This window comes from Astatotilapia calliptera, chromosome 7 (assembly GCF_964374335.1).
Source record: "Astatotilapia calliptera chromosome 7, fAstCal68.1, whole genome shotgun sequence".
NCBI lineage: Eukaryota > Metazoa > Chordata > Actinopteri > Cichliformes > Cichlidae > Astatotilapia > Astatotilapia calliptera.
In genome coordinates this window covers 11,551,052-11,693,876 of record NC_137428.1, presented here as the reverse complement: position 1 = coordinate 11,693,876, position 142,825 = coordinate 11,551,052, and the positions used below count along the sequence as shown (strand labels likewise).

Genomic DNA, 142,825 nt, shown 5'->3' with positions numbered 1-142,825 from the left:
CACCTGAGTTTATACTTTATATTCATCATCACCCACTCAAAAAGTACGTACTCCAACACTGCTATCTTAAATATGGCCACTCTCTGTTCAGCTGTTGTTCATTCATGTACACAATCCCCTCATTAGAGATTCACATTTAAGAATACAGCTACTATGCTCTCAAGTTCATGACTATGCAGCTCCTTTTTCCTGCATGTGAGGAGTTTACATGCCAGCTTCTGTTCTCTGTCTGCAGTTTACAGAAAGAACAAGTGCGACAAACAAGCTGAATGACACAAAATGGATGGAATGTGTTCAGCACTTTTGGGCCAGGTATTTCCACATACTGTCCAGAGGCTGATAGGCAGTGTTGGCTCAGTTCCTTCAAGACAACAGGGGCAGGGTCACAGAACAAAGTTGCACCTGGGAATGAATGTGCAGTTCTGTTTTCACTTGACCTGAAATATGCATGAAGAGAACTAGAAAGTGCTGAAGTGGATAATCAGTGGGAGAATTTATACAATTTTTGCAAAACAGAAATTGCTATGCAATTGCAGTAGTGCTTCTACCCTGTACTTCACTTAAGTCTGCTACAAATGCGCACACAAATGATATCACACATAATGATATCAGCATATGTGCAAGTAATCAATGAAAACAATTAAGAGAGCTTTTCTACTTTTCACTCTAAATGATACACAGGATGTGCTCACAGTGATGACCATGCTCAGAAGCCCCACCCACCTGCTGTTCAAAACCTTCTGTTTACAAAGAGCAGCCAATCAAAAGGAGGTTGGCTTCTTCTTTTTTTAAAAAAAGGATGTTTTTGGAGGAGGCAGAGGTAAGGTTCAACAAGTCCCAGTTTAATATAAAGAGGGATTACTTTGAAATTTGAATCAAACAACGTTACTCTATTAGAAGAACAACAGGACAGAGCTGTAAGAACAACAATACAGAGCTTAAAATATGCATCACATGTTCACTTTAATAACATGGAAACAATGTTATGCATAGTTACTAATCAACAGGAGAACTTCTCAGCGTAGTCAAACATTTGTGTAGAGTCAGGTCTAATAAGATGACTAGATTTTCTAAATCTAAATTTGCAGTAGCCTAAAAGACAAAGAAAAAAAAGAAAAAAAAGTATTGATGTGAGTGTCAGCAGGTTTTGTGGATAAACGGATCATCTGTCATACCAAAAACAAAAAACAAAAGTGAATGAAGTTAAAAGCACTTTCAACCTTTGAGAGGTTTAAAGTGCTCTTAAAAGAGGGTTAAAATGCACACCTATTGAAAAAGAACTCAGCTGTTATGAATACAGTGATAGATGCCTCTGCTCTCTTCTTACTGGTCCACTTCGGATTCAGTCCTCTAGTATATATTTAAATTTAAAAAAAAAAAAAAATTGAAACAAATCAATACTGTTGCGAATGAGTACTATTAATACAACAGTGAGCTTTAGTATCATTTAGTATACGAAAATCCTTTTTTTTAGCACCTTTAATGTTAAACTATCTATGGTTACACATTATCTGAGCAGTCGATCTCAGAAGACACTGCACTACTTCCTGTTTTAGTTTGTTTTTAAATCATGGAAAAAAAAAAAAGTAATTTCAAAACACCATTTGTCAGTAGGAGAAATGAACAACTATTACAAACCAGTTCGATTTGCTGATAGTGTAAACATTACCTAGTGTTTGATAGTAAACCTCCCAAATGCGTATACACATACAACCTGTCATTCACACACCTGGAAAAAGAGAGTCCTGCCTCCTGCTCTGACTGCAGTGCAGCATCTACCATCTGAAGATCAACTCTTAACTGGCAGTTCTTAGAAAGATTATCACTCAAGAGATGTTGCCAATCTCAGGTGATCTTGACATTTGAGTTTCTGAGGTACCGTTTAGAAAAAAAAAAATAGAGATTGAAAACAATTAGATTCTTCCTTCTCACTCAAGGATGCATGCTTCCTACTACGAAATTGTTGCTTCTAATCTTTTTTTTTTTTTTCTTAAATACTGCTGCTTCCTCAAACAGCACGCTGTACAAGCTCACAGCTTTCTAGATACAGACTTGCTTGCAGTCTTATAGTTTTCCTATGAGGCAGTCTCCCCTGAGACAGAGAATAGACTGTACGTCTTTCTACTTAGCAGGGGGTTAACCCGCTGCTCCACAGCTTCTTCCTAGAATAAGAAAACTAGGAGCATTCTTATGGAGCATCGACCTCAAGCTGGGATCAAACATGCAGAACAATTAATTTATTTACTGATGACTCAAAAATATAAATGTCTTAATGGGAGTGTTTTAGATGGCATCTAAAACAGTGGCTTAATATTTAGAAGACTATTTCTTTCTTATTACAGTTATGGAATAAGCACGAAATCAGTTTAGCACTAAACTTTGGTTTCTCTTTTTCTGCAAGCAGATTTTCCCACAAACACAGAAAGCCCACCTCTGGCTAATAATATAGCTGATAAGAATAATAACAGTATTGAGATTCATGTCTGAAGCCCAAACTGTGGTACTTCCACTGATTTTTCTCTCCAGTCCACACAAATGTATATCACATTTATCACTAAACGGTTGATTTATTAATTTGTTTCCATCAAAAAACAAAGAACTAAAACTGCTTTAAAGTCTCAGAGTGTGTTTCTGCACTGGTGATGTGACAATGCCAGTTACAGCCAATCAGCAAATTATTAAAGAGAAAAAACAAAACAAAACACACACATTCGCAGCAGTTTCATTGGGAAGGGAGAGGGTGAGCAGTTCGTCAGCCATGAATAGAGAACGAACTATACAAATGTGATCTTTCACTGAAATGACTGGAATATCCTGTTGAGTCAGTTGGTCTGTCATGTGACCTACGTGTTCATACTTTCAGAATTTCACACCCATGGTAAATCAATAATTAGTCATCATTCAGAAAAGTAATCTAGTGACAACATAATCTACTCTTGGCGTTATATGATATTAAGAGCACATATCTTTAAGATCTGACCTGAGCTGACCCAGCAAGCCTGATTTTTTTTTTCCTGCTAAATGAATGATTAGAGAGACAATCCAGCACATAACAGCAGGGTGCAAGATGCTAGCAGGCAAGGCATACACATACGTACGTGTGTACGTGTGTGTGTGTGTGTGTGTGTGTGTGTGTGTGTGTGTGTGTGTGTGTGTGTGTGTGTGTGTGTGTGTGTGTGTGTGTGTGTGTGTGTATGTATATATATATATATATATATTTATATTAGGGGTGCAACGATACACAAAATTCACGGTTCGGTTCGGTTCGGTACTTTGGTGTCACGGTTCAATATTTTTTCGATACAAAAAAATGTTCATGCCTTTTTAATTTGTCATTTATTAAAATTATAAATATATATTTTAACTCAAAAGTACAGTTTTTAAATTTAACCCTAAACCTTGTGCGTGCTTTTTATTTTGACAGCGAATGCGCACCTGCGGACCACTTATGTGCAGCCCTGGTTATTTAGCTCGTCATATTGCAGCCACAGAAATTATTTTGTCCATGAAACCATAAAGCTGCACTTTCTTTTTGCCTTATAGTCTCATTTGTCATAACTTCTCCGTTTTGTGGTAAGCTTTTCTTTGGCTGTCACTTCTTCACCCTGACCTGTCTTATTTGGCTCAGCAGAACTAAAATATATATTCTGCTGGTTTTACACACGCACTCACATAAGCTCAGCGATTCTCTGCGCGATCAACCTCTCACATGTTTAAGCTTGCTGCGGGAGATTGCACTTGTCATGTTTGCATAGTAAGCTAACGATTAGTAAGCTAATGATTAATAAGACGATGTCAGAGGAATTGGTGCGCAAATTATCATCACTCACAGATCAGTGCTGTCGCTCTCTATACACAGTTCGCACGATTGCAAAGTGAAAGCAAAAAAACAAGCGCAAATTCAAACGCGATTTCAATATGTCACATATTGACAGTGGCTCACCGATGCCAATGACATAATTACCCAGCTACATTTCTGAAAGAATGCAAAAGCATTGACATATATTTTTCCTTCCTACAATAGCCCGACGGGCAGGGTAGCCCGTCTGAAAAAAATCGCTAGCCCAGGACGTCGGGCTAGCGATTTTGCGAGCCCTGTATCTGATTGAGGAATCACTCATCTTTGGAAAAGAGAGTTTATTACAGAGAAATGTCTCTTTCCAAAATAAAAGCTATACTATCCGCTTCTTCTGGGCTATATTCTCAGCAGCATAAGGAGAATCATGTGCTAACAGCTGTCTAAATGACTCGGCTAAAGTTAGTAGCATGCTTGTTGTTTTTGTCTTTGCACTAGGATGATGTCAGCGTAAATGTGCAGTCATATTCGTTGTGTTCCCACTAGTGCTTTCAGGTTAATCTCATTGAAATGACCTTAACGCCACAACACGGCAAATCTCCGTTAACGAGCTACCGCCGATCGCCCCGTGCATGGGGCTAGACGGCCAACACGTTAACGAGCTAACTGCGCTAACACACTAGTTCCCACCCATGTAATTGAGCATTGCATGGCACATCCAACATACTGTTTTACTTTAGTCCATGACTCGCTTACCTTCAGGGTCATACGTCACATGAAAACCAAAATAATTCCAAACGCCAGATCTGAATGAGGGTGGGGGAGGTGCCCTGCGCTCTTCCTTCTGACTATGCTGTCTGTGTTGAGCGCTCAGTGGATCTGCGCTCGACAGTGCAGCCTAGGCGGAGTAGTCGAACGCAGATTCACTGAGCGCTTTATTAGTCCCACAAGGGGAAATTTCAGATGAGACTGAAACCAGCTTTCTTGGGATTGGCTGTCCCTCACAAACCAAAAGGGTTAAACGGCATGTGGGAGGGGCTTCTGGGTTCAACACAGACAGCATCGTCAGAAGGAAAGTTGATAAAATAAATTACAAATGTTGTATTGTTCGATACATATGCGTACCGAACCGAAAGCACTGTATCGAACGGTTCAATATCGATACGAATATCGTTGCACCCCTAAAATAAATTATATATATATATATATATATATATATATATATATATATATATATATATATATATATATATATATATATATATATATATATATATATATATAGCGGTTTATCCTTCAAGCTCGGGTCCTCTACCAGAGGCCTGGGAGCTTGAGGGTCCTGCGCAGTATCTTAGCTGTTCCCAGGACTGCGCTCTTCTGGACAGAGATCTCCGATGTTGTTCCCGGGATCTGCTGGAGCCACTCGCCTAGCTTGGGAGTCACCGCACCTAGTGCTCCGATTACCACGGGGACCACCGTTACCTTCACCCTCCACATCCTCTCGAGCTCTTCTCTGAGCCCTTGGTATTTCTCCAGCTTCTCGTGTTCCTTCTTCCTGATATTGCTGTCATTCGGAACCGCTACATCGATCACTACGGCCGTCTTCTTCTGTTTGTCTACCACCACTATGTCCGGTTGGTTAGCCACCACCATTTTGTCCGTCTGTATCTGGAAGTCCCACAGGATCTTAGCTCGGTCATTCTCCACCACCCTTGGGGGCATCTCCCATTTTGACCTCGGGACTTCCAGGTTATACTCGGCACAGATGTTCCTGTACACTATGCCGGCCACTTGGTTATGGCGTTCCATGTATGCCTTGCCTGCTAGCATCTTGCACCCTGCTGTTATGTGCTGGATTGTCTCTGGGGCATCTTTACACAGCCTGCACCTGGGGTCTTGCCTGGTGTGATAGACCCCAGCCTCTATGGATCTTGTACTCAGAGCTTGTTCTTGTGCTGCCATGATTAGTGCCTCTGTGCTGTCTTTCAGTCCAGCTTTGTCCAGCCACTGGTAGGATTTCTGGATATCAGCCACCTCCTCTATCTGCCGGTGGTACATACCGTGCAGGGGCCTGTCCTTCCATGATGGTTCCTCGTTTCCCTCCTCTTTCTTGGGTTTCTGCTGCCTGAGGTATTCACTGAGCACTCGGTCAGTTGGGGCCATCTTCCCAATGTATTCTTGGATGTTCCTTGTCTCATCCTGGACTGTGGTGCTGACACTCACCAGTCCCCGGCCCCCTTCCTTCCGCTTAGCGTACAGCCTCAGGGTGCTGGACTTGGGGTGAAACCCTCCATGCATGGTAAGGAGCTTTCTTGTCTTTATGTCAGTGGCTTCCATCTCCTCCTTTGGCCAGCCTATTACCCCAGCAGGGTACCTGATCACGGGCAGGGCGTACGTGTTGATGGCCCGGATCTTGTTCTTACCATTCAGCTGACTCCTCAGGACTTGGCTGACCCTCTGCAGGTACTTGGTGGTTGCAGCTTTTCTAGCGGCCTCTTCATGGTTCCCATTCGCCTGCGGGATCCCCAAGTACTTGTAACTGTCCTCTATGTCTGCAATGTTGCCTTCTGGTAGTTCAATCCCCTCAGTTCTGACTACCTTCCCTCTCTTTGATACCATCCGACTACACTGCTCCAGTCCGAACGACATTCCAATGTCATTGCTGTATAGCCTGGTAGTGTGGATCAGTGAATCGATGTCTCGTTCACTCTTGGAATACAGCTTGATGTCATCCATGTACAGGAGGTGGCTGACAACTGCTCCGTTCCGTAGTCGGTATCCGTAGCCAGTCTTGTTAATGATCTCACTGAGGGGGTTCAGGCCTATGCAGAACAGCAGTGGGGACAGAGCATCTCCTTGGTAGATCCCGCACTTGATGGTGACTTGTGCTATGGGCTTGGAGTTGGCCTCTAGTGTTGTACGCCACATCCCCATTGAGTTCCTGATGAAGGCTCTTAGGGTCCCATTGATCTTGTACAATTCTAGGCATTCCAGTATCCAGCTGTGGGGCATTGAGTCATAGGCCTTCTTGTAATCAATCCAGGCAGTGCACAGGTTGGTCAGTCTGGTCTTGGAGTCTCGGCTGATTGTTCGGTCTACCAGTAGCTGGTGTTTTGCGCCTCTGGTATTCTTGCCAATTCCTTTCTGTGTCCCGCTCATGTATTGACCCATGTGCCTGTTCATCTTAGCCGATATGATGCCTGACAGGAGCTTCCATGTAGTACTGAGGCAGGTTATTGGTCGGTAGTTATATATATATATATATATATATATATATATATATATATATATATATATATATATATATATATATATATATACACACACACACTTCTTGCTGTTGTTAAAACTTTGTACCCACCCCGCTTTATATTTTTTCTCTTGTTTCTATAGGTTTCGTTTCATCTGACTCTTGATTTCTTCTCACTTTGCTTGAAATTGTTGTGAATTGCTTCAATACACTTCTGTAAACAGTTTACATGCACGGTGATCTATAAGTCAAGGACTTTTATTGTGAAAGGGAGGAAGAAGCCTCGTTTGCCCTTGTGCAGAACACATTCTGGTACAGAGCAGACATTGTGCCAATCTGCCTTTGAACCCAGAAGCCCCTCCCACATGCCGTTTAACCCTTTTGGTTTGTGAGGGACAGCCAATCCCAAGAAAGCTGGTTTAAGTCTCATCTGAAATTTCCCCTTGTGGGACTAATAAAGGTATATCAATCAATTCAATTCAATCCTGAAGGGCATGATTAGTTAAAATGGCTTCTGTCACATAAAAGACGAATGAAATACGGATTATTTTGACATGAGTCAAAACAGGTCCTCCATACACCCAGTCACTGACCTCAGTCGTGAACTGCATCCAAATGAGGCACAATTTAGTCTTGAAAAACTCGTTTTTACATTGTTTTTCTTAGCTGCTGTTGTTGCTTCAAGAGACAAACACCAACATCACAAACAGCTCATGTGAAACGGTGTGAAAATGTGTGTTTACATAACTGCCACGCAGATCCTCCATCAGCCATAAGCAAGACAAGACATTAAAAATGACAAATTAAAGGAAAAACCCATACGCTTGGCCTCTATAGTGTGGGGATCCAGTGGTAGTAAAAGGCAGGGTCTGGCATCTTTTGGGTCAATCTGACTCCTTTGTAGTCATAGCACCCTCACCCACATTTTGTCAGCCCCCCCCCCAATGCACATGCATGCATTGTCAACTACATGCATGTGCAGAACTCACAGCTGACAGACAAAGGGGTCCAAAAGTAATTTCCTTTGTACTTACAGCTTATCAGTCACTAACCCTCAAAGTCCCACAGAGCATTTTGTTAGAGCAGTTGTGTAAACTTTCTGTGCAGAGACGCAACCAACAAGCAAGGACACACGTGAGAGTGGGCAAGCCATGTAAATGTGAACTGTGTCTGCAAGAGATTTATGCAAACTCCCTCCTCACACGCACAGAAACACAGAAACCTGCAGGACCTGGCTGGGTGTGGATTTATTTTACAGAGACAGAAGGGGGCATGTTTCCCCCCAGTCTGCAGCCCCCCTCTCCCGGGACAAGATGAACCAGTTTCCTTCTCTCGCCTTCTTTCAGAAACACGCACACAGGCACAGGCCTTGAATCATTCATTAACAGGTCTGACCCCTCCACACCCACCAGAGCTCACCAAAACCCCACAGGTCTCTCATGTCACCTGTTAGCCCCTCCCTCCTCCACCTAGGAATTACACAAGCATTGCTTTTCCATCACCAACACCTTACTCCCGTCCTCAATGATCAATACCAGTTCCCTTTTCCTCGTTACCTAAGAAGGAAAACGCCCAATAAAGTCAAATGAGAGCGGATTATACACCTGTTGCTCCAAGAGCCCGGGACTAGTTTCCTTCTCCTAATTCTGGGTCTGGAATCAAATGAAGTCTATAAACACTTCTAAACCTCCTTACAGTAGAAAATGTGAGACTGTTGACAGCTTTTTAACAAGGTGTGAGGAATATTGATCTCACCTGCCAGGGCTCGTGGGGAGGGGGGGGGGGGGGCTTAAAGACGCCAAATGACAAACATGCGAGAAACTTCTGAAAGTTGACAACGGAAATCTGGGATCGATTTACATTTTTATGACTCTAAAGTCCACAGAGCTAAGTTCACAAGAAAGATATTAAACTTTAACCTTTCAACGGGTGTGTGGTTCAAAAATGAGATATCACTTTAACACATCTTTAACTACATCGACAGAAGATGCGGGAAAAAGGTTTTATTTCTATATCTATTCCTCTTAAGTTGTTTACTCTGAGGTCAGCGGTGTCATCCTAGCTAGTTAGGGAGGAAGGGAGGTACCTGTGCCTCGCCGGTGACGCTGTCTCTGTTCAGTTCCCCGATGTAGTACTGCTCCATCCACCGCCGGGCGTTTTCCGAGTGCCGGTGTGGGGGTCCCTCCATCGCCTGGCGCACGTCCTTGCCGGAGCGGCTGCGTATTAGTGCCTCCCCACCCGGGTGCATCCGCAAGAAGGCTGTCACGTCGTAAACCCTGGTCCCCATCAGCACCCAGCAGGACTCCTTGGTGCAGTGGCGGGCTACCTCCGTCTCCGTGAAGTAGCGGGGGGACGTGGACGGAGACATCCTGTTAGTGGAGATGTAAAAAGGTCCACCTGAACTGAAAACTGAGAGCAAGTCCTCCTCAGTGGACAGTCGACCTGACTAATGAACTGACTTTCGTAATGACACCGGAGGCTTTAAACTCCTGCCGTTCGCGAGACACGGACGAGAGAGGCGGGGTTTGTGAGGCGTTCACCAAAGTCGTAGTTAGTAGGTCTTAAACTGACTTACAATCACGTCTGCATATACGCGCATCGAAAACTTCTAAATAATATGCTACGGTGATTACTTATTCTTTTTTTTATGATTGCAGATTTTTAATATTTTATTTTAATATTTTATAACAGTAGCCAGAAAAGCCGTTATATTTACACAATAGCAAAAGCAAACCCTCCCCGAATACAGCATAACTCTCCTAAGCACCTGTTGCTGTTAAACCGATACAAGCGACACAACCGCTTAAGAAGTCTGTTCCGTGGACCCAACCTGCTGCTAAAGACTATTATAAATTGCTTTACAATATAATAGCTGAAAATTAACATCTCTCATGTTGATTATTCCAAATGAAACCGTTAAAGGACGTCAGTCAGATGACATCACATTCATAAAGAGGAGTCACGTTATTGGTCATCACTTCCTGATCAATAAAAATCTGGCGTTTGCTGCGCAGTTTTTCAACGTTAAATAAATATTTCCTTCCTTTTATAAAAGACCACGTATGTATTCACCCATGAAATTTTCATGTTAACATCAGGACGCGTTGAATGTATCATGTTGAAGGGGTAGTCTATAGTTTTTAAAGGGTCTCTGAAATTTCATCTAAGGTCGCTGTTGCATTCACGTGGTTTTGGAAAAAGTGCTTTTCCAAGTGTAAGTAAATTTGGTACTAAGGAGTGCTACAAAATCGTGTTTATGAATTCTTTTCTTTAAATAAACAAACCTTTTTTTTAAAAAAAAAAAATAAAACACTCGTTTGTAATTTGTTATGTTTGGCGAGAGAAGAACGTATCGTTGTTATAATGATTATTATTGTGTATTTATTTTACAGCTATTTAAAAACCAATTTAATGTAAATATTTAAAAAAAAGACGAAACTTTGGTTTGGACGGCCTATTCAGACTTTTTTTTTAAGTTATTTACGTTTGGATGCTAAATGAAAACCCCGATGTGGTTGTGAATTGTTATGCTTTAATTGGACAGAGATGCGATAATTACGTGAGCGTGAAGGCGACATAAGACCCAGCCTTTGTCCAAGAGCGCCGTCCTGCGTGTTTCGTTAAATATTAGTTAAAACGGTGTCAAAACCTCGGTGGAAAAAGTGATCGAAATATGAAGTGCAATTAAACTATTCTGTGACTCATAGTGGCGTCATATGACTCTTTGCTGATGATGGGTATGTCATGCCTGATAATGAATGTTTTAAAATCTGTGGCCGTTATTCTGCATTGAATGCTTTATCATTTTAATACTTTGGGTCTATTTTCCTAATAAGAAACTTTGTGGATGCAGGACTTTTATATATGACGGAGTGCTTGAAGTACAGTGTACTACTTCTATTCGAGTTAGACACCACTTAGTTAAAAGCATCACCTAAACTTAGAAATCTCATTAGTGGTATTGGTCTTGCTCAAAGGCATCTCCAAAGGCGGTAATGAAAAAAATTGCCTGCATAGCTGTTGGCATCAGTCTGCAACAACAGTGACTTTCGACCAGGCACATGTACATGCAAGCGAACAAAACAATAACATTCATATTTAATCTTTCAATAGAGTAAAATAAGCCGTTCTATACAATAGACATTATACACTGGAGTCTGCTATATAATATGGCCAGCTAAGAACATAAAAAAGCAAATCCGAGCATTTATAACAGCGTTATTATACAAGGGACTACAACCCTCGATATGTGTTGACCTGTTAGAGGGGTGCGATACCAGCAGGGGGCAGGAAAACATCAAATTGCACAACGAACCTCACAGATGAAAATTTCCAATCAGTCATTTCACACGTGATTAAAATGGACATTTTTTTTTTTCATTTTCATCTGCAAAGGTCGTGCGCCAGTGTAAAGGAGGCATACAAAAACATACGCTGCGATCATTGCAGTGTGACGCAATTCGATGCTCGACTCAACTGTCGAATGTGTAATTTCTATAAAACATCTGTATCCCATATGGATATTGTTCCTCACAGTGCCCCTAGGCCAATGCAAAGTTAAGAAACATAAAAACATACATAGATATGCCGTGATATTTACAGTTTTTTCTGATTGCTTAAACCCTAACTGTGATTCCTGTAGCACAATCTCTAAAACTATTCAGACTTATAGCAAAACCACTCACTGAGTTTGCAAAACTAAAAGCACAAAAACTGCTTTGCACTCAGTTTGCAATTTTGTAACACACACTTTGCAAAACTGTAGGCACAATTCACTGCACAACACTCAATTACCAAATTTCCAACACACTCCTAGCAAAAGTATACACATGTATGGCTATCATTAACACTAATTTGCCAACTGTCTGGCACACTTTCACATGTGAAAACTTTTTTAGATAATTAGTTCACTTTGCAATCAGGCTAAGCACTATAATACAGGTAAGCTGTGTGTGCGGAGTACAATGGAGGGAGCAGAAAGAGTGAGAAGTAGAGGAGGCCGAGGAAGAGGACGTGGAGGTGAAGAAGTAGGATGAAGAGGACGACAAGGACAAGGAGGAGCAAGAGGAAGACGAGGAGGGGGGAGAGGAAGATGAGGAGGGGGGAGAGGAAGGGTAGGAAGAGTAAGAAATAGAATTGCTGATGACATCAGAGCTACAATAGTGGACCATGTAATCAACCGTGGAATGACCCTGAGGGTAGCTGGCCAACGGGTCCAGCCTAACTCGAGCCGCTACACTGTAGCAAGTACCATAAGGACATCTTGAAATGAGAATCGGTTAGTACAGTCACTTCGCACAAAGATTTGTAGCACTGCCATATGCCAATGAGAAACACACCAATACCACTGATGTAAAAATACTGAAATTGTTACTTTACAGAATTGCTAGATGACCAGATGCTGGGGGCAGAGGAAGCATGTTCACTGCAGACCAAGTAACCCATATAGTCATTATGGCGATTGCAAATAATCCTATACTTGGAAATAAACACTTGTGTTTGTTTTGATGTGTTTGAATAAACACCAGTACTTGAAGTTTGGATCCCTCTATGCTTATGGATCTATGACAGAAGTATGAGCTCACACTGACATAGCCTACCTTGTGCACAGAGAAAGCAAAAGCCAGATGTGTTTTGTATTCATACCATCAGTGTGCAGTTGGCGCATTGTGTGCTTAGGAGATGATGGCTTGTGTGTACTGTTTGATACGGAAACACCATTTTTACGAAGGTGTGAAGAGTTAATCTAGCTGTGTTTGCTTTTGCAAGAGAACTACAATGTTTTGATGATTGGGTGACAGGTTTTCTTATTTGTGTGAAGAGTTTTGCAAAATTAGCCAATGGTTACAAAAAATGTGCTTAAGCAATCAGAAAAAACTGTAATACTAGTCTATTTTCCAGCTGCTCTGAAAAGTGTAATAACTAAAACCATAAACCATAGTATGATGCAATACTGCAGCGCTAGCAGTTAGTTATGGCACATGTACAACGCTACACGTACACGGCAATTTTGGATCACTAAAAACCGAGATTTTGAATACATTTATGATTTAAATTCAAATTTCTGTTTTCAGAAAAGGAAAGGTGGGATTTTTTTTGTCTTTCTTTGCCAAAGGTGTGCTTTTTCCCCTCCTTTTTTTTGAAGTGTGTGATGTGTTTTAACCACATCTTCTGTTGAAGGGGTCCCTTTGCGCCCTGCACACCTGGAGATAAGTAACTCACCTCACTCACTCACCATAGGGAGGAAATCCCTCATTTAACACCTGATCATTCCAGGTCCAATCCTCTCCGATTTCCATGATTTTCTTTTTCTTTATTTTCTACCTGTTGGAGCTTTTTATTTTTATTATTTTGAAATTTTGATGTTGGCTTACTTATATTTTGGGGTTATTTACAATTTTTTTTGATTCAGTAAAAAGGACTAGACTTGTTATTTCTCTTCTTCATTCTTCTGTTAAGTTTCCTACAGTTTAATTTTCTATTCACTGCAACTGAGAAATAATACTTACCTCTTTAGCATTTATGGAGCCTAACTCCTTCAAAAGGATAGAAAAGGTTGATAGAAATAAGTAAGACAAAGGGGACAAGATAGGAGAGAGCAGAGAGAAGAGCCGGAAGGGGGGCGCCCGATCTGGCTTTCCACACCTCCCTGATCCGGCGGGGTTCTTTTTTTCCCTTCTTTTTTTTTTTTTTGGCTGTTTATCTTGTTAAGTCAGCCAGGAAGAAATGTAGGGCCATTTTTTATAAGTAAAGGGACTGGTGTAGGACCAGTATGCACTGGGGTGGGTCTATGTTGTTTGTTTTTTTTACCAGAACAGCAGAAGCAGCAGGAAACAATAAAAATTGGTCTTTTGTTTATTGCTTGCCAAACTGGATAAATAAATCATAAAATGCAACTTTCAAGTTTTGGACATTGTACTTGTTTTGCCTGCGTACAAAGAATTACAGCAGCAGTGACTTGTTGATTTTAAATTATTGGATGTTTGGTTGGACAAACAATGGAATCACCACTACACTACCAATAAGATAAGATAAGCCTTTATTAGGCCTGCAGTGACCAAAAGAAGCTTTTTGGTCACTGCAGAAAGTACAAGTTAAGAGCAGTAAATATTAAGAAAAAGAAAAAAAACAATACAGTAGCATAAGATAAGATAGAATAACATACTATGCAAAATAGAATAAAATATTATATACAATAGAATAAGTACAATACATACAATCTGACAGCAAATGAAATAAGCAGAAATTCAGATGTCATTTTTTTGGTGGTATTTTATTGATTAATGAATAATTTGTTTGGTATTATTATCTGAACAAAAAAATACCAAATACAACTTTCACCTCAAGGTCTCTTATACTGCAAAGGTAAAGACCCTGCAGTGTTAGAGAAAAAACCCAGCAAAAATCCCTTTTGACCAAGCACAAGGCAACAGTGGGAAGGCAAAACTCCCTTCTAATAGGAAGAAACCTTCAGCAGAATCAGGCACAAAAAGGGACAGCCATCTGCTGCGACTGGCTGGGGGAGAAGTTCTTTTTACAATTTTATTTTAGCCAGTTATTTTTTGGGTTATATTTAAAATTTACTGGCCAATTTGAGGTGATCAGTTGTTTGTGTCCAATTGAATTTAAACAAGTGAAGCCCTAAATTTCATCTTTAAAAAAAAGTGAAAGTCATGGCTGCAGTTACTTGAGGGTGACTGTTGGGTAAGAAACATGAAAAGATGGCTTTGCGTATTGTGGAGAAAAAACGTTTGATTATAGATGGTTTCTTTTTTGGGAAAAGATACTTTTTGAAATAAAAACTAAGCACCCCCTCAAAGAGTGCTTGACCCTCCGTTGTTAGAGTTAATAGTAAAGCTGGAGTCAAGCGCACATCTTTATGGAGAGCTTTGTAAATTTTCTTTTCCAGGTTTATAATCTTTTCTGGGGTTATATTTAAGTTTTTCCCCTCAACTTCAGCCCAGAATTTCACGAACAACAACCTCTTTAGTGACTGGCAGAATTCTTTGTCGCATTTCATCTCCATTTTGCAGAAGAACCACTTACAGTTTTTTCTGATTGCTTAAGCACATTTTTTGTAACTATTGGCTAATTTTGCAAAACTCTTCACACAAATAAGAAAACCTGTCACCCAATAATCAAAACATTGTAGTTCTCTTGCAAAAGCAAACACAGCTAGATTAACTCTTCACACCTTCGTAAAAATGGTGTTTCCGTATCAAACAGTACACACAAGCCATCATCTACTAAGCACACAATGCGCCAACTGCACACTGATGGTATGAATACAAAACACATCTGGCTTTTGCTTTCTCTGTGCACAAGGTAGGCTATGTCAGTGTGAGCTCATACTTCTGTCATAGATCCATAAGCATAGAGGGATCCAAACTTCAAGTACTAGTGTACTTGAAACACATCAAAACAAACACAAGTGTTTATTTCCAAGTATAGGATTACTTGCAATCGCCATAATGACTATATGGGTTACTTGGTCTGCAGTGAACATGCTTCCTCTGCCCCCAGCATCTGGTCATCTAGCAATTCTGTAAAGTAACAATTTCAGTATTTTTACATCAATGGTATTGGTGTGTTTCTCATTGGCATATGGCAGTGCTACAAATCTTTGTGCGAAGTGACTGTACTAACCGATTCTCATTTCAAGATGTCCTTATGGTACTTGCTACAGTGTAGCGGCTCGAGTTAGGCTGGACCCGTTGGCCAGCTACCCTCAGGGTCATTCCACGGTTGATTACATGGTCCACTATTGTAGCTCTGATGTCATCAGCAATTCTATTTCTTACTCTTCCTACCCTTCCTCTCCCCCCTCCTCGTCTTCCTCTTGCTCCTCCTTGTCCTTGTCGTCCTCTTCATCCTACTTCTTCACCTCCACGTCCTCTTCCTCGGCCTCCTCTACTTCTCACTCTTTCTGCTCCCTCCATTGTACTCCGCACACAGACCTTACCTGTATTATAGTGCTTAGCCTGATTGCAAAGTGAACTAATTATCTAAAAAAGTTCTCACATGTGAAAGTGTGCCAGACAGTTGGCAAATTAGTGTTAATGATAGCCATACATGTGTATACTTTTGCTAGGAGTGTGTTGGAAATTTGGTAATTGAGTGTTGTGCAGTGAATTGTGCCTACAGTTTTGCAAAGTGTGTGTTACAAAATTGCAAACTGAGTGCAAAGCAGTTTTTGTGCTTTTAGTTTTGCAAACTCAGTGAGTGGTTTTGCTATAAGTCTGAATAGTTTTAGAGATTGTGCTACAGGAATCACAGTTAGGGTTTAAGCATTCAGAAAAAACTGTAATAAGGTTCCCGGCCAGAACTTCTACAGCTGTTTTGAGTCTTTCATCCTCAGCTTTTAACATCTGCTGAGACACTCTGTCATCTGCAGAAGAATCTTTTGTGGGATTTTTCAACTCTTTGACCTCTGAATCACCTGTAATTTTAGGCTTGCAAGCTGCAGAGGATATCTTTGAGGGCTCAAAGTTTTGAGGTGATTTCTCATTCAGCTGAGGTAATACAACTTCTCCAATGTCATCTGATGAAAGATTTTTGAGTTTTGTGATTATGTTTATTTGTAGCTTCATTTAAAGGAAGAAGAGCTTGTGAATTGGAACCACCACAGAGAAAGGGAGTGAAAACATATGTGCAGAGGAATGCTGTGACATACGATACTACTTCCTGTGTTAACAGACAAGTTAACGGTCTCTCTCTCTCTCTTTCTCTCCTTATAAGGGAATGTTTTGTTTTCTATACATACCAAGTTATCTCCTGTTTCAACGGACAAGCTAAAGGTCTGTCCTCTTAAGGAGATATGATCAGTTCCATACATGCCACTCCTACTGCTGTGGAAACTTGCTTGAAGTATAAATAAAGAATGCTCTGAAAGCCCTGGGCGGTTTTTCTGAGTCACATCTGCTGTGCACATCTGGTGTAGAGCAGATCGAACAGTGACCGCCCATGCGCATGTAAAAAATAGATATCTGAGTTGTGAGTTTCTTTATCTTCTAAACAGTTTTCTCCTCACATTTTCTTGGTCCTTCGAGCCGGATAGGAAGCATCGGTCGCTGTGTCCTGGCGTCGTGGAAACTGCACTGAAAGTCTGTCGACAGCCTCTTCTAGGTAGGAGTGAAAGTCCAGAGACGTGAAATTCGGGTTCTGGCCAGTGTCATTAAGTGGTCCAGTGGCTGACTTTCAACATAGCCAGAGAATCTTGGGAAGGTAAAGAAACCACTCACTTACACTCTCATAAAACGAACTTAGGAGTAATCCGCCGAAAGGATTTTCAAAATAAAGGTTTTAGGAGTAATCCACCGAAAGGATTTAATGAGTCTGATCCACTGCACGGATCTGTAAAAAGAGGACTAATCTGCCGAAAGGATTTTAAATTGGGAACTTTTAAGACTGACCTGCCGAAAAGGTCTGCGTGACTGTGTAAATCTCTGTGTAAATGTTTGTGTTTTCTGTGTGTTGAGAGTGAATTGATTTAAACAGCACAATACGTTGCTGAATCACTCTCATTGTTATTGTTATTTTATTTCCTGTCAGTAGCTGAAGTACTGGTGACAAAAGAGAAGGGTTGAGTTCCGCCTCATAAAACTAACACCGCTCCACTAAATAGAGTGGAGGAGAAGGGCGTAGTCAGTAACCACTCTTTAAGTCTAATACCAGAGAAAGCTCTGCAGTTCTGTTTTAATGGGTAATCAGCCCACTAAGTTTACTGTTGACGAACAGTGGTTAGAAAGAAAAAAAATGTCCAGGCGCCGGACAAATTAGTGTGCAAAGATGGAGAAAACCTAAAAAGACCAAATGTTCCACCTGGGAAGGAAAATGTAGCCCATCTGCACTATCAGAACTTAAAGGAGCATTACTGAAAGAACTAGGAGAGACAAAAGATTTAAAGAAAAAAGGAAAACGCACGCAAGAATTAGAATATTTCCAAGTATGGAAGCGAGAGGCAGATAGACGATGTGAGAATAAACAAAAGAAACAAGAAAAGAAAAAAGAAAAGGCAGGAGTATCAAACCCCCCACCATATGCACCGCTCTTTGGAGCAGCATTAATACTGAAGCCAACCCCCACTCCTGCTGCTGTGAAGCCAACCCCCACTCCCGCTGCTGCGACCCCCCTTAAACTATCCTGTGATCTGTTTAGACCTCAATCTGGTCTTTATGCAGAGGCACAAAACATGTTAGATAAAATGGCACTAGGTGAAAATCCACAGAAAAAATAGGAAAAGATCGCTACGGACGAGATATGGGAGGTGATGTCGAACCACCTGGTCCTCCTGGCATTTTTCCCATGATAGTAGTACCAAACCCCAGATACGGCCAACCCACAGGGGAAGGTGAAGTAGATGGAGGGGCACAACATGATAATAACCCAAATACATTCGTGTTTCGGCCGTGGTCACAAAAAGATAGGCAAAATGTGTTAAAAGACGTTCCCCCTCTTAATGAAGGTTTCATACCCTGGAGAGATGCGGTAGAAAAGATCAGAAGACAGTGGTATTTAAATGGTCATGAAATGTTCCAAGTAATACAAGACGTACTAGGTTTAAAAATGGGAACGGTTAGGGGAAATTTCACAGGTAGTGCCACTGATGGAACGCCCTTAGCACCTGTAAGTCAAGACCTAGAAACCGCCGTCGTAAATTTATATGATCGCATCAGAGTACGATTAGCTCCAAGTGTCATGGTCTCCGTGCCTGCCCGGTCGGCCCCACAAGGCTACATTTGCTGTTTCTGTTCTCTCCCTTTCTGCCTGGGTGGAGCTCACTGTGGGCTCCCGCCCTTGGCCCACACACACACCTGACAACAATCACCTGTCATCACTGGGAGCACTATTTGAGGCTGGAACACAGATCCTCTCGTCGCTGGATGATTGTACTACTGACGTTAGTGTTCTCACAGCTCCTGTGGACTTGTGCTTCATAATTCATGATTTGTGATTAGTGATTAGTCGGACCTGCGACCTCCCTGCCGTGTGAACGTGTGTGAGTGTGAGCAAAATAAAAATGACAAAAGTGACGCAGAAGTATTTACAGTTTTTCTCGATTGCTTAAACACTATAACCAGGCCTCTAAACTAAAATTTCAAAACCGTAACGCTATTGTTCAAAAAGCTCACCCATTTCCCTGAACTATAAACACTATTCCCTGCTTTGACACATGACTCAAATTTGGTGAACTGTTACTGCAAAACTCTACACACAAATCCCTACATTTTACAGTGCTTACACCATGTAGTCATTTAGAAAGCACTAGCATGCAATAATGTTAACTTAAGTCAGCATAGCTTGAGCTCAATTAGCACACAATTAACCAGGTGGAAACACTAGGAGTCAAAATTTAGCACACACCAATCAGAACCTGCGATGGATAGATAAAAGGGCCAAAGTCAGCTCATTCAGGTTTGAAACAATGGATCCAAAGAGATGCAAAGGAAGAGGATGTGGTGGAGAAAGAGGACGTGGTGAAGGAGGAGGACGTGGTGAAGGAGGAGGACGTGGTGGAGGAAGAGGACATGGTGAAAGAGGAGGGTGTGGTGAAAGAGGAGGATGTGGTGGAAGAGGAGGAGGAGGTGGTCTAGGACAACAGGAAGGTGGTGGAGGAGGAGGGAGAGGTGGAGGAGGAGGAGGACGTGGTGAAGGAGGTGGAGGTGGAGAACGATGGCGACAAGGAAGGGGAAGAGCAAGGGCAAGAAGACAGTCAGTCTCGGATGAAATTCGAGCCACTTTAGTTGACCATGTCCTTGTCCATGGGATGACTATGAGGGAGGCTGGGCAACGAGTACAACCAAATTTGAGTCGCTTCACTGTTGCCTCCATCATCAGAACCTTCAGGGAGGAAAACAGGTAGGTGTACTTGCAGTAAGACTGCTTTGTACAGTAACGTTTAAGTTACTGAACTTATGTGTCTTGAGTTTCAGTATGTTTCCATTATTTGCCTGTAAAATGAATGTGTGACAGTTACAGTAATGAGTGCTTCTATTTTTGTAGGACACAGAGACGACCACCTGGTGGAGGCAGGTTAAGGCTTTTGTTTGAGGAGCAAGAGAGGGAACTTGTAAACATGGTAATTGCAAATAATGTAATCCGCCTGCAAGAGATTCAAAGGAGAGTGATTGAGGATGATCATCTTTTTCGAGGCATAAATGCCATCAGCCTCTCCACAATTGACCGCATCCTCCGAAAGAATCAATTCCGGATGAAACAGGCATACCGAGTCCCTTTCGAACGAAACTCTGACAGAGTGAAAAACCAACGTGTGGAATATGTTCAGGTATGAGTTTTTATACTGTATAAAGTATTGTGTACCATCACAGCATGGCAGTTTATGCTGCCATTTCAGCACTCTTGAACTGTGGTTCAGGGTACCGATTGACTCTATTGTGTTATGTGTTTTGCAGAGAATCTTTGAGATTGAAGGACGGCCTGTTCCCCATGAAATAATCTTTGTGGATGAGGCAGGTTTTAACCTGACCAAAAGAAGGAAAAGGGGGAGGAACATAATTGGCCATCGGGCTATTGTAAATGTCCCTGGTCAGCGTGGGGGGAATGTCACTATGTGCGCAGCCATCAGCCAACGAGGGGTACTCCACCGCCATGCCGTACTAGGACCCTATAACACTATGCTTCTCCTTGCTTTTCTTGATGGTTTAAGACAACATATGTTCCAGCTGGACTACAGGGAACCAGCACAGCCAGAGCAGCCTCACTACGTTGTTGTGTGGGATAACGTCAGCTTCCATCGCGCTGCTCTGGTTCGTGACTGGTTTACCCAAGGTTTTCTAATATCTTTCTGCCTGCATACTCTCCCTTTCTAAACCCGATAGAGGAGTTATTTTCGGCATGGCGGTGGAAAGTGTATGACCGAGAACCTTATGTCCATGTTCACCTCCTTCAGGCCATGGAAGAGGCCTGCCTAGACATATCAGTAGATGCATGACAGGGGTGGATCAGGCATGCAAGAGGATTTTACCCCCGCTGCCTGGCTGGGGCCAATATAGCCTGTGATGTGGATGAGATTCTCTGGCCTGACCCAGACCAAAGACAAGATGCTGAGGTGGGATAATGTTTCTGGTGTGTGTTGTACTGTATAGTACATGAATGACAATGTGCCACTGTACATACATTGGTTGCGTCTTTTGTGTTTATCATGTGACAAGGGTTTTGAAGGGGAGAACCATAAGCAACCTATTTGTTTTGGAACTATTGTTTTGAATTAATTGTACCAGTGTGCAAAACTCTGTTGTAGTGTATGTGTTTTTGAGGGCTTGTGTTTGATGTCTGAGGGCAAAGTTTGGTTTTTCAGCAGGAGTGAATAGTTTTGGGTGTAGAGCTTCATTTTGACCTGGAAATAGGATGTTTGGGAAATTGAGTGAGATGTTATGGATTTGTGTTTACTGTTGTGAGGATATGAGGCGTAGTTTCAAGAAATGTGTTTTAGCAATCGAGAAAAACTGTAATGTCTATCAATTAGTGTCTGAAGTAGAAGGCAAACCTACACTGACAATATATGTAAATGACAAACCAGTGCAGATGTTATGTGATACAGGAGTATGTAAAACTGTTTTGAACAGAAAACCACAGGAAGTACAATTCTCAGAAGATACTTTAATAGTAAAATCAGCATCAGGTCACGCTACAGTGCAGTGACTGATAAAACCCTTATTAAATGAAAACTAGAGATCAAAGTAGTTTAAAGTAGTTTAAAAAGGTTGGAAACAGACCCCACCGAATAGATATAAATATAAGAAGTACAAAAATAAAATAAATAAAGACAAAATTACATTAGAATTTATTTTTAACGTATTGAAACTAATAATAGGAAGGATAACAACCTGTAAACTGATATTAACAATGAAACATAGTTGGCATGACGGCCATGCCCAGAATGTATAAAATGAATAAAAGGAAATAATTCACACGAGAACCTTTTGAATAAATAGAGAGATGCATAAGGTACATTAAGGCTGTGTCATTGTTCAGCCAAGGAAAGTGTGTGAAAAGGTAAATGTCTCAAGCTTGGGAAAGGGTGAAACTGCAGATCACCCGAAGCCCTTGATGGATACAAAATAAAATATAAAATATATAATAATAAACTGCTTGGTTCGACATGCAACAGAGAGAATGAATGTGACCGAAGGTTGGATCTGAGATGAGGCAAACAGAAGACCAGTCTAAGAAGTAGGCACAAACCTGTTCAGAGAAAAAGCAAATTTGCACAGATTGGATGAATTCTAAATTATCTGTTTGCTGAGTAAGATGATCCTAACTATTAAATTGGCTCAGTAGTAGTATAGTGATATACACTAATAAAATATTGTAATATACTATTGTTATCATATAGAAAGAAAAAGATGATAATATTAATAATGATATAATATTAATAATAAGAAGCAACCTAGTCAGTTATGATGTGAGGTGGACGATTGATATGCAGTAGTCTGCATCAAGCTTAAGGTTTGCTCAAACTCAGTATAATGACATATGAGATGAAGAAAATAAAGAAACCATCTAAACTAATTAAGTGCATAGAGGCACTTAACCTGCTTAAAAACCTGTCATTTATCCTAGATAAAATATTACTGAGATATAGAGCACATCTATAATAACAACTAATAAGCCAAACCCTGTAGACAACAGCTAAAGTTACAGGATTGAGAAGCTGAATTAAATATGTGGACACCGCTAAGTTGATGAGCATGTTACACATGCTCATTATCTGAAAGCTGTAATAGCACAGGCATTTGGAGAAAAACAACGCTCGTTAGCATCCCTAGTGAAACTTAGACTCGTGTAAATTAGACTGTTGCGTCAGGCCTGCCTGCATGTGCAAGCCTACGTAGCCGCAGCAGAGGCAGTAAAAGAGTCAGCTGCACGTATGCAGTCATACGTGCATATGAATTGCACACAGGCCAAAATATAAATATATCCACTGACAGCCAGTTTATTTTTTCAGCAGTGCACCACTTTGCAAAAATTTGGCATAACAGAGGTATGGTCACCTCTACGGGTAACCCAGTGCAACACGGCAGCTTATTAAAATTCTTATTGGAAGTGATCACCTTGCCAAAACAATTGGCACTTTGCAAATGTGCAGCACATCAAAAAGACAACTCCGTTGTCACAAAAGGAAATAACTTTGCAGACCAAACAGCAAAGCAGGCTGCACAACAAATGATAACGCTTCTAACATCCGAACGTTGTACACAAATACCACTTGACGTACTAAGAGACGAACAAAAAGCTGCAACAATCACTGAACAAAACAAGTGGCTGAAATGTGGAGCACCACTGAAAGATGACTTAATGGTCTGTGATGGAAAACCAATATTACCAGAGTCGTTACACAGGACAGCGGTTGTAGTGACACATGAAGTAACACATGTGTCAACAGGAGGGAAATATAGTATAGATAAACAATACACACTTTTACACTATAAATTTTTACACTATAAATTTTGAAACTTTAGCGAAAAATTTGTAAGAACATGCCTATTCTGTCAAAAACACAACTCACAAGGAAACTTAAGACCTAAGAGAGGCCAGTTCTCCACACCATCCACATGGATTTTATTGAATTGAATGAATGTCAAGGATCAAAATATGCCTTAGTGATCATAGATGTGTTTTCAAACTGACCAGAGATATATCCAGTAAAAAGCCGAGGCAATCTCCATTGCAAAATGTTTATGTAATCATTTTATTCCAACATATGGTATCCCTTCTCTGGTAAGATCAGACAATGGGACACATTTTGTCAATGATGTGATCAGTAAGGTCTCTGAAGCACTAGGATTCAGCATAAGAAATCATTGTGCTTATCACCCATGGAGTGCAGGGTTAGTAGAGAGAACTAACGGTACCATAAAACAGAGACTCAGAAAATGCCTGAAATAGATAAAAATGCAAAGAGTTTAGTTTATTTAAAAGGCAGTGTGTGTGAGAGGATTATGAAATTATTGTGTGAATGACGCTACATTCTAGATCAAAAGTTAGTTGAATTACAGAGGGTTTGTAGATTGTAATTGTTTTGAACTGCTGTGCGACGCTTCTCAAGTCTCTTGCAGATTAAACCCAGGCGATAAGGTCCATACCAAGTACTCCTAATGACACCAACAGCTTGCAAAATCGCTGAGAGGCCCTTTTGGATCCACCAGAGCTATTGCAAAAAAGGTGGAAGTGAGTGACAGCACAACCTAAAGACACCACCACCCCGACTCTTTGGTGATCTACAGGTGAAGGGAGGGCTGATTGGGTATATCCCGCCTTCTACTTCTCGCCTGTAGTCTACTCACCAGAGTAAATCGGTGTGTCTGGTAATCATGAAGATTATTCTGTTTACCACCTTGGCCCTGCTGCCTTCAGCATGGACCCTGATGCACTTAAAGGATCAAGAAGCCAACTTGCATAGGAGGGCATGGACATATGACAACTCACACCTGGTTGAAGTGACACAGGACCACATCCATCCCTGGATGAACAACGCCTGGTATAGATAATATAGCCCTCTCCTGTACTCACTCTACACCTACGACTGCACAGCCACTAACAACTCCAACATCATTGTGAAGTTTGCGGACGACACTACAGTGGTGGGTCTTATCACCAACAGTGATGAGACAGCTTACAGGGAGGAGGTCAGCGCCCTGACCCACTGGTGTCAAGACAACCATCTCACCCTCAACGTCGCAAAGACAAAGGAGTTGATAGTGGACTTCCGGAGGTGCAGAGAAGTACACACCCCCATCACCATCAGCGGCGCTGCTGTGGAGAGAGTGAGCAGCTTCCGGTTCCTTGGCGTACACCTGGCTGAGGATCTTACGTGGTCAGTACACACAAACAAAACAGTGAAGAAGGCGCAGCAGCGCCTCTTCTTTCTCAGGAGACTGAAAAGATTCGGCATGAGCCCCCGCATCCTCAGGACCTTCTATCGCTGTGCCATTGAGAGCATCCTCACTGGATGCATCACCACCTGGTATGGCAACAGCACCGCCTACAACTGCAAAGCTCTCCAGCGAGTAGTGCGGTGCTCTGAACGGATAATTGGAGGTGAGCTTCCCTCCCTCCAAGACATCTACAGGAAGCGGTGCCTGAGGAAAGTGGGGAGGATCATCAAGGACTCCAGTCACCCCAGCCATAAACTGTTCAGACTGCTTCCATCAGGAAGGAGGTTCTGCAGCATCCGGTCCCGTACCAGCAGACTGAGAGACAGCTTTTTCCATCAGGCCATCAGACTGCTGAACACTTCATAGACACCTCAGCTTCACTACTGGAACTTTAACATTATGCACTCCATACTGTACAGTAATGCCACTGTTTTGCACATGTCTCACTCTGTATATTTATTTTATATATTTTATTTATTGTTTACTCTATTTAATTTGTAAAATATGTACACACACACACACACACACACACACACACACGTAGAAAAATATTTAGTATACACATCCAGAAATGCATATACTATTATATATTGTACATATATTTATTAGTTTCAGATGTAGCCATTCTTGTATTTTGCTTGTTTACATTATTGTATTTGCACAACTCTGTTGCTTGTGAAGCTCGCACACAAGAATTTCACTCACATGTGCTGTACCAATGTACCTGCACATGTGATGTGACAATAAAAGTGATTTGATTTGATTTGATTTGATTTGATATAATTGCACAGAAGGCAAAGATTGTTATATATGCTCACACATGCCTGCTACAACACAGCATGCTATATTATATGGCAGACCTATGAACATGACTCAAGTGACATGCACAACAAGCTTTGCCAGTCTAGGTTATCAATATTCAGGAATTGTCCTAAACCACAGCGACCCCCTGACTATTGGATTATCGTTTTGGGCTGTTTTAAAATGTATCGACCACCATCAACAAAGAGCAAAATCAGGAAATTGATGCCATAAGAATAACTGTTATGCAACACAGAGTTGCCCTGGACATGATCTTGGCAGAAAAGGGTGGACTGTGTGTTTTGTTCAATACAACTTGTTGCACATATATTCCAGACAATGTGCATTCTGACAATATGACAAATGCTCTACAATTAAATTGAAAACTGGTGTAAGTTCGAGCGCGAATATGACATCTTTATCGCCGCTGCCCACAGTGACAAAAATGCTAAGACTAAGGCCTATTTACTCCTCAATCTGGCGGGACCAGAGGCCATTGAAAGAGAGCGATCATTCACGTATGCCCCCGCAGTCATATCAGCTGAAGGCATAGTAGAAGTCGCCGCGGAATTGAGGGAAGACCCCGCATGTCTAAAGAGAAAGTTCAGGGAGATCTGCAACCCAGAGACCAATGTCATAATGGAGAGGCATAACTTTAACAAAAGACAACAGAAACCCGGTGAAACCATTGAAGCATATGTGAGCACGTTAAAGAACATGGCCAGAACCTGCAGCTTTGGTGCACTACAAGACGAGTTAATCAGAGACAGATTAGTATGTGGTATAACCAGTGACAGCGTCAGATGTTCCCTGCTTAAAGAGACGGAACTCACTCTTGCCAAGGCGGTGCGTATATGCCAAATAAGCGAGCTCACAAAAACAGGTAAATCTCGTTGCTTTCGGAGGCACGAAGATCAAGACCACAGGCACAGTTACTCTCAAGTGCAAGCTAGCTGGACAGTTATATGACCTGCAATTCCAAGTTGTAAAACACGATGTGCAACCCATCGGATTAAAGGACAGCGTGCGAATGAAACTGGTTAGTTTCAGCAAGGAAGTCTACCAGGTTGACACAGATCAGGATGAGACACTGGCGCAGAAAGTGTTTCATGAATACACAGACCTGTTTAAAGACGAAGTCGGTGACTTACCTGTAACTTACTCAATGAAACTCACTCCAAACGTTCCTAAGGATGCCCTTTGGCATCAACACCGCTTCTGAAGTCTTCCAGAGAGCCATGGAACAAATATTCATGGGATATCCATGAGCAGTGATTGTGGATGACATCCTAGTGGGAGGCAAAGGAATAGAGGAGCATGACAAAAATTTAAAAAAAGTTCTGGAGCGGGCCAGAGAAGTAAAACTCAAACTGAATCCAAAACACATAGCTCACTTCTTTAAGTCTGAACTTGCACGTTCAGACTTAAAGAAGTGAGCTATGTGGGACACATATTCACTGACGAAGGACTAAAAGCAGATCCAACTAAAATCTCCGCTATCAATGAAATGCCACCACCAGAGGACAAGACGTCTCTCCAACGTTTCCTGGGAATGATCAACTACCTGGGCAAGTTCATCCCAAACTTAAGTGAACTGTCAGCACCACTTCGCCAGTTGCTTCACAAGGATGTGGTGTGGAGCTTCACTCAACATCAGCAGGATGCTTCCAACAAACTTAAAGCATGCCTCACTAGCCCACCAGTACTTCAATACTATGACATGCAGAAGCCAGTGACTCTCACATGTGAGGCTTCCCAGCATGGTCTAGGGGCTGCATGCCTTCAGGACGACAAACCTGTGGCATATGCATCAAGAACTTTAACTCCAACGGAGAGAAGGTATGCTCAGATAGAGAAGGAGTTACTAGCTGTAGTGTTCGCATGTTACAGGTTTTACGACTACATCTACGGAAAGCCAGTGGTCATTGAAACTGACCACCAGCCTTTGGTCACAATCCAAAACAAACCTTTCCTCACAGTCCCGGCACGGCTACAGCGCATGATGCTACGATTACAAAAGTTCAACTTGACTCTGGTGTACAAGAAAGGCAAACACCTTTACATCGCAGACACACTCTCTCACACACCAACGCTGGATGAGCAACCTCTAAAGGAAGAGAGGCGCAACTTCGAGGTAATGTCACTTCAGCTCATCTCACCAAAACGCCTACAAGAGCTCACCGAACACACCTCAAAGGACGCTACCCTACAGACACTTGCTCGCTACATCCAGCAGGGGTGGCCAAAACAAGCAAGTAGTGTGCCTATAGAAATAAAACCATTCTTCAGCTACCACGATGAACTAATCATCGACAACAATGTCATTATGAAAGGCAACAGAGCCATCGTTCCAGCATCACTACATGATACCTATCTGCAGGAACTACACAAGGGACATCCAGGCATGGAGTCTACAAAAAGGAGAGCAAGGGACAGCGTATTCTGGCTGACAATAAACTCTGACATTGAGAACAAAGTCAAATCATGCAGCATTTGCAACAGTCTAAAGCCTCACCAACAAAAACAACCCCTGAAACTACACCAAATTCCTGATCTTCCCTGGTCCATCACAGCCACTGAGTTCCCTCAGTCAAATGGACTCAGTGAAAGAGCTGTCCGGAGTGCTAAAAGACTCCTTGAAACATCAAAAAGAGATGGAACTGATTTCTATTTCTCTTTCACGCCACGAGACAACATTCTTGGCACACCAGTACAGAGGCTGCTATCAAGACGAACGCGGTCAACCCTTCCTGTGTGCAAAAAACTGCTAACACCAACAGCAAAAGTGACAACCACTATCAAAACTCAACTCACAAAAAAGCGTAAAACTCAAAAACAGCACTATGACAAGTCCAGCAAGCTGCTCAGTCCATTAACACCAAGCGAGGTGGTGATTACAAACACAGAGAGGACATGACAAGATTGGAGTTGTAAGTAAGGTATGTGCTGAACCTCGCTCTTATGTCATTGAGTTGGGTGGAAAAGAATACAGGCGCAACAGACAACATCTTCTGCCTGTGAGTGAGCCTCAACCCGAAAAGCTCGCTACAACACAAGATGAACTGGACACGTCTCGACGAGCGGATGAAACTGAACCTAAAAAAACACAAACCAACAAACATGAAACAATTCAAGTTCAACTCGACCCACCACAACATGGCACAAAGCAGTCAGAACAGATGATAACACCTACAAAATGCCAAGTACGCTCTGATGACAACTTGTACCGAACCAGATCTGGTAGAGTGTTTAAACCGAATAGTAAATACGTGGATTAAAAGCACACTGGTGCTGTATTTTCTGTTTTGAAATGTGTTTTATCTCGTGTTATGTTATTGCATACTTGTCGCAGTTATGACAATGATTACTGTGAATTTCATTTGATAGTTGAACCTTCATTTTGTTGTGTAATCCATAACCTGATAAGTTCTTCCATTACGGTGGTGTTGTTTGATTTGGGTTTGCCTGAAAAGTGCAAAACTAAGAAGGAAAAAAAAAACTGAAAAGGGGGATGTAGATAACAGCAATGTTATGTTTGCCTCCTGTTGCTGCTGTTACGGAGAGTTCCAGCAGGTGTCGCTGTGGTTCTCTGTAGGGGTTATGTGTACTTCCGGTTACGAGTGTACGGACGTTCATGTTGGCTGCTAATAAACACCTGGCATACAGTTACAGCGGACTGATTATTATAAGCAAACCTACAGGTTTGAAAACTGCTTGAAACTATAATTGTGTTTCATTCACCACAAATAACTATCTGATTGAATAGTTTTCTTATCAGATAGAGATATCAAGCAGTAGTAATAAATAGTAGTAGTAAATAATTTCCCAGTATGTGTAAGTTACACATGCTATTTTTTAAAATTATCATTATTTTTTTCTTAGCTAGCAAAAAAAAATAAATTGTTGACATGCGTTTAGTGTGACACAATACGGCAGCGCTAGTATAGCAGTTAGTTTTGTTTTGTTTTGTTTTTTTATTAGTAATATGAACATACAAACAAAATGCACCATATATTACAGATTCGGAGAATAGACATTTCTTACATATTAGCAACTTTCATACATAGTGAAAAAGAAAATATAAAGATGGGGTCACATAATTTAACAGATTATTAACTCACTAAATCAAAATCTTCCATAAAGGAAACAAAAAAAGCAGCCTTTTTCTTTTAACTAAGGTTAAAAGATTTAACCAACAGGTTTAAGTCGTTTTTCCAGTAAGCTAGTGTTGATTTAGTCTTAAAAAAGCAACATTTATGTATAAATTGCTTGCACAAGATTGATAACACATTAACACCATAATTAGCTTTCTTTTCTTTCAAAAACACTCCAAACATTATCATATTTAAGGTAAATGGGGTATTGAATCCCACTGGAATAAAGCCAGGTATGAGTATAGCAGTTAGTTATGGCACATGTACAATGCTACACGTACACGGCATTTTGGAGAGTTTGAATACATTTAAGATTTAAATTAAGATTTTCAAAAAACTAAATTTCGGTAGTCAGAAAAGGAAAGGTGAGATTTTTTTCTTTCTATGTAAAAGATTTGCGTTTTTTCCTCCTTTTTTGAACTTTCTCAGTGTTATAACCACATCTTCTGTTGCACGGGTGCCTTTGCATCCTGCACACCTGGAGATAAGGAACTCACCTCACTCACTCACCTCATTATATATGTTCACCATATGAACACACTATGAAAAGGATGTACATTTTTACATACAATCTGACAGCAAATGAAAAAAGCAGAAATTGAGATGTAATTTTTTTGGTGGTACTTTATTGATTAATTAATTAATTTTTGGTATTATTTGTTGATTTAAAGAAAATACCTGGAATTAGACACTGATACAAAACTAGTGGAACAAAAAAGAAAGATGAGGAGGGAAAAACTGTTAGTGGTCTCCACCTGTATAATCCTTTCTACTTTGAGGGTTATTGCCCCTCTACCCTACCGCATGTTAATTTCATTAACACCAAACATTAACAACCCCCTCTGCTAATTAACCGAGCAGATCAATATCCCAGTTTTAACTGGCTTGATGCTATACGCTGGTTAAAAAGTATTCTTATATTAGTAGTAAACATCTGCAGCACACCATCTGGTGGCGGTGATGCTTCCTCCTGCTTTTTACAGTATTTCAATGAGCTTAGACAATAAGTGTAAGAGACAGTTTTCTCTGTAAACTAGAAACCGCATCAGAGCTGCAGTGCCTGTCTAATCATTTATTGTCACTTCCTGTCAGTGATGAGGATCCTACTGATTGACGATATGTTATGCACCAGTGCAGCGCATTGTTAAGGCAGGTCGCACTGACGAAGTCTTTTGTCTTTCAGCAGTTTTCTGTCTCCATCACTATATTTTTCCCAGTTTTATCATTTCTTCTTTCTGTCACTCTTCCCCAACCCCGCTCTAAAACATGTTTTTATCCCATGTTTCTCTGAACAACAGCTGCTTCTAAATATATCCTGCAAAACAAAAGAGTCCTCAATAATAGTTGGTGTCTATGTAACATGAAACAACAGGTGTGTGTGTGTGTGCTTTGAGAGTGACCTCACTGTGATGTGATGTGAAGTGATGTGGTGTGGGTGGAGTTAGTCTGTGGTTTCTGAAGTATGATTGGCTCGTTGTGTGGCCTGGCCATGCCACCATGTATAAAAAGGAAACCACTCACACACACTCATGCTTATTTCTTTATTGCAGACTACATTAACCGTTCTCCATGGCTGCTGTCGTTCCTGTGAGTATCTACGTGTGTCTGTGTGTGTCCATGCAGGTGTCTTAATCATCAGAAATAGGTCAGTTCTGTTATTTCTGTATTCTTCATTGTGTCAATGAACTGTGGTGCTGCAGAATCAGTGAACGTGGCTGAATGAGTGCATGGGAATTTTGTTTCATCCTCAATGTTATTCAAATGTAATACCATTTTAAATATTGTAGGACAATAGAAAAGGTATTGATTTCTTTGTGCATGATCAGTGTGTGTGTGCGTGTGTGATCATGCCTGCATTAATAAAGAACTGTTGGTAGGCCAGTGCAAGCGATCAAGTATCAGTCCTGTAAATGAATCTGCAGAGCTGAATTCTCTTTGCGAGATCAATCCTCCTTTGTGTGTGAGTTTCTGACATAGAGGTCGATCAAGTCAGTGACAAGAAGACAGCCACTCCTGTGCTAATTAAAAGTGTGTGTGTGTGTGTGTGTGTGTGTGTGTGTGTGTGTGTGTGTGTGTGTGTGTGTGTGTGTGTGTGTGTGTGTGTAACATTTGAAGTGTGAATGTCAGAGGCAAGATTGCGTGGTCCTATTGTGTTCCGCTGCCTGAGCTACAGTATCTATTATGCTCCAATAGATTAACAGGCTGGGAAGCCAACAATAGCGAGATGCAATTAAATACTTATCTGTATTTCCCATGATGCATCAGCAGTTGAATGATTTGTTAGATAACAGGGTGTGCAAAAATAGAGCAGAACAAAAATAACAAATACAGTTCCAAAGAAGTTGGGACTGTGTAGAATGTAAATAAAAAGCAGGTACAATAGTTCGTGAATGTAATAATCTCACACAATATATCATGTTTAAACGTACATATTTTACTATTTCATGACAAACGTTACCTTAATTTGAATTTGATCTTGAGCAACACATCTCAAAAGTGTTGGGATGGGTAAAACAACAGGCAGTGACACGATTGGGTATAAAAAGAACTTGAACACAGCTGCTATAATACATGATTCATACACTGAATGATTTTGTAGGAAAATACTTTGTGCATATGCTAAAAATAACAAACTCTCCATCCTTGAATCCCAGTTTGTGTCCTGCTATGCCAGTGTTCAGCCCCTGCAGCTATTCGGAAGGGGACCCAGAGGGGGCAACTATTTGTCGCTTCTCACAAATCGGGGTCCCCGCTGCGCCCCGCGTCCCCGCCTGGCATGCCACGCTCCTAAGATGACCCTGCGGCAGATCTGTCGCATGCTGAAGGTGATGAAGCAGATCAGGAACAGAGAAGCTGCTGCCGCTGCATCTCCCACCAGGTGACTTACATCTTTAGTTTGTGATCAATAACCGGGGCTGTGATTGACAGAAAATAGTTAAAAATTCAAATGAATGTAACTGTAGCTTTAAATACTAACAGGTGCAATCACTGAAGAATTAAAGAGAACTGAGTATTCAAATTCAAAACGATTTCTTATTCAGAGGATATAGAGGGTTTTTATTTATATATATATATATATATATATATATATATATATATATATATATATATATATATATATATATATATATATATATATATATATAAAACCTCCATCCTATGTGTAAGATAAAGAGAGGGAGAAAAAAATGACCTAAATCTGGCCTAAACAAAATATATTGTTTGCGGTTTTAGGTCCTCTCCTTCATAATAGAGGTCTACAGAAAAATACTTTTCTTGTTGCAGGAGATATTTTTAATTGCAGTATCATAAATGATCACTTAGAAAGTGGCTAGCCTAATCGTTGGCGCCATTTTTAGCTCTCTTGTAATAAAGAGGCTAATACTAGTTTGTAAGTCAGCTGATGGTAGGACTAGAGAAGGACTGTATTCTTTGATTGGTGTTTTCTTTTTTTTTCTTTTTGTTAGCACAGCTGATCCAATGTGGTGTGTGGATTGTATATAAAATAACTAGTCCCTGAAGCTTGCGTTCTTTGTAATATCCTGAATGGGGTGTGTGCACTGCTTGCAAAAAAAAGACAAATTATGATAAATCTATGAGATAATGATCCTCAGATAATTATTAATAAAGTAAACATTTTGGGTATTTTGCAGTAAACTCAAATGTTATTTTACGGTTTGTTTGTTTAAAAAAGTATATTATTTATTTTGTAAGGTATTGTCCATGTAAAGTAAAGTAATAGTAAAACTGGGTGAGTCAATACGGGTGTGTGTAGCGTCCTGAAGTTCAATGTGCAATGTCCAAGCCTCATTTGTATGTTGTCACCAAAAAGCAGCAGTCTCCAAAACCTATAGTGTTACCATAGTGTGTATCGCATTCTGTATCTTATTTTAGGATAATAGTTTGCCAACAGCAGTTGGTTAGCAGTAAACACAAAGTGAAGCTTTTGGCCTGGTGATCATTACACTGTGTAGCACGCGTTCAAAAAATAATAGTAATAATATCACCTGGAGTTTCTGAGTATCATCTTTTGTGATTAAGGTTCATTAATTATAAGACATGAAACAGAACAGAAATGTTTCAAAGGATACAAACACAAAAAGACTTCGTAAAACAAACTGAGTACTTACTAACGCTGCTACCTCTAAAAACTGTCAAAAGTCTCAAATGAGGCCAAGTTTACTAAAGGGCAATATTACTGACTATGTTTAAATAATATAAGACAAACCATGTTCAAGTCACCTTTAAATAAACAAAAACAATTTAACAGCATTTATTTGTTGTCTGGTTTCACTTATGGTTAAATACATTTTATTGAGACTTGATGGCGTGATAAGTGAAAAACTAATGTAGGTGTTAAAGCTTTCTGTCTGGTGATAATGTAGCAACAAATATTAACTAACGAGTGCTCAGTAATTCATTAATAAATGGATTCTGGGCTGTATTCATCCATTTTGCTTGGGTTAGGTTGAGCCAGTTAATAGCTCACATAAGGCTGATGCATGCAATTTATTATTAAAGCTTCACATTGCAGCGCCTAAAGACCAACCTTGACTATCAAGCAAAGATTGAAGCAAAGTTCAGAAAGTTTCTTTAGTGATAATGAAAAGCATGCAGATTTGTGTGTCCACCCATTAGGATGATTACTACATTATTGATGCATGAGGGTAATAACCACAGTGTCTGTGCTGGTCTTGGCTGCCCCAGACTGGACAGTGATCACATCAGTGATTCTACCAGCAGAGGCCACAGGAGCCGGCTGTTAATTATTAAATGCTCCCGTGTCACCACCAGAACAAACAATCACACTTCCTCTTCTCATTTCTCTGTGTCTGGTTTCTCTCTGTGTCCACAGGAAGCAGGGCTCTGCATCTCCGGCTCCAGCGTCTCCAGGCGCCAAGTCAGAGAAGAAATGTGTCCCCAGCTGTCTCAGGCGCAAGCGCAGCATAAAACGTGTGAGCTGACCCGTGACACCCGGATGACTTCAGACAAACTTATTACCCAGAAGAAACCTATTTACTATCACATTCACGGTGACGTGGGAGATCATCATCTTCAGTCCCCCTCCAATGAAAAGGCTTTAATGAATTATCTAATGATGCTGGAGGGGCGGACACTTGACTTGCAGCCCACTAGGAGAGGATGAAATGGTCTTATTCCCTCCTGGTTTAGAAAGCGGAGTTCCTCTTAAGATTTTTTTTAAAGACAAAAATACTTAAAGCTACAATTTTTAAAGCCAGATATTGTTGGTGGGAATCATTTGATGGATTGTTTGATGTTTATTTTTAATTCAATTTGTCCCCTTCAGTCTCCAAACTTTTATTAAATTTCCTCTACTTAACCTCCACTTTACCTCTGGACATGTTTTTGTAACTGTGTTTTGTAGTTGCTTTTCAAACACTTTAGACCAGTTTGATAATTATACCTTGTTTGCTTATTGAAGAAAAGCGTGTTCTATATGTTTCTTTCAGTATTGACACAGCCACCTCTGGCAGATGTGATAGTCAACCGTTTCAGAAATCCTAAAGTTTAAAATAGTAAAATGGCAGCTGATTCCTCTGTGCTGTTCTTTACATGCAGTGTTTTATTTGTGTGTTTATTTATCTGTGCAATAAAGCTTTAAGAAGTTAGTGATAAAATGTTTTGCTTTTGAATAAAAACAAAAGAAAAAAGATTAAAATTAAAGATTTCAAAGTAGCCTTTGACTTCCACAGCATATTAACACACTCAACATCCACCTCCATCTGGTTAGTTTAGTCATATATTATTAAAAGTTATTACATTCAAATGTTCAAACTATAAGAACAGTATACATGACATCAGACTATGTAACGTATCCTCGAAGGGTAAAAATGCATCTTATGGTGTTCTGTTTGTGAAATGTGGGCAATCTTCTTATCTTTGATCAGACAGAGAATTTGAAGTATTGAGTGCACCCAATGACTCAGTAGCTTGCTGTTTCTCCTCTAGCAGGAATCACTTGCAGTATGTTTTCAGTCATTGAGGTTTGTGGGCATTCAGTTTTATGCACAGCATTTTAGGCTGTCAGACAGATGGCCTCACTCACTTTGACTCTAGAATGCTTTGTTATGCAAAGGATTTCATGGTCAATGCAACTGCAAATCATCATCCCTCTACCACTGTACTTGACAACTGGTATGAGGTGTTTCTGCTGAGATGCTGTGCAAATGTGGCATTGGATTATGGCCAAATGCTTCCATTGTGGTCTTATCTGTCCAAAGGACATTGTTCGGAGGCAACTTTAAAACCTAAAGATTGCTACAATGTTTTTCTTAAACAGCCCTTTGAACAAGCCACTCTTGTTCAGTCTTTTTTGAATTATTCTGTCATGATGCTGAACCCGAAATTCCTCCAAATCCATCCATCAGAGTGTGAATGTGGGTGTAAGCTAGAAAGCACTTAAAGGCGTAGAATAAAGTGCTGTATGAAAGAGTGATGAATGTGGCTTGCATAAAGCATTCTGAGTCCTCGGCTACAGTAGAAAAGCATTATAATAATGAAAGGCTCATACAGAGTCATCTTAGAGAAAGTAGCGCTAACCAGAAAACACTTTTTGCTTTTAATCCAGTGTTCGTGACCTCTAAGGTCCTGTGTCAGGTCTTTGCTACATTTCTTTCCTATTTATTAAAGAAATTACTTTCAGGTGTTCATCTGCTGCCACGTCTTTCTTTTGGGTTTTGATCGGTTTTGATCAGTGTTAACAGCTCAAAAACAAACAAAGAAAAAAAACCCAAAACATTCCTTTGAAAGTGATCAGGTACACAGACTGGAATGAAAACTTTGAAAGAGCTTCACAAAGCCAGGAGCCAGGAAGTCTGAATTCTAAGAAACAAAGTAAAAAGAGATGTAGGAGTGACAAGACTGTCACACAGCGCCCTAATGCACCTGTAAAGTAAGACAGCTTAATTACTGATCTTAAGAATTAGATGCTTTGGGGGAAAACACTCATGTCCATCCTTTTCCTTTTGCTCATCTGGAGCCGGGTCGCAGGGGCAGTAGCCTAAGCAGGGAAGCCCAGAGCTCCCTCTCCCCGGCCACCTTCTCTAACTTATCCGGGGAAAATTGAGTCGTTCCCAGGCCAGCCAAGAGATATAATCTCTCCAGGATGTCTTGGGTGTGCCCCGGAGCCTCCTCCTGGTGGGACATGCCCAGAACACCTCACCTAGGAGACACCCTATCCGATGCCCGAACAACCTCAACTGGCTCCTTTCGAGGAGCAGCAGCTCTACTCTGAGCCCCTGCCGGATGGCTGAGCTCCTCATTGTATCTCTAAGGGAGAGACCAGCCACCCTTCAGAGGAAGCTAATTTCTGCCGCTTGCTTCCGCAATCTTGACCTTGTGGTCACTAACCAGAGCTTGTGACCATAACTGAGGGTAGAGATATAGATCGACCTGTAAATCGAGAGCTTGGCTTTTTTACGATCAACTTTCTGTTGACCGATACAGCATCTGCAGTAGTTCAAACATGACGTACAAATGTGGGTTGCAGCAAAGATGTGAAGCAATATGTAATTTATGAACAAAACACACAAAGAAGCCGTGAGGCACCATTTTAACAATAAAAGCATGGATGTAATTAATGAGATTAACAGTGACTTTGTTCTATTAAAGAGTCTAGTAAGGCTCAGAGCGAACCTACACAATATTAGGAATCTGTGGTAGATAAATGGAATTCTGCCATTGCTCACTTTATTAATTGCATCTTATTTCTAGAATTCTTTGAAAGTGTCAATCCAAAAAGGTGTCATATATAAAGCCACAATATTTTTTAACTAAAGAAGCTAAAGTGTTCATATTATTCAAAGAAAAGAAGACCCAAATTCTATGTAAAAGTAAACATGTTGATGAAGAGGTATCACGTGAACCAACAGAAAGGCAGTCAGATGGAAAAGTAGTCACTGTAAAAGGATCACAAAGTTCACAACTCGCTGTTTGTTTACAGCCCAGAATTATTCATTTGCTGGCTAAATAATGTGGAAACTACAGGTCACCTGTACATTTGCACACGAGCATGTGTGTGTGGACAAAGAGAGCGTGCAGTGGCCACCGCTGATCACACAACACTACTGTTAAAAGTTTGATGTGTGTGTTGGTGTTGGAGAGTAAGCGAACGTGAGCGAGGAGTCAGGTTGTAGGACAGGAAGCCTTCCTTTTTTCAGTATAAGAAGAAAGCCAATACTTCAGACCTGGACACAACAACAGCAACTAATGCTGGTGACCTGTAAAAGACAGCTATACATTGTGATCAACCATTCATTGTACAGGTTTAACATTAAATAAACAAACAACAGGTCAAATAGACTGGAGTCCCCTGACTGTGCTGTAACACAATCTCATATTTAGTCTCTGAAACCAATGCTAAATAAAACCGGTATTCATTTACAATAGAAAACATGTAGAAAATGTACAATTTAAAGAAAAAATGGTAATTTTGAATTTGATGGCAACAAATATGTCAAAGTTAGCACTGTGTAGCATTTTTTAATAAACAATAGTCTAAGTCTGAGAGCTGAGGAAACAAGCTGCCGAACTTTTGTGAGAGGAACTTTGTCTGATTCGGGATTCTAGTGCTTTAACTGTCCTGGTTCTTCTTTGGTGTATTTTGTATTTCATGATGCACCAAATGGTGAAAGGTTTGGCCAATCAAGGGAACACAGACTTTTTTTTTCATATGAAGCCCTGCTGTTGTCATACACCAATCAGACATCATATTATGACCACCTGTCTAATATTGTATTTGTCCACCTTTTGCTGCCAAAACAGCCCTGACCCATGGAAGCATGGACTCCACTAGACCGCTGAAGGTTTGCTGGGGTATCTGGTACCAAGTCCGTACCAATAAAGTCCTTTAAGTCCTGTAAGTTGTGAATGTAGAGCCTCCATGGATTGGACTTGTTTTGTCCAGCACATCCCACCAATGGTTGATTGGACTGAGATCTGGGGAATTTGGAGGCTGAGTCAACATCTCAAACTCATTGTTGTGTCAGTTCCTGAACCATCTTTGCTTTGTGGCAGGGCACATTATCCTGCTGAAAGGGGTCGCATCCATCAGGGAGTACCGCACCGTTAGTCTACGTGGTCTACGGCGTACGTGGTGCCAGGTGATGCCCAGGTAAGCGATGCAAACCCACCAAGTCATCCACGGGATGTAAAAGAAAACATTATTCATCAGATCAGGCCACTTTCTTCCATTCCTGTTGTTGTCTGTCGTTGTGACCATTGTTGCCACTTTCGGTGGTGGACAGGGGTCAGCATCGGTGCACCTTCATCTCATATGCGACAAACTGCGATGCACTGTGTACCTTTCTATCAGAACCATCATGAACTTTTTCTGCTATTTGTCTGTTCTGGACCACATGGGTCAGCCTTTGCTCCCCACATGCATCACTAACTTCGACCCCACATGATCCTGCACTGGATCAGCACTGTTAATTTCTTGCACCCCACAAGAGCTGCAGCTTTTGGAGATGCTAAAACCTGTACATACTGTTCAGCAACGATGGCGCCTTTCCAGATGTGCAAGCTGCACCCCCATACTATGAAATATGCAGCCTCTTGAACTGAGTGTTGACAATCAGGATGAACAATACAGTGCCTTTCCTGGTCTTGGGACATATGGCTTCTTCTTTGCATGATAGAGCTATAACCTGGGTTTGTGGATGAACTGTAATTTCTGAAAGTCTTCCTGATTTCTCCAGATTCTCAGAACCTTTTGATGTTATGTTTTCAAAAATGTTATATAGTGAACACCAACAGATGAGGAACAGAAGAAGAAAATTTTGTCTCCCTGTTATCTTGTAACATGCAGGAAATTTGTGACTTTTCCTGTTTTGGGCACCAAATTGAGATTTGCATAATTTGCAAGTCATAACTCCCTGCAGCCCTCCAGATACAGGCAGCAAACATATTCCAGGAGCATGTGTTTTAACTATGACAAAGTCATGTGAATTTGAAGCAATATCAGGGTTCTGCTGGCTAATCAAAACCAATTTATTAGCACAGTATTGAAAAGAACATTAACAGTGTTTCAGATTTGTGATGGTGAGTGAGTGACTGCAATGTCAAACGTGTTGAATATGCAAATATTTACCATGCCACTGCAGTCCTCCTCGATGCTTTGAATACTTATGTATTTTTCAGCTTGTACTGGTTTTACTTTCTGCCACTTTTTTTGTTTTTTTACACAGAGAAATGCGCACACTTTCACGGACAACACCAAACAGCAGAGGACAAGTTAGTGACCAGGCTGCAAAAGATTAAGGCTCATACCCCCTCATCAGCTAAACAGTAGCAATGGGACTACATATAGCACTGTGCAAAACTTTGGAGCTATCCCTCATTTCTTTATATTTTGCTGGGAAAATTGGAAACCTATTGGAAATACAGCACATCGCTCCATAAGACTTGTTGTCACCGATTTACAGTCCAGTTCTTGTGTAATTTGGGATCACTAAGCCTTTTCTCCTTGTTTCCCTTCATCAGGAAAGGTTTCCTCCCATTTTTAAGGACACACTGTCCCCCATGCTGCGATATACCAGGTTTTTTGCTAATAGCTCTTTGAGAATCACCACTTCTAACTAGGTTACTGTTGGTATTTTTCATAAATTCACTAACAAAATGGGAACAAATTGTGTATTTTGTGACAACCTGAAAAGTTGCTCAAAACCACTTTAAAAAATACAAAGTCTGGCTCTTTGGAAGCAAAATGCAACGAATGAGGGGTTGTTAAAGGCCCCTCTTCTGTGGAACCAGCTTCCAGTTTGGATTCGGGAGACAGACACTATCTCTACTTTTAAGATTAGGCTTAAAACTTTCCTTTTTGCTAAAGCATATAGTTAGGGCTGGAGCAGGTGAACCTGAATCCTCCCTTAGTTATGCTGCAATAGACGTAGGCTGCCGGGGATTCCCATGATGCATTGAGTTTTTCCTTTCCAGTCACCTTTCTCACTCACTATGTGTTAACAGACCTCTCTGCATTGAATCATATCTGTTATTAATCTCTGTCTCTCTTCCACAGCATGTCTTTATCCTGTTTTCCTTCTCTCACCCCAACCGGTCGCAGCAGATGGCCCCGCCCCTCCCTGAACCTGGTTCTGCCGGAGGTTTCTTCCTGTTAAAAGGGAGTTTTTCCTTCCCACTGTTGCCAAAGTGCTTGCTCATAAGGGGTCATATGATCGTTGGGGTTTTTCTCTGCATCTATGAAGCGCCTTGAGGCGACTTTTGTTGTGATTTGGCGCTATATAAATAAAATTGAATTGAGTTAAAGACTTTTATACACCAATATATGATGAACATGCAAAAGGCGTTTTATTGAACTGAAAATGTTTTGAGATGTCGTAAAACTAAAAATTTAATGAAGGTACCCTTTTCTTTGGTCTTTTTTTTTTTTTTAAACCCCAAGCATCAAATTTAATTTTTTCTATCATCTAAAAGTTTGTGTTACTAACTGCACAAACGTCCTCATCACTTCTGTTGATTAGCTCACCGACTTTTAGTCTGTGTCCTCTTACAACACTGAGTGCAGGTTTTCCATTTCCTTTAACGCACCCAGGACACGCTCGGTATCTCCTGAGAAGAGCTGGAGGCGGCGGCTGGACAGAGAGTCTGGGCGTTACCTGAAAGTTGGCCCAAAATGCTGACACGGAAGTAATTTGATTGCATGTATATTTTCCGTGTAATTTTGTCAAATGAAAAACACTAAATTTCATTAAATCTAATCAATTGGCAATTATTTGACATCAAAGAGGGCTTTGTATGACCCACAGTGCAAAATGAGTTCATCATCCCGAGCTAAAGTAACTTTAAAATACCTTAATATTGGCTTTTATCCATCAAAACTAAATGCACTACACAGTTTTTGCTCACATGTTGTTTTAATACCCAAATATCTTTGGTTAAAGGCCATCTTGTGTATTTTAGGTAAACTGGAACCCTTTAACTCAACCCATTTTCCTTTATTAACCAAAATATAAAATAATCATAATAAATGTCACGCCATATCAAAACAAATGAGCAGTAAAAATCACTCACAACGCGTGCAGTTCATCTAAATAAAAATCATTTAATTTTCATTAATATTAATATTATTATCATCGTCATCATCATCATCATTCTATCTAGAGAGAGTCCACCATGCCACTTTCAGATCTGGAGTAGTGCTAAGATGCCTGTCTGTCTGAAGGGGGAAGAGGGTGGGGAGGAAAAAACAGGAAGGAGACAAACGAGTTAGGGTCGGGGGCAGGACCTGTACAGGTTCACGCTCCTGTTCATTCTCCATGCTGATGCAAACAAAGAGGGGGGCGCTATAAAGGAGGGCTGGACAGAAAGAGGAGGAGGAGGGACTGAATTGTAGTTTGTCTTCACTGGCCAACATGAAACTGAGCTGTGAGGACAGAGACCAGCTGAGGGGGACAATGGGTGGAGGGGGTGGAGCAGCTTCAAGCTCACTGGTCAGGTCTGCTGGACAGGGAACCAGGACAAGCCAATCACAGACTGATACAGAGGAGGAGGGTTTATGTATACACGTCTGCATCTGTGTTTGTACATGTAGAGGTGTGCTTGCACTGATGTGTGTATCTGTGAGTGTGTAACTGGTCAGAGTTACTTTGATCCATTGTCACTGTACACTTGTCAAAGTCACTGTCACAACCGGGTACAAAGTTGAGGTAACAAACTTCTTTTTCCGCTTCTGTGAAGAGAGACAAAGAACGAGTGAGAGGAGTCGAATCAATTAAAGCAGCAACTCACGGACGTTTTGCTTCCAGGCTTCTTTAAAGCAGAAGACAGACATCATCAGGGAGTTATCGATGTATAACAAACATAAACACTGGTGTTGTGCTGATAATAAAGCCGTAACACGAGGATTTCATCGTTTGTAAAACCACACTGACAGCACGCTGCAGTTAGCTCATTCGTGACGGGCAGCTGTAGCGCCAATACCGGTCGCCTTCCACTTTCTGTTTCTGAGCAACAAGGAAATGAGGCACCTTCACGGAGCTTCACGATTGGCAGGCTTTATGAGGATGCCATTAGCTCACCGCATGCCAAATTAAATCACGATATGCTCATTATTGATAATCAACTTTGACTTTTTACACTTAAATTCAGTCTTGCAGACACCTGGATGAAACCTGACAATTAGGAGAATCTGAATTTTTGACTGAAACACTTTGTAAGACAATACCGATTCCTAATTAGTTACATATTTATCTGATTCTGAGGCCTACTACATGCCCTCAGGCCATCCTCCACCCCAAACGAGTTGCTTTAGTCCACCTTTTTCAGACACTGACATCACACAGAGCCAACCTGAGCCTTTCGCTCCTGGGGATTATCCTTGTGCAAACTCCTTGTTACCTCATTACTGAAGATTTTGGCCACGTTTAATGTGTGCATCCACCTTTTTCAGCTAATTTTGGATATGGCGGTAAAAGCACAGTGAGTTTATAAAGGGATTACTATTGCAAAAAAGTAATTAGATTACTGTTACTTTCCTGTAAGCACGTTGCGTTCCTAAACTGTGATTTTGTTTGTCTCATGACAATGACACGACAACGACAGCGTGCAACGTCCATGGCAACAACGAACACGTGTGTAGATCAACAATGGATAATATGGAGTGTGGTAAACAGTACAACCATGCAGCGTTTAAAGCTCGGAAATACTAACAATACTTTGAGTTTGATTCCGTAATAAGTGACAACATTAACATCCGCTGTACACTCTGCGTGGGAAAAAACTTCTTTCTACAGCGAAAAATTAAACTTAAAATCTGAGCACACATGAAAACTTCATCTGATTATTGTTTGGACTTCTGTGTGTGCTTTCAACTCCTCACGGATGAGCTCTGATGATGTTCTTTAAGCCGTTACCTGTGTTTCATCGCGCTGTAGTGTTGCCACTGGAAACCATGTTGCTGTCAGAATTCGACAAAGACTGCTCCTTCACTACAGGGTCTGCAGGAGCGAGGGGAAAGGGAACCATGTTTAAAAACCAGAATATCTCTGAGAATAATAGATTTCCTTTTGATTTAGTCATTAAACCCAAAAAACCTACAGAAGTAGGGGTGCTCCATGGCCTCTGTGGCGGTCAGTCTCTGTTGGTGATCGTATCGTAGCAGCTTGTCCAGCAGGTCCAGAGCTTCGGGGCTCACCAAGTGCTGATTCTCCGTCTGCACAAACTGTTCCCAGCGCTTCCTGCTCTGCCTGCAGGCAAATGACGACAAACATGTTTCCATTTTTGGAGGCATGCTTCTGACTTGGTTCAAATCATAAAGAATAGAAGTTTCTCTGTACATGTGGGAGATTCTTCTTCTACAACAGCACCTTTCACTTATGGAGTGCCTCAAGGGTGCATCCTGGGCCCACTTCTTTTTTCATTGTATATGTTGCCTCTAAGTTTGACCTTTAGAAAACATAATTTTTCTTTCCACCGCTTTGCTAATAACATCCAGGCATATATCCTCATTCAATTGACAAGCAGATGCATGGGAGCATCAGTTCAGCTTTCTTAGCAACATTAAGTTCTGTGTGATGATAAATTTCTTATATCTTAATGAAAGAAAGCCCGAGGTTATTTGCTTTGGTAAATTTCACCCCTCAATCAACTCTTCTGACACGCCGAGTCATTCGGCTCGTTACTGTCATGCTGCTGTAATAAAAAAACAAACAAACCTGGGCATGATTTTTGATAAGTTTTTTTTTAAAATGGATCAACAAATAAGGACTGCCTCTATAATTTACTTTTATCAAATCAGAGTCACTGCCAAAGTAAAACCTTATCTCTTGCAAAATGACCTGGAAAAGGTTATTGATATTTTCAATCACTTCCCACCTGCACTACTGTAATTCCCTTTGGTATCGAACAGTCATCTTTGGTTGCAGTTAGTCCAGAATGCGGAAGCTTGCCTCTCTACTGGTATTAAAAAGCACAAACATCTCTTAATTGGTTCCCTTTCCGTTTTTGAATTGATTTTAAGATTTTATTGCTTACTTTTAAAGCTTTGAACATCACATTCATACACCTGTAAGTACTCTGAGGTCACCTACCCAGTTGCTCTTAGCACCAGGTCTATGGAATAATCCATCTCTCCATATCCGTACAGCTCAGATGGTACACACATTTAAATCTTTATTAACAAGACATTTATTCCTCTTGGCATTTGGATCAAGTGTAGCATCCTTATAGACAAATACATTTTATTTGTTTAATGTTTTGCTTTCATTTTATTTCCCTTGTTGTTTTATTTAATTTTATTCTCTTTTATGAGTTGATCGATTGTCTTTCTCTAGATTTTCATGTAATTTTTCTTGAGGCCGAGTGAACTTACTGTCCTAGGAGGTCCTTGAAGCGTGGGTCTAGCTCAATGTGGTATTTACGCAGGTAGCCGAAAAGCTCGTCTGTCCCCAGGACTTTGGCAATCCGCACCAGCTGGAAAAAACAACAGTGGAAGATCATACATGTCAGAGCAGACTTTTAACACCTTCCAAAACATTAAAAAATGTAACACACAAGCTTTAAGACAGTGGTTACCTCCATCTTTTAATATATAGTCTATGCTACCAAACTGTGGGAAACTCAGACCAATTACTGCATTTATTATGCCAAATTATGCTTCAGCGACAAACCCTGCCATTTATTGGTTTATAAGTTAGTGCCACATATGAAAACATCAGGACACTATCTCACTACATCGTCTATTAAACAGGTTACATTGTAGGCTCTACAAAGGTTCCCAACAGAAGTTAAGTTAGAATGAGCAACTGCACTGAAACCTTCTGGTAAAATGAGGACCCCTGGTGGTGAAAGGTTTAATTACATTTTACAAAAAGTAATTACAAAAAGTACCTTTAGCTGAGAAAAGGACACCACAAACAGCTGTGTGTTTGTGCCATGAGCCGAGGCAGACCCTCTGAGTTTTTTAACGCAAGTGTGCATGGAATCAGTTTTTAATGTTTACTCTTTTGTCTCATCTCGTATAAAAATTCGTGTGACAGGCACCTGATCGTAGTTGTCTTGTCCGTGGAAGAAGGGCTCTTTCTGAAAGATCATACTGGCCAGCATGCAGCCCAGGCTCCACATGTCTAGACTGTAATCATACATCTGGAACACACAATCATCAAACAGCACTGCAGATGAGGACAAAACAGACATCTCAATTATCTGCATGTGAGAAAACAGTGTGCGTGTTACCTGGTAGTCCACGAGGAGTTCTGGGCCTTTGAAGTATCGTGAGGCCACTCTGACGTTGTACTCCTGGGATGGGTGGTAAAACTCTGCCAAACCCCAATCTATAAGACGTAGCTAAAAAACACACACAGCAGAGACACATCCTGTTAATGCAATTTAAGGGTAAATTGGGTGAAGTCACATCTATATCAGCCTGCTGCCCCCTACTGGACATCTTACAGTCTGTTTTTCTTTTCTTGTAATAAAGATAAACCTGCAGTCTGAATTTCTTTCCACAGAGAACTTATTCTGCCCAGCATAGCCTCCACTGAGCTTCACTGTTCCCTGCAGAAACTCGTCCTTGAAGTGCCCTCCAGCTCACTGAACAAAATGTGGTCTGTTCAAACCAAATACTTCAAATTTTGACTCCCTGCTGCCATTTTTCTGCTCTCGAGCTTTGTGTGTGTAGCTGAGTTTGAGCACTTTGTTGCCAGTTCAGAGAAAAGGCTTTTTGGCTGCAAGTCCACACTCTGCTTGTTCCGAACATCTCCACGTTTCAAGGGGAAGTCGGCTTTTCGTCTGCTGCACGCAGATTTCTGCATTTCAGCTTCACATTGCTGCTCATTTCCTTGTGGCACCGCTGGAAATGCCTGTGTGCCTTTGAGACGTCTTACTGACAGAGGATGACATCCTTTGGATATTTTTGTTATGCTAACTGTTGGCAACATTTTTTGATGAATTTGATTTCTGTCACTTCTGCAGCAACCCATTTTTTCCCCCTTCTGTCATCAGATTTTATTCCCGCGACGCTGCTGTTTCTGAGTAAACTCAAGATCGCAGTTCGACCTACATAAGTTGCAACATTAAAAACCGAATTGTTTTCAATCAGGAAACAGGATCTGCTACTGCTTTCACACAAAGCACAAAAAAAACCATGATGTAAACAAATAAAACATGTAATTTCTTATCTGATATATAAATATTACTGGCTTTAAAATGAAAAATATCAAACTAGTCAATGATTCCTATTGTGAATACATTATTAGAAAGCGGGCTTTCTGGGGCATTAAATGTATTTAACTTCCCGGTGAAGGCTTGTTAATGCCAAATGTGTCAGAGTTAAATATGGCTTTGCTCTGAGCATACAGGACTTTTAATATTTTGATGACTTCATCAGTCTCGCTTTGGAGGAATTTTGGCCTTTTCTTCCGTTCAGTGTTGGTTCAATGCATTTGCAGGTATTTGTTTATGCATGGCTCTCTTAAGGTGCTGACACAGCATTTTAATCAGGTTGAGGTCTGGACTTTGACTGGACCACTGCAGCACCTGGATTCGTTTCTTTTTCAGCAATCCTGCTGTGCTCGAGATCATTATTCTATTCCAATTTGGGCCAAATTGACAAATCGCTTCACATTTTTCCCTCCCACTGTCGCCAAAGTGCATATGCGGTATTTGTCCTGATATGCTTGCTGTCTTTGGTTTTCACCAAATGTGCTGCTGTATGTTGTGACCAAGCATTTTCACTTCGATCTCATCTGTTCACATTCAACTTTACAGACCTAAACCATGCTGCGATGTTCTTGTTTTATAGAGAACATCCTTTCCTACAGTGGCCCTGAGACGTCAAATATACCGCGACTTAAGAAACCACCAGAAAATAGACAAACACTGCGAAAGCACACGAAACACAACAAAAGTTGAATTTAGCACAACAGAAAGTGTTTCTCGGGACACAATAACTTGACGGTCCAGCGGCAGAAGTGACAGAAACAAAAAAGACTCAAAGCAGAAGGTTCAACCGTGCTGTGAATGAGAAAAGATGCTAACCCTAACCCTTTGAATCACATATTCATATAATACTGTACATACATGTTTGCCATTAGCTGTTTACTGTTAGCATGCCACTTCCGCCACTGTTCTGTAACGTTATTTGGTCCCCAGAGGTTTGTGAGCTTTTACAATTTTTCTATTTGCTGGTGTCTTCTTATGTTGCAGTCTGTTTGACCTCTCAGGGCCACCGTACTCTCTCCTGGTAACACTTCCAAACAAGCCACACCTGATTCAATGTTTGTCTAATTGCGCTGTCATGAACTTTAACCTTTAATATGCTGACTGAGGCCTGTAGACTGAGATGTAGCCTGTGGGTTGCAGGTGCATTTATACACCCGAATGCTCCAGACCAGCACACTGCAAAAAATGTCTGTTTTAATAGAAGCGCTCCCATTTGCTGATGACCACTCAGGTGGATTCTGTTACTTATCCTCATAATTCATATAGAAGCAGTGAGGCGCACTTAGTTTTTCCCACAGGACTCATTTTAAGACTTGACTGTAGCATGCCCACAAAATTTGTCCAGGCAGACTTTAGACTGCTTCTTTCTTTACCATGTACATATTTTTATTACACTTTGCACAATCTCAGTCTTACTTTTTACTCTTCTTTAGTTTAACCACATTTTATCCCTGTTCCATCTATAAAGCTTTCGCACTCTCTCATTTTAAGGCCGTCACTATGCGCCTGTGGCACTTTTACTTTAACTACATTATTTAATTATTGAAAATTGTACTGTTTTTATTATTTATCCTGCTGCTTTTAAACAATTATTTCCCCTGTGGGATCAAAGTATCTATCTTCATGTATTTAAAATAATCTATAACCAGTGTGGCAGCGAGCTGCCTAACCTTAAGTCACTAAAGCTGTGAGCAGTTAAAGCAGACCAGTTTTTGATTTGTTGTGGTGTTTGTGCTGTGCTGATTAGTGGATTTCCTTTCTGTTAGTGTTGCTCACTCCTCACGCTGGAAGTGGAAGAGAGACGAGAGAGACGGAGTGCCTTTCTCGCTCTGGAGAAAGGCACTCGGGAGCAAGCGACTCTCGACAGAAAATAGATCCATAGTCCTTCACATACACGTAGGACTACATGCTGTCAGAAGTAACCGAGAGAGTTGGAAAGGTCTTGTTTTTTTTAAGTAACATCATAACCTATAAAAAGTGACCTGAGGCATCTGCAGACTGATGATCATAAACGCTTTAATTATCTGATTCTAATAGCTAATGAAAATGCACCAACAGTGTGCAGTGAGCCTGACATTTACGTAGATGGAAATTACATCTGTGTTTATTTTAAGGTTCTCATGCCTAATGCACTCGCGCAGGGACGCTGCGTATTTGAAAGCCCACGCTAATGCAATAACAACTGCTTTTCAAAATGGGAAAAAAAAGAAAAAAAAAAGAGAGATAACAAAAGATGGGAATGAAAAGCCGTGGTGAAAATAACCAGTGAGGGAGGGTGAGTGTGGGGGTGTGAGGGGAGAACAAAATAAGACTACACAGAGCACTGCCTACCTTTCTCAACTGGTGGTCGATCATCACATTGTGAGGTTTGACATCACGATGCATGATTCCCATACTGTGACAGTAGTCCAGAGCCTGACACACACACACATCAACATAAAAAGGTATTAAAGTGCTTCTTTTTTTGGTAAACAGAACAGATTTTCAAGATAGCATTTCTAAACTCACTAGTTTTCTTTAGACAGCATTAATTATTTCTATAACAGAAATATTATAGACAATATTATTAGCCCCCTGAAAAACAGACCTTTTCATTAAGCCATAACAAAACACACTGCTGCGAAATGACGTCCTTTAAATTGGTAATACTCAAAGCTTGTAAAATTAGGTTAATCATCAAATTTGTAAACAGTTTAAAACTTTAATGACCTAAAGAAAGTTTATATATACTGCAGAGAGACACTGCTTATATTTGGAGGAAAAGCACCGTCCCCACAGCGGAGGTTGGCGAGTCTGGAACCGGGAATCTCGTCGAGGTGGAAGTAATCAAGAAAAGGAAGAAGGATCTGTGAAGATTTTCAAAGAAAACCTCAAGCAGTCAGGAGTGAAACTGGGTCTGGGTCATCGCTTTGTCTTCCTACACAACAGCAACCCAAAACATATGTAGCTCCTGATGAAAAACGAATTCTAGAAGACCAAAGTGACCGTTACTGACTGGCCTGCACAAAGTCCTGACTTGAAATCTGCGGGGTGAACTGAAGCCCAAGGGCCGTGCCAGAATACCATCAGAACTGGTCAGGAGACGAGGGGGCTAACAATACTGACACTGGTAGTTTTTGGTTTTTGTGAAATTATTTTGTTTCTGTAAAGTAGAATAATGTAAGCATCCAAAACAAAACTACGATGTTTGCTAAAGCTGAGATGTCTCACCTTCAGTAGTTCATACATATAGAAACGGATATCGTAATCTGTCAACTTCTGGTACAACTCCTGCAGGGGGAGAAAAATAACACAAATAAGCACTGAGGTTTGCTGCTCTTTCAGCCTTACTGATTGCAGCTATGAGAGACTTGGCACCGAGCAATGAAGGAAAGAGGCGAGGATTGTACCTTGAAGTCTGTGTTATTGATGCATTCAAAGACGAGTGCTGGCGTTCTGGACTATACAGCCACCACAGAGAGCATGAGAAGGGTGTGGAGAGAAATCAGGAGGAAAAACAAACAATTAACACCACAGAGAGAGAAATATATAAATCAGGAATACGCTTATTTCTGATTCAATCACCTGATAAACCAGTGATTTGGCAGCCCCCACCATGTGATTTCAACCCAAACGGGACGAACGATACAACCATTTGAATCATCCCTGATACTCAGCCGTGCAGTCAAAAAGCTGTGCATACAATGATCATTTTCTAACCCAATGAAGTTCACAGGAACAAACAGACAAAGGACCCCGCAGGGTTCCCACCGCTGCACTGGAACAAGGCCTCCTGGCTTAGTCAGAGCATTTCCACTGCCTAAAAATATCCTTCCTTCCTGGTCGGTTGATGTGTCCCAGCTCAGAAAAATTGTAAAAAGGAGATATCCAGTCTGGTCGTCGCGGTGGATTTCAGATTGAAAACACAGAATATAGAAACAAATAAGTGGTCAAATGATAAAACTCCTGTAACTTCTGTTGACTACAAAACAAAAATTAAAACGCCACAAATTTTAGGTCCGATGGGAAGCTGAGAGCCAAAACAATCACACGGTAATTACAGCAAAACTGGAATTATAAGATTACTTTGTTTCTCGTGCCGACACAGAGTCTATCATTTGCTAAAGACAACGATGTCGTAAGGGGCTTCCTGCAGTATTTGTCATGCGAACAAACAAATGCTCAGGTGAGCACACAATGGCACAATAAACCAGCGATCCAGGTGCTAAAAAGAAAAGTTGCAGTTCCTCAAATGGCCACTTGAGGCAAAAACAAAAGAGAAGCAATGATTTCACACAGCTGGCCGTGTTAAAATATCCAACTTTACAGCAGCAGGCAAACAAGCTTGCTATGACGATGGCCCTTTATGACGACTGCATGGAGGTTATTTAATTATTTTGTTTTATAACTCATAAGTTTTCATTAGACTGATGTACAGAATTTAGCATGATAGAGTTCCAGCTGAAGTGTAACTTCCCAGTTTTCAACTGCAATGCCCCTGAAGTAGGATTTCGAGTCAGAGCAGCGCATTTGTGACTCGCTAAATGAGCCGTACGCAGAGCATTGATCAGGCACTATCCGTGAATGTGCTGCAGCGCCTTTTTAAGCACAAAAAGAGCCCCGTGTTGTATTTCTACTGACGCACAAAGAGCTCGACCTCACTAAGGAGCAAAGCAAATCATGTTTTCCTTGATTTTCCAACTTCACTACTGGAATACAGTTTGAGAGTAAAGTCACTCCCAGCTCAACCATCCGTCTTCAGAGGCAAATGAAACGCCACAACAGCCTCGCTTTAGATCATTTTCGTCACCAAACTGAACGTCTTCACCTCGTCAGTGGTGCTAGTGCACTTATGAGGCGAAGCAAATCATCCTTTACATGCATTTCTGTGTGATGCAACCAGAAAACCTACAGTTGCATATTTCTAACCACAGCAGCTAGCATTTGCTTCCTTCTGGCTCAACGCCACCCCAAAAGAAAACAAAACAAGAGGGAACTGGCTGTAATAATAATAAAACAACAGTGTGAATACCTATGGAGCTGAAACATACTACAAAATCTTTTTGTACCATTAGGTTCACACTTCTCCACTCACCGACAGTCAGCAAATGCAATTCACCAAGAAGTGCAGCAATTTTCCAAACATACAATGGGAAGAACAACATGGCTGCCTTGGAAGTATTCAAGGTAAACACTGCAGCCTCTAAACTGACACCAACTTGTAGCTTAAAAGAAATGGTTCCAGTCAACCCGGTTTACTCATTTTAATCTGGGGGAAAGTAACAGTGAGAATGGCGCATCCCTTATTTGGCTGACATTAAATCAAAGACCTAATATAAATGTAATTATTCACAATGCTGTGAGCTTGGGACAGTTTGTTTTCTTGAGAGAATGACGGGGAAACAAAGAAGGCAGAAAGACGGAGCTTTAATCTAGTAGCTGCATCTCTGGCTGACATTGTGGCTGCTCATACTCTAGCCCTAGTTTTACATCTCGATTCATTTTGACACTTCATAAAAACATAAACATGCTATTAGCAAGCCTACCACTGGGTCTTTCACTGTGTCCACCAGACGGATGATATTGGTCCCTCCTCGCAAGTTCTCCAGGATTTTGATCTCTCGCTTGATCTTCTTCTTCTTGACAGGCTAAAACAAGCATGAAAAACAAAACAGCCAGATTTAATAAAAAGATTTAACAGAGCAGTCTCAGAATAAATGAAAAACAGCAGAGGAAAAGATGTCAAATCTGAAAGGTTTGCTGCCCTGCTGCTTCTTCTCACTCCCGCCTCATATCTGCTGACTCTGCTTGCACTGTCGCTGCTGCTGCATTCTTCAGCATCTCTTAGCTTCACTCAGTCTGAGGTTTCCATTTAAGTGACTGTCAGCTAATCCTCATCTGTCACAGGCATCACTCAATTTTTTTTAGTGGTTAGACCTCTTGCACTTAGTCATATAGTTGTTTAGTAACCATGTTAAATAGTGACTACTAACTGTGACAAGACAAAAATGAATCAAACGCAGGGTCTACAGCTAAAAATCTAGATATTTATGCTGTGATCCGAGCAGAAAAAGAAGACTCTACTGGCTGTTTTTAAGAAGGGCTCAAATGACTTGGATATGTGAATGTTGTGTACTCAATTAGCTTAATCCACCAGTAGTGAGGCAGCAGTAATAGAGCCAGTCAATCCAAGCCGGTTGTAGTGTTCGCACCACCTACGTCTTACAAATGGAGCTTTGTGTCAGCACCTAATTTAAGGAGTTTGGTTATTTCCCATATTTGCCTTTATTATTAGTTATATTTATTACTGATGTGATGCAAATGTTTGGCAGTTCTCTGCAGCACAGTAACCACACGTCATCATCCTGCTGGAACCAACTTCGTTAATCTTCATCTGGGATTTTCCAAAGGCAGCAGGGGGCTTTGCTCGCTGGCTTAACTGCAGGGCTGCAATTAGCTCCAGATCAGCAGTGATTGAGTGACCCAGAGCTGCCATCACTGGCCCGCTAGCTGTTTAGGCGATCGGGCAGAGCGGCCCAAGTTTGTTTGTTTTTTTCCATCTGGCAAAATGTTTGTCAGGAAAAAACTTTGGACTCTGATGTTGGAGTTTTTTTAATCACTAATTCAACAAACATGTAATCTAAACTTGACAAATGCAGGAAAACTGGAAAGCTAAGGTGCATCTATTTTCAGCTTACACGGTCTCAGCGCATTAGCAGGGTTTAAGACAAAAAATAATCCTTTCACGCTGCCAGAATTTTAAGAATTATGTCTTTGGGTTCATTTAAGCAGCTGGGATGAGAGTCAGCAATACCACGACTGAGGCCAGGTTTCTCTACTGCAAAATGATGGGGGAAGAGTTCCCCCCCCCAAGCGTGGTAGGTGCCTTCCTTTGGTGGTTTTCAGGGCACGCACAACTGACCTAAAACTCGCTGGAGAAACTAGACATCTCATCTGGTCCGGGAGCGCCTCAAGATCTTCCAGGAGGAGGTGGAAAATGTACTCAGGCAAAGGGATGTTTGGAATAACCTGCCTAGCCTAGCAAAAGACTAATTATTCAGGAAATACTCAAGACTAAAAAAAACTATGTCTTCATTATTCATTAATTTAACAATTATGTATGCAGTCATACATCATCAGCTGGTCAAACTCTGCTTTGAGGTTTTCTTAAAATTCACAGTAATTGAAGCAGAAATCTCCACGGCCAAAAACTGCAGTTCCTTAAATGGCCACTTGAGGCCTGTTCCAGAAGTAAATCGATCCCAAAAGGCTTCCATGTTAAATTACCAAACTTTACAGCAAAAATAAGGATGTTTGCTTTGTGCTACAGGAGACTGTTTTGTTCTCAAGAGCTAAAATCCATTTTCATAACAACTATATAGGGGTGAAATGCACCTCAATGCAAAGAGCTGTAGCCAACAGCTCTCTCACCCTCATTTGTGCTGTTGGTTTAGGAGCATTTTAATGGAATGCTCTGATATGGATTTAAATGTGCTATAACAAGTTTATCCCTGAGTTTTGTTGAAATTGTAGTATTTAAGTACTAAAAGCTACTTTTAGCTACTCCCATATTCACAAGGGCTCACTACAGCAGGTAGATCCACATATCTGACTTAATGCAATGCCCGAGAGATTTTTATTTCCTGTTGGGATCGAACTCAGGATCTTTAGCATAGACAAATGCATACACAATTACACAGAATTCTCCCACCTTTTATATACAGTCTGTGTATTTATCTAATAGCTTTTCACAACTGGTGGTATGGTAAGTATAAGGCTCTATTGCAGATATATTTGGCAATAAAATATTATTAAATAATAGTTATTCTTTAAAATGTAATAAAAATGCCCATGATGGCAGTGCTGTCCCAATCAATCTGCTCACCTTCAGGATTTTGACCACCACCTTCTCATTGTTGGTGATGTTGATAGCCTCGAACACTTCGCTGTACTTCCCTCTGCCCAGCTTTCGAACCAGCTGGTAGTCCTCCTGGTTGCTATAGGGACAGCCAGAAAAACAGGAATATGAGGAGAGAGGAATTTTTTTCCAGATACATACAATTAAGCCAGTCTATAAGCTGATTCTAAATGTTCTACCCGCTGACTTCTGGTTCTGATACCAAGCCAAAATGTTATACAAGTCAGGCTGGATAGGTGAAAGAGATGGAGGTAAGGAGGAGGAAAGTGTCAAACAGTGAAGAACAGCAGGCTTGAAGGTCGGGAGACATGGTGCCATCACACCCTCACAGCTAAATGTATAATAATAGACGCCCATCTGCCATATTTCCCCTCCACAGAAATCCCTCATCATACGATTATCATGCACGCTGCAGTAATCAGAAATGTCCTCACTTCCAGTTGGGTACGTGGGCCTCGTAGTCCCAGTACTCGCGGGTCTTCAGCGTGTTGACGTCTGCGTACACACGGGCTTTGCTACCGGCCACCGGACCCGGCATGGCGAGACCCGTGGCTCGGGTGCCGTGGGGCGCCTGTCACGGAGATCTGCTGGGATGTGGATGGCAGACTAAAATGGGGGGGTGGGGTGGCGGAGTTGTATGAATGGGGATAACGTGTGTGGGTGTAAAGCGGAGCTGGCCAGCCAGCTATCGTGCAGAGATAAGCAACCAGAGTCAGAAAAGTGGAGGCAGGAATGATGAGAAAACCAGGGATGTCCGCCGGGAAAAGCCGCAGTCACTGCCCGCCGAGCAGCACTCCTTGGTGGGGTTAACAGAAGCAGCAGAGACGGGGAGGGGGTGGTGGATCTTGGAGTGATTAGCAGCTGAGGTTACACACAGGGACGGGGAAGCATCGGGGCACTGAGGTAGAGAAGAACCGAACCCCTGAAAGGCCACAGAGGGGGCTGGAAAGGAAGTCGGTGGTCTAAAAATTACGGGTCTAAACTCCGAGGCTAACGTTGCTCTTTGCGGGCCCCAAATCCGAGGAGAAACAGGCGGCCTTCCTGCGCTGGTCCGGGAATGAGGGGTGCCCACCGTGGGCCGGTGTTCGCTATCAACCGAAAACCGATGTGATGGATCGACAGCGGGGATCGATCTCGGGGAGAGGAGGGGGTGGAGTAGCGGAGAGATCGATGATGTTAGCTAACGGTAGCCTGCGATGCTACTTGAGCGCGAGGATGTCGCACCGACGGGGAGCGCTCGGCGCCGTGCACCACCATCGGCGGAGACAGCGTCATGTGCGATCGGCTGTGCGGGGTAAGCAGCGTCTCGGAGGCCCGGTGCCACACGCTCACGGAGACCCCACGATTCAAGGGGATTCTTCTGCACCTGCGGACCTCCCCTAGTCGAGAGCGCAGGGAAGGGAAGCGGATTGCGATTGAAGAGGCGCAAGAGAGCCGCCCGGATGTGAAAGCCGCTGGCTGCCGGGGTGAAAATGAGGAACGAGACCTTCCAGTGGATAGCCGGGCCACAGCGCCCCCTGGTGAAAAGGATGTGACGGATTTCTCAACTATTTAAAAACGGAGTGCAAAAGTAAGTAAAACAAAAACAAAAACAAAGCTGGCTCCGGTATGTAACAGGTGTTGTCTCGTCTGTTTGTAAGCAAGGTGCAAAAACTACCTCTCTAAGGCAGAACTCGTTAGATTTTAGTTGCTCCTGTCACTTTCCTAAAACTAGATATGCTCTCGAGCGCACTTGGAAAAATTGTAAAATCTTCACACTTTCACCCAGCAAAGCGCAACCTTGCTCAATTAGAATGTTCTCCAAAATGTGAAAACATTCTAGAGGAAAACCTTTAGGAAGCTTTTCCTGGAGGTTCCCTTAAGTTTGTTTGTTTTTGTTTTGTTTTTTTAAATAACCTTTAGGGAAACATCTGGGAACATTCTTGAAGGTCCCCTGGAGGTTCTACAAAAGCAACCTTCAGTTTTCAGATTGCCACCCTTGCTGTTCACTCTGTTTTAACGAAATTTGTCTCATATGAATTGGAGTTGTCTCAAGTATGAAATACAATTCATTGTTTCTATTTTACCTTTTGAGTTCAACTCTGGCCTTAAATTTGAACTTGGTAGCATGGATTTTCTTAAAGAATATACATATCTCACTATAGTATTTTGTAATAGTTCTACAATAATATTCTCCATTTTTTGTTAATTAATGAGTAATAATAACAACAACCCTGCTATGCTTTCTGTGTTTCTTTCATGTAAGAAAGAAACAGATTAGAACATGATTGAAAAAAAAATCAGCTATTTCAAACGTAATATTAAATAGTATTTTACATCTGAAGCCGAAAACGTCTGGTAAATTTCATATATTTTCATGGATGAATTCAATATTCATGAGACATATCAAGGCTTCTTTTGTTTTAATTTTAATTATTATTGATTGACAATCAGAAATTCAGTATTAATCAAAAAAAGGATTCCTGATAGAGAAATGTTCCAATTCTAAAGCGTGGTCACTTAGTACTTGGTTGGGGTTCCTTTACCATGAATTATTGCATCAGTGCAGTGTGGCATGGAGGCAATCTCTGCTGAGGTGTTACAGGTTACTTTGATATGAGCCTTCAGCTCATCTGTGTTTTTGGGTTGGGTGTTTCTCATTTTCTTCTGGACAATACTTCACGGAGTTTCTGTGGCGTTCAGGTGATGGTAAACTGGCTGGTCAATCAAGCACAGTAATAACATGGTCACCAAACTATTTGGTAGCAGTTTTGGCATTATGAGTAGAAGCTGAAAGGAAATTGCTGTCTCCATAAAGCTCTTAAGAAGATTTTACTGAATTTCTCTAAAAAGTCCTGGTAGACACTCTATTGACTTTGGAGTTGATCAACCACCAACAACACCACACTGCACCACAAATGATCACACAGTGCAGGACATTCACATGGGACTTCACTACCGCTCTGTTCCTTCATCTAAGAGGAGGTCCACATCCAGATGTTGTTCTCCCTGGCCCAGGTAAGACGCCTCTGACGTCTCTGGTTCAGGAGTGTCTCCTACCATAATAGGGTAGAAGGTACATAATACCGTTAATATGCTTCCGTACAGCACTCTGCAAACAGCCAGCTGTTTCAGCAAATCGATGATCGTCATCTGGACAGCTGTCGAGTCAGCAGTTTTCCCCATGATTGAAGCTGTATGTGCTGAACTAAACTGAGAATTGTATAACATTTGTAATGTCTGAATGGTAATTGAAATGAAATGGTCTAATAATCTGACACACTGGATTTCAGATTTTTATTTTAACCAAGAAAAACTGTTTTCAGATGGACGTATACAGGTTTTGACACGGTCGAAGGGCTTCTCGGTATCTAACGAGGTGAACGTGCGAATTCCAGGAAGGCTTTAGTTCCAAAATACCGATGGGCTTTGGGCTGTGGCTACAATGTAGCTTGCCATCACCAGTGTGTGGAATGTGTGTGTGAATGGGTGAATGACTGAATGTAGTGTAAACCGCTTTGGGGTCCTTAGGGACTAAGTAAAGTACTATACAAATACAGGCCATTTACCAAATAACTTCATTAATCTTATAGATTTATAAATGGAAAAAAAGTTTTATTTGTTAGTGCCGTTTGTAATTGAATGCTACATACATACAGATAATCTTAGCATGAATGTACACGTACTGTATGTCGCCACAAAGTTTTTTTCTTTTCAAAGGTTTGTTTTCAACATCATTCACATGAACTACAGTACAATTTGGGAGGGAGGGGTTGGACAAAAAAAAAGGGAAAAAAAGAAGAAATGATATCTGAGGGAATGGCGCTGTGTGGAGGAAGGGCTTGGTGACACTGGTTCCCAAAGACAGAAACACAGGAACTAACACGGCAAGCATGCAGAGAGCAAGAGACACCAGGGTCTGACGGGGTTATTTATTGGAACTGAAAAGGAAACAGTAAACAACGGGTGGGTTAACTGGTGCCTTTACTGGCCTTTCACTGCAGGAGGGTAGGGAGTAATCATTTGTGCTTGTACAAAATGTTTTCCTCTGTTTGCTCATCAGATACGACAAATTTTTAAAAACCCACCCACCCCACTTGATTTTGAAGATTTCCTCGCTGTAACTTTTGGTCCGACCCAAACAGTACTCTACGACATAAAAAAATGAACAAAAAAGAAATAAAATAATGCATCCAGGCAGCCAAGGTCAGGAGTACTAATCACTGTAACAGTGCTGCTTGGCTGGCATTAGGTTAATCTTTGGCTTGGAACATACATTTGTATGTTGTTGTTATTATTATTAATACACATAAGTGAGGTCATTATTCTGCAACTTGAGCGACTATTTTCTATTATACACATCTAATGATGTGTCAGCACCGATCAACTAGTCCTTGCACACTTGCGTTTCTTGGCAAAATATGAACCCAGCCCCAATGATTCCTGATGTGTGTGTGTGTGTGTGTCATAGTAATTCTGCATTTCCAAAGCTGTGGCACACCTACCCCAAGGCCCTGGTCTCTCCCTCCAGGAATACAGATATTCATATCAATTCAAATAACATTAATTAAAAAACAAACAAACAAACAAACAACTTACAGTACTTTTGTTTTTTAAACCTCAAATCCACCTTGTTCTGAACATCGTTCAATACCAGATTCATAAAAGTAAAAAAATAATTAATGATAATAATAATAATAATAATAATAATGATGATGGTGGATAGAAACAGAAAGGAGTAGATGAGGCAGAGAGGCACCGCGGCCCCACTTTTAAGGCGAAAACAAAAAGAAAAGAACTGCAAGCTAGAATTTAAAAAAATAAAGTTACTTCTGTCTCCTCAGTGTGTACTCGGTTCTTTTCAATACTGCACTCAAACCATGAATCGAGCATTCACGGCGTTCACACCCAACATGTAAACTAACTGGTGTTCCAGGACCCTTAAGCACAACTACAATCTCATAGCTTTCAGAGGAGAGGAAGGAGCCAATCTCTCTGGTAATAAACCCACCCTGACAGACACGACGTCGTACGTAGCAGGACAAACAGATTTAACAGGTCTTTCAAACCGTGGAAATTATTCAACACATGCTGCAGGACAGTCCCGCAGAAACAGCTCTCACAAAGACCAGTACAGTTAGTAATAACAACAGTAATAACAAAGAAATAGAAAAAGGCAGGTTGGTTGAAATAATTCTACTACAATTCACTTCAGTCTGAATTTCCCTGTTTGACAGAACACCGTTTACATTCACGCATTCAGACTCATGTGCGGGTTTCTCTTTGAGACTCCTCGCGACGCACTGGCACAGTCACTACATGGACTACAAAAATGAAAACGAAATACAAAAAAAAAAAAGAAAGAAAAAAAAAGCATTTTTCATAACATTTCACGTGGTAAAAAGTAGCAAGAATACAAAAACAGCTCTTCAATACCTATTTTCATAAGAAAGACATTTCCGACTCATCTGGCTAAGCACACCCACACATCCAGAGTTATATACAGGATGAGGATGAGAGACTTTGACACTTTTAAATGCACGACAGCACTGACCTCTGCAGGAATAGTACATTAGTGTGAAATATATTTTTCTGTATTGAAGGATTAGAACAGCTGAAGCTTTTGCAGACTTAAATGTGGGCTGGCTGATTAGTCTACACACCACAGGGTGTAGCTTTATACTGTTCACACATAGAATTATTTAACCGTAGGACAACGCATTCCCAAATCCCCAATGCCGTTTCACTTCACATACACCGATCAGCCATAACATTAAAACCACCAGCCTAATATTGCATTAGAGCCTCTCGTGGAGCCAAAAAAAGCTCTGACATTGGCAGCAGATCTTTGGGGGCCTGTGGTGCCTCTGTGGATAGAATTTGTTCCAACACACTGGGTCAACACCTTTGGCTGCTATGTTATTGCTAATTGGTGTAAAATGAGGCCTTCACTGGCCACTTCTTTAATAAGAAGAGTAAAAATAAAAATGGAGGTTAAGGATACCCAAAGCATTTCAGACCACTCTTTACCCAAAGATATTAAAGTGAGTGCATGCGTGTCTTGGAGGGCGGTATGGAAAGTCACACTTTGCAAACTTCTGATACTAAACAGTGACAGGCTGAGTCAGGAAGAGCAGGAAGCAGAGGAAAGATGTAGGTAATAATGAGAGGGGGAGAAACTGAAGGGAGGCCAAGAGCAGTCATCACAAACCCATTGCAGACATGCAGTTTTTTTCCATTAAACTGACACCATCGAAATGAGTAAACTTCATGTAAATGAGCACTCGGGTCACTTTTATGTAAAAGTCGCAATGGCAATCCTACAAGATCAGACCTCGTAAACTCTTAAGTATCAGTTTTGATACAGGACAAGTGGACACGTTAACTGAGATTACACACGTGACTTCCTGAATTCCTCAGTTCATTGTGTGCAAAACATTTGATCTCTTTAAGTCAAATTCTAGTTTCTAGAATTATAGTTAAATAATTCCTCTGTGATGCTCTTCTGCTTTTCCAATTTCAGAAGAAACATCTCTCTGCTGCAGCGCACACAGAGAAAATAATCTAAAGTCTGGAGTCAATGCTGATGATACTCAAGCTTTTTTTCTTGAGGTATGAAAAGATTTTGCATGAGTACCATAGTAGGTCTGATGCATGTCTGAATGAGACCATGGGCGCCAATAACGTAAATATGACCTATGCCTGAATGACAATCTGCTATCACCTTAATGGAATGCTTTGCATCCCATGTTTGAAAAGGGCTATAGTAGCAAGAGGGGGGGGAAGAAGAAAAACAAGAGGACTCCACTTTAGTGGATACTAAAAGTTGCGACTCAGCCTGAATGATTTACTCAATACTCTCTTAAACATCCTACCAAACTGTTTTAAAAACAACAAATCCTGTCTTACTTTTTACTGACATAACAGGGATGCTTCTGCTGCTCATTTCTGAGGGGAGGAAATTAGGGTGGATCTGCTAGATCAACCTGCAATATGGCACTTGTTCCTGGGAGTTACGTGGTTGTGGTAAGGGTTGGGTTTATTAAAATAAGGACCAGATTTAAGAAGAGACAAAAAAATGTTCAGTTTTTATGGAATGACAAGACTTGGAGTAACATTAACTGGGCAGATTAGCAGAGCAACAAAACCCTGATGTAGCACTGTTGGAATGAATAGAACAATTCAGGACTCTCCTGAAAGTGTGGTTAATGTTAGGCTGAATAAATAGCCCAGAAGGGACAGACAAAAGTTCAAACTAAGAAGTCAAGGGTTTATATGCACTGGGGCACAGGGTAGCCCCCTCCATCAGCTGTGTGCTGCACTGTGTGGTCCTGCAAGGAGCCCAAGTCACTGAAACGCTCTCCGCACCAAACACACTTGAACTGACCCTCTCTGGAGTGCGTGCTCTGGTGTTTGGTCAAGTGCTCGCGTTGTTTGAAGCCCTTATTGCAATGACCGCACTTGTACGGTTTTTCGCCTGTATGCACGCGCCGGTGTCGGTTCAGGTCCGACGAGTACTTGAAACGTTTCTCACAGTCAGGGCACTTCAGTGGCTTTTCCCGCGATGGGTCGCAGCGATGCTGCACAAACTCTGAAGAGGACAGGAAGCGGCGGTCGCAGAGCGAGCACTTGAGGGGCTTCTCCTGGCAGTGCGAGTTTTGATGACGCTGTAACGTGGAACTCTTCTTGTAGCCTTTGCCGCAAACGTCACACTTGTATGGCTTGTCAGGCGAGTTGTTGGACGACTCCCCGCACTTGTGCCTGAGCAGCTCTCCTGACTGGCTGAACTCCTTCTGGCATGAGGCACACTTGAACAAGTTGTCCATGCCGTGGACGTGCTGGTGGTAGAGGAGGTGAGAGGGCTGCATGAAGCCCTTGTCGCACAGATTGCATTTGAATGGGCGGTCTGTGGGGTCTTTATGAGTGCGGCTGTGGCGCACCAGTGCATACTGCTGCTTGAAACTCATCTGACACTCGTCACAGTGGAACGGACGCTCCTCTGAGTGTGTGCGCTCGTGCTGGCGAAGGTCAGATGGCCGCTTGAAACCCTTACCGCAGGTGGCACAGCGAAACGGCCGAGAACCCTGCGGGTGGCAAGGGTGGTGAAGGAGCTCTGAAGACTCTTTGAAGTGCAGTTCACATAAGTTGCATTTGAACAAGTGCTCACCCGAGTGCACGTACATGTGGCGCACCAAGTGGGAGCGGTGCTTGAAGCTCTTTTCACAGACAGCACACTTGAATGGACGTTCATTGCTGTGTGTTCGCTGGTGGTGCTGCAGGTGTGACGACTGGCTGAAGGCTTTGTCGCACGTGTCACATTTGAAGGGCTTTTCCCCCGTGTGAACCCTCTCGTGCCGTGTCAGTTCTGAGAGGTGTTTGAAGCCTTTCTGGCACACGGAACATTTGTAGGGCCGGTCTCGGGCCGAGGGGAACGGCAGAATGGACGAGCTGCTGCTGGCTGACGCCCCATCACTGCTGGGCTGCTGGGAGCTGCTCGAGGAGTTGGGTGTAGCGCTGCCAGAAGAGCCAGGCCGGTAGGTCTTCTCGCATATTGAACATTTCATTGGGTTGGTGCTGTTGTGCGATGTGTGGTGCTGGGCGAGAGAAGTGAGCAGGGAGAAGCCCATCTTACACACCCCGCACACAAACGGCTTCTGCTCCACCTGAACACACTGGTGCTCCAGCAAGTCTGTTGCCTGGTGGAAAATCTTCATGCACTGAGTGCACTGGAATGACCTGTCCTGAGTCACCATGCACTGATGTTCATGTGGGTTTGCCAGGTGGGAGATATCATGTCCACAAGCCCCACACTTGTGTCCTCCCTCTGTCCCAACCTGAAGGGACGTCTGCTGGGCCTGGGCAGGGTGCTGCTGCTGCTGACTGTGCTGCCCACCTACATGCTGCTGACTCCCACTGTGTTGCTGTCCATGCTGGCTCTGCTGTCCATGCTGCTGTAGCGACGTAGTGTCTGGCTGTAGTACGATACCATACACAGCACAGCCCAATGCGTTCTCAGCACCCGGAGGGATGGTGTGGACAACCTGAGGTGGTGCAACTGCATGCTGCTGCCAGGCTTCTGTCATGCGGGCTCGAGTGTAAGGATTGAGCTTGGCAGCTGGTGTGGCCCAACTGCAGGAAGAGAGGGAGAGCAACAGGTATTTCAAAGTACAAGCTAAAAGCTTCTGTGTTTGTGAAGGAGAAATGAAACATAAACTCACTCCATGTCTGCAGCTGGCACCGGAATGCAAAGGCTGCTTGGTGGAGATGCAGGTGAGAAAACAGCCAGGTGCCAAGGGGAAAAGATGACCAGGTGTGTGAAGTAGTAAAGGTAAATCAACTACTTTCACTTTAGTCTTTGCCTTCAGGTGGTATCTGTATAAAAACAGAATTAAAGTGGGTTATAACAAACACTGCAACTGGCATTCAGTAATGATAATAATGTTTTTAAGCTAATGATTCCAGCCCTACACCCAGACTGAACAATCTGTTCAGTCTTTATATGTTTAACCAAAAATTTAAAGCCAGACCTACACCAGAAATGAGTACATCAGAGGGGCAGATAGGGTTGAGCAGTTTGGAGAGAGAAGTTAGAGGGGCAAGGCTGAGATGGTATGGACATGTGCAGAGGAGGGATAGAGGATATACCGGGCATTGATGATGGAGCTGCAGGCAGGAGAAAAGGAAGACCTTAAGGGAGCTTCATGGATTTAGTGAAGGAAAACATGCAGAGGGTTGTTGTGACAGAGGAGGGTGAGATCAAGGCAAATCAAAGGGAGGAGGAGGAGGAGAAGGGCTCAAATATGAGACTTTACAGGTCTGCTTGAATTGGTTTTCATATTTAACAAGCGAGACATTTTTTATACCACTGTCCCAAATTACAGTTCCTGATTCTCTTTTATGGTAAGAAAAGCTGGAAAAATATCAGGCTTTTATCTTCAATAGTTTTTAGCCATTTGTGTTCAAACATTGCCTCAGATTTCAAAGTGTGAAAATTTTAAATTATTTGCCATATGAAGCTAAAAATTTACAGCAATCATTAGATATGTCCATTAGGTTTAAAACAGGTGAATGACAGACTGTGCGGGTAACTACACATGTGGGCACTTTCTCTCATTGCAGTCATCATTAGACCTTCACTTACATTCATTCTTCAAAAAGCATATATTCATGGCAATGACAACGAGATCAATGATACTGGTCAAGGTGAGGCCAGCGCAATTAGGCTGTAAACAGTGAGGGTGTTTGAAGATATGCAACGTCTATGAAAGCAGCAGCAAGTGAACTCATTAACATACAGACTTAGATCGCAAAGATTAGAGCCGGCTTTTATTTAAATGGTATAATAGTGGCGGTGAAGTCCCCTCCCCTCTCTATGTACGAAACTAAATGCCCACCGACTCACGGTAAAAAGTGGAAAGCAGCGTCTGCGCATCATAATGTTTCTCGTCTCCAGGCGAAGATCACTGTAACCAGGTTAGCTTAGCTACCTAGCCTAGCCACTTGCTAACGCATCCACAGGAGCTTACGATGGAGATTAGCAGGCTAGTCACAGCAAAATAAGAGCCAGGTAGCAGCAACAGCAACACGCTAGTTATACGAGCCCTTCATGTAAACAACGATGGGAAAATGCCATATTTACATACCCGGAGTGTCCAGTCAAGGCTGCTGAGTATTCTCTGTGTGATCGTAGGCTAGCTGTTCCCCATAAAAGCGCTGGGTCCCTTCCTCACATCCGCAAAAAGGTGCTCGGATGCTCTCTTGTTCAAGCGCTGTGGCTTCGGGGGGGCGAAAAAAATGTGATTTGCGGCTCATTAAAACACGCGGAAATTCTCCCGCGATTTCACCATCAGCCCCGCAAACAGCATCATTTCACGTAAACGTGCGTCCGACTCCTAGGGCATCCTCGCGGCTCACGGAAAGATGTGCATTTTGTAAGAAGTTGCTAGCCTGGTATCGACTAGCTACTGAGCCTCTGCCCGCGCGCACGGGACACACACAAGTATAGAGCCCAGTGTGTGAAGGCTTTAATGTAAGATTTGGCAAAAAAAGAAAGTATCCCTGTTCCGTATCTATACTTTAAAGAGTAGAGAAAAAAAAAGAAAAAAAAAACATTTTCTAAATGGCTCTATTAAACTTGGTATATTTTGTTCCGAATAGCTCACACTGCATTAATACACATAAGATACACAGCTGATACACATTTTCTTTATCCACAAACCATCGAAAGGGGAACTGATTTACAGCAGGCGTTATGTTACACCGGAACCTAATTTATGGTTACAACAGGTTGTTTATATCGGAAGTGAAGCGCAGAAGGCGCTGGAAGGCAGGCACCTTTCTTATGTGCATGGTTTAAAAAGTTATATGAGCTCCCGTGAGTTGATCTCTTATTTTAAATAATGTGGCGGAATATCAGGTAGTTTAAAATGTTGGTTGGCTACAGCAGCAGCAGCAGCTCGGAGGAGGACGGTGAGGCTGGCGGTGAAGCTGAAGGAGCGAAAAATCAGAGTGAAACTACCTGCCGAAAGTGCCAAGAGGAAGATGATGGTTTGCCAACGAGGAAAAAACCCAAAACTGAGGAAGAGAGCCGCAAATCAAGGTGTGTCTCATGGCTGTGTAACCCTCTCTCGGGTGTTAGCGTTGGTGATATAGCTAAACTACGGAAGACCAAACCTGCCCAAACTATAAATAAATATATAACAGAATAAAACAGTATGGGCAACGGGCAATCTATAAAATGTGAAGTAAACTAAATAATAAATAAATAAATAAATGTTATTTCAAACCTGTCCTATCCATCTGCCTCTTTGTTTGCCCCATGAGATCATAACCTGGTTTCCCTGCAACTTTCTCAAATTGAATAGTCATAAAAACGGAAGTTCTCGTCATTGGCACCAAACTGACCTAACTACATAAACTGTGAAGGTCAGTAATACCCATATAAATCATAAACAGTGAACAAAACCCAAAAAGATTTCATAATTGAATACTATGAACTTTTTAAAGTAATTACGTAACTGCTATTTTCCCACTTTTTACTTGTGAGGATTTGATGCATTTCTTTGTCAAGCAAGATTTTCAGGTGTCTATCTTTGGATTTTTCACGCAGACAAAACAAAAGGTGAGAAAACATAACTCCATCTTTACAAGGCTGATACAAAATTTTCAGATAGAATAACATAAATTGGAGCAAATAATTGTTCAATCAAGCAATAACAAAAGTGACCGTTGAGTGAGAAATCCTGCGTTTCCCAGGACGCCCAGAATTCTTTACGTCACAGCTGAGGAAAATATAAATTATATTAAAGCGTGCTGGGTAAAAAGAATTACTCCATCCTGGCTGTGCTTTCTGCAGACTGCCTCTCCCTGGCTGTGTCTTGACCATGTTTCCAGATGAGGTGGACTCACAGACTGAAGACAGCTCTCTTCATGGTGGACGCATCCGCTCCTTCAAGCATGAAAGAGGAAACTGGGCTAGCTACGTTTATTTCCCATGTAAGGCAGTCACTGTGTACAGCAAGCGACCGGTCAACGAAGCTCACGTCTTGATTTCTCACCTTGTGCCTGCTTTGCTCTCTGTCTCCTCAGATCATCCTGAAGAGGAGTTTGGGGAGCTGTTGGATGGGATTCTCTCGGCAGCATGTGCCCGGGGTGTGGTTTTGACTGTGCAGGATGAGTTCCACCTCAGCCTGTCCCAGACAGTGGTGCTCAGACACCACTGGATCCAGCCGTTCACACAGAGCCTCAAGTCAAGTCTTACAGGCTGCAAAAGGTTGTTTTATGTTGTTTTTTTTAAATTTATTATAATGATATGGATTAATTATTTACTTCAGTGATGTCAAAAAGAGAGCTATATTTTTTTTAATGTAGAGTACAGCTCTGCTTTTTCTTAAAGCCTCCAGTTTAGTTTTCGGAAAACTCTTAACTTTTAAACCTTAACAAAACCCAGATGAATGACTTATTAAATAAGTTGAAAATATAATTTATAGAGTCAAAAACATTTTGTGTACCAGGCTGTAAACATCTAGATTTGATCTCTGAAGTTGGGTATTTTAACGCGGGACAACCCAGTGGGTGTTGGCTTGCTTTTGTAGCCACCCTCAAGTGGCCATTGGAGGGAGCTGCAGCTTTTGGCATCTCTGTGTTGGCTTCATCCCCAAGAAGCTTCTGTGTGAATTTGATCACAGGTGGTTAAAATAAATAAATAAATAAATAAACATGGCCACACTTCTGTGTAGGAGAAGTGAAGCCAGTGCAGAGTGCCTAAAATCCTGCATTCAATCTTTAGGCCACTAGATGGCGATAACTGTGGGGGGAAAAGACTCAGGTCCTATAGAAGTGTATGGAAAAACAGAATTCTGTAAACACTTCCCTGCTGAGTTTATGGACTCAGTCACTCATTTTGGTTCAGATTGAGTAAGAAATTGTTGATTTTATAAATCTAGGTCAATCTATGTGTCAAATATAGGATTATCAGCTGTATTAAATAAGCCCACTCATGGGTTAATGATTTGTGACTGACAAATTTTTAGTCTAATAGCAGTTTGTTATGTTGGTGCTAATATGATAAAATGAACCTTGTTGTCATGGCACAGCTATAATATACTTAATTTTAATAAAAATCAGAAGTTTTATTGCATTTTCCCAGCTTTAAATGTCAAGCTTTCAAAGTCAGAAACACTGGTATTGTGACAACACTAATGTACTGGTAAGTAAGGTGGCATTATTTTATAAGATGCAAAAGAGTTTTAACATTTAAAAATCTAAAATCACAAGACCAGATGGTAAAAAGAGGAAAAAATAAAGGAAACAGTGTGCAGAAAAATGCAGACATCTATAACTCTGGTGACACACTTATTCTGGTTGTATTGCTCATCGCCAGGTTCGTGTGCTCGGCAGAGAGACTGCGCGTGTACTCTAATGCAGAGAAAACGAGGTACAGTTGAGTTTTTAATTCGAACAGAAGTCAGACTGTAAGTATTTGGACCGTTACACAGCTTCAGCACATCCACACCAGCTCACTGACATGTGTACTGATAAAACATGCATGCTGAGCTTTGTTTGAGACAAAGCCACAAAATTGCACAGAAGCGCTTCCACGTGGTTCGGTGTTGATTGTGAGATCGTGTAGATTTTAGGATCAACGTTTAGATGTCTGTGAACATTAGAAGTAAAGAGCTGACTGTGCAACTAACAAAGATTAGATTGCGAAAGCAAATGTTTAAAGAAGCTTTCCTTCTAAACTTGAAGGTGGACAGACATCGATCCTGGACAGCTGAAAGTCAAAATATGTGACTTAGTTAGCGGCACTCTTGCTGCAGCTCACAGCTGCGTTCCTCAACAAGGAAATAAAACCCACCCCAGATCAGCCAGCTAGGGGAAAACATAACATTTAGTATATCATCAAACTGGATGCATAACTGTCCTCATACTTTACACATATTGTCATTGTTGCACAGACTGTTCAGATCTGCTGCCAAAAAGTATGCTGCTCCAGTTTCTGTGTGTGTGTGTTTTGCCTGCAGGACATTCCTGGGGATGGAAGTGTCAACTGGGCATGCTCAGATGTTGGATCTGATCCGAGCTGTTGACAGGACGATGACAGAGTTTCGCCTGGAGACTTTCTACAAGGTCAGTTAAACACACACACAAACAAATCTGCAGCTTTACCCACTATTGTGTGATGATTTTGTATGCAGTAGAGTAATGCCACATTAAATGCAGGGTTCTGATTAGTGAGCGCGATGTTCTTCTATGTTGCACCGGCCTCTTCATTCTGATCGAAGGGCAGGCGTGGTGTTAAACACAGATACCAAGCAGAGACTTTAATATGACACATCAGAGAACAAACAGCAAATTTACAAAAAGAAAAATAATTTTATCATCTCATCTTTAGAAAAAAAGCCCTGAAAGAGCCTATAATGTTCCTTAATGTGTTTCATAGGATCCATCCTTCCACGTGAGTCTGGCCTGGTGTGTGGGAGACCAGACAGTGCAGATGGAGGAGTGCATGCAGGAGCTGCAGGTACTCGGACAACTTGTGATTTTTCCTAAATCCTAAATCCCAGCACTGACATCTGTTTGTATTATCTTTATATGATTTCTTTGTTCCTCCTAATTTGTTAGATTTTTTTTGTAGTTCTTTAGTTGATTTTAAGGGCCCAGTCTGCTTGTCATAGCAAGCCGAGTCCAGGTGTGATTAATAAACTCAGTATATCTCAGATAAGCAACAGTCTGACTGAAATGTTTTTGAATTATTCTTAAAACTATGATAATAGTGGGTCACACATCAGTGCTGATATACCGTTTTCATTTCCTGTCTGTGAGAAATGGCACTTTAAACCCAGACAGGGATATGAAAACCTGTAGTGGCCAAGCAGTAATTACATAAAATCAGCTTCTCTTCATTTTTGTTACTTTATTGTCAGCTCGTTGTCTTTCACTGTAAAGGATCTGCTAAACAAGGATTGGTCAGCAGTCTGGCTTTTCACAAGTTATCAGTGAAGCTCGGATAAAAGGAGGATTCACAGTTACTTATTGATAAGATAAAATTGGATATAGTGTAATCCTGTATTTTAAATATGCTTCATTTAAACAGGGAAAATTTCAGTTATGTATTGTAATTGTTTGAGCTGCCGTAATGCCACAGAGTTTTAGAGTTTTGGAAAATTAATCCAAACGTGTCCAAAGATCTGTGTGTCCTTGGTCATGTGTGAAATAAGTTGTTCTGGTATGTGCTTTAATATCAACATACAAATGAAAAGGTGTTACGCTTTAGTCAGCTGCTTCAGGCTTGATGAGAGGGGAGCTCAGAGAAACTCGGGTTGAAGGAAACCCGACAGCGAGCAGGTTTGGTTAACAGAATCCTGAGTTTAACTGACTGAATTTAAGTTAAAGTTAACCCTCTTTCTGGAGCAGAAGACCCAGAGTTTCCTTCATTTTGGAGTTATCAAACTCTGTTTTAACAAAAATTAGAGCACAGGTTCTTTAGCCCAGCTGCAGTAGATGTAACTGAATTTGTTTTATTTTTTGAATATGTTGTAGAGTCTAGTAGACGACCACGAAGACGGACCATTTGTGTTGAGGCTGGACTGCTCGGAGCTTCGCTGCAGGACGGGAAACAAGACTTTCCGCTTTGCTCTGGAATCCTAAAACATGAAGTTACTAATGGAGTAAAGCTGATGTTGTCTTTGCACAGATATGAGGGAGACTCGTTACCTCAGCTCTGACTCCAGTGTTCACTGAATTGCTAACATTTTAAATGTCCTTTTAAAAACTCCTGAAACGCCCCAACGAACACAATCACAGCTAACTGCAAAAGTATTGAAATTTTTATGTATTTAAATAAAGACGTTACTTCTTTTGTATTTTTCCATTACGTATGGGACAGTGGTGAGAGCGCTGAAGAATTATGGCATATGCATGACTGAATCGCTGAAAGGAAGTTGTGGATTTGGTCAGCATAGAAACCTCAAGTGTCACAGCTGTACGTTTTACCAGAACAGTGGAAGGAATTCAGCGACTGGTTTCACTCATATTCAAGAAGTTTAAATGTCAAAATCTAGATTTCACATATTGAATGAAGTCAAAGTGAAGTTCTCTTAAAGTTGAGCCTTTTTTTTTTTTAATTTTAGTTCCCTGTTTTTGTTCAACATTTTTGATTAGCTCCCCCTGGCAAACAGAAATATTGGGGCTTCCTGTGGTTAGAGCAAATGTTGTGTGTGCCTGACTTGATCATATAATTCACATAGTCCTAATCTTCCTAAACAACATCCATACATGGAGAAAATAAAACAGAGCTTTAGAGTAAGGTATACAAGAGGGATTCACTGCAAATATTTGAAAGAATTTAATGAATAGAAGGCAGCACGTGAATAAGTAGATCATCTTGGTCTGGCCCGGTGAGGGGCAGCATGGCACAATACAGTCACGTCAGAACACACTGTCCAATTTTGAACTTTTCACATCCACAAAAGAAAAACCCATCTCATGGTCTTGAGTCATCCCCCGGTGGCTGTAATTAAGCTTCAGAGCATGAAATCTGGTGTCAAGAACTAATTTATTGAATCATTCGGTCCTGATATATACAAAAGTCTTAGGATTTATTAAAATCTTTGTCCTGAACAAACCATCTTAGCATTTCAAAAAAGCATCAGCTCTTTAAATGATGGCATTCAGTGTATTCAGTAGCAGACACAGAAGGGGTCCCTCTTCCCCTGACTAGCCAGCCCAGGTTGGGCTCACCCTCTGAGAGAAACCCAAAACAGACCCTTTGATAGGTCTGCACAGAGTAAAGTTTAAACCCACAAATGTAAACAATCAGTTATGAAGTCAGTGTCATGTGTGTGAGACACCTCTAGTGTTTGAGTAAACGAAGGTAAGACCCAAAAAAAAAAAAAAAGTTTTATTCTAAGCCAAATCATGGCTTTTGCAAACCTAACCTGGAGCCTTCTTCCTGTTAAACAGGGATTTCTTCCTCTCCACTGTCATCCAATGCTTGCTCATCAAGGATTGTTTGATTATTGGACTTCTATTCTGCTGACTTTCCAGTGTGAAGTGCCTTGAGGTACCCACTGATCTGATACATATAAATTTAAAGTTTAAACCAGAAATACTTCTAGTATTCAGCAGAAATGCCACCTTTAAATGATAAGATAACCCCATACTAGCAGGATGGCAAGAGCAGCATGTGTCCTACGGGCCGGTGTCTAGACTGCACTGATTCTTCAGTTGACTTTCTGCCTTACATGCAGCCTCACAAAGAGTTTTTTGATTGGTAAATCTGAGCCTTAGGGTAGCTTTTATGTTGCTTTGGCCACTTTATGAGTTTTGTAAGCCAATTAAGTTGTCCTCATGAGACCCAATCGATAAGTTTCACTGATAAAACTCCTAGGTTTCACAAATTAAATCACTAATCAGTTAAAAACATTAAATTCCATTTGGTAGATATAAACTCCATCTTATGACCAATAGTGTGTCATCTTCCCTCAGGAACAGTTTGAAGGCTTAAATCAGGGAAAGGAGAAGTCTTTAGTCCAAGAAGATATCAAATTCAACCATCTTTGAAACCTAGAAATCAGATGTGTATGGGTCTAATCCTTCAGCACGCGCTTTTTGTAACATGAATCCTAACAACCAGCGATATACAGCTAAGATGAAATTTTGAAAAAAGGCAGGATTTATATTTAAAAAAAATAAATAAAAAAATCAGCTGGAATGAAAAGGCTGTAAATTCAGTATTTGCTTTAACTAGTTACAATTTTACCACAATACAGTCAGAGTTCAGAAATCTCATTGAAGATCAAAACATCAACCATTTTATTAAAGCACATGCAAGTCTACATGCAAAGAGTTTAACTCTTTGCATGTAGACTTTAGAGTAACAGCTATAAAAATCCAAAAAATATATATATATCAACCTACATTTGTCCTAAAGAACCGTAATACTTTCCTTGAGCATTGTGGCATAAATGGGGAATATTTGGCAATCATTGTTCAGACAGGTGAGACGTCAGTTCCCGTCTTGCTCCGCGTGTCAGTGTAAGGCAAACAGAGCAGTCTGCCTGCCAGCCAGCATCACGGAGAAAACACCACTTTCTTAATATAGTCCACAGTTGTCACATTGAGCAGCATGTCAACGTGCTCATTTTGTGGAAGTTCAACCAACGTCACAGGCTGCTTCTGCTTTCCTATCCAGCGTTTGCACTGGAGGGCACTGTACAGGTTCACCGTCCCGTCCCCCTCACCGGTCAACACTGTGGGCTCCACGTCTGGGAACTTTTCTGAGTACTGAAATGCTTCAGGAGTGGAAATGCCTACACCGTACAGACAGTGGACAGGCACGCCGGGGGGTGTGAAGTCAGCCACCAGCGATTCTGTGTCCTGCTGCATCATCCAGCCGTCCTCAAAATTGATGTCAGAGTAGAGGCGATGGTAGTCCTGCACAGTGTAGTTGGCGGTAGGTGTCTGGACAAAGACCTGGAGGTGGAAACACTTGATTTGGTCACCTCTGATGATCATATTCTGTCTAAAACTACATCACCAACCATTGCTGTAAGGCTGCTCTAACGTGTCAGGAATAAGTTTATGTTGACATAGAAGGAAAAATTAATTCCCATTTAAACAAACACACACCTTATCTTTGGGCCAGGAGCGGACAAAGGGAAACAGCCAGTTGGTGGAGACAGCAGAACGTTGCTGGGAGCGAATCCTGAGCGGGCTGATCACTGGGATGCGGTCATTATCACCTAGAAAGTGGAACAGAAATAAAAGGATGGAGAATTGAAAGATAGCTAAAGCTTTCGTTGAGTGGTGACTTAGAAAAGGGAAGCATGTCCTGGCAAACACCTGATATATGCCGCAGTCCTCAGTCTCTTGGTCAGGATGCTCTTGCAGAAGATATTTTATTTCAAATATTTGTTGTCAGTTTCAGTTTTAGTTTGGTGAACATTTCTCGAGTAGGCTAGCAGGGAGCAAAAAGTGGAAGACTGCTGTCGCAGAGAATTTTAAATTCCTGTAAACTCCGGTGTGGATTATAGATTTGGTCTGACATTAATAAACCAATACACTGGCCTGTAAAATTCAGTTGCAGCCTAATATCCTTTGTAAAACCAGACATTTATTTGACAAAAAATGTTTTAGTGTATGAAGATTACACAAAGATGGACTTAACTAATATTTTTCTAGCTGATCATTGCATTTCCAAAAATGCAAAAAACTTCTAGATTAGCATGCAAAGATGTTTTTCATCTTCACGTTCCACACATTTTTAATGTGAAGACTGCATCTGCAATTAGAAAGAAACCAGTCAAACTACATTTTGCTGATGTAGTTTTGAGGGCCCTCAATTTGGTGCTCAGCTGGGATTCTCAGTCTGAATCTTTGGCCAATTAAAGCAGCAAATGTCTGATAATTGCGATTAAGATGCTACAGTTCAGCATTAATTATACATACGATATATTTTGCATAGAACTAACTATGAATGAGGAAGCTAATGTCAGGGCTAGTAGCTGTAGCTCAATTAGCAGGACAGTTGTTACAGTAACATATCTAAACATAGAGCCAAGTATATCTAATATGTCTGAATATTCCCATCAGTAAATGTTTCATCTTTAGTGGCAAACTGTGAGCTGGTTGAACAACCTCTCTACATTACATTAACTGTTTTAATTTTATGCACAAATAAGCCAATTATGAGACTTTTTTTTTTTTTTTAAAAGCATGTCTGATCCAAAAATGTTCTGTTCACAGTATTCTGGTGCCGAGGCACAGAGTTTGTGACTATGCCGGGCAGTCAACAACATGTATATCAGTACTTTTTTTGTAATGCTGGTTCGTCTCTTACCAGAGATGACCACACGTAAGGTCTTCACTACGCCGGCCCACGGCGCTCCGAGAGAGACGAAAGCCTTGATGTACCGATCTTTCCAAGCCTGTGGCTGCTGGTTGAGGAAGTACAGAGTGTACAGGTTGCCCATGCTGTGCGCGATGAGCACCACGGGCTCTCCAGCCTTCTCCACCATCTCTTCAATCATCTTTTGCAGCGCCAAGAAATAATCTTTATTCTCATCTGACGAAGACATGAGAGCAGATGATGACACACACAAAACGTTATGACATTCACGACTGTCAAACAAATAAAACTAGATGGCAAATCTTTAGTATGAGAAGAACACTCAAGAAAACCCAGTCAGCCCTCACGGTTTAATCAATTTTCTCACATCCATTTCTACACAAGTCTACTTTTTCAAGAGACAAAGCCATCATGGAAGACTTAAACCTTCCTTTTTATGCTCAGGGCATGAAAGCAGAAATGCAGTGCATGACAAATGTGTCAGCTGCTTTATAGCACGAACATGTTCTTCAAAATACTGGCTACTGTGCTTTATATGTCCTTCTGTTCCAGTAAAGAGATGCATGTTAAGAGTTATGCAATCACCTCATAAGACTAGTTCATTAGAAAACTAAGGAAAGTCCCGGCCAACCAAATATTGAGGAGTCACTCATGTGCTGCTGCAAAACAGCTGGCTGCATATAGATCTTTAATGCTTGTGTAATAAGCTAGTTGAAATATCACATGTCCAAGATACCACAGGTCATCACGCCTGAACTGCGTTGTTTCTAACAGACTGTGGACTGAAATACAAATGAGCTGGTGGTGGCTTCACTCCATTCTGGTACAGTTAGACTGAGAATATAAGAAGGCAGACTGCAGTTTCCAATTTGGAAATTCGAGAGCGCCAGTCGAGCCGAGGTGAATGCTTGGCCTGTTCTTATATCACAATGGGCAACAACCACAAAGTGGTCTATGGAGGAAAGTTAGAAATGAGGGATCTTTTTTAAAGACACCTGCTCAAAAATAAACAGTGGACGTCGGTTTGCATGACACGCTCACTTCAAGCACTTTGGGCATGGATGTAAAAGGAAATTTGACCCCGTTTGAGGGCAGAAAATATACAACTAATAATTTTAATCCCCATCATTATCTTCACAACTGCTGGAAACCAAAACTCAAGAGGTTTCTGGTCTAGAAGAATCAACTTTTGAAAGGGGAACTGGAGCAAAGCAGTTCTGGTAAATATATGAAATACACCTGTTACCCTCGACAGTTTTGTGATTTTTTATTTTATTTAAATATGCACCACTTCTGGCCATGTTTCCGCCTGGTTTTTCAAGTGTGGTAGCTTACTGGGCGCTTTCCTCCAATCATAGGGTGCTCCTCTCACATCATCATCTCTGGTGTAACCCCAGTCTACCAGTGCCTGCACTATACTGAAGAAATACATTCCTGCAACACACACACATGAGAAAACATTAAGCATTAAATATGGTATCAGGGTAAATTTGATCAGCAACAAAATCTGGTCACAGTGAGAGGACGTCAGTTAAAAATGTGGCCATTTAACCCACCCACACTGCGTTTGCTTGGATCCAGGTACTCCACTGAGAAGGTCTTCCCGAACCCAGGGACGCGGATGTCCACACCTGGTGGGGAAGAGGTGGTGTGTGTGGTCTGGTTGTAGATCAGCCTGCACACACAAGTTTGCAATATTCAATTTATCTCAGTTCTGCATCTGTGGTCAACCAAAGACACACACGCGCGCGCGCCCTTTACAAGGCAACAGAAACACTTCTCGTTTTAGGTCTCCGTTATTCCACCTTCTTGTTATTTATGTGTGACAACAACTTCCACATGTGCGGTTTGTAGATATACAACGCAGATGAAAGTAAAGATGTTTGGTATGAAAAGCAGAAATGAGCATCTGAGAACATGCCAAGCTTTAAACGCATTTGGTCATGTTCCTTATTCGAGTGAAATCTGCCATTACATTGTACTATAGAGGCAACAAGTGGAGGTACCCTGCTGTAACCCAAACTAACATTTTACGTTGGGGTATTTCCAGTTAATAATTCTGTTATGTGTGTAGGACTGACTCCTTCAGCAGTTTCCATCCCTTTGTAGAAATGTGGGTAAATAAGGACTTTTCCAACAAAACTGAAATGACAGTAAGTGAAGATCACTAACAACATTGAGATGCAAAGTGGTATTGGCATGATCTGAAGCCACAGAGCCACAATAATGGGATACAGTCACCCCTTGAAAACCTGGTAACCTGGTCAAGCTGCAGTACAAATGTGCTGCTTGCAGAAAAATCATTCAGTCACGTGAGAACCGATCTATTCCCATTGCTTTGATTTCAAAATAAAAGCTCATACTTTGTGAAAATAAATTGCAGCGCAAAGAAAGTCAGGTTAAAATTTCCATGATCGATTTAGTCAACCCAGATTAGTCAATCCGAGTCCAAAGTAGGACTAAAGTAAGAATTTGTCTTACACGTCTCTCTCCAGATGTTTTACTTTATCATTCTTATGACTGTACTAAAGTACAGGTTTACTCAATTCCTGATGTCTTTGAGCAGATTGCACTTTGTTATCCTCTAGACCTTGTTGATAAAGGGGAGGACTATCTTATCCAGGTATTGGCACCTCAGCATTTCTCCATCAAAAAACAGCACATTAAGATTTTATATTTTTTACAATCAATGAAGACAAACAACAATAAAAGCTAGTAATGTAAAAAGGGGCAACTTGGTTAATGGTAATTAATTCAGCGACTGACAAACAGCACTTTTCTCTTCTTCACGTGACAAATTCAGGCACCGACACCCACCTAATGTTGTCTATCCAGCAGTCTATGGCTACAGGCACCAGCAGCTCCAGGTTGAGCCACAGTGTGAAGTATGTGTCAGTCTTCTTGTAGCAGATGTAATGGACCACAGTGGGTTTGTCCAGCATCGCCTCCAGCTGGTTTCCCAGATCTCCTGGAACTGCAATGAGCAACATTAGCAATGATTCACTTATCAGGGACATTGATCAGCACTTAGCCTTTAGACTATTAACATGCACTTATGTAACCATATAGAAGCTGTGCAAATTACTCTAAATCCCAAGAAGCCAGCGGAGGAGTGGATGAACTGCAGAAATTTAATCTGCCATTATGTATCGGTTAAGAAGCCATGGATCCAGCAGAGTAGTCAGTCTCATCATGCATGCAGCACATCTGACTGTACAATCATTTTAAAAACATGCTTTAGACATTCAGCTGCAATTCAGCCTTTGGTCTGAAGCAGTTGAGGAGTTTGTATTACTGTTCCCATACTCCAAAAACCTTCCCAGAACTTCCCCAGTGACACTTTAATCAAAACTATAGGTGGACACCATGTGAACTGTACTTTTATTTTAGTCCATGAAGTAGAATACAAATAAATCCTTTAAAGACTTCTGTCAAAGGGACGCTCAGTTTCTGCACACAGGTTCCACATGGGTGGACTTTAAGGGGGAAAACTGCAGTTTGTGTGAAGCAAGCCACAACTGACCAAGGCGGATGACCCACTGGTTAAATAAATGAGGAAATATAAAATCTAAACACAGAGTTGCAAAAAAAACCCCAAAAAAACAAAAACAATTCATGGCTTCAGCCAGATGTCAGCAGCTGTCGTGTAGGACACATGATCTGTCAGGAGAAGTCCCTAAAAAACCAATATGGTGCTTGCATTAAGTGATTTTGTAAACCACACAGAAACTGGGACTACTTCAAATTAGCACAGAATCTGAATCAGAAACAGCAAAGCTGAGTGATTGTGTGAAACTGTAATATGTATCAAGAAGGAAGCAAAAATTCCCTTCTGACAAAAATCCGAACAAGAACTACTGGGGCGCCAGAGGCTGCAGATACAGATGTGTCTTGAAAATCACTCGTCCTTGGGATCGTCATCAGCTCATGACGGCATGGGCGGCCTCTGGAGGAGTCAACTCCCAGTTACCTCCGATAGTGTGGGGCTCTTGCCCCTTGGCATCAGGGCGAGGAGGGTGGGACAAATGGTCCGGGTCTCCTGGGCCTCTCTGCCTCTGGCATTGTGGTTTTTTTCTCTTCCTCATAAAATGTGTTTCGTGACACTCACACGATCATATCTATTTTTATTTTTCCCCTTCTCTCTTTCAAGTGCCGTTTGTGTTTTTAAATAAAAAATGCAGCAGTTGGCGCTTTGTCCCTTATCCTCATCTTTCTCCTTTTTCCACTACGCTCTTTTTTTCTTTCTAATATACTCCTACCTGTCTGTCAGCTATGGCATTTTTAATGCTGGACATAGTACTTGTAATGTGTACAGGTGTAATTATAACTCTTAACAAGCTATGCTTACATTCAGAAGTCAGGGAAGGTTTCAGCTGAATAAAACAAGTCACTACACCTGTGCTTTTCATTCTGTAAGCTGTATAAAAAAAAAGAAAAGTCTACAGTACAGCCAAACAAGTATAAAACATGAAATGAAAAATGAGATTTTGAGGTAAAACCCATTTCATTTTTTATTCTTATTTATTTTAAAGTCACTCCTAAAGGTTACATGGCCCAGAAAGGTATGAGGGGAGACTCCCTCAGCGTCTGGAGGAGCTGATTGGCTGTTGAGCTGAAGAGTCGCGTTCTGTCATATGACCTGATGGCTGAGCTGTAAACGATTACCCTTTAACACAGGCACAGACGCAGCTGGCAGGTTTAAATCTTTCCTCAAATAACGTTAATCAGTCAGTCTTGTCCACAGCAGTACAGCTATATGTCTTTTTTTGTTTTCAGATAGATGAAGATAGCCTATTTCTTATTTCTTATGTAAATCGAACCAACCCTCGTTCAAGAAGCCAACAATTTAAGGACGTCTCGCTTGAAAGCAAATTTTAACTCTGCATTTATTGTGGGAACGTGTTTTAGAGTTTATTTTGATACAGCACAGCTAAAATAATGAAACGTCATATTATCTGATCATAAGAGAGTCTTGAACACCGAGATGCACACACGAGGATTTCTCTGTTTTGGCAGCTGATGACAAGCACAACAACAGGCCAAACATTTACAAAAGTTCAAAATGAATTGACTTATGTGTAATATGTTGAAGCCGAATTGAAGACTTGCCAAGTAGTAATATGATAAATACAGAATTATTTTTAAGTTAACATGATGGCTGATAAACATCAGGAGAACTTAAATTTGACCCCCTTTAAATGGAGTTTGGTCTCCTTTCGAAATCGCCAGCTGCCGATTAGCTAACTGACGGACGACAGCAAGTTGTGCAACTATTTGGCAACAGAAGACAAACTAAGGAATAAATTGATGAAGGAAACACTTACTGAGGACGACCGGGGGTTTTGGGGATGGACGAGGCTTTTCGCCGAGACATTTCCCCGCCGGTTTCTCGGAGCTGGGTGCCGACAACAGCATTAATAAAAGCCCGACACAGAAGGCAGTTACCCGGTGCCAACCCGCCATGACTCCTGATATATCATAGCCTGAAGAGCATAATACCTCCGCGATGTGTGGAGCCGGCTGCGGTTTGCCGTTAAAGCCCACTGCTGCGAGTAAACTACCACTGTGGACGATCACGAGTTCCGGATTTTAAGAGCACACGGTGTTTTGCGAAAAACAGTTACGCCTTTAAGAAAGTGCCCCTCCTGCCATCCACAGGAGGGGTAGGAGGAGTCACCTCTTTCAAAGTAAAAGCTTCCACTGTTCTGCAAGCTTCTTATTTCTGATAGGCCTACAAGTAGAGGAAATAATAATATTAATATCAATATATTAATTGTCTTGTCTTGGCAGCCGGGGGTCAGTCCGCCAGGGCCTCCGCTCCTGGCCGCCACCCGGCACACAATGCACCCGACCCCTATGGCGCCTCCTGCGGGTGGTGGGCCTGCGGGAGGATGGGCCCATGTCTCCTCTTCGGGCTGTGCCCGGCCGGGCCCCATGGACTAAGGCCCGGCCACCAGACGCTCGCCCTCGGGCACCCTCCCCGGGCCTGGCTCCAGGGCGGGGCCCCGGTAACCCTATCCCGGGCAGGGTAAACTGTTCCCTCGGTGTCCTTTTCATAAGGGTCTTATGAATCGCTCTTTGTCTGGTCCCTCACCCAGGGCCAATTTGCCATGGGAGACCCTACCAGGGGGCAAAAGCCCCCAGACAACATAGCCCCTGGGATCCCTGTGACACACAAACCCCTCCACCACGATAAGGTAGCGATTCAATGAGGGGATTGTATTGTAATGCGGTTTTCGTCCTGGTCGCGGAACACTGGACCAGCTCTTTATCCTCTCCAGGATACTTGAGGGTGCATGGGAGTTTGCCCAACCAGTCTACATGTGTTTTGTGGACTTGGAGAAGGCATTCGACCGTGTCCCTCGGGGTGTCCTGTGGGAGGTGTTGCGGGAATATGGGGTGTCTGGCCCATTGCTACGGGCCATTCTATCCCTATACAACCGTTGCAAGAGCTTGGTTCGCATTGCCGGCAATAAGTCGGACTCGTTCCCGGTGGGTGATGGGCTCCGCCAGGGCTGCCCTTTGTCTCCGGTTCTGTTCATAATTTTTATGGACAGGATTTCTAGGCGCAGCCAAGTGGCGGAGGGCTTTCACTTTGGTGGCCTCAGAATCTCATCTCTGATTTTTGCAGATGATGTGGTTCTGTTGGCTTCATCGGGTGAGGGCCTCCAGCTCGCACTGGAACGGTTCGCAGCCGAGTGTGAAGCAGCGGGAATGAGGATCAGCACCTCCAAATCTGAGGCCATGGTTCTCAGCCGGAAAAGGGTGGAGTGCCCACTCCGGGTCGGGGATGAGTTCCTGCCCCAAGTGGAGGAGTTCAAGTATCTCGGGGTCTTGTTCGCGAGTGATGGGAGAAGGGAGCCGGAGATCGACAGACGGATTGGGGCTGCAGCTGCAGTAATGCGGATGCTGCACCGGTCCGTCGTGGTGAAGAGGGAGCTGAGTGTAAAAGCGAAGCTCTCAATTTACCGGTCGATCTACGTCCCTACCCTCACCTATGGCCACGAGCTGTGGGTAGTGACCGAAAGAACGAGATCGCGGATACAAGCGATCTCGTTCAGCTGGCTCCTTTCGATGTAGAGCAGCTGCTGCTCCACATCGAAAGGAGCCAGCTGAGGTGGTTCGGGCATCTGACAAGGATGCCCCCTGGGCGCCTCCTGGGTGAGGTGTTCCAGGCATGTCCCAGCGGGAGGAGGCCCTGGGGCAGACCCAGGACACGCTGGAGAGATTATATCTCTCGGCTGGCCTGGGAACGCCTTGGTATTCCCCCGGATAAGCTGGAGGAGGTGGCTGGGGAGAGGGAGGTCTGGGCCTCTTTGCTTAGGCTGCTGCCCCCGCGACCCTGCCCCGGACAAAGCGGATGAAGATGGATGGATGGATGGATGGATGGATATATTAAATGTACCGTTTGGATGATTATTTACCTTAAACTATACGCTACCAAAAAGTGTCCCCTCTTTCTATCCATATAATCCATATAATCCATCCTCTCTTTTCTACCATAATGTGTTTTATTTAGCAAATACATAAAAAAAACTTACTCATGAAAATAAAGATCTTTCTCCTTAACAAGTCAGTCCAACTCCAACCTCTTAGATCACGTGGTTGTACCTGTCAGTTATTCAAATTAGCTGAGGTTTTGAAAGCCTATGTTTTATGTTTTATGCCACAATAAGTGGCGCTGTTGTTTCTCTCGTCTTCCATGTGTAGAGCTTCCAACTATTGGCCCATTCAAACTTAATTGGCATACATCTATTAGCTGATCTGGGCGTAGTAAGCCAATTACAAAAGGGCAGCTCCCTGGCCAGCTGAGGCTGCTTCTGACTCTCTGTGACTTAGTAGATTTTGTGTGTGAATAGAATGGTTGTGTTAGGAGGTTGGACAGGTAAGCTTGGGGGTACCCTGTAGATATGTAACAGAGGAACAGTTATTAGAAACACTAGGGTGTGCGGTTGATACCTCTCTTGTGAAGATATGCGTAGCTTATTTGAGAGTTTAAAAATGTGTTAGGTAGGATGTAGAATTATTGTAGAGACACTGACACTGCCCTGGATGCAATAAAGGCCTGAGTGTGTAATGAATTTAGGAGTAGATTTCTAGGAGGCCCTTCCCCATTTTGAACTGTGAAAGTAAGACAAAGAGAAGTTAATGTTGAGTGGAAATTCCCCAGGGGAGACCTGGGTGGGGTCTACCAGTTACCAGTGTTTGTAATATGTTAACTCTGTTTTCTCTGTTGTGTAGAGGAATTTGGTGTAGCTTAGGTGAGGAGATTACTCTTACTCTTGCATGTCTTCCCTTCTAGGAGATGCATGCTTAAATGAAGATGAATAAAGATGAATAAAGGTTTTGTGAAAATGACTACTGAGTTCCGGTGCCGTCTCTGGATGCCCGAGGAATAAAAAGAACCGGGGTGAAACTGATTTCTTAACACTTGAATGGTTTTGACTGACCCCTTGTGTAGATGGGCCTTTTTGTTTGAGCATTGGTTGACTTGACCTTTAGAGAAGCTGTAGGCACTATTAATTTCTTTGATTTGCCTCAACCACCTGGTCCTCCTCCCCCACATTTTTCTTTTGTTAACTCTATTATTTTTAACACATAATAAATGGCAAATAAACACTGCATGACTTTTACACCTGCCCATATGTCAAGCTGGAGTTTGTGACACAAACATTCCACACAAGTGGAGTCTTTGTCACAAGTGTCCTCGCCCTGATACATTCTACTTTTAATTATTGTAGGAACCACAAGTAAAGTAAACCAGCAGTCTGAGAGTAAACTACTCTGAAGTAATATGATAATGTGGGGTCTTGAGTAAAGTAATAAGTGCAGTATACAGTATAAACTGTTTTTTTAAAACAAACAAACAAGCAAACAAACAAAAAGAACATGTGAAACATGTGACAAGACAAATCAATGTCCCTCTGCAGGGAAAAACAGTGTGATGCTGGCATCAAGTTATTTAGAGTTCCTTTGAAATCTTTTTTTAACTCTAAACTATTATTTTACAGATTCAGTGTGACATCAGTGTAAAATATCCGCCAGCATAGGAAGCTTTTATTTGTCCTGCATGTACATAATTGTTGCACAATGACTCCTGAAAAAAAAGAATAATAATATATATGTCTATGAATCTTAGCTTTGTCTAAAGATTAGCATTATGTGTTCCTTACAGTTTAAAATTCTGCAGTTAACATAAAGGAAATTAAATTATATTGACCACAATTATCCAGATTATTTCTTAAAACACTTGATTGCAGGACAGACTTTATTTTGAAAGAGGAGACGCGAACTCTTCTTTCAGTCATGAACGCGCCGTGGCTCCTGCTCCTCTGCGCTCTCTTGAGGATGGGAAGGCACTTTCTGACGGGGGCAACTATTTTGGCACTACACCTGGCTGTAACGCAACTTCAGCGAGTCAAGAGTCCACAGCAGCAGATGCTGTCGAACAACAGATGAGATAAAGGCTTGACTTTTGTACTGGAACCAAACAAGTGACCCACACAGGTGGACTTTTGTGACCTTAAATGCTGTAATTTTAAGGTGAACCATTCAGACGGCTGTTTACACAACAGCACTTCAAAAAATATTCATGATCATTGCTCATAACTTATCAAAAACAAAGTTTCTGAGGGAATAATCCAATAATCTCACACAACAAAATGTCTCATATTTATTGGGTCTTTATGCATGAAAATAATAAAATGATAATGATGATGTAACAGGAGGACACAGATGAAAACAAGAAAACTAAAACCATCATAAAAATTTCTTACTACATTTTTAATTACTGTGATTATTATATTTCCATAATTGCCACCAAGTTTCAGACGTAAGGTAACTAAACACATGACCTCAGTTTAGTAATAATCAGGTCAGGGTTAAAACCCACATTGTTGAGTCAGCAGCGTTTAGTTAAGATAAAGTGGTCAGGACTATTTGCTGGGGGGGGGGGGTCAGTGATAGATTCTCCCCAAGTCCAGATTGGTTTTGAGCTGTTGTACCTGCTTGAGATAAGAGACGGTACTGGTATTTGTTTTAAGCTTGATGTTTGATCTGGCTCAAAAGTCACTTATGTGAGACTCTAGCACTGTAAATGGCTTCAAACTCCTGAACGCCTGTATTCAGTGTCAGTTCTGACATCAACCTCTGTGGGTGTGTCCGATTTGCCCTCCAGGATGTCCTGGATTTGGTTGAGCACCTTTTCGTGAAACACCATATCCAGATGGAACAGCCCTCTGAACTCTGTGATATGGACGGGCTTCTCCTGCTTCCCCACCCAGCGTTTGCATAAACTCATGCTGAACGTGTCCACCGTGCCGTCTCCATCGGCATAAACAAAGTCCACTGGGTCCCCGTTGGGAAAGACCTCGTCGTAGATGTTTGTTACGGCAGTTGGAAGGCCCATGCCATACATACACCATACCTCGACGCCAGGAGGGTGGAGATCACTAGTGAGGTTCTTGGTGTCCTCCAACATATACCTGGAGCCAACAAGAGAGCATGATCATTGTTTGCTATTAGAAAAAATACACCAAAAAGAGAAGTATTTGATCTATATGCTAAAAAGGTATAGTTCAAGAAAAAGCAAGATGCTACCATTTAGATAGAAATAGAAGTAGAAGACAAAGAGCCCAGAAATTTCACACTTTCTGCTCTCAAAGGAGAGGTAAAGCAGTAAATACAGATGACCACTGGTACTATACAATTTCTGGTCTGCTTTTTTAACTTTTGGCAATCAAGACTTTCTAAAACCAACCAAACCAACCAAACTGTTTCTTACCAGCCTTCCTCATTATCAATGTCTTTGAAAAACCGTTGGTAGTCCTTTGTAGTGTAGTTAAAGTTCGGCGTGGAGATGAATACGTGGTCACTTGGCCAGATGCCCTCTACAGGAAGCATCCACGCATTGGTGGTTACCATCCTCTGCTCCTCCCGAATCTTTAGGTTCGAAATCATCGAGAGGCCATCATTTTCTCCTGTAAAGAGTTTCAGGTTCACACCGCTTTCTAGCCCCTCCATCTGTATTCTGTTCTGTGCGTTCTTATCATTACCTGAAGCCAGGACCCTGAGTACTTTTACTGCACCCCCCCATGGCGCTCCTAGAGAAATGAAGCCTCTGATGTATTTGTCCTTCCAGGCTTGAGGCTGCTGGTTGAGGAAGTAGAGGACATAGTGGCATCCCATGCTGTGTCCCACCAGGTAGACAGGCTCCTGATACTGGTTGTACATCTCCTCAACCAGGTTTTGCAGCTTTGCTAAGTACTCTGCATTCTCATCTGTGGGGGGACGAAGGGAAATAAAAACGTTACAGGCTCACAGCAAGAACCTTAAGAGGTGCACATCAAACGTCATTATGTAGTGTAATTAAAATTTGGTTGCATCTGGTCAAAATAACTTGAGAACCTGCTGCCACAATCAGGACATGCAACACCAAATGTACTCACAGTCAGTGTGTGAATAAAAACTAGTGAGTTTGTTTTAGAGTTTTGGTGTCCTAAAAGAAAATCCACTCCTCTCTCTAGGGTTAGCTCTAAGAACCAGCTGGTAAATAAAAATCACGTGGTCCTTAGCAGGTATTAAAATGAGGTAACTGCAACCTCAGATGAAAAGCAACCTGTGATATGCTACACTGTGTCAATATATATTTTTAAAAAGCTAAACCAACATGCAGAAGCAGTGTGTGAAAAACAAAATACACTCCTTTTACTTCCAGTGGAATTAATAGGATAAGTAGCAGCCAGGCGCTGCTAATCAGAGCATTTGATTATTGAGATTTTGGCAGTTTGATGGTCTGCAGCATTCAGATATGTGTTAACACAATGACAAATGGCCTGTATTTATATAGCGCTTTACTAGTCCCCAAGGACCCCAAAGCGCTTTACATATCCAGTCATCCACCCATTCACACACTGGTGATGGCAAGCTACATTGTAGCCACAGCCACCCTGGGGCGCACTGACAGAGGCGAGGCTGCCGGACACTGGCGCCACCGGGCCCTCTGACCACCACCAGTAGGCAACGGGTGAAGTGTCTTGCCCAAGGACGCAACGACTGAGACTGCCCAAGCTGGGGCTCGAACCGGCAACCTTCCGATTACAAGGCGAACTGCCAACTCTTAAGCCACGATCGCCCATAAGGAGGAAATATATCAGCAATAATCAATAAGGCCATTCCCATACAGTCTGAAGTCCATCATTGTACAATGAGAAGACGAAAACATTCATGATATCTACATACCAGCAAATTTACCCCAGGAGCTACATCTCAGACTCTACAGGTCTCAGTCAGCATGTTAAAAAAAGGCTGTTCAAGTTTGGCTTGATTGCCAACAGAAAGCCTCTTCTTAGGTTTGCAAAGTTGCATCTGAGCAAAGACCTCAGGAACAATGTCCTTTAGAAAAATAAGACCAAAGTGGACATGTGGACCATAATGCACAGCATCACATGTAGCATAAACCAAATACAACATATCAGCACAAATCCCTCATATTAAATGTTTTCAACTGAATCCAGTGGTAGTGGAGAGGTGATGATTTGGACTTGTTTTGCAGCCATAGCACCTGGGTACCTTTCAGTAGTTGGGTCAACCATGAACTCTATATATAGAAGTATTCTAGAGTCAAATGTGAAACCATTTGTCTGACTTCAACCTGATTAAAATGTGGCAGGACATCAAAAACAATTGCCCAAAAACTTCAAGAAGAGTTGTTATAATGTGAAGAATGCGCCAAACTTCCTCTACAGCAATGTAAGAATCTAACAAAGTCACACAGAAAACAAATACTTGAAGTTATATTTGCTACACGCTACCAAATTATGGGGTGTACAATACTGTAGCATCAGCATATATTAGTATTCTCGACCGACAACTTTATCGCTTGGTTCAATCCTGCTTCTCCCACCGACATAACAAACGCACCTTTCCAGCACTAAAGTCAGCAACTTGCAGAAGAACATAGTGAAGTATATAGTTGTTAAAGTGGCTAGTGAAGACTTTTCTTCTCAGAAGTTGGGAGACATTAAAAGTCAAAGTAATTACCACAATTATCTGTACTATACTAGGAAGCACATCTGAAAATTGCTCCTATTGTATTAAAAAAAGTAACATGACTTTAATACATGATTAAATAAAAGCATAAGTTAATGTTCTTTAGTAATGTAGATTTTTATCATTGACCCCCCCTGCGTGGCATAATTAGTAAAAAAAAAGAAAAAACAGCACAAGCTGAGCTGCTCAGGAAACTTCTTTTGTATACTCGTAAGCAAACACATGCAAAGCACCGTGCTTTCTCTCTTAACATAAAAATAATACAGACTTACTAGGAGCTACTCTCCAATCATACGGTGCTCCGCGGACGGTCTCGTTTCGGATGTAGCCCACGTTGACCAGATGTTCCACCATGGTGTAAAAGTAACCTTCAGAGAACAGTAGCAGACTCGGTCAGTTTAAGAGTCCAAATCTAGTATGGAAATAAAGCACTGGGCTACATGTTCCTTTATATTTTTGCCTTCATGACCATTAAACATTTCTCTGTTACTCAGTGTAGAAATACATTAAAAGATGTCAGAAACTAGTCCCCCAAATTTACCAGTTTACCAACACAGATGTATTTTTCTCACCAGCCAGTCTGTTATAGTCAAGATATTCAATGGAATAGGTCTGCCCAAATCCAGGCACTCGCACCTGCACCCCGGGTGAGTTGGATGACCGCCGAGTTGTCCTGTTGTAAGCGAGTCTGCAGGACGCACAAATGTGGAAACACATGGCTAAGTTTTCAAATTCTGCAAAACATGTATTCAGTGATGAAAAACCTGACTAAAGATAAACAAAACTGACAAGCGTAAGTATAACATAAAAGTCTGTTCCTCAGCTGTCACCTACAGTAAGGCAAAGTTGTAGATCAAAGGTGTTGTTAAACTGCTTAAACGTGGATGTGAGAGCAGACAGCAGGTCTCACCTGATGTTATCGATCCAGCAGTCCACACCTATGGGTATGAACATGTTGAGGTCGATCCACAGTGGGAACCATTTCTCAGTTTTCTTGTAGCACAGCCAGTGGACCAGCGACGGCTTGTCTATTTTGGCTTCCAGACGGTTCCCCAGGTTCCCCGGTACTGAGCAGGAGGGCACATGCAAACACAACAGTGTGTCAAATGTTAATTGTACTGCAGGAAAAAGTGGGACCAATACACAGCACTGCAAACTGCTGCCGAAGTTCAGCAAACTTCCAATTCAATTCAATTCAATTCAATTTTATTTATATAGTGCCAAATCACAACAACAGCCGTCTCAAGGCACTTTGTGAGATAAGGTAGACCCTACAATAATACATACAGAGAAAAATCCAACAATCAAATGGCCCCCTATGAGCAAGCACTTTGGCGACAGTGGGAAGGAAAAACTCCCTTTTAACAGGAAGAAACCTCTGGCAGAACCAGGCTCAGGGAGGGGCGGAGCCATCTGCTGTGACCGGTTGGGGTGAGGGAAGGAAAACAGGATTAAGACATGCTGTGGAAGAGAGACAGAGATTAATAACAGGTATGATTCAATGCAGAGAGGTCTATTAACAACCATGCAACAAAGAACTGATGAACTGATGGACTTCCCAGACAGCTGTCATAAATCAATGATCCTAATCATATTTTTTTTTACAGATTGCGTGTCATCAGAAGGAATCAGAAGCTCTCTGACTTCTTCAGTTTCATATTGTATGAAATATGAAACATGAAACTGAGGAATCATTTAATTGAACTGAAAGAAATCAAAGAGATTATTCATTAATTAAAGCTGTGATAAGAGTTTGCAAAGTGACTTTTTGCATGATGAAGAGTCACCAGCTCAGAGAGCTGGGAACCACTGCTATAGATCACTGGTCATAGGAAATAAAAATAAAAACTATACTTTTCGGAAAAGATCATCAGAATTTTTTGACATTTGGAAGATGCTTCTGGAGCTATTAAAGACTGGGGAGGTTGAGATTAAAGACTGGGGAGGTTGAGATTAAAGACTGGGGGGGTTGAGATTAAAGACTGGGGGGGTTGAGATTAAAGACTGGGGGGGTTGAGATTAAAGACTGGGAACACTGAGGAACTGGAGAGAGACTGAATTAAAATCTGCAACTAAATTTGGGAATGTATACAGTATACACTATCCTGTACTTTTTTTTGTATTTTATTTTTCAATTTTGTTAAATTTCATATATATAGAATTCAGTCAGAATTCAAAACAACAGGTCAAAATAAAATTTAAATTAAAACTAATTAGAAAATACAAAGCTATAATAACCCCTACCTACACTCTGTCTTATTGTGTTTTTCTGTTTCTCCTTGATATCCTGTCAATATTCTGTCTCCTGTTTTGCAATTAAAAAATGTGCACAGCTGCTTTGCTCTGGAGGATCCTGAGACCAGATGTTGATAAGCTAATTTCCTGCCACATTAAAGAGTTATATAATTTAAGTTGGAAATAAAAACCACACTACAATTTAGAAAACAAAACAAAAACAAACAGTGGAATCCAATTTATCTAATGTTGTTATATTAATGATCTCATTTTCACTTTAAGAAGGAAACGTCTGCGGTTGGGAAGGTCTGAGATTTATTCTTTGGTTGCTCTCAGACCTTTAAACATCACCAGGGCTGCAGCTGAAAATGATAAAAACTAAAACTATCTTTTGCTTATCTAAATATGAGTAATAACAATTATAATACATCTGTTCTTTTATGACTTAATGAAAGAGCACTTATAGCACAAACACACACTTTAGGTGTTTTCAGTGCTGTAATTTACTGTCTGATTCCTTTCATGTTGCAGTCGCTCACATCACTGCTTTTATGTGGTTAACCTCTTATAATAACATAGTTTTACCTGAATCAGTTGCTCTGCTCCCAGATATCGCCCCTTTCATGCGAACACACTCGTGCTTCGATAGATAAATCCTGGGTTAACTTATCAAGCTCATAATCACCTTTGATCGACGGCTTAGCCTGATTGCTAATGCTGAAACCAGAGAAAGAAAGGTGACCTGGTAATGTTGAACTTGCTTCAAAGTACAGGGCCCATGCCAGGATGCTCCCTCCACCATGCCTTAGAGTTGTGATGATGTGTTGCCTTTATTCCTTCAGACTTAGCATCTTTGCACACAAGACGACTGCTAAATAGGTGATGTGAAACATCGAGGTGGCATTTTGCAAACTTTAAAATTTCAGCAACGCTTTTTTTTGTTTGTTTGTTTTTGTTTTTCATTTTGAGTGGTTGCTTCCTTTCTTTGTCCTTCCATAACCACCATTCTTTTTCAGTGTTAAAGATATATTTCAGGAAGTTGCAGAGATTTCTGCAGGTGTTTCATGTTGACTCTTTGGTACTTCTACTCTCGCTGAACACTTTTAAGGTCTTGTCAAAGCTGTCGGTTGACACCTACCAGTCTTTCTTGAAACGAGCCGACAGTAATCTGCCTTTTTTTTATAGGTAAGGACATTTCTACACCCATCTCTTCCACTTATTTCACTTACTTTTTTCACAAAATCATATTGAAGTCATGGGTAAAACTGTTAGTGCTGTTTAGTCACATTGTTTTTTGAGTTTAAATAAATGTCAGTCGATTGGTTCACTTAAAGCAATCAATGTAGAACTCAAAGCATTTTCTTTATCTCCTTTTAGTCAAAATCTCCTCATTTTGTTTGCCTGTCCTTTACTTGGAGCTCCTGTGCAGTAGACTGCACAAATCCCTGACTGGACGATGACTTTTTGACTGCTAACTGTGAATCACAAGCAGCAGAAAGAGGGAAATGGTACAGTGTAAGCCTAAAAGGGATAACATCATCTAATTTCTAATAGCACAAAACCTACCAAAACACTTTATCCCGGGGTGGGTGATTTACGATGATTACCTTGATGTGGTCACATGTTTTCTTTTAGCCTTAATTTACCCAGAATTCAGCAAATAAGGTGTATTTGACATAGCAGACAGTTTTGTGAAATGCAAATATTTGGATCTGTTTCTGAATTTGCGAAACTGACCCCTGACCCACAGGAGAAGCTGCATGATTTACCGTTACCCAGCTACACTATTTGCACCGCGTACACAGCAGTTCTTCTGCGATCTGGTCAGTCCAGTGTTTAAACATCATCATATCAAAGACAATAAAAATACCACTTCTTCAAATTCTGAGGCGAAAATGTCTCTCTCTGGATGTTTGAGATTTCATAAAAAGGCAAGCTGAACTTTAAAAGAAATTTCTTGAGATAGAGAGGACGATTTATTTTAAATTATATGTAGGAAAAGAACAGGTTTAATAGTCTTTCAGTTTGAGCGTGGAGGTTTATCCAAAGCACAGTCACTAAATTGTGTCCCTAAAGCTTTCCTGATGAGAAAACACTGATATTGCCTGCAGGGTCAAATGTACAGAGTGCTGTGTGTGACCTAAAAACACCCCCACCCCCCGACTGTACTGGACCTTCGTGCTACATGTTTCCGCATAGATGTCCAGCTAAATCAACAATAAATCTCGGGTATATATCACAGCAGTATATTTTAATCTTCCATACATATTAACAAACAGACAGACCCTGTACTTACCGATAATAAGTGGAGGAGTGCTGTTGCTGGGTACTTTAGGTTTGGCTGGGGGAGGAAAGACAACGTTGACGATCCAGAAACCTGAGGAGTGATGAAGCCCCAGCAGAAATGCAAGCAGCAGCACTAAGCTCAAGTGTCCTGCGGATCCCATCTTTTCCTTCGGGCAGCTGTGGCGCTCTGGACGGAGCTCAGTCTGTGCGCTGCAGCTGGAGGCGGAGGCAGAGGCGGGCCAGCCGGGAAGAAAACACGCGAGGTCACACCAGAGGAAACCCTGTGTTTACCATCTCTGAAGTAAAAGTGCATCCACACGTCCTGGGCTGCTGAGTGCTGCGGGAACCACGTTTAATTCTCTCAAGGTCTGCGCCAAGAGTGTCTGGTCAGAGTGGCATGCAGGAGCAAATAAAACGTGTACGGTACGGGTACACCGCCCTATCGATCCCTCCTACGTGTGTTTATTTACGCCTCAGAAGGCAAATGATTGACAAAGACTATTTTTTAATGAAAATGTTCTGATTTTTTTTTTCAAGCAAGCAAAGCCAAATGTGATGTGTGCAACGTGAAGCTGAAGTGAACGTATCCCACTTCTCTTCACAGACCAGCTTTGAATGTATGCACAGAGAGATTTCCAAAAAGACTTTAATATAAAAATGATCATCTGCCCCCAAAAGGTTATTCCTGATGTTTTACATTTTTTAAATGTTCAATATCCTTATTTATTTTGGGTAATTATCTTATAGCCTACAGGATTTAAGAAGGAGTTATTTTTTAAAATAATGAAATGACTTATTCTCAATTTCTGCTACCCTCTTGGCCAGATTTCTCTTTAAAACAACAACAACACACTTTTACTGTCAACGAGCCGTTTAACCTGGATAAATACATCATAAGTCGTTCTGAGCCAGAAAGAACGTTTTAGTCTTAAGGTAGATCCCCAATCAGTTTTTTTTTTTGGCAAAGTGACTTTTATATAACCCCAATGTATCTAGGTGTAAAGTCCCAATGACGCGAAAAATGTCATTTTTGACAGAATTTGTAACAAATATGACATCACAGTCCACAGGACTGTCATTTCAGTCATTTCAGAGTGTTTTATATTGTAAAGTAAAGACCCTACAATACTAGAAAAAACCCTCTAACAATCAAACAACCCCCTATGAATAAGTATTTGGCAACAGTAGAGAGGAAAAAACTCCCTTTGAATAGGAAAAAACCACTGGCACAACTAGTCTCAGCAAGGGGCAGCCACCTGCAGTGAGTGGTTGGGGGGTGAGGGGAAAGAGAAGAGAATTGCTGTTAAGTATAAATACTAATGAAATGACAAGAAATTAGATTTAGACAATGCTATTCAAGGAGCTTTATCTTATATATATCTTATACAATAGGGGTGGGCAACTCCAAGGCCTCAAGGGCCGGTGTCCTGCAGGTTTTAGATATCACCCTGGGTCAACACACCTGAATTAATGAGTAGTTCATTACCAGGCCTCTGGAGAACTTCAAGACATGTTGAGGGGGTAATTTAGCCATTTGAATCAACTGTGTTGGATCAAGGACACATCTAAAACCTGCAGGACACCAGCCGTTGAAGCCTGGAATTGCGAATCCCTATTATAAAAGCCTTATCTTTTATATCGTAAATACTAGTGGCATTTGGAAGAGGGCGCTAAAATGACAAACTACTACTTTTTCTCACAAAAGAAAAAGTGTGTGACCCGGAAGTGGGTGGGTCTTGGGTTGTATAGAAGAAGAAGCTAACAGCTAGCCTCCGGGAGCTGCAGGTTCTGTCTTTAGCCATCAACATGGTCCAACTTGTGGGTTCCCTCCGAAAAGAGCTGGCTGATTCCATCTCCACCTGCAAGGTCCTGGTAGTGGGAGCAGGAGGGATCGGCTGCGAGCTGCTGAAGAACCTTGTACTCACCGGCTTCAAAAACATCGAAGTGGTCCGTCCCGTTCACGCTGTTTGTTTGTGTGGCTGTGTCTTTGGTAGCTAGCCGGCTAGCATGCTAACTGGTTCTTTGTGCTGCAATGAGTGTGTCAAGAGGAGACGTGTGGGCTCAGGCTAATTGCTGAGACGTGGCATTCAAAGATGAGCTGTATTACTATCTCGCTGGTGGTTTGTTAACACCGCGTGAACAGCGTCAAATGGACCGGCAAGGATATCTATCTGTGAGGGTGGAAAAAAGTCGAACAAGATCGTAGCGATGTAGCCGGGATATTTGGCGCCATTATCACTGCTAAGTTAGCCAGTCAACTTCTTTGTAAGGACACCGCGGGCTGTGTGCCACCATGGAGGTGCTTAGACATCTCCGTGCTTAGCCATGGACGGTGTATTATAGGGAAAAAACATCCTCACTGTATCTATCAACGCAAAACGCTCAGTTTCTTTATTCATAGAATGTATGTGCGTGCTGGTTGGGGGCTGAGCGTGAGGAGTTCACGGGTGCTCAGAAAGTGCTGTTAAATTGTGTATTAAATTCTCCCTTACGTACTGTGTGGTTTAGAGCCAAGGACCCCCCCCCCCCCCTTTGTGTCTGTACCATTTCATTTTTTTAACTGCAGAATGCATAAATGGCCAATCTGACATTAATAAATAGAGGCTTTAAATTTCACAACACTGGTAGGAGGAAAAAACACCAAGCACACTGTATTGTCATCACACTGTTGTACCTAAGATATAACACAACCACCACATTGATTTAAGAAATGTGTTACTGAAAATGGAAATGGCAAGAGCACTTTGGAACTGTTGAGATTTATTATGTATAACAATTAGAGCTTACTTCTATATCAACTACCAGTTATTATATTATTAAGTTGTTATTAATTAACACTTCGGGCACTTAACCATACGTTCTTTGGGCATCATAATCTATACACTTAAAACTCTTTACCAACCTCAAATCAATGGTCAGTTTAGAATAATAAATTAACATAATGTGCATATCTTTTCACTGTGAAGCCAGAGTGAACAGCAAGAGCATGCAAACTTAACACACAGTCACCTCAGCCAGAAGCCTGCATGCTGTGAGGGGACATTTCTAACTACTGCATTACTGTGCCTATTACAGATCTTATATGTGTCAGGGCACCCTCTGACCTCTGTTTCTTTTGTCACTGTCCATAGAGTAGTGGTTTACACATTTGCCTGACAAGCAATAGATCTGATCAAATGATGTGCATTGACCCACTGTGGCAACCCTTTGTGAATAAGAGAGTACCCAAAAGTAGGTTTTGGTGTTTTGAGGGTCCTACATGACCTCGGCAAGTGCCATTCTCTTCAGGAAGCTGGGTAAATGTAGTGGGAACGCAGACATTTCCTTTTCACAGTGACAAGGTCTGCGTTGAACTTTGTCACCATTGAGGGTCTGTGAGGCTTCTGGTTTTCAAACTAGAGAGTGATGTCTCAAGTTTGCTCCTATTCCTTATTCTGTTCTTGTTAGAAGCAGTTTGCACTGGTTACGCTATTGTATTTCTTTATTTAATTATTATATTTTTGGTAACATTATAATTGATACAACCAAATAAGAACCTGCAGATTGATTTCAGATTTGCTTACCCCTCTCTTGAGTGTAGTGTCCTGTATTTGGGGGACATTTGAGAATGACATTGACATGATAAGCTAGAAAAGTCAGGAGTGTCTAGTTTGTCTCAGTAAACTCTTGATGACATTGTTTGAGCCTGTGCTCGCCTTCTCTCTTATCCTGCTGGTATCAGTCTCCCAGAGTCAAACATGAGACTGCGTGCATTTAATGTCTGCAGCCAAAATAACCAGCGCTGCAGTATTTTATTTATGAAAGTAGAATCCATCCTGTCTGTCCTCGCTCTTTACATAAACAGTTTCATTTTTTTTGTCATCTGGCATCCACCACAGACTTCATTAGTTAAGGCTACTACAGCCTCTCCCTCTTAAAAAGGGTCAACGACAGGTCGTAAAGTCTTCTGGTTATCTTTTACTTTACTGTCATCATCTCAGTGGTACCTGCAAACACCCTGTGTGAGGTTTTTTTGCTGCTTGTGCCTGTAATCCTGTAGCAGTTAACCAGCTACTGTTTAAATAATTTAATTAACCTCTTGGCTAGAATTGAGATAACATTGTGAAACTTTTATTTGTCACCAACTGAATTAGCAGCAGTGCTATACACACAGAACACTCTGTCTCACCCTCTCCCTATCATCCCCTTCTCTCACACCAACCTTGTGCAAAACCTTCTCTGCAGTCTTCCTCTCACCTGCCTGGCAGCTCAATATTCAGCATCCTTTGTCCAATATATCCATATCTATCTATTCCTGCATATGTCCAAACTATCTCAGTCTTGCCTCTCTAACTTTGTATCCAAACGCAGCACATAGAAAACACATTAATGCAAATCTAGAACAATTAAAATGCAGTAAAATAGTTATATGAAAAGAAAGACGTTCAGCAGAGAATTACTTGTTTCTCTTGGTGTTTAAAATGCTCGTGCAGTCCTCTGATTGTCGCACTGACTTACCCCTGTTTGTTGTGACCTAGCAGGCGTTTCTGTTCAAACAAATAGAAAAGTGTTTGATTGTTGGATTGGACTCGACTGACTTTACAACCCTGTTGATTTTGGCAGATTGACTTGGACACAATTGATGTCAGCAACCTGAACCGTCAGTTCCTCTTTCAGAAGAAGCATGTAGGCAAGTCTAAAGCACAGGTATGTAACTCACCTCTGGTCCTGCAGGCTGCAGAGTTCTGTCTGAGCTGCTATTTTAAACGTCCTCTGTGCACTTTATACATCCGTCCCTTACTCTTGTTGTCTTGTAGGTGGCCAAAGAGAGCGCCTTGCAGTTCTGCCCCAGTGCCAACATCACTGCATACCACGACAGCATCATGAAGCACGTTTCTTTCTCTTTTTTTTTCACAGTTTGGTCAGTCTGAGGTTAGCTCCTTCAAGAATGTACTGATGTGGGACTGACCGTGGTTTGTTTTTTCCTTAACAGCCCTGAATACAACGTGGAGTTCTTCAGAAAATTCATGCTTGTGATGAACGCCCTGGATAACAGAGGTACCCTCGTCTTACAGCATTACCGAAATATCTTCTTTTACTGCTAACGCTTTCAAATGAGGTAAATAAAACCACGTGTTGCCTCCCCAGCTGCCCGTAACCATGTCAACAGGATGTGTTTGGCAGCTGATATCCCTTTGATAGAGAGTGGCACTGCTGGATACCTGGGACAGGTCACGGTCATCAAGAAGGTAGCACTGATATTTTTTCACACAGAGAACCAACAATTTGGCTGCATGTCTTTAAGCTCTTTTTACATTGTGTGTAAGGTAGCCAAGAACCCAAAGGGAAATGGGGGTCAGACTAAAATTCATCAAGGGCCTTGATTTTGATCTGTGCTGCAGATTTTTGAGCAAGGGCGGTGAACATGTCTCTTCTCTGCTGCTTCTTACCCAGGGAATGACAGAGTGCTACGAGTGCCAGCCGAAACCAGCACAGAAGACCTTCCCAGGATGCACCATAAGAAACACACCATCTGAGCCCATTCACTGCATCGTCTGGGCCAAATATCTCTTCAAGTAAGCCGTGTTCTTTTTACGCATGCATTCTTGGGCTTCAAGTTACATTTGATTGCAGTCTGCGTATTAGTTTAGCAAATATTAGTGGCTTTTGCCAGGCTTGATCTTGCAGGAAGAGGACAGGTTAGGTGAAAAACACATCATGAAATGTGATCCCACTGTGCCTCACTACCTCTAAATCCGGTTGTTCAGTGATGACGCGACGAATCCTACTTCCGGGTCTAAAGTAGTCTGCGTTTAATATGGCTTTTGTGTTGTTAACATGTTTAATGTTATGTATTTTCTTCTATTTTATCTCAAAAAGCTCCTAAAACAGTCAGTGATCCCTGTTGACCTCCCTCGGCTTTTATTACCGCTAATCATTTATTTAAGCTCAGTTTTTAAAACCTTAGGATGTAACTACAGCCCAGCCCATGCAGCAGCATGAATGACTAACCTCGTATTGTGGATGGATTATCTCAGTTGTTCTCCTGGCTGAAGTTTGGTCCTTTTACAGCATCCTGCCATGCAATTACATTTGTTCCTGACCACCGAGAACATTCACGTTAACTTTTATCGAGTGGAAAAAAAGTTAGCTTGTTTATATTATGCTAACATAGCTGTGTCGCTAGCGGTCACGTAGCACATCATTATATACCAGCTAGCCAAACTTCAGTAACCCTACAAACGTCACTGCTGTTTAGTTTTCTGTCTTCATTTATGCTGGAAGTGATAACAGAGCTGTACGTTTTAATTTGTTTCCAAAACCCCGCAGTCAGGACATACTATATTGTATTTAGATAGAAGCTAGCGAGCTAACTCCCTGCTAACTTCTAACTCCGTTAAATGTCATAAATTCCGTTTTCATGGATGCCTGGATGTTAAAGATGAAAGACTTTAGACAGTTTTTCAACTCTCAGTAAAACCACAGTGATCGTTTGATATATGGAGCTGCAGCGGAGTTTAGACCCAGACACGGCTAGTGACGTCAGACTGAACAATCGGATATTTTCTGCATGATCTGATCACTTTCTGCGTGCAGTTTTTGACACACGCGGTTTTATCTTCTTTTTTCCAGTTAAGACTGGACGTAGAGTAGAGTGTGATCTTGATTAAACTGTTCCTGCACGTGTATGAAAATTACTACATTCAGTTTCATTTATATAGCACCAAATCACAACAACAGTTGCCCATAAGGTGCTTTATACTGTAAGATAAAGAGCCTACAATAATACAGAGAAAACCCAATAATCAGACGACCCACTATAAGCAAGCAGCTGGCAACAGTGTGAAGGAAAAACTAAATTTTAACAGGAAGTATCCTCCAGTGGAATCAGGCTCAAGGAGGGGCAGCCTTCTGCTGTGACCATCTGGGAGTAAGGGGATGGAGACAGAAAGCTGGAGGCTCTGCCTCCCACACAAATATCTGAGGGACCAAAAGTAAATCAGCAGTCTGAGAACAAAGTGCACTGTTGGAGTGACTCAGTGCTATGAGGTCTTACGATTAGATGGGACCTCGTCAGTTGTTAATCACTAATCTAGATATGACCATTTCTAAACCATCAGATGATCTTTCAGAATCATCAGCGGATAATAGGCTGTGTGATGATGTCATCTTCTGTTGTTTGTATGTTGCCACTACAGTCAACTGTTTGGAGAAGAAGATGCAGATCAAGAGGTGTCGCCGGACACAGCGGACCCAGAGGCTGCATGTAAGTGAGAGAGAGAGTGGCATTAATGTGGATTCACAATTTTGAATTCCCTGTTTTGGTTTTTGCGGGGATCCTTTTTGATTGTTTGGTCACACAGCAGGATGAATATTAACGTAGGTTAAAATTAATTGCTGTGTAAAAGCTGTGAATTCGGTTAAAAGGGAATCCCGAAGAGACGGCGGCTCGTGCCACCGCTTCAGATAAGGATGGGGACATCAAGCGTGTTTCCACCAAGGAATGGGCTCGATCCACCGGATATGATTCTGTCAAACTCTTCAATAAGGTAATAAATAAGCAAGCGAGTATAAATGGGATGGGCACGAGATGTTGAGTAGACTGGTGGTTGCCCTTGCTATTTGACGTATTTGAACGTTAGATTAATGAGGAAAGGAATTAATGGTTTCATATTACACCCGAAGTACACAGTTTGCTTGGCAAATATTTGTTTGTTTTCTTTTAGACTAGTTAAATTTCAAGTTTTTTTCCCCTCTCCTTTAAAAACTAGCAGATTATTCGTCAAGAACACAACCGTTGAAGAAGCGATCATTCTGTCCTTATGTGGGCTGCAGAAAATGTTGAGAATCCTAGAGTTTAGTCATTTAGCATAGCATCACCACGGACGTAGAGTAGTTGTTTATGATTGCTCCTTTTTTTTCCAGCTGTTCAAAGATGACATCATGTACCTTCTGACCATGGACAAGTTATGGAAGAAGAGGAAAGCTCCTACACCTTTAGACTGGCACCAGCTAGAGAACAGTGGTATGTCCTTTATGCACGCGGAGCTTAAGCCCATCCAGGCTTTCAGCATCACCTGGCGTTACCTGTGCTCGCGCATGTGTGTTTAGGGGCCATATTTCAACTTGTTTGAGTCAGGAAGACCGAGAAAAGAACTCGAAATATTTTAAATTGTGAGTTTATTACTTGTGTATAAGTTTTACTTCTGAACATGTCCAGCTTCTTTTTGTTGGGAAGATACTGAGCTGCACATTAGCTGTAAGTTTAAACGAAGCAAATATTTTTTGTGTCCTCACAAACATAACAAAAGCACATGACACATGTAATAAAGAACAGCTGTTTGCACAGCGTGCAGCCTGTGGAGGAATTTACTTATGTTTACAGTTCGCTTACACAAGGAACATAACTGCGAGATGTCAGATTTATATTAATTATAAAAAGGGTCACTGCTTTAAAGGCTTCATTAACCACAATATTGTGTGCCTTTCTCTTGGCTTTAGAGTGTCCTAAGGAGGGGACTCCAGCTTCAGGTCTGAAGGACCAGCAGGTTCTGGATGTTTGGGGTTACTGCCAGCTGTTCCAGCACAGCGTGGAGACGCTCCGCTCACAGCTGCAGGAAAAGGGCGAGGGTGCTGAGCTGGTCTGGGATAAGGTAAAGACAAGACGTTCTTGTGAATTAGTTTTTCACTTGATTTTTCCATATAAAAATGGTGGATGCTTGTATGAAACATGCCCACAGCTTTGAAAATGAGGTCAGACTGCTCTGGATACTCAGTCTTTGTTTTTTCTACTCTGTATCATGTCAATGAGAGTGGCTATCCGTAATCCCAGGAAAATAGTTCTGGCAGTACACACAAAAGCCCAACAAACCTACTGTTCAAATCTATTTTTGTGTAGTGTGAGCCAGTCAGAAGTAAGTTGGCTTGAAGGAAGAGGAGCTAAAATTGTTTTAGTCAATGAAGTAGATGATTATTCATGCAAAGCTACTCTACAGTCCAAAAATATGGTGTTGGAAATGAGCTTAACGGGACCTATGAGCATAATTGAGTGTAATATTTTTTAAAATGCTCAAACATACAATGTAGCCAGTGCTTTAAATAAATGACACAGTATGACTGTATTGCAGAAACAATAAAGATGTATTAAGACAATGAATGAAAATTGGTGGACATAAAACAGCCCATTCACTCAGTGGAGTATGCGTTGTGAGTGTAGTGCTGCACTCTGCTGGCTGCCAGAATAAGTACACATTATAATAGTCAACCCTGGTCGCTGAGCTTCACTTGTTGGGCAGGTTTCATTTGGTATGTTAGTATAGTAATTGTACTTTGTACATTCATCTGAATGGCTTTGCAAACTGACAGCCAGCAGATACAATGTTACTCCAGTAGAAAGTTGCTCCAGATGTAATGAAATGCTGCACACAGATGATGAATACCTGCCTCTAATGCTGGGTCATATCATACCGTTCACGGTAATACCGGTATAATGTTGTTTGTTTTCATACGCACATGCCAGAAAAAGCACAGCGGCGAAGGAGAATGAGAAGGGTGAAAGTGGATCGTTGAATGAAACGGATGAACCAGAATTGTTTTGTAAAAATGCTGCAACTTCAGTGTGGAACTGGTTTAGCTTTCGTCCGTCAGATACACAACAAAGCACTATTTTTGGTAGCACATGCTAGCGGACCGTCGTTATTACCGTGGTTTATGGAAAATACGGCACACTTAAAATCAATCCTTTGATTTTTCTGAAAATCGACAGTGCCCCTTATAATCCCGTGTGCCTTATGTATGAATTCTGGTTGTGTTTACTGACCTCGAAATGAGTTTATGTGGTACACGGCGCTCGAAAATCTGTCAAATGTTTTAGTACGACTTTGCTGAGCTACGAACCCGCACCGCTTGATGGATTGTCGGAGCACTACGACTATCGTAGGTAGGAGCCTCGCGGAGTGATACGTAATGAGCTTCAACATAATATTACCGTATTGTGTATATATAACCTTTTTTGTTATTTGTTATCTGCTTTGTAGCAGTTTTGTGATATTATACATGGTTATGCTGAGGATATGTTGGCCAATTTCCACTGGAAATGCCTTTTTGGTTAAACTGTCTGCAAGAAATTTGGATTTGCACTGTTAAATTTTTATATAACTTTAATGCACATAAAAAACAGCTGCTTGTTTAAGTGAAAATACATTGATTTTTTTTTTTTTTGCACTAATAACGTTGTGGAGTTGTAAAGTATTTTGTGTAGTGTCAATTATATCGTCAGTTATATCGTTATCGCAAATTTTCAAATGTATATCGTGATAAATATTTTTGGTCCTATCACCCTGCTCTACCTGTCTCCCTCTCCTCTTCCTGTCAGGATGACCCTCCAGCCATGGACTTTGTTACTGCAGCAGCCAACCTGCGTATGCACATCTTCAGTATGAACATGAAAAGTCGCTTTGATGTCAAGTGTAAGTCACGCACAAAGGCTACAAAACAGTCATGTCAGAGTTTTTATTCACAAATCAGTACCAAAAATCTAAATGCGTTTTGCACCTGTGCATGTGCAATGACAATAAAGTTGAATTCTATTCAATTCTATTCTATTCTATTCTAAATGTGTTTGTTAATTTCTCTTCAGCAATGGCAGGTAACATCATCCCAGCTATTGCCACAACCAATGCTGTCATCGCTGGACTCATCGTGCTGGAGGGGCTCAAGATTTTATCTGGGGAACTGGAATCCTGTCGCACGGTCAGTTTGCTGTTATCTGTTTTAGCAGTGGATCATATATGACTCTTGACACTTGTGTACCTACTGCCTTTGGCTTCAGATGCCAAATTTAATGCACACTGTTAGATGAAAATGCCTTAGCATTTTGTCCAACCCACAGGTGGTAATAGACCAGTATGTTCACCCTCCTAAAAGGTGTGATTTGCTAAAGCAACCTAGAATGGGGGAGTATATTTAAGTGTAATGTTGAAAAATATTGTCAAATATTTGTTCTGACTTTATGCCTGCATATTTTTGTTATTGTCCTGTGCAACTTTCATACACAAGCGACAAAGAGCAGCCTAGTTTTTTATGTTAAGAGCCACTACACCAGAGTTTGTCATAACTAGAATACGGCTCCTATAATAAGCCTCTTTTTATGTCCATCTTATTTTTTCTTGCATCAGATCTTCCTGAACAAGTGCCCCAATCTCAGGAAGAAGCTGCTGGTCCCCTGCGTGCTAGACCCGCCCAGCGCTAACTGCTACGTCTGCGCCAGCAAACCTGAAGTCACGGTCAAACTCAACGTGCACAAAACCATGGTGCTCACTCTGCAAGACAAGGTAATGTTACAACACGTCCAATATCGAAGACGATGTCATTAATTGGTAAAATTCCTGAGCATCGCTTATCCTGTCAGACACCTTTCCTTTGCCTTGTTCAGACTGCACCAGTTTCCAGTATCGACTGTGTCAGTTTATGCTTTTGTAGAATCGTAAAATCTTGCCGTGACAGATTACACCTTGTCCCACTGATGAATCTTTCCCGGTGCTTAAAGTTTTTGGTCCCAGAAATCTGGTTAGAGTCAGTTCAATTACATCTAGCAGGTTAAGTGCATTTGTAGGTAATGGGGAAAAGCCTCTAACTAAAGAGCTCCAGTACCTTAATTCACTGCCTCCATTGTAATTCACTGGCCCATAGAAATATGACATATGGAATGTGACATGTCTTTGTGATATCTTAAAACGATCAACTGTTGAGCAAGACTCACATTTTTCTTCCTGAACTGAAGCTCATAAATGTGCTAGTGAGAGTGTATTACTGCTCAGTAAACACTGCTTTTAATAATCAGTTAATCAAGTGCATATGATTATCAGCGCCTGGCTGCTACTATACTGTAATTCCTATGAAAGCAGTAAGGATGTATTTAGTTTTACATGGGATTGTAAAGCGTCACAAAAATGTCATTTTTTTCATGACAGGATGTTGTTTTACTTACTTTTTACTTTGTGTTCCTTGTCTTTCTGTGCAGATTGTGAAGGAGAGGTTTGGTATGGTGGCTCCAGACGTTCAGATAGAAGATGGAAAGGGAACCATCCTCATTTCCTCAGAGGAAGGAGAGACGGAGGGTAAGGAAGAAGGGGGCGGGGGGGATGTAAGACTTTAAGCTTTGACCGGGGGCTTTTAGAGGATAGGGGAAAAGGCAAGGCAGAGAAGAAAAGATGAAAATGATGGTTGTAATCACATCTCAAAGGAGATCTAGAGAGAGATGGTAAAAAGGAAAGACTGGATGGACAGACCAAAAGAAGAGGGACAGGCAAGAGTAAGATCATTTACCCACAAGACAGGAGTGCAAAATAAAACGTACCAGACAATGATGCTAAAGATAATATCTGCCTATAGAGATATAGATGGGAGTTGTTTTTCATTTAGTGCAAGTGGAAAGTGTCCATATGGACAGAAGAGGGTGCTCTAATAGCATTTGTCAGGATGTCTGTAGGTAAAAGTCATTCCAGGGCAAAAACAGAAACGCCTCAGTTAGTCGGCTGGATCTCCGTTTTAATTTGTAACAGCTTTAATGATAAAACTGATACAGTGTTTGAAAGGAGTATAATAACTTTTTTATAGTAGGAATTAATTTAACTACTAACAGTTAGTTAGTAGTTGGTAGTTAAATTATGAAATTGTGTTATTTACGGTCTTTATAGGTTCAAGAATGCATTCTCCTTACATTTATACTTATTCTTTCTCTTCACAGGCAACAACAACAAATTTCTTTCTGATTTTGGGATCCGTAACGGCAGCCGGCTCCAAGCTGACGACTTCCTCCAAGACTACACACTCCTCATTAATGTCCTGCACGTGTATGTACCTGTGTGCATGAACGCATGAATGAAATTCACAGTTTACAGTCAGCCTCTCTAAGGGACCAAAGCTGAAAAGTGTGTGCATCTCTCCTTATTGGCAGTGAGGACCTAGAGCGGGATGTGGAATTCGAGGTAGTAGGTGAGGCCCCAGATAAGGCTCCACCCCCTCAGACTAACCAAGAGGAGGTTAATAGCATCACCAACGGCAACAAGGACTCCGCCCAGCCGTCAACATCCTCTAAAGGTCAGCATCGTAGTGGTCACGATGCTAATGCCATGACTGGAGGCGTTAACATACAGTCTTGTAAAAATGATAATAAAGTGACGCCCTCTGGAACTGCTGTGGACGTTTTCAGTACGTTTATCCTCCTACAGAAAAGCCTACAGATACAGATTTCAGAAATATGTTAGTCCAAATCAAGACAAATATTAATAGTGTGACATTTGGAGAAGCCAAAAGTTCTTTGAAGGAAAATCGGAATCTGACGGTGGGAAATTTGACCAGTTTATTCAAAATTGCCTCAGTTTGGGGATCCTTCGGGGTTTTCCATTGCGCTGTCATTATCTGTATGCTTTTCAACATTTTGATGAGATTCTCAGCTTCAACTTATTCATTGCATAAGCTTTGGTTTCCTCTTTTTGAGTTGGTCCTTGGTGGTCCACTGACTTCTGGGTGTTTGTCTCGCAGCAAGGCTGCTAAGCAACCCCAAACAGTAACATTTCCACCACCATGACTCACAGTTGGCATGAGGGTGTTTTCCTGAAAACACACATTCAGCATGCCCATCACTGTGATGGCCAAACAACTCTTGAGTTTCTTCGTCTAGAGCACATCTTTGCCTACATGTACACTATTTTTGTGCTCTAAAAGCTCACCTCACATTCATGTTACATTTCTGCTGTCCTTTTGTAATTATATATACACTTTGACACAAGCAGTTAGAAGAGACTTAGTTCTGTGTCAGAAGTTGAGCTCTCAAGCCGATAGGTGTGCTCAACAGATCAGTCCTGAATAAGCTGGCAGTTGTGGAGGTTTGGCAAAAAGACCAACCAAGGGTCAGTGTCACTACTGTACTGTAAATCTGTGATGGATTAGTTTTACTTTAAAATAATCACGCACACAAACACACATTCTAAAAATGACTATATAAGCTTATTTTAACAAGAAAGAAAGAAATGATAGTATAAATAAAAATGAGCACTTAAGTGTCCCTCTTATCAGCTCCATCGAATGGAAAGTTTTTTTTGTTTGTTTGTTTCAATAGTTTTTTGGGGCGTTCCAGGCTTTGTTGAGACAGGCCAGTGGAGAGAGCGCTGGGGCAATCCCAGCCTCTGCATTAGTCTTATTGAAAATGGGTTTTCTCCTTAACACAGCGAGCTAAGCCAGTGCAGCAAAAACTAGGCCCTATTGGAGCACTATCCACTTGCAGCACTGCATAATGTGAGAGCTGTGTCCTGCTCCAGACTTTAGGGTAACCGCTGCAGTAATTAGTGAATATAAGTGGACATATTTTAGCTGAACAACCAAAATAAATGGCTTGGTTTTCTTTTTTACTTTTTTCTACTATTTATCTTGTTTTTGAGCACTACGGTCTAAAAGGGCAATCGTTGTTTGTTCTCTGTTGTGCAAATAAACCTGTATCGTTTCTTCTTCTTCGATCTCAGCTCCGTCAGAGGATGACGACATCATGATAGTCGACTCTGATGAGGAGGATGGGGCGGCTTCCAGCTCAGCAGCAGCAGCAGCGACGGGTGGCACAAAGAGGAAGCACTCAGACGCCGAAACTGGCGAGACCTCCACCAAGCGCCCACGGACAGACCAATCGGCAGGCGACAACAATGACGACGATGACATAATCGCTCTGGACTAACTCCCCTCCCTTTCTCCTGAGGGACTGCAAACTCTTTGACTGCTCGTAATTTTGACTCGAGACAGACAGTAGGTTTAAATAAAACACCTCCTTCATGAAGAACCGTTTACAACCCGGGCTTCTCTTTCAACAGTTTCCCCCCCCAAATGTGTTTGTGCTTTGGTACTCCCTCCACTCTCTGACATGATGCTGTAAATAGATCCTACAATATATCCTACGGGGGGGGGGGAGAAAAAGTTTTGACGAAAAAAAATACATAGACTTCCTGTTATGTCACTTCTACTTCTCTTGTTGGTTAAATAAACAAAAAGTGCATTTTTTTTGTATTTTTTTATAAACGTACTGTATTTCTCATGCTACACAAGTCAGGGTGTTTTTGTGCTTTGATGTCAAGTTTCAAAGGAATAAGATTTAAAAAACCAAAACATTTTCTTGGGTTGTAATATTGATCTCAGTTTTTGTGAAGATGGGGACAGAGGGGTTAGGGGGGCAGGTTGTGCTGAATCAGTCTGGGTGGGTGTGGACAGGGGCTGGCCTGTAGGTGCTGTTGACGTCTGTCAGCAGGTCAGTAAAGCACAGAGGCACTGATGGCAAGTTTGTGCCAAGGGGTGTTTGTTAGCTACCTCTTTTCTAGAACTGACATGTTTAGGCTCCAAGAAGGTAAACATGCCCTCCATCACTTCATCGCAGTGAGGTGTCCAGCTCTTAGAGAACAAGTTACTCGAACAGCCACGGAGACGAGACAACACACCTCCCTGGGGAAATGGCAATGACTGAACTGTACACTTTTTAAAGGCAGTAGTAATTCAATGTTAAACATGTTACAGTTTTATTTTTCTTGGCTCTGTTTGAGTCTAGAAACGGTTAAAAAACAGAGCAGCAGTTTGTCCTGTTTGATGCTGCAGAGGTTAAACTAGGTTGTCTGGCAGCAGTGTCCTGCACTTAAATAACGTGAGAGCCACGGGCACTTCATGACCTGCTGTCTTCTCCCGTCTAACCCTTGTGTTGATGTCCATAATTTCATGTTTTATTGTGATCTGACTTATTGAAAAGCTATGAGAGCCCTTTGGACCAATTTGATGAAGATAATAAACTCAAAAATTGCAGATGCTTCCTGTTTTGTCAGGTCTTTGTGTCCATGTGAATCTGTTGCCTTCTGGTAATGGAAACCCTGATTGGGGAAAGTATATCTGAAATAGACCAGGAGGTTTTCTGTGGTTGAACACTTCATATGTGTAGGGTTTAGAAAGATCATTAAACCAACACAACAGCACAGAAGATGTCGGGAGGGATTTCAGGAAATGAGAGGCCAGTTTTTTGAGACTCTGGCATCGACCAGGAGTGGACTCCCTGAACTGGACAAGTGTATGAAAACAGATGGGAGTTTGTATGACAAGCAGGATTTAGACAACTTTTTAAAGCAGCTGACTCTCTATGTGTCAATAAACACATCCATGAAAGTCTCTGACAAGTTTGATACGAAATTACCAAACTAAACAAATGCTAAAACTGAGGAAATTTCTTCTTTATTAAGGATATTTTGTATTTTTCTTTAGTTTACTGAGTTCATAACATAATTTATTTAGGGTTTTGGGTTTTTTTGGTTTTTTTTTCAAAAGTCCAGGTTTTACTTTGCATTTTTCGCATCTAGTTGTACTTCTTTACATCTAGTTTTTAGTTTTAGGGCAATAAAATTCAGTTCAGTTTGATTTGTATAACACCTTGAGGCAGCTTGTGATTTGGTGCTATATAAATAAAATTGAATTGAACTGAATCTTAGTTAACTATGATAACCATGTTGCCTGAGTTGGTTGTATTAGCGATATAACCTCTCAATGGCTTCATACAGACCCAAGTGAAGGAAACACTTGCAGGGATGTCCGGCACATATTCTGACATCATCAACTGAAACTTTGGCTGTGATAATATGAGATCCATAATTCTAATATGGATCTCACATTCTATTCTAATGGTGGTCAGAGGGCCCGGTGGCGCCAGGGTCCGGCAGCCTCGCCTCTGTCAATGCGCCCCAGGGTGGCTGTGACTACAATGTAGCTTGCCATCACCAGTGTGTGAATGTGTGTGTGAAGTAAAGCGCTATACAGATACAGGCCATTTATAGAAAAAAATGCAAACTGCCATTTGGAATAAAAGAAATTAAATAAACAGATTGTAGCTTTTTACCCTTCCCTCATTCCAGGATATGCGCTAAATACTCACAGTGTCTTTAAAGAATGAGATATGCATGAGCCAAATTCCTGTGATGCAAAACAGAGACTAGACTTTACTATAAACAGTTTTAAGAAAATGTAGCGTGATTAGGTTAAATGTCACTGTTTCCAGTAGAAAATTAAGATAAGAATATGAAAATGTAGGATAAAAAAGAAATACTAAATAATAATATGTGTTGCTTATATAGTATGATTTGTTGATAGGGATAAATTATTTTAAACTAGACTTTAAAGAGAACTATGGCTAACAAATAGAGAGATTGGACATTTATATGTGTACAGGAAGCCTAAAGGTTCACTGCTCCATGATTCAAGAGACAGAAAATAAAGTCAATAAAATGTACAAGTATTCTATATGAGCTGAAAGCTCAGACCTTACACTGCTCTAAATGCTCAGTTTCAAACATCTTTTTCCACTCTTGGCTCTGTATGATGTCAGTGAGAGGACATCTCTAATCCCCAATCACAGAGTTGTTGCAAGGAAAGCTCAAAACAACACCATTCAGGCACACTGATGTTCGTGCTGTGTGGTTTGGTGCATTTTAAGTGGGGTTTGTGTGCAGGAACCATGAATACAGTCGCAATCGCTGAGGTGGTGGCACGGAAGGTCCTTGTAAGCCTCATGGATGTGTAAACATAGCAGCTTCCCCTGTTAGTATTAACATTCACATGCGGAAACCTGTCTGCCCGCACTTGATCTTTGACCTTTTAGAAGTAAAACTTCATCACTTAATTTTATTCAATTAATCATGCATTAAATGGTTTTTTTTGGGGTTTTTTTTTTTTTTTTAATAACTGGTGCATTAATCCTTAAGTAATGACCTAAATCATGCTTGGTCAGTGACCTTTGACTTGACTCCCACCTCATGAATGTTTGTGCCAGGTTTGAACATATTCCCCCAAAGGTTATTATCTTAAAATGTTGAAATAATCACTCACAATTTAGGATAAAAACTCAAAATCTTAGATTTTAAATCCAAATGTTAAAATAATAACTCAAAATTTTTTTCTTATGGATGGAAAAAAGAAACATTTATCTATTTACAATTGGTGTCAGAAACAAGCCACCATACAAAACAGCGCAACTTAAAAATTCAAAGAGCTTCTTTGTTGATTGTTCTTGTTAATATAGACTTGATGTGTAGTTTAGTATAGTTTTACATTTATATAAATATAAATATTATAATATAAAACTTCATCAAACAACTACCCGATGAAGGTTTTTCGTACTGAAACGATAATAGCAGTAAGAAAGAAAGTGAATTATATTGAATTGTTTTGTGGATATAAAACTCGGAGGCTGAAAAAAATTACACTTTTCCAGAATCTTAAGAAACCAAAACAATAAATTTTCAAAGGGAAGCTCAAAGATATAAGTAATTTTATCCCAGAAAAATTTCCTCACGTAATGTTATTTACTCAAAGGGGGCTGTACTTCCTCTCGACGTCATCGTGCACGTTAACGCCCATCGAAGGACGTCGCTGATTGGTCCGCTCTACACCCCTCCCCAGCCGACCTCTCTAGCGCAAACGACAACCCTGTTATCGGTTATCGAAGGTGTGCGCCGAGAACAAGTGTGTTTAACCGTGTTGTTCTGGTGCTATTGCTTCACTGTAAAGCCTAGTAGAGTCTTGTTTGCTTTCTGCGGTCACAATTTGAATGTGTGTTGTTTCCCCCGACTTCAGAAAAACGGTAGGAGGGCACGGGAGGAGGAGGGAAGCCAGCCGATATATTGTTTTCGGCAGGCTAGCTAACTTTAGGAGAGTGTAAAAGCTAACGACTCGACTCGTTTGCAGGGAAGCAGGTAACTCGGTTAAAATTATGACTTTCTCGGCTCTGGTTAGACCTCTGGCTTCACAGATTCACCGACAGCTCGCCAGACAAGCCAGGAGTCACCGGATAACGCCTGTCAGAGGATGTAACCTGACTGCGTGCTCAAGCAAATATGTGCTGTCTCAGAGTGAGTACTTTTATTTATAAGGCATGTGTGGTAACGTTAGCTGGGCATCCTGCCTGCCAGCCGGCGGTCAGCTGGTCATTGTCACACAGATTATCTCTGCAGCCCTCACTGTGTGTGTGTGTGTGTGTGTGTGTGTGTGTGTGTGTGTGTGTGTGTGTGTGTGTGTGTGTGTGTGTGTGTGTGTGTGTGTGTGTGTGTGTGTGTGTGTGTGTGTGTGTGTGTGTGTGTCAGCTCGGCAGTGGTCGGCTTGTTTCATTCATTGCGGCTGACACACAGCATCGTTTGTTGGTCACTTTTGTTTTCATGCCACAGCAGCGCGGGGAGCTGTGCAAACCTGGAGCTGGACTTTGATCATCCCTGGATTTCGATCAGTCGCCTCTCTGGTGACTCGGCAGTGTTAGACTCCAGGTTTTCCAAACACCTATTGATAACCGCTGATCGGTGTGCCCCACACCGGGGCCCTTTGACGCCCTTTGACCTATATACCTTCTACTTGTATGCACTTTATGTCATACTAAAGAAATTTCGCCTTAATCGCCGTTTCCACTGTGCATATCCTTATTGAGAGCACATAAAAATTAAAAAAATTGTCACGTGTTACATTACAGTATGTACTTGTGCTCCTGGCAGATGTGTGACATGAAACATTCGCATGTTTCACAACTAATGAGTCACCACCTTTTATTTTCATGAGACCACAGACTTTCTGAACCACTCAAGCTTGTCTGAGCAGTTTTAATAATTTCACTAACACGCCCTGGTAATGTCAGTATTGCCTTGTTTGCTGTCTCCAGCCAAGTACAAGAGTCAACATTGAAAAATGCAGTATATTGGCGAAAGTAATTGCTCGATTGCCTTAACATGCATATAAACTTGAATGACATCTCATTATTAATTCATAAGGTTTAATATGATGTCAGCCCACCTTTGGAAGCTATAGCAGCTTAAACTCTTCTGGGTAGGCTTTCTACAATATTTAGAATTATTTATTGTAATTTCTGATGTTGGCCTGACTCGCAGTCTCCACTCTATTTTCTGTTTTGTATATATTTCTCCTGTTTGTTATTTATTTCAGCTGTCTTACTTTTTATAGTTAGTAGGTGACCTGTGCTATAGTCACAAATAAAAGGTTTTCTGGGCATTTACTAAGAGAGGCTATGAATCAGTATGGACATGAACATGCTTTATTTTTAAATTTGTCAAAATACTTAAAAGTATTAAATCTATCAAATTCACGTGAATGTACTTCTCATAGCTGTATGCCACCTTTTCTTATTTGACTGTGCAAAATTAAATTTGACATCTCAAAAATTTCTTTAAAAACATCGATCAAAATCTGACAGGAATATGAATAATTTCAGATTAATAGACATACCTACTTTAAAGCTGGGCCATCCTGAGGCCCTCCAAGGTATGGAGGCCTATCTCCCCTCACCACACTCCCTGCCAGTGGCTGATGCCCTCAGATGTCGGTGCATTGGTGGTTCTTGGTATCCAGGGCTGGGCGCTCGGGTTACCCAGTGGCTGCTTGTCAAGTCAAAACAACTTTATTTATCCCCAAGGGGCAATTAAGATAGATGACAGGGGTTGGTGCCCGTGGCTTGGTTGGGCCAGTTCAGGGGGGTGGGGGGCCCTCAGGCCTCTGGCCCCTGGACCTGGGTTTCTGTCCACTCTGGCGCAGTTGGCTGCTGTTATTTACTGTTAGCTAGATTATTGCGATGGTGTTGTGTTTATTATGTTGCTCTCCCCTTTGCTTGTTTTCTCTTCTGTTTTTTCTTCTCTCAACAGGTTTTTTTAAGTGCCCTTTCTCACTGTCCCTCTTCCCCTCTGTCTTTTTTCCCTCCCTCCTTCCTTCCTTCCTTCCTTCCTTCCTTCCTTCCTTCCTTCCTTCCTTCATTCTCCCAGTCATGTCTGTCCCATCTGTAACAACTGAAAATAAAATAAATGCATAATAATAATAATAATAATAATAATAAAGGTCAATCAAATGGACCAACATGGCAAGGCCATTATGTTCCACTTAGTAAAAAGGCAAAATAAAAAAAACTGGTGAAGTAATAAAAAGTGATAACAAGTTCTACTAGTAGCTTTAAAAATAGTCAAAGGGAAAAACCTATTAAAAGGTAAAGTTTTTACTATAATTTTGACTGACGTCCAGCTGAAGCTCAAGGATGTATATTAAAAAATGTGCCAGGTGTGCTACACTCTTACTTATTGTTTGTTTTACACAATTTTCTGTGTGGATTTTTTTTGTGGAAAGCTGTGGTTATTTGCCGAATCTCTTGAAGTGGAGTCTTTTGTTCCTAAAATAAAAATAAATCAGTCTCAGCTCCTCTCAGCTTTCTTATTGGAAGAAAAATAATGTTGTTGGTCAGACTTAAATGAGTAGTTGGCTGTTTGGGAGTAGAAAAACTGTCCATTCCAGCAAAGCTTTTATGTTCAACCATTGTAATAAACTAGAGTTTATATTTAACTTTTACCAGCTTGTTGTGTCCGTCTGTGTCTGTACAAAGCATTACCAAAAGACTGGGTTGTTTTGAACTCGTCAGTGGGATTTTTTTTCTTCTTTTTTGCTAGTTGCTTGGTCTTCAGTTTGATATCTGTGTAAAGACACATTCGCTCTTCGTACACTCTTAACAAAAGTAGCAGGGAGGCATACTGATATCTTGCCAGCTTCAGAACAATGGTGCACTCTGTTCCCTCAGTAGTGCCTGTTGGGTAAAATTTTCACCTCAGTGGGTTCAGATGGTTTACTCAGTCCAGACCTCAAGCCTGAACATAAAGAGATTCTACCTGCAAGCCTCAGCTCAGGGCACAAAGTTTTTCTCTGCAGAGGTTTGGAGTTACTGAGGTCTTTGGAGTATACAGAGAAAACAGTATTTTGTTACTGTTTTTGCTGAAACCATTCCTTCTTTCAGAACCATTATACATAGTAATCATTTAGTCGGCGAGGAGTCCATTTTATTTGACATTTATGTAATATATTACTCAGATCATTCGTTTCTAATTCTTTTTTAATTCCTTATTTGTAAGTTTAATTTGCCAGAACCTGTTAAAAACTTTCAGATTATTATTTTTACGAGCTCGCTTATATCAGAGATTGTTTGCTAATTAAGAAGAATGACTCCAAGCACACTCTTCTGTTTGGTAGCAGGAGTGACTGGAGCTCAGCTGTGATGGTCCCCCAGTGAGGTGCAATACACTAATTGGCTCAGAACATGTTATTAGGCTGGTTACTCAAGACTGTTGTGAAAGTCTTTGAAAAGATTCAGGTCCCTGTGTCCAGGATGTGTAGCGACACTATCATATCACAGTTACCAGTCTTGCACATTGGATGGTATGACTTTTTTTCCCCTGCATTTGTGAAGCTTTTATTATGATGCGTCTATGGGAAATGAAATGCGAGCTTGGCAGATTCGCTGATGTCTGCAAGGCAAGATATAAACATCTTGTCCTGTGCCAGGAAAACTCGAGCAATTGCTCGGTACCTCCACCCTGATTTAAATTAGGATAAATGATTTGTGATATGCTCCTGAAGTGAGTCCCTTTTATGGATTCAAGGCCATATAAACTCCACAGTTGATAATTGCAGTGCAAGAGCATGCATGGCTTTGGAAGCAGTTATTGTTCATGCAATAACTGAGACAGGCAGCCGACTCTCCTAGGAGGAGCCACTGAAATCCCATGAAGATGAAGGTCATGTCCCAGTCGGACCTGTTGAGCTTGGCTCTCAGTGGAAACCTTATGCTCTGGAGAGAATGAATGATAAGGAAAATAAAAGACTGAACTGCCTTTGTGCCCTATGAACTGCGCATGTTCTTTTTCTTGTTGATCTAGGTTCAGATAAATGAGTGAAATAGTCTTTTAAACTGTGTGTGTCCTTTTCTTTTTCTAAGGAAAAGACTTTTTAAAATAGTTTTGGATGTATTTCAATAGCAGAGGCACAACACCTAAATAGGGAGGCAGAGAGAATAAGCAGAGCTTTGAGTAATTAGAAGTCAGGTCTGTTGACAGATGTTGGACTGAGCGTGCAGTTTGACTGGCCAGAGGTCCTGGTCAGGTTCTCCTGCTGTGGAGGCGAGCTGAGGGCGTGCCAAGACATTCCGCGTGTCACTTTCTGTACAGCCGGCCCACTTCTCTCTTATTTAGTAATTTCCTTTAGGGAAAAAAAAGTAAGCGGACTAAAAGGAAGTGAGATTGCTTACTTGCTGACTTTTCAGTCAGTTCCTTTTAAGAGCTCGGGGAAGAAGGATTGTACCTGTCTTTCTAATACTGTCACCATTTGAATCTTCTTTTTATGAAGCATTTTTAATTATTATTATTTTTTAAATAATGGATTTTACAAAAATGCAGGAAGCAGCGGAGTGCAACATGAAAAGTAGGTTTAAGGGTTTTTTTGGGTAATCTTTTCTGCTGTTCCCTTTGTCAAGAATTTTTAACTCTGACTGGAAAACGATAATCTTCAATATCACTAACTTGTGTTTTGTTTTTTTTACATTTTCCTCTTCCTCCTTCTCATCTCCTTCAGTGCATCCCATGTGGCAGGGACCCCTCGTGGTACCAGGAGGGGATCGTCAGTCGCCAATTGATATTGTCGTACGCAAGAGCATCTTTGATTCAAAGCTGAAGCCTCTGGTTACCAAATACGACCCGCATACTTGCCAACAAATCTGGAACAACGGTTACTCGTTTCTGGTCGAGTACGATGACACTACAGACAAGTCCAGTAAGTACTCTTTTGTAATCTGCATGTATATATTTAGTTAAAATACTCCAAACAGTACACATTAAGTTATTCAGGTAATTACTCCCTAGAAACCTAGAAAGTAAGATTACAGTTTGTACCATGTAAGTTCCTCTTTGTTGCCTGCTCAGATGGCAGCAGGTCTGTAGCTTCCATTTAAATCGGGAAGAATTTAAGGGAAATCTCAGCTGTAGGAATGTATGTTTTGGTCTACACAAGGGGATTATCTTTTCCTGCACTCCCCCTTAAAGAGCACTCAATATGTAGGAAAATCCAGTAAGCAATACTGCTCTTAAAGGTGCCATGTGGGCTGTCATGTGACTTGTATGTTTGTGCTGACCCTTAAAAGTGCAACGTACCCTGTCCTTAAAGTGTCATTTTGGTATAATTACTGGGGTGTGCCAAAACACTAACTTTACTACCCATTAAGATTCTAAATATAAATCATGTTTTGGTGAGATTACAACAATACACTTTATAGGGTGTCACATGCTGCCAGTCTTTGTATTAAAAGCTTTAAAGCTTAGTCTGCGAGAACAATAACAGGTTTATAAACTTCACTTTGTGAAGAACTTTAGCCTTTATTTTTTTGACAACAGAAACCTTTATGCTGCTGTATTTGGAGAACGAGAGGCCTTGTCAGTGTACAGATACTGTGAGGACAATAAAACATTATTCTTTCATAGCCTCGTTCTCATTTTAATGTTTCCTGGATGTTTGATGTCAGTATTACTCCCTGAACAACCTGTTTCTGAACAGTCAGTCTTTGTCTGATAATTTCCACCCTTTGAAGGAGGAAACAAGTAATTAAAAATTCCTTGAAACATAAGCTATTTCCTCTGGACGAATCCATGTTTGATGCACTGATTTTTCATGTCCTTGAACTTTATGGTTGCAGCGCTACAAGGGGGCCCCATGGAAGACAAATTTAGGCTTTGCCAGTTCCACTTCCACTGGGGTGAGACCAACGCCTGGGGCTCAGAGCACACCGTGGACAAGAAGCTGTTCCCCGCTGAGGTACAGCAGTGCTGCCACCTCCATACACCAACACAAACACATGGAAAACATGGGGTCACGTAAATGTTCACAGCCATCATTTTTACCATGAATTTATCCAAGTCCCCTTCTGATGTGCACTAATTTTCACTAATGTTGTTTGATTATGTCGCTGGTCAATGTAAGAGCTCGTAACATTTATATATTACTTGGAAAGTATGCACAAGATTATGTGTTGTGGGATTTGTAATTTATGCTGACCATATACAAGTTGCAGTTACACAACTAAGACAGGCTCACCTGGAAACTCTTAAGGTTTTAATTTAAGAAGTTGAACATTAATATTTATATGCAATAATAATAATATGTCAAAATGCAGCTATTTTATGCACAGTTCCTTATTTTCTGGGTTTTAATTTTAATAGGATAAACTCGCACAACAATAACAGAAGTGCTTATTTTTCATGGACGTCACCAAAGACTGGCTTTCCTCCTTAGTGGTGTTTTGCTAACCTTCACTGTGGCTGCTTTTAGTGGTTGTTTGTGGGTCTTTCTGCTTTTAGTGATGTTCAGCTCCGTCTGGTTGACATCGGGGAAGAGACTGAGCCAGTGGAGATTATTCCACTTCTTTACCATTAAAACTTCAGCCTGAAAGGCATTGTTTTAGTTCTCTCTTATTAAAAGTCTGTTGCACATCTATTAGTGACTGACTGAATGGACTTCAGCATCAGTGCAGTAAATTCAGATGTTAGATGCTTTTTAATAAGATTGTTTTTTGTTTGTTTTGTTGTTGTTGTTGTTGTATTTTTTACAGATTTTGGATTTACAAGATTTTATTTTTTTAACAAAAGCCACAATATTAGCATCACCTGAGATCAAAACACCACCAAGTACATGAGCGTGTTCATACCTGTAACAGCAGTGTTCCCCTATGCACACACTCTGTTGGCGCTTAAAAAGCCCTGACCTTGCAGCAGCTGGATTAATGTAGCATGCTAAGTGCAGAAGCACTGCACACTGTATGCTATTGTTTAACGAGCCGCTGAATGGAAACTCACATAGGTATTACTTAAGAAGCAGGTAATTGAGAGAGAGGGGAGGGGGAGGGGGGGTAATTCGCTGTCAGTCATTTGCAATTACTTTCTGCATCACTGGATCTTTACATAACCCCTCACTGAACCCACTATTGTATTGATGCTTGCCTGAACTCAACTCAAGTAATATTACAACCCCAACTCCAAAAAGGTTGTAACGCTGTTTAAAATGTAACTAAAAACAGAATAGAGGGATTTTAAAATCTTATAAACCCCTACTTTATTCAATATAGAACATAGAGATGGACCGATCCGATATTACGTATCGGTATCGGTCCGATACTGACCTAAATTACTGGATCGGATATTGGAGAAAAATAAAAAATGTAATCCGATCCATTAAATATCACGAAAGCACCTCACAAAACTTGCAACACGCTGTAACTCACCTCAGAACGTTAGCACGTCGGAGCAGTATGCATCACGTGATAGAGCGGCTGTGGCATGCGGGACCTGTCGGTGGTCTGGATAGCATGTGGAGCTTCGCTAGCAACCCGGCATTTCATCTCCGACAAAGTTATCCCCGAGAGAAGTAAAGCAAGTGTGTAAGTCCATCTCTGAATGTTTGTAAAGCATTCCTGTGTTAAGCTTAACAAGCGACTGCCTCCTCTTGCTGCTACTTCAATCATGAAACTGCTTAATGATCAGCTGATCGGCTTTTCTGTCGGGACTCCATCTCTCTTCTTTGTTTTTGGCCCACTTTGCACCAGAAAGAGGAAACCAGCGGCTGAACAACAGCAGCACGTTTAAGCTTGATAAGCTGTTGTTAGAATGTATTTAATATTACTTTCTACTCGAGGATCCTTTTCTACGTAGCTGACAGCTGGTAACTGTGCAGGGGCGGATCAAAGTTTAGCCAGGGGGGGCGATAGGGCATTAACAGGGAAAAGGGGGACACAAAGTCATACTTTTCTTTCTTATTCTCATTTAAAATGTCTAGCTTTTAATAAATAATTGTCTGACACCCAAAGTTTTAATTTGATGTAAAATGAATAGAAGTCAATTACTGTATATAGTGACTATTAAGTCTAATATATATATACCCTAGTAAGCTATAGTACTTTTTCCTTTGGGAAGGTACCATCTGTGCAGTCTGCAATTTTGTTGAAGAAAGATGTTGAATCTATTTAATATTTCTTGAAAAATAATTGATTTCTGTGCATTTTCTTTCACACTGCATCAAATTAAGGTTGATTACGTCGATTAAGCATCATGAGGTGGAGGGTGGGGGGTGGTTCCCTATTTTTTATTTATTTATTTTTGTTGTTGCTGGGAGTTGGAACCCTATTAGTTAGGTTGCTTAATATTTACGCTAAGTACTCTTTAAAATACCAGAATAGGGAGGATGGTGTAGGTTTAAGTTTATTAGATTGATCAGTATTTCGGAACTATGAAATATTTTTTTTTGCATATAGGTATAACAGAATAGCTTTAGTGTAGTTGTTGTTTTAAACTTGAGTATGAACTTATAGAAAATGCAGCAAGATATTTAAAAAAAAAACAGTTTTGTTGATTAAAAAAGACTACCGTATTTTCACGACCATAAGACGCACTGTACTAAAAGGCGCAGTCTCAGTTATGTGTGCCATTACTGTATTTAACACACACATAAGGCGCACTGGATTATAGGGCGCATACAAGTACCGTATGCGTATTTAAAAATAAAGCGGGAGCAAACCTGAGTTCGGTACCTTACTCACATTTCTATTACCAGTAATCGTCATCATCAACAACACACAAGCATACAAGTATGCATATTTAAAAATAAAGCAGGAGCAAAACAAAGTTTGGTACTCACATTTTTATCATCAATCAAACCCATCGAAGTCCTCATCCTCTGTGTCTGAATTGAACAGCTGCGCTAAATCTCCATCAAACATGCCAGGTTCACTTTCTTCACTGTCAGAGTCACTTTCCGTGCCGTGCGGCTCCTTGGAAATGATGCCAGCTTTTGCGAAAGCTCGAACAACAGTGCCAGCAGACATGTTAGCCCAAGCATCTACAATCCATTGGCAAATTGTGTCGTAACTCGCTGCCTTCCACTCTTGGTGAAACTGTGGTCTACATCGGTCATCCATCGCTCCCAGGCCGCTCGCAGCCTTACTTTGAACGGGCAGTTCACACCGATGTCCAGCGGTTGGAGCTCCTTTGTCAGGCCTCCCGGAATGACAGCAAGCTCACAGTTCATTTGTTTCACTAGTTTTTTCACATCGGCTGTGAGATGGGCACGCATAGAGTCACAGATTAAGAGCGATGGTGATGCGTGGAAAAAACCACCTGGTCTCCTTACATACACCTCCCTCAGCCAGTCTTTCATCATTTCCTCATCCATCCAGCCCTTTTCATTTGCCTTAATGATGATTCCTGCTGGAAACTTCTCTTTAGGCAAAGTCTTTCGCTTAAAAATCACCATAGGCGGCAGTTTCTGTCCATTAGCATGGCAGCCAAGCACAACAGCAAAAGAAGACTTTTCATACCCCGTTGTGCGTATCGCTACCGTGCTGGTCCCCTTCTTCTCCACAGTGTGACTCACCGGGATGTCAAAAGTGAGCGGGACCTCGTCCATGTTAGTGATGTGGCTGGGCTGGATGTTTTTGTCGGTGATGCATTTGCTGCAGTAGGAGCGGAAGATGGCCAGCTTTTCCTTATAATCCGCTGGAAGTTGCTGCGCTACCGTAGTCCTGGTCCGGATGGAAAAATGGCACCGTTTCATAAAACGAAAGCACCAAGACGGACCTCCTTGGAAATGTTCAATGTTTAGGTATTAATGTTTCTCCCAAGCTTGCAGATCTAACTAAATTAAACCATATCCCACTTTTAAAGAAGGTAGAAGATGATCTGGCTAGATGGAAATGTCTACCCATATCACTCATGGGAAGGGTTGCCGCTATAAAAATGATGGTCTTACCAAAAATAAATTATTTATTCTCAATGATCCCAACTAAACCGCCACAAGATTGGTTCAGATCTCTAGATTCATGTATGTCCAAATTCCTTTGGAAAAATAAACCCCCACGTATAAGCTTAAAAACACTACAAAAGACCAAGGATAAAGGAGGACTAGAACTGCCTAACTTTCAGCACTACTTCTTAGCCAACAGGCTTCAGTTTATCTCAGGATGGCTAAAACATACCCTCTTAGAGGCTGATGTAGGCTAGATGTTGGCTAGATGTAGAACAAGCACTCTGCAATAATCTAGAGATCTCAGACCTACCATTTATCAGCTCAAACATCCAACTACATGAATGCTTTAAAAGCATCAACATCAGCTCTTCTCTGACAGCATGGTGGGAGTTTCTAAAATTGACGGTGTCTTCATTAATCCCATGCAAACGTACACCTATCTGGAACAACCCTGACATATTACAAAACAATAATATGATAAACTTTTCAGATTGGAGTGATAAAGGAATCAAATATTTAGAACATATACTAGAAGGAACAGAATTTATTTCATTTGACGGACTAGTTACACAATATGGGATCAACAAGAAAAGATTTTTAGAATATCAACAAATTAAATCCATAGTAAAAAAGAAATTTAAACCAGGTCAAGTTGAACTACAAACACCACCAAGTGTGGTTCAATTTCTTACTCTTAAACCCCCCAAATTACTATCCAAAATATACAGAATGCTTTCTAAAACAGATGAATCAATATCACTTCCTATTGCAAAATGGGAAGCGGATTTATCAGTTAACTTAGACCTAAACTTCTGGTCTCAGATTTGCTTAAAAACCTTTCATCTAATTAGAAATCCCAGTCTTCAATTAATTCAATACAAAATATTACATAGAGTGCACTATACAGGTCATCGGATGTTCAAGATGGGCTTTACGTCTACCAACAACTGCTCACACTGCCAAACCAATTCACCGGACAATTATATCCACGCTCTTTGGTTCTGTCCACCAGTTCAGAAGTTTTGGCGCGAGATATGTGAAGACTTATCGAAGTGTCTGAAATGTAACATTCCAACTTCCCCCTTAGTGTGTTTGTTGGGCAGCTTAGATAATGTCACTTCAGAAAAGAATATAGCCCATATGGTTTTCACTGCCCTATGCATAGCCAAGAAAACAGTCCTCATGAACTGGAAAAATAAAAATAATCTTAATTCTAACCAATATAGAAATTATCTATTAGATTACATTAGTCTTGATACAGCCTCTGCCACCACATCAGATCAATTGCTCTGGGCTCCTTTGATCAGCTCCATCACCTAGTGGGGGTGGGGGGTCATAGTTTGGTCCCGCCTTCACTGTTGTGATTGGTGTGGGGGTAGGGACAGGCTTAGGGCGTCGGGGGGTTCCCCGGAGGCATCTTCCTTGGGGGGCTCAACCCGGGGTAGTGGTCATGTTAGGGGCTCTGTTGGCTCTCCGGTGACTGTTTCCTCGTGGCTGCGTGCAGCGGGGCTAGGGGAGGGTCTGTGCTGACAGACGTGGGTTACTGACCTGGTAGCCTGGCTGGCCCTGGGTGGGTCCGGGATGGGCGTGAGGTTCTGGGGACGCTCCGTCTCTGGGCTGGGACCCGGACCGGGCCTCGGGGGCTTGGGTCCTGGTTGGTGTGTTGCCGGGGTTGTGGGCGGGTGGGTGCATGGGGGCCCAGCCCTGGAGCAGGGTGCCGCCGGTGCGTCGAGCCACCTGGGGGGCTCTTCAACTGGTGGGGGAGATTGTCACATCTTGCAGGAGCTTTCCTCTCCTCAGGAGCTCCCTCTGCAGGAGGGGGAGATACAGGAGAGGTGGAGGAAGATCTCAGCCTGGGTGTTTATTGTCTTATGTAGTCTGGAAGATGAGTGGATGGTGGGGTGGGTGCAGTTTTCTCTGTGGTGGGGTTGGGTGGACTGTCCCGGGCTCTGTGGGGCCGGGCGGCGCTGCTGCACTGGGCCCCGGTCTGGATGGGCCTGGGCCCCCTTTCCCTGGCGGGTCGCGGAGTATGGGGGTGCCTACTGGGGTCAGCGGGGGAGCTGGCCCCAGGGAGGGGTCACTTGCCCCTCCCTTCCTTCCCTCCCCATCTCCAGCTGCCTCCCTCTTCCCGCTCCACCACAACCACCCACACATGCAGGGCCTTGGAGTAGGGGTATGTCACCAGGGTGCAAAGGAGGCTACCCCCCCCTGTCCCCTTCTGGCTGCCTCTGCCTCAATTTTATCCCACAACTTAGACATTCACATTACTCACACTCTCATTACACATACATATAGGATCTTGGGGGTGGGCACGATACACGGAATCCAAAGTACCATCAGGGTGTACACCCCACCCCTGGCATCGTTGCCCACCTCTCAATTTTAAATACACGTAGACATTGAGGGCTAGCAGGAGGGACCATGCGCTTACCTGCTGCTCTCTGGCAGGTAGCTCCATGCCCTCCTGGGTTTTAAATGCACCTTAGAACACACATGCATCAACATTACAATGAGCGGGTGGAGGGAGGTTTGGAGTCTTCTCTCACCCCCGTTCTCTGCGACCTGCTGGAGCAGGGGGGCTAGGACTAGGAGGAGGAGTTGGCCGTCCGACTGCGGTCTGGAGTGTGGAGCCTTCCTGCTGCTGCGGAGTCGGGGCGGTCTGCCTCCCCCCACCGCAGGGAAAAGGGTAACACCACCTGGGTCTGGGTGCAGTTCCCCCCTCCAGGGGCGGGGGCACCTAGACCCGGTTTGTAGAGTACGCTTGGGGAGTGTGATCGTGTGTACAACGTCTCTTTATGTCTGTCTCCACGTTGGTTGAGTGTGGAGTAAGTGCATATGAGAGCATGAGGGTGGGAATGGATGTTTGTATCTATGTGTGCCTGTATGTCTGTGTCTATATGTCAGGTTGGGTGTCAGGCGCCACCTCTCTGGGGACATCTCAGGCCCTCCAAGGTTTGGAGGCCTATCTCCCCCTACCACCACTTCCCCTGCCGGTGGCAGACCCCCTCAGACATCGGTGCGTTGGTGGTTCTTTGTGTCCGGGGATGGGCGTCCAGGTACACACCGGCTCACTCCTTGGCGGCCGCTTATCGGGGCCTGGAGCCTGGGGCTCGCTCGGGCCACTTCGGAGGTGGGGTGCCCCCGGCCTCTCGGCCTGGGGTTCGGTCACTCAGGCGCAGCTGGCTGCCGGCGGAGCTCACGGGCGCGTCACTGCAACTCCCCCTGGCTTCTGCTCCGCGGCTGCTGAGTGAGCCCTCATCTGGGACTCTCCTCAGCTCTTTCCGGGACAGTGGCGCAGCTGCCCCTCTGTTGGTCTTCCTTGGTCTCTTGTGTTCTGGGGGCCTCTGGATGTCTGGAGTTTTGATCTCCTCCACACCTGCTTCATGCCCTGGAGGACGGGGCTGTGGCCCCCCCACACCCTCTAGCAGATTATTACATGAAGGAACCTTTTAAAAAAACAAAAAACAAGCGCGTCCATGCTCACAGGTGTACACACGGGTGATCACACCCACAAACTACACCCTTTTTGGCTCCTACCTCAAAGCACACTGTGTTCTGTTGATCTTATGTGCTGCACAATAATGTTTAACATTTAGTATTTACTGTCATATTCCCATATATCATTGTGATGTTGTTTATTCTATTACTCTTGTTCTCTTCTGCTTGCTTTCTTTTTTCTTTCTCAGCAGGTGATCCAGGTGATTGATATATGCTTTTTTTTTTTCTCTGCCCGTTCTGTTGGTTTTTGTCTTTTGCCCTTCTCCCCCGTCCCTCTTCTCAGCTGTTTCTCTTTCCCTCTTTCTTTCTCCCCTTCTTTCCCCCAGTCAAGTCTGTCCCGTATTCAGTAAGTGAAAATAAAATAAACAATAAAAGGTGAATCAAATGGAAAAAAAAAAAGAAATTAAAAAAAAAAAAAAAAAAGGAAATGTTCAATGTTCATCTCTTCAGCTAGTGAAACTGCTTTTAGCCGAATGGTGACCATCGAAACGCTTCTCCCGCTCGTTCTTTGCTTAAAAGTATAAGGCGCCTTGCGATAAGTGAAGCAAAGGCAATAGAATTCAAATAGCATTTTGGCAAAGTGATGTCTTGAGGTATCACCCCAAAGATAGCCGTTAGAGCAGAAGGATCATATTTAACGTTATACATCTCTGACAGAGTGCTAAATATAGACACCCAATAGTTATGAAGATTGGGGCATGTCCAAAAGGTATGAAGGAGCGAACCTGTTTCTGCTTTACATCTGTTACACAGAGGGTCAGCTCCTGGATAGAACTTGGCTAACTTTTCCTTGGAGATATGTAATCGGTGTAGGACCTTAAATTGAAGGAGCCCATGCCTGGCACATATCGAAGAAGAGTGTACCCTCCGGAGAAAAGATTGCCAGAGCTCATCTGTTATAGTCATCCCAAGGTCTTTCTCCCACTGTGCTTTAAGGATGAAGAGAGAAGGAGATTGAAGATCTAATAGTATAGCATAGATTTCTTTAATCGCCCCTCTCTTATGAACGTTTATATTAATAATTTTATCCAAAGAAGTTTCCTCAGGTAGTTCCGGAAATGAAGGAAATCGACTCTTTACAAAGTGATGAACTTGTAAATAGCGGAAAAAATTTTGCCGAGGAACATTAAACTGCTTCAGGAGCTGCGTGAATGAGGCAAAAATCCCATCTACAAAAAGGTCTTTGATATTTCTAAGGCCATTACTTTCCCATGTTTTAAAGGCAGAATCCATCATGGAGGGTGGGAACATATGATTTGAGCAGATAGGTGCTTTAATTGACATTAAGTGTAACCCCAACCTTTTCCTACATTGCACCCAGATTCTGAGCGAGTCATACAACAAAGGGTTACGTTTATAGGTGTATAGTTCTAATGGGAGAGCTGAACTCAACAAAGCTGATAGGCAAACTTTGCCACAATTGATTGACTCAATTTGGAGCCAAGCTGGAGTCTCTGTAGTAACATTACTCATCCAGTACAGCATATTACGAATATTTGCTGCCCAATAATAAGACTGAAAGTTTGGCAAGGCTAATCCACCCAGTGGCCTAGTCCTCTGCATGAAATCTTTACGAATTCGTGGACTTTTGCCATTCCAAATAAATGCAGAGATATGCTTATTCAGTGTTATAAAATACTTATTGGGTAAGTAGCATGGGATACATTGAAATAAATAAAGGAACTTGGGTAGTATGTTCATTTTGATAGAATTGATGCGGCCAGTTAATGACAGTGGTAAATTGTTCCATCTCTGAAGATCTGTCTCAGTATTTTTAAGCAGCGGGACAAAGTTTCTTTCATAAAGATCTTTGTGGGTAACCTTAACCCCCAGATAGGTCACATACCCTGATTTAACGTTAAATTGAAAATCTGAAAATGAAATCTTTCTGGCTATAGAGTTGACACAGAGAAGTTCACTTTTATGCAGATTTAACTTGTAACCTGAAATATTACCAAAACATTCAAAAATGGCAAGAGCACGGGGAAGAGAGCATAAAGGCTCTGACATATACAGCAGGAGGTCGTCAGCATATAAGGATATTTTGTGCTCCTTGTCACCTTTGAAGATGCCCTTAATGCAACTGTCAGCTCGCAGTTTAATTGCCAGTGGTTCAATTGATAATGCAAAAAGAAGAGGGGATAAGGGACAACCTTGTCTCGTACCACGGAGAAGTGGGAAATAAGAGAATAACGAATTTGTTCTAACACGTGCCATAGGTGAGGAGTAAGGTAACTGAATCCATGAAATGAAATTAGGGCCAAATCCAAATTTATGTAGAGTATAAAACAGATAATCCCACTCCACCCGGTCAAATGCCTTCTCAGCATCGAGTAATAAGGCAATTTCAGGGGTTGTAGTTGACTTGGTGTGTAATATGTTTAAAAACCTGCGCAGGTTGAAAAAACCATGCCTACCCTTCACAAAACCTGTCTCATCTGGAGAAATTAACAATGGTAGATATTTCTCTAGCCTGAGAGCAAGTGTTTTTGACAGTATTTTAAAATCTACATTTAAGAGTGATATAGGACGATATGATGTACACTCTAATGGATCCTTATTTGGCTTCAATAGGAGTGAGATGGTCGCTTGTCGAAGCGTTAGGGAAGACATTTTGAAACCAATGACTCAATGAACATGTCTCGTAATAAAGGTGATAAACTGTCTTTAAAGGTCTGGAAAATTTGTTCCTAAAGAGGAGAAGGACTATCCTGCCTGTTATCAGTCCTTGGTTCCAAAGCCTCCATCTCTGACGGCATGGGGGAGTCGTAAGTTATGATGTAGATTTCTCACAGAATCTGAAAAAAAAGCTGACCAGGTTTATTTGTAAGCGGCAAAATACTTTTTATAACTACAATGGATGCTCCTAAGGCTCTTACATTGACACCAACCTGTAAAATTCATGTTCCTTTAAACAAAATGCAATCACTCAGTTTAAATGTAAATGTATCCTTTCAGAGACAAGTGGAGTTGCTCATTAGAGGTACAGTTTATTTTCAGGTTGTTAGGCTGCTCATTCAGTGCATTCCTCTCAGTGTAGTACACAAGAATGTTATAACTAAAGCTCAACCCACATGTTTAATAGCTAATACAACACACACAAACAGAGAAACAGGCCTCCTCGCAGTGGCATGTGGCCAATAAGAAAAGATGCGACTAAGATGAAGTCTCTGACATTTTTTCCTGAGTAAAATAACGATTTTCAACTAAACCCTTGCAGGTTTTTCTTGGGTCTAAATTTAATTTTTTTTTTCCTGTTGTCATGCTCTGAGTTAGCAGTTGTCTGCACACCTGAGCGTCACGGTGGTCCTCTTAGTCTGAGCGTCTGTGGGTCTGTACCTCTGACACTTGTTAAAAGGTGGACAGTGGAACAGCTCATTTAAACTTCTGCAATAAAACTTTGGAAGATTCATGCCTACGACGTAATCTACTTTTACATGTTGTCAGTTATCTTGTGCTCATGTTTCTTTGTTATGTGGTGCTTCCCATGGGGGAAACAAATTTAAACCTGGGACTTTGTTCCCCTCCTGGGTCCTCATTCTTTGTTTGCTCAGTTTACTTTATTTTTTAACTTTTGGTGATGAACATATTTGTCCCACAGGTTTTTCCGTTTCATATGTTTCCTGACATTAATAGTTCCCACAACTACCTGACATTTGTTTGTCCTTACATTGAGGTGATAAATATTATGATTTTTTTTTCTTTTTTGATTGAAAAACTGTGAAAAACGTATCTGCAAATGCATCAGAGACATTGGCAGTACTGCACAGGCCCGTCACGATAGCTGCAGGACGTGTCGTTGTATTTCCAGGGGAAGTGCGTGTTGGGTTAGGGTAGGCCACATTGCAGGTTTTCAGAGGGTTTTGTGCTTACGATGTAACTAGAACGTAGATTTAACGGAAAAGTATTTAAAAAAAACATATTTGTAACAATTCCAACTGCCCATAGCTAAAACTGAGATTAGTCATGCAGGTATTTTATGCTTACTATTTGTAATCTTACATGTAATATCCTTCAGTATAAGTCAGTTTTTAGTTCTTAAGGTTAACAGAGAGGAGTAATGGAAAAAACAACAGTGTGCTGTTGAAACAGCGCAAATATTGCCTTAGTTTGTGGTCCTTTTATATGTACTCATGTACCCTGTTCGAATTGTTTGTTCTTCAAATGTTTAAGCGTTGTGCAAAACTGGTTACATTGTTTAAGCCATACAACTGTGGTTCTTTCATCCAGCTGTGTTTCTCTAATTCTTTTTATATCGCCAAATTCGGACTCAAACCTCAAAGTGTGTGTTTGTCTGTCAGCATCTGAGTTTACAGACTCGTACATTTGTCCTGTATATAGAACATCTATTTTCATGTTGTTCCGTTACATTCACGCACACTTATGTAAGAAGCTCCACTCCAGTGACTGTGTGCGTGTGCGCGCGCAGAGCATCAAGTTGCAGTTATGAGTCACAGCTTCATGGGATCTTTGTGTCATATTTTAATACAATTAATAAAGATGTAATTTTTACACTAAGTCAAATAAAAATATAAGAAGGAAGGAAGGATTTAACAGGAAAACAAAGATTATAGCTGTTACAGTTTGGGTCACATACAGACAAACTCATGTCTTTGCTTTGTGTGCCGCTTTAGCTCCACTTGGTCCACTGGAACTCTGACAAGTACAGTCTGTTTGAGGAGGCAGTGATGGAGGATAACGGGCTGGCGGTTATTGGAGTTTTTCTGAAGGTACATCACACACTGTCTTTCAAGTCCTTAAACAATGACCAAAATCATATGTTTTGGGTTACTTTTGATTTGCGTTCAGCAGTGTGTTTATGTGAGAGAATGGTAACAGCCGTCCAGCTGATTTGTGAGTGACGATAATCCAGATTATGGTCTAATCTTTGCATAGGTGGGAAAGAGACACGAGGGGCTGCAGAAACTGGTGGACGCTCTGCCTGCAATCAGACACAAGGTTAGTCACACACACATATGTGTGTATACCTGCTGTGTTTTTTCTCTGCTTTAATGAGAAAGTGTATTTACCTTTGACAAAGAGCATCACAGACCAACAATTCTGTACCTGTCAGTTTATAGGGAGGTGGTGCCCTCTAGTGGTTCAGGCTTTCTTTCACACAGAGAATTTCATTTTTTTTTTTCACCAAGTAGTCAAAAGAACTGAAGTCAAACTGAATCAGTAGCTGTGTATTCACTGCATCCAAGGACCTGAAGATGAGGTAAATTACACTAGCTCTGTGCATTAATAAATGTAGCATATGTAGGCAGCTCGCTATATGAAAAGAATGCAGGCAAGAAACAACAGGGAGGAAGCAAAAGAGCTTAGTGCTTTTAACCTTGGATTGATTATTGGTGCAGAAATTATTGATTATTGGTGAGATGCTTTTTCTGGTCTGCTTTTTTTCCACGAACAACAGTCTAGTTCAGAGAGTGTAGCAGAAAATTACAAACACTCAATAAACTACAGTTCTGTGGTTGGAAAGCTGTAGAGGGTGGCGTGCAAAAGCGGGCGGTTGCATCAGCACTCTGTACTCTATTAACTTAGAACAGGAAAGCAAGACTATATTGGGCACACATTTACCACACCTAGACAGTTTTCATCTTGAAACGACGACAGACTGTCCTGACAGATCATGATTTCTGCTCCCACATCAGATTGTCAAGTCAGAATTTGGTGATAATGAGACGAATCCGTGGTCCACAATGCGTGGTGTTAACAGTTCAAGCTGCTAATGGTGGTGGTGGTGTGATATAGTTTTTCCCTTGATTTTAACATGTTGATCTGTCATTATAGACCTGTCCTGAGATATGATTATATTTCCTTTACACTGTTGCTTGTAGTTTTTGAAGGTGACTCACTGCAGATTGTATTTTCCCCTTGTTTTTTATCACTACTAATTCACAGCTTATCACTAATAAGGTCTGATATGAATGTTGGTTCAACAATATAATAAGAAGTGTGTGCTAAATAACAGATGTTGTGTAACACATACCAAACAAATTTTAAATATATTTATATTATAGTCAACATTTAATGATTTTAAATATTTTACAATTTTCCACAGAGTGCATCCAGTCTGCTGTTGTGTATTTTCTGTAATATACTTGTACTGTTACACTTGCGGATGCTAATATCAACACGGCTGTGAGTGGAAGCTGTGAACTTGAGACGTACGCAGAAAAATGTTGACTCACAGGGAGAGGAGCTAAAACGGCTTGTTTCAGGCAGAACTAAGGATCAGTTTGAAGTGTGAATCATGCAAAGTCCACAAGCTTTAACTGAATATTTGTTTCTTTGGTCTTCTGCAGAACAGTGTAGTAGAGTTTAACCGGTTCGACCCCGGCTGTCTGTTGCCCACCAACACAGATGACTACTGGACGTACCACGGCTCTCTGACCACGCCTCCTCTGACAGAGTCTGTTACCTGGATGATTATGAAACAGCACATAGAAGTCAGCCATGAGCAGGTAAGAACGATGTTTTTAAGAATCACAACACAAAAAAGTAAAGAATGTTAAAAATGGGTCGACGTTTCATGTGCAGTGTGATTGGTGGTGTCTGTTTTCTTTTTTTCAATCCTTCTTCCTCTGTTAAACCTTCCTCTGTTAAAATCCTAAGATGTTAAAAGGTTTAACATCTTAGGATGTGGTCCATCCTAAGACCAAATACAGACAAATAAGGGCAGAGATGTAAATGAACACTGTATTAACACATGTTTGAGTGGGTGGGGATCAAAATTGAGGATAAACACTGTTCCAAATGTGTAGAACTGGTTGCTAACGTGCTATCCATGACTACTATTAACCCTTTTCCACTAGTACCTACTCAGCCAACTCAACATGGCTCAGTTTGGGATGTTTGGCATTACAATAGAGTCTGAGGTTGTTATAACAACATTGTGGCCAAACGTCCTGTCATTTGTATGCAACACTAACACCACAACAGTGGAGGACGTTGAGGCAATGGCATACCTGCTGCCAAAGTAGTGCTTCTTTGTGTAGCTGTTTCCCTCGTTGCCAGGTTTTTGATTTTTGTGAGTGAGATGCTCTAATGATTCATGATGCCACTGACTAGCCAATCGGTGGCATGCAGTCTCTTGATGTCACATTTTCAGATCATCTCAGATCGATTGGAATTCCAGCCGAGCAGGTACTAAAAAAGTACATACCACCTAATGGGAAACCCTAAAAACTAAGATAAGTCAAGCTGACCCGAGCAGGTACTAGTGGAAAATGGCTGTATGAGAGTTATTGCTGCCCCATGGTGGGCACGAATCACTGGTGCAACTTTAAGTTGAGTTGCACACCAACCTTTGGATATGTGCTGTTGTGTTTTGGGAACAACTGTTCTTTCAAGGTAACTTTCAGTAGTGGTTTCCGATGACAGTTGAGGTTTATGTGAAGGTGTGTTTATTTTCACCCACACCAATAAAAACCAGCACAGCAACATTTCAGCTTCAGGATTCCCAGTTCATTGAAATTACCCAGAAACTAAAGATATTATCTTTTGAAGAAGTTTGATATAAATCTCTGCTGTCTACCGCTGACTCTCTTGCCCTATAGTTGGCTGTCTTCCGGAGCCTTCTTTTCACCTCAGCCGAGGAGGATATGCAGAAGAGCATGGTGAACAACTTCCGTGTGCAGCAGCCTCTCCGGGGCCGTGCCGTCCGCTCCTCCTTCAATCCCTTCCTGAAGGAGGCGCCATCCACTGAAGGCGACAAGCACAACCACTGATGCTGCTAGACCCTTTTGTCTTCTCTTAGAGTAACTCACACAGTGACCACTGTCCACACTTCTGTTGTTTTCCTTTCTTCATGCTGTCAGAACATGTTGTTGCTCATCAACATCTGATGCTGGAAGCAGGTTTTTAGAGTGTAGCACAATGTAGGGGGGATGTAAGCAAACTGTTTCTGATTGGTTGCGGTTTTTATTTTCTTTTACAATTTGGTTTGACTGTTGCAGACCAAAAGCCAATAAGGGATGCTTGCTGTGGGGAAAAAGAATATTGATAAGAATGGTATTTATTCTATATTTACAGTCTTTTCAGTTACTGTATGTAAAGTTTGTAGCTACAGCTGTGTGTAGGGAGTCACACCGAGCTGCAGGTACAAACTTCATGGTCACAGCTACAGCAGAGAGTGCTCTGATCTCCTCGCTGTGATGTTTTTATCCTTATAAGGAGGCAGGAGCTACTGTAAGTTTACAACACAATGCCCTGGAGATTTTACCAAACCGTCAGGGGGAACGTGCCTCCCCAGTAAAATACTCAACATATCTAAAATCATCAGTGTTTTACCACTTGTACCACAATGTCACTTTTTTCATTCTTAAAGTTGTAAGATTTACTGTTTTGTTTTTTTCCATCTACACACTTTAAACCTTTAGTGTCGTAGCCTATAAAGAGTTATTTATATATTATACTTTATACATCTTTGTTTTATTCGGACATCCTATAATTTAAAGAGTCTGAAAGCTGACTCTAAGCTTTGGTTCTTCTACATAGAACCTGTGTAATACGCACAATCATGCCTGGTTACTATAGCACATACACGCATCCTGATTGACCCAGAGTGCATGTACCTGTGTCACACTGGTGCACCCAGTTACTCTGGCTCACAGTGATCTCCATTAGACACTATAACCGCCGTGCCTTTAAATGTTCTCTGTGTGGCTCACTGCTTTTGGCAGCTTCACCCTCACCCCTCTCAGGATGGAAAGTATCTGTTCCCCCAAGATATAGCTCGGGTACAGTGGTTGGTGGTCACTCTCAGAAATGGTGGAGGCTCAGCTGCTATTTACTGCGATGCTCACCTCTTACTTCCCAGACAGGTGTACTAAGAAGTGAAGAGTCAGTTTTCAGTGTTACAAAGGAAGCTCTGTTTGTGCTCTATACCTACTTATGGTGAACTCGTAACCTGGTCTGCAGCAGAGTCAGTTATCAGTTCAGCTCATTTTGGCTTGGCCAAAAACTAAACTGATTCCACTGATCTCTCTTCATTACAGTATGGGACGGCATCAGACCTGCATGCACAGGTGTAAAGCTTTAAAGTTGCAGCTGTCATGGTAACCTAAAGATGTATTTGCATATAAAATCCCAGAATTAACAGTTTTCTTCAGCATTGAGCTTATGACTTATTGGTAACATCACTGTTGGTTTTATTGACCTCTGAATAAAGCAGGCCAGCAGTCTGGATTAACCACAGTTTGAGGCTTTGTTGAACCAGCCAACACAAAGAAAGCCTGACTATGTTGAACTTGCTTCATAGTACACCTGTCTGGTAATTTGAATGAATCGAGTTGTAATTGGGAGGAAGCTGCTGTCTTTATTAGTCTCTGTGGTGCAGTTGTTGTGTTTTAACAGAAGATTAATCGCACTAATGTGATAGAACAAATCAGTCTGCTGTTTTTGGATTGGAAGGGGTTTAAAGTTACAGTTATATTTAGCATAAAATGTAATGTAGAATCCACATCATCATTATTATTATTATTATTATTACGATTGATGTTTTAAAGCTAAAGACCTTTTGCAGGATGTACTTGGATAGGTCACAGGAGGATAAATTACCTCTAATGTTGCAGCATGTTTTTATTTTTATATACAAGGATTCCACTATTTGAGTTTCACCTGTAACCTATCCAGAGGGGACCTATTATGCTTGTTTCCATCGACATATTTTTATTCTTGGTCTCTACTTGAGTAGCTTTGGTTAATTCATGGTTCAGGATGAATTTCTTTCTTCTGATTGGCTGCTGTTCATAAACAACAGGTGGGTGGGGATTCTGCACTCACAGAGAGCTGTGTGCCAGAGTGCTTTGTCACCTGTGACATTGTACAGGCAAAAATATCTGCCATTTAGAGCAGCGATAAGCCTGTTTTTTGTCTCACAGTGCACCATTTAAAACTGAATATGAAGATTCATCATTTTAGCATAATTATATGACAGAATATGAAGAAAAAAAGCATAGTAGTTTCCCTTTAAAGATGTAAACTAGAATAAATTAAAATGATATGCAGATCCAGTGCAGGGACACAAAGGTTTTGAAATCGGGAACGATTTTAATGCAATGTTACATCATCTAGAAAGGTTTAGCAGTTGTCATGCTTTGGCTCATGTCCAGCAGCCGCAGTGCTCGAAATTGGACTGTGCAGCAACGTCAGAAAGCTAAAAGGAAGTTTGAGGTAAAGTTGAGAGAGGAGGAGGGTACTGATGGAACGATAGAAGGAGACATGCATGCAGAGACCTGTCTGGCTCTGAGATTGGTCTTATTTCAGGACTGCAAACTGGAACATCGCACCATATCTGGCCACTTCTAACGTCATCTGTGTGCAAAGGTTTTCTCCAATGGCATACAGTTGCACTGAAGTGGGGTGAGAGGTCATGGCTGTCTTAATGATCCCTCTGTAACAATGCAACTATCCAAACTTGCCCTCCTCCTGTCACCGAGGCTCACGTGATTCTTTAACGCCCTGCTCCATCTCCCCCGCGGGTCATCCGTTGGCCCCCCAGTCGAAGCAGAGCACGAAGCTGCACAGCGACTGGACTTCAGTGGACATGTATTGAAAAGATGCGATGTGCACTGGGTGATGTTAATTGTTGTGACGGCTGCAGACTGGCTAGATAAACAGTGAGGGGCCCGCAGAAGGCAGAAAAGATTTTAGCGTGAAGTTGAAGTGGAATTTGATATGGTGGTGTGCTTGGGGTTTTTTTCTTCTTCTTTGTTCAGTGTATTGTACTAACACGGGAGACAAGGGACCCAGTGCTGCCTTCATCGTGTACAGCTGTATTTTATTCATGTATTTGAATTGTGCACCATCATCTGCTGTGGTTTTTCATGGCTTTTTACTCATGTTGTTACTTTCTTATGCCTTTTTAAAAAAAATTGCAGTGCTGTTAATATTAACATATTACAATGCTCACAGTCAGTGCAGACTGATTATTTAAATGGATTGATCTATCAAAGTATGAGGCGCTAGAAATCTGTTTTTGGTGCTTTTCTTGATTGACTGCTAAATATTATATATATTTTTGCATCAATGAAATCTAATAGAATATAAAGTCTTCCATTTTTTGTGTTTTAATCCATATCATTGCCTGCTTTTCTAATCATGGAGATACTACAGGTCCTACTGTACTTTATTAAAAAATATTTTGCATCTTTACTTCATCTTTCCTAGTCTTCTGTGGCTCACTGTGATGTTTTAGCAGGTGTATGATGTGTACACTGTATGCAGTGCATATTTTAGCTGTTTATTTGTTGAGTGTGTAGCCCACATTCCTGCCCTGCAGGGCCCTGCTAGGCCATCCAGCAGTGCATGTTGGAAGACCCTCCTGATCCTCAGGTGGCGATATTGAAAACCACCCAACATCGATGGAAACATGATTGTAGTTAGACTGATGTTAATAAATGATGTAAAATAATAAAGTATCATGTGATGTAAAAATGCTTCCTGTGCTATCTTTGTATTATTATTATTATTATTATTATTATTATCTTATTTTATGATTTTATTTTATGATTTTATTTGTTTTTCTTAAGTCAGCTGCATACTAAACAGCCCGTCAAAGTCACAGGAGGTTCACAAGCAGCAATCTCTCAGTATAAACGAAATTCAGCTGAATTGTTCAAAAAGTGCAATCCCTCAAATGCCCATTTGAGACTGACTCCATAAATGAGTCGCTTCCTACAAAATGTCTAACTTCAGCACTGAAATGGGCTTGTTTACAGCATGATCCAAAAAACTGAAAAGGTTTTTTTTTTTTTTTAAATAAACCACTTTAATTTTTTGAGGCTTAGAATTAGGAGCCCGGTTACTTTAGTTGACAAGTAGCAGTAGCAGGAAACTGTCTGCTAGACCCCATCTCTGATGCAGCTCATCCACACAATCTTTGTAGTGCTGGTTCTAATTTTTAATTGCTTTAATAAAAAAGTGATTTCATTCAGTGCATTAGGAAGAAACGTCTCTGGAAACTGGAGACTCTTTGTATTTACAGCTCCAGTCTTTTCAGCAAATTTAAACAACCCCCATTGTTCCTTAAAAACACACCTCTTTCCTAAAACACTGAGGAACCAGGGCAGAAACATGTTTGAGATATGAAAACCACTTCTAACTGCCTCAAGCTGCCTTTGAAACCCTCATGACACAGAGAGGGGATGTTTGCTGGCCCCCACCCAGTCGCCTGGGGTCCTGGGGATGGATTGTTTATCCTCTTTTCTACACGGCTACCGTGGGAGGGTGTGCTCAGCTTCTCCACCTGAGTCGAGCCTAAGGAGAGGCGATTGAAGGCGACCTCTGGGGGTGTTTATTGTGTTTACTGGTCTGCAGGCTTCCCACGATTGTATGAATGTGGACAGACTGACTGGACACCCCTCTGCTTTGAACTGTACAATATGTTTGCGTGTGTGTACTATAAGCGTGCACGTGTCTTTGAAGTGGATGAATGACCAAAAAATTTCAAACCTGCTCAATGAATGTGACTAATTTTAGACTTCAAAGCATATACAACAACGATTATATACAGGATATATATATATGTGTGTGTGTGTGTGTAGAGGATAACAGGGCATGCTGAACTGACAATATCAGAAAACTTGGACAGAACCAGCTTCCACAATCTTGCATTTGTAGTCCAGTTTGACACGATGTGACGACAAGGTAGTTTTGAATTTCTCATAGTGGGTTGTACATTCAACGTTGTGGTTAGTTCTGTGTTTTTTGGGATGCTCTAATGAAAGAAATGCCCCAAATCAAGAAACAGGAAGAAGCATTAAACAGGTGAGACGCCGTCTTAAAATATTCATCAACTTTTAAAAATGCCTCTTTTGCCGTCCACTCTGAGATAGTTTTAAATGAAACTTGTAATAAAGGCAGGTTTGGTTTGCACCATAGTGACTTGTTTAATGGCCGTCAGTGAAGATGGGAGATGAAACAAAGACGAGACCTCATCTTCATCTTTGCTCGAGGGGAATTGTTTTAGGTCAACAAGTCACAATCCCCTCTACTTAAAGGCACAGATATAAACAGGAACCTGCATCCAGAGCCCCTTTCTTCCTCTGAACTCCAGGCCAGCTGCTCTTCCTCCTCATCGACTCTCATGTGTCCTCTTCAGCCTCTCTGATGTGCCTGTTTAGTTTTTCAGATATTTGAGACAAAGGGCTTCAGTCAGTGGGATTCCTGTTTGGTTCTGAATGCAGTCTAAACTGGTTTGTTGGGTTTTGGTACTTTATAAAATACCAACTTGTCTTAAATGCAAATATCAACTAAATTCTCTAATATTTAATACTCTTTCCTCTCCTTTTTATTGTTATTATTATTATTATTATTATTATTATATTACATTACTACCACTGCTGTTTTCTGTTATTTTCTTCTCAATATACAGTGGGGCAAACAAGTATTTAGTCAGCCACCGATTGTGCAAGTTCCCCCACTTAAAATGATGACAGAGGTCAGTAATTTGCACCAGAGGTACACTTCAACTGTGAGAGACAGAATGTGAAAAAAAAAATCCATGAATCCACATGGTAGGATTTGTAAAGAATTTATTCGTAAATCAGGGTGGAAAATAAGTATTTGGTCAATAACAAAAATACAACTCAATACTTTGTAACATAACCTTTGTTGGCAATAACAGAGGTCAAACGTTTACTATAGGTCTTTACCAGGTTTGCACACACAGTAGCTGGTATTTTGGCCCATTCCTCCATGCAGATCTTCTCGAGAGCAGTGATGTTTTGGGGCTGTCGCCGAGCAACACGGACTTTCAACTCCCGCCACAGATTTTCTATGGGGTTGAGGTCTGGAGACTGGCTAGGCCACTCCAGGACTTTCAAATGCTTCTTACGGAGCCACTCCTTTGTTGCCCGGGCGGTGTGTTTTGGATCATTGTCATGTTGGAAGACCCAGCCTCGTTTCATCTTCAAAGTTCTCACTGATGGAAGGAGGTTTTGGCTCAAAATCTCACGATACATGGCCCCATTCATTCTGTCCTTAACACGGATCAGTCGTCCTGTCCCCTTGGCAGAAAAACAGCCCCATAGCATGATGTTTCCACCCCCATGCTTCACAGTAGGTATGGTGTTCTTGGGATGCAACTCAGTATTCTTCTTCCTCCAAACGCGACGAGTTGAGTTTATACCAAAAAGTTCTACTTTGGTTTCATCTGACCACATGACATTCTCCCAATCCTCTGCTGTATCATCCATGTGCTCTCTGGCAAACTTCAGACGGGCCTGGACATGCACTGGCTTCAGCAGCGGAACACGTCTGGCACTGCGGGATTTGATTCCCTGCCGTTGTAGTGTGTTACTGATGGTGACCTTTGTTACTTTGGTCCCAGCTCTCTGCAGGTCATTCACCAGGTCCCCCCGTGTGGTTCTGGGATCTTTGCTCACCTTTTTCATGATCATTTTGACCCCACGGGATGAGATCTTGCGTGGAGCCCCAGATCGAGGGAGATTATCAGTGGTCTTGTATGTCTTCTATTTTCTGATGATTGCTCCCATAGTTGATTTTTTCACACCAAGCTGCTTGCCTATTGTAGATTCACTCTTCCCAGTCTGGTGCAGGTCTACAATACTTTTCCTGGTGTCCTTCAAAAGCTCTTTGGTCTTGGCCATGGCGGCGTTTGGAGTCTGACTGTTTGAGGCTGTGGACAGGTGTCTTTTATACAGATGATGAGTTCAAACAGGTGCCATTCATACAGGTAACGAGTGGGGGACAGAAAAGCTTCTTACAGAAGACGTTACAGGTCTGTGAGAGCCAGAGATTTTCCTTGTTTGAGGTGACCAAATACTTATTTTCCACCCTAATTTACGAATAAATTCTTTACAAATCCTACCATGTGGATTCATGGATTTTTTTTTCACATTCTGTCTCTCACAGTCGAAGTGTACCTCTGGTGCAAATTACTGACCTCTGTCATCATTTTAGGTGGGGGAACTTGCACAATCGGTGGCTGACTAAATACTTGTTTGCCCCACTGTAAATGCACACTCTCTATATGCTCATGTAAAGCTGAGGAGCACAAGCCAAAGAATTTCATTATGGATAAATGTGGCTACACTGTTATCTGTACATGACAATGAAACTTGAAACTTCTTTTATGTCACATAGAAACTGCACTGAATGTGCAATTCCGGACAAAATGATAAAAATTTTAAAATTTCCGTTTTATTCATATAGTGCCAAATCACAACAACAGTCGATTAAGGTGCTTTATATTTAAGGGAAACACCCTATAATAATACAGAAAAAAACCCAACAATCAAACTTGCCCCTTTGAATTTCAGGGTGTTGACCACGAAAATTAAAAACGCCCTTTTAACAGGAAGAAGCCTTCAGAAGAACCAGGCTCAGGGAGAGTCAGTCATCTGCTACGACAGGTTGTTTTGTTTTTTTGTTTTTTTAAAGTAGAATAATTTACTATATGTAACTAAATAAGTAACATTTTCACCTCAAAGTATGCATTGGTGGTTTTTGGTCCCTTATATCCAGATGTCACATGTATCCAAAATGTTGTTTTTTCAGCATATTTTTCGAATCCGTTTGTGATAATACGGCAATAAATTGAAATAAATCTGGAAAATTGCAAATATTTTGTCGTCCACATACACAGAAATTCAAACTTCTTAAGTGAAGCCAAAACTCACAGATTTGAAAATAAATTCTTCTACATATAGCAACGTAGTTGCTGCATGATGGCAATTTAACAACATGACATATGTGCTCAATATTCAGGCAATTTTGCTTTTATGTAGGAATACAACTACAATATACCGAGGTGGCAACCAGCTGAGTCAAATCCCCCATTGCACAAAGCAGATGAGTTGGACTCATTAGCGCAGACTGACTCGGGTTGATTGCACCATGTTGGCAATTATTTGCAAACCATTGGCAGTTTGTCTGAGTCAGTCAAGGATTATCTCGAGACAGGTTACCACCCATCAGGTAACCTGTGCAGTCAACTTGAGCTTAAAGTGGTTGACTAGAGGTTGAGGGTGTTGCAAGGTGAATCTCTGGACAACAGTTGGTTGCTGCAACTACTTGCAAATGGACACAAAAATATTAATTAATCAAATCATCAGGCAACCACAGATTTTTCTTAGCTTCAAGGACGTTGATGTCTGTTTTTTTACTTTAGTGGGATTGAGCCATACAGTGATGAATGATTTAGTTTGTCTTTATTAGTAGATATACTGATATCAGCTAAACAGGTAAAACAACTCAATTTCGTTATATTTCTTTCATTCTTTAATACTTTGTGTTTATTCTTTATATATATATATATATTACTTTTTTTTTATTTGTGAAAATAGCTAACTTTAACAATAGGCTAACGAGTGCCATTAGATAATTTAATAGTTTTTTCTATAAAAAACTGCAGCTCTCTGGTGGACAGGATAGGATTAGCTTTCGAATAGATGGGTATCACTGTCCTGACTTTTTGAAGACAGAATGACCACATTTAAACAGGATAACTTCAGCTTAAGTTTTCTTGTTTAACATTTAATGCTAATGCTTGCTAACATTAACTAAAAATATTAGCTAGCATGGTTACCAAGGCACTAGCAGAATTTCTCTATGAACTTAAGTAATGGTGTTTGTCAAATAATTTTATTTAAAAATGTTCTAAAGGGCACACTAGAGAAAATATGTTCAAGAAGTCTAGTTTGGTTACCTGAGTTACCAGAGGGGAAGTGTCTTTTCTTTTTTTTTTTACCACTGAAAGTTTCTGTTTGCTGCACATGTTTAAGAACAAGCTAAATTTTGACCTAACACCTCGCAGACTCAGAGAAGTTTATAGTCTCAAAGTATACATGTTCACAACTTAAACTCTAACCTTTCTGTTTAGCATGGATTTGCTTTTCCACAACATTTTTCGAACTAAAACCATCCACCTCCTTCTGCTGAGAACAATTTGGCTCCCACTGTTGAGTTGGTTAATTATTCTCTTAGGCCTCATGATTACTGTTGACTAATTTCATATCTCACAGGATCAGTTGTAAAAGTCAAGTGTTGATTAATGCATGTTTAAAGTGCCCAGTTCAAAGAAAAAGCATTATGTAAAAGTCATTTAAATCTTAATACAGCAAAACTGTGACCTACCATTTCAACAGCAAGGAAGGTGTATTAAATGCCACTTCTACTGCTATATCTCACAGGTTTGCAAGAAAGTATCACTGAGAATGATGGGAAGCACTGAACAGTCCTGACTTTGACTGTATATTTTATTGTGTATTTGATTATTTCATTGGTCAGCCTACCCTCAGATTCCTTTGAAAAGGAACAGGAAACAGCTGCCGAACAGGCACTCGCCCACAGCGCTCTGTCACGTCTTCGCTTCCCAAACCTTTTCCCATCAGTGCTGTACTCCCTCTTGAAGGGACAACTTTATGTTCCCAGACAAAAAAATCCTTTCGCTCCTTTGAAGTGGGCGGTGAAATTTATGTCTGGGACAGTTGTGGGAATGTGTTTTCATAATTGTAATGCAGAGTCAGCACTGTAAACCAACTCTGTGCTATGTGAAGAATTTCAACATGAATAACCTCTAAATTCATTCTGACATTATTCCTAATATATTAGTCGGTAGGATGTAAATGGAAACCTGTGGGAAATACACGTCTGAAAGGGAAATGGCAATCTTCGGTCTCTAGACTGAAGAAGTCACTTGGATGAGTGACAAATTGTTTCTCCCACTGAAAACGCTATGTCCAGATGAACAGAATCAAGTCTGTTTTAAAAGCATAATTTTATACTCAGTTAAATGTGAAACTAATGATTGAGACTGT

General features: G+C 41.5%; 9 protein-coding genes across 16 annotated transcripts in view; 4 read left to right on the top strand and 5 right to left on the bottom strand.

Moving 5' to 3' along the window:
- Window positions 1–9,566, bottom strand: part of fa2h (fatty acid 2-hydroxylase) — a 38,210-nt gene extending 28,644 nt beyond the window's left edge. The window contains exon 1 of one of the 2 annotated variants that reach the window (XM_080303448.1): window positions 9,139–9,566. In XM_080303448.1, coding sequence (XP_080159574.1) covers window positions 9,139–9,414 — 276 coding nt within the window. In that variant the 5' untranslated portion in view covers window positions 9,415–9,566. Of the gene's footprint in view, window positions 1–9,132 lie in introns of both variants that reach the window. The other variant, XM_026172931.2, reaches the window with a different exon arrangement.
- A 7,427-nt stretch (window positions 9,567–16,993) lies between these two features.
- LOC145429671 (uncharacterized) lies at window positions 16,994–35,537 on the top strand. Of its 2 annotated transcripts, XM_080303447.1 has the most exons (4): window positions 16,994–17,270; window positions 31,449–31,485; window positions 32,553–32,776; window positions 34,754–35,537. In XM_080303447.1, the coding sequence occupies exons 2-4, from the start codon at window positions 31,468–31,470 to the stop codon at window positions 34,860–34,862; spliced, it is 351 nt and encodes a 116-aa protein (XP_080159573.1). In that variant the 5' UTR covers window positions 16,994–17,270; window positions 31,449–31,467; the 3' UTR covers window positions 34,863–35,537. The 2 variants fall into 2 exon arrangements, with proteins under 2 accessions (XP_080159573.1, XP_080159572.1); XM_080303446.1 differs by lacking the exon at window positions 16,994–17,270 and having other exon boundaries at window positions 31,384–31,485.
- A 6,423-nt stretch (window positions 35,538–41,960) lies between these two features.
- On the bottom strand, window positions 41,961–56,440 carry csnk2a2b (casein kinase 2, alpha prime polypeptide b). The gene is made up of 12 exons (XM_026172936.2): window positions 55,429–56,440; window positions 54,962–55,073; window positions 52,623–52,724; window positions 50,487–50,537; window positions 50,308–50,367; window positions 49,429–49,512; window positions 46,111–46,221; window positions 45,919–46,020; window positions 45,248–45,348; window positions 43,975–44,123; window positions 43,791–43,874; window positions 41,961–42,607 (listed from the first exon to the last, which is right to left on the bottom strand). The coding sequence occupies exons 1-11, from the start codon at window positions 55,530–55,532 to the stop codon at window positions 43,798–43,800; spliced, it is 1,053 nt and encodes a 350-aa protein (XP_026028721.1). The 5' UTR covers window positions 55,533–56,440; the 3' UTR covers window positions 41,961–42,607; window positions 43,791–43,797.
- A 5,554-nt stretch (window positions 56,441–61,994) lies between these two features.
- On the bottom strand, window positions 61,995–65,848 carry znf319b (zinc finger protein 319b). Its single transcript, XM_026172933.2, has 3 exons — window positions 65,617–65,848; window positions 64,192–64,345; window positions 61,995–64,102 (listed from the first exon to the last, which is right to left on the bottom strand). The coding sequence occupies exons 2-3, from the start codon at window positions 64,194–64,196 to the stop codon at window positions 62,245–62,247; spliced, it is 1,863 nt and encodes a 620-aa protein (XP_026028718.1). The 5' UTR covers window positions 64,197–64,345; window positions 65,617–65,848; the 3' UTR covers window positions 61,995–62,244.
- Window positions 65,849–66,241: 393 nt separating this feature from the next.
- On the top strand, window positions 66,242–71,336 carry usb1 (U6 snRNA biogenesis 1). Of its 2 annotated transcripts, XM_026172937.2 has the most exons (7): window positions 66,242–66,572; window positions 67,329–67,468; window positions 67,562–67,745; window positions 68,856–68,909; window positions 69,499–69,604; window positions 69,918–69,998; window positions 71,018–71,336. In XM_026172937.2, exons 1-7 carry the CDS (start codon window positions 66,400–66,402, stop codon window positions 71,123–71,125), a joined length of 846 nt encoding a protein of 281 aa, XP_026028722.1. In that variant the 5' UTR covers window positions 66,242–66,399; the 3' UTR covers window positions 71,126–71,336. The 2 variants fall into 2 exon arrangements, with proteins under 2 accessions (XP_026028722.1, XP_080159570.1); XM_080303444.1 differs by lacking the exon at window positions 68,856–68,909 and having other exon boundaries at window positions 66,248–66,572.
- Window positions 71,337–71,807: 471 nt separating this feature from the next.
- Window positions 71,808–80,982, bottom strand: pla2g15 (phospholipase A2, group XV). Its single transcript, XM_026172935.2, has 7 exons — window positions 80,651–80,982; window positions 78,144–78,300; window positions 76,883–77,001; window positions 76,662–76,760; window positions 75,318–75,542; window positions 74,108–74,220; window positions 71,808–73,951 (listed from the first exon to the last, which is right to left on the bottom strand). Exons 1-7 carry the CDS (start codon window positions 80,787–80,789, stop codon window positions 73,550–73,552), a joined length of 1,254 nt encoding a protein of 417 aa, XP_026028720.1. The 5' UTR covers window positions 80,790–80,982; the 3' UTR covers window positions 71,808–73,549.
- A 4,004-nt stretch (window positions 80,983–84,986) lies between these two features.
- Window positions 84,987–93,306, bottom strand: lcat (lecithin-cholesterol acyltransferase). The gene is made up of 7 exons (XM_026172938.2): window positions 92,908–93,306; window positions 89,287–89,443; window positions 88,949–89,064; window positions 88,649–88,744; window positions 86,381–86,605; window positions 86,110–86,305; window positions 84,987–85,810 (listed from the first exon to the last, which is right to left on the bottom strand). The coding sequence occupies exons 1-7, from the start codon at window positions 93,056–93,058 to the stop codon at window positions 85,429–85,431; spliced, it is 1,323 nt and encodes a 440-aa protein (XP_026028723.2). The 5' UTR covers window positions 93,059–93,306; the 3' UTR covers window positions 84,987–85,428.
- A 1,294-nt stretch (window positions 93,307–94,600) lies between these two features.
- Window positions 94,601–108,714, top strand: uba2 (ubiquitin-like modifier activating enzyme 2). The gene is made up of 17 exons (XM_026172939.2): window positions 94,601–94,844; window positions 97,500–97,583; window positions 97,694–97,764; window positions 97,870–97,934; window positions 98,025–98,125; window positions 98,331–98,452; window positions 100,076–100,143; window positions 100,305–100,426; window positions 100,803–100,902; window positions 101,379–101,530; window positions 103,252–103,345; window positions 103,516–103,628; window positions 104,054–104,209; window positions 104,899–104,995; window positions 105,625–105,730; window positions 105,835–105,977; window positions 107,399–108,714. Exons 1-17 carry the CDS (start codon window positions 94,704–94,706, stop codon window positions 107,602–107,604), a joined length of 1,941 nt encoding a protein of 646 aa, XP_026028724.1. The 5' UTR covers window positions 94,601–94,703; the 3' UTR covers window positions 107,605–108,714.
- A 2,660-nt stretch (window positions 108,715–111,374) lies between these two features.
- Window positions 111,375–133,453, top strand: ca5a (carbonic anhydrase Va). Of its 5 annotated transcripts, none has more exons than XM_026172943.2 (8): window positions 111,375–111,393; window positions 111,681–111,796; window positions 116,325–116,522; window positions 117,439–117,557; window positions 129,668–129,763; window positions 129,930–129,992; window positions 131,345–131,503; window positions 132,599–133,453. In XM_026172943.2, coding segments are annotated over exons 2-8 (807 nt in total). In that variant the 5' UTR covers window positions 111,375–111,393; window positions 111,681–111,795; the 3' UTR covers window positions 132,770–133,453. The 5 variants fall into 5 exon arrangements, with proteins under 5 accessions (XP_026028728.1, XP_026028727.1, XP_026028729.1 ...); XM_026172942.2 differs by having other exon boundaries at window positions 111,393–111,528; window positions 111,633–111,796; XM_026172944.2 differs by lacking the exon at window positions 111,375–111,393 and adding an exon at window positions 111,408–111,528.
- Window positions 133,454–142,825: the final 9,372 nt, after the last annotated feature.

Coding starts and splice junctions, on each gene's coding strand:
- pla2g15 (XM_026172935.2), bottom strand. CDS start 80,789: ATGGCGGGTTGGCACCGGGTAACTGCCTTCTGTGTCGGGCTTTTATTA. Junction 78,301..80,650: donor AAAACCCCCGGTCGTCCTCA/GTAAGTGTTTCC, acceptor TGCTCATTGCAG/TTCCAGGAGATCTGGGAAAC. Junction 75,543..76,661: donor TGATTGGAGGAAAGCGCCCA/GTAAGCTACCAC, acceptor TGTCTTCGTCAG/ATGAGAATAAAGATTATTTC.
- ca5a (XM_026172942.2), top strand. CDS start 111,658: ATGACTTTCTCGGCTCTGGTTAGACCTCTGGCTTCACAGATTCACCGA. Junction 117,558..129,667: donor AGAAGCTGTTCCCCGCTGAG/GTACAGCAGTGC, acceptor GTGCCGCTTTAG/CTCCACTTGGTCCACTGGAA. Junction 129,764..129,929: donor TTATTGGAGTTTTTCTGAAG/GTACATCACACA, acceptor ATCTTTGCATAG/GTGGGAAAGAGACACGAGGG.
- lcat (XM_026172938.2), bottom strand. CDS start 93,058: ATGGGATCCGCAGGACACTTGAGCTTAGTGCTGCTGCTTGCATTTCTG. Junction 88,745..88,948: donor TGACTATAACAGACTGGCTG/GTGAGAAAAATA, acceptor TGTTCTCTGAAG/GTTACTTTTACACCATGGTG. Junction 86,606..88,648: donor TGATTGGAGAGTAGCTCCTA/GTAAGTCTGTAT, acceptor GTCCCCCCACAG/ATGAGAATGCAGAGTACTTA.
- usb1 (XM_026172937.2), top strand. CDS start 66,400: ATGTTGGTTGGCTACAGCAGCAGCAGCAGCTCGGAGGAGGACGGTGAG. Junction 66,573..67,328: donor GAAGAGAGCCGCAAATCAAG/GTGTGTCTCATG, acceptor TGCTTTCTGCAG/ACTGCCTCTCCCTGGCTGTG. Junction 67,746..68,855: donor AGTCTTACAGGCTGCAAAAG/GTTGTTTTATGT, acceptor GCTCATCGCCAG/GTTCGTGTGCTCGGCAGAGA.
- csnk2a2b (XM_026172936.2), bottom strand. CDS start 55,532: ATGCCGGGTCCGGTGGCCGGTAGCAAAGCCCGTGTGTACGCAGACGTC. Junction 50,538..52,622: donor ACACAGTGAAAGACCCAGTG/GTAGGCTTGCTA, acceptor GTGGCTGTATAG/TCCAGAACGCCAGCACTCGT. Junction 50,368..50,486: donor TCAATAACACAGACTTCAAG/GTACAATCCTCG, acceptor CTCCCCCTGCAG/GAGTTGTACCAGAAGTTGAC.
- LOC145429671 (XM_080303447.1), top strand. Junction 32,777..34,753: donor GCCGCTGCATCTCCCACCAG/GTGACTTACATC, acceptor CTGTGTCCACAG/GAAGCAGGGCTCTGCATCTC.
- uba2 (XM_026172939.2), top strand. CDS start 94,704: ATGGTCCAACTTGTGGGTTCCCTCCGAAAAGAGCTGGCTGATTCCATC. Junction 100,144..100,304: donor AGCGGACCCAGAGGCTGCAT/GTAAGTGAGAGA, acceptor TTCGGTTAAAAG/GGAATCCCGAAGAGACGGCG. Junction 103,629..104,053: donor AACTGGAATCCTGTCGCACG/GTCAGTTTGCTG, acceptor TTCTTGCATCAG/ATCTTCCTGAACAAGTGCCC.